We start from the raw sequence: 107,335 nt of genomic DNA on the forward strand, positions 1-107,335 counted from the left end.
GAATCTTTATCATACCTTGAATGTATTTGCGCATATGAAAACCAATTCATCTTTATACCTTGTTCCTCTAGTTTTTGTATAGATTTAAGTTCACCCTTTTCATTCAATATTTCACCATATCTAACTGTTTGTTCCTTTTTGAATATTATAGGATAAGAAAATGCTTCAATAGTCGATAGCCAGACTGGAATTTTCAAATAACATTGTCTTTTAATCTTCTCCCAGTTTAACCACAGAGACTCCCGTATATAATGTCTTCTAAAGTACCCCTGTGTTTTAGTTCCTTTATACCATAAAAAAGCATGCCACCCCAACAACAAATCATGTCCTTCTAATGTCAACAATCTAGTATTTCTTAATGTTAAACCGGCACACTCTCTCTTTCCATTCTCTTTCGTTTCAGAGCTGTCCCAACTTCAGCAGCTTTAATGGCTGCCTCTTTGCTGCTGGCAAAAAGAGCTTCTCCTGGATCTACCAGGGACTTTACGATATCCCTGGGATCAACAGGATGCACTCTTTACATTCACCATCTCTTTGGGACGGTTTAGATCCACTTGGACCGTCCAGGAGCAAAGATATTGGCAGCGATCTCAGACCTCCAAGATCGCATGCTGTATCGTCGTGATGCCAGCTCCGCCCTCCCGACTTAATATCTTTGTTAATAATATCATAGTTAATATCATAGTAACATTTTCCTGGTTTTAGTTACAATCAATTCAAACCCCATCAGTATATATGCAAAATCAGATGCATTCTTCCAATATGCGTGAAGTTACATTTATTTAAATGAATTACATTTATTATTTGGAGATCCTTTGGGAAGTCCTCAGAATGCTAGATGGACCAATGTGAAGACCGTAGAAAATCACTTCCTTATTTTGTAGGGAAATTTTCTAGTGGCTTTCTTCCCAAATTTGGTGCCTTCCAGATGTTTTGATGCTACAACTAGCAGGATTTAAGGCCCGGGGGACTCCCAGTTGCCAACCAACATGTTCCAATACATCCTAAAGACACTCTGTGTAGGGAAAGCTAAGATGAGCTTCATAATGATACTCCTTTGGTCTTTTTAGCTGCCAGGGAGTTGGGTGGGTTGTAGAGTTTTAGATAGGGGTCTCTGACTAATATCCACAATCCCATCTCCCACCCTTCCTTATTCCCAATGAAAAGGCTTCAGAACTGGAGGGCCAGATCCAACTTCTTAGCATAGCGGTGGAACTCTTCCAAAAAAGGCCTCCTGAGACCAGACCGCATTCCGGCCTCCACCCACAGCACAAAGAGCTGGTGTTGCCTTGAGAGAGGCAAGTTAACCATTTGACGTCTCTCGGAGAGCCAAGCCATATGCCAGGCTGACAAAGGCTCTTCTCTGAAACATCTGCTGGCAACAGGGGAGGATGGGGAGATGACTGGGAGAGGGAGGAAGTGGCTCTGTGTGTGTGTGTGTGTGTTAAAAAACAGGGGGTTGAATGCCATTCACAGGAATGACGGAACGGGACCCCACCGGGCAGTTCTGAGCTGTCGCCCCTCAGCATTTCTCATCATTCATGGGAAGCAGCCGTTGTTGGGGATCCAGCTGCCAGGAAATCTCTGGCTTGAAATGAAAGCCACTCTGGAAGGGCTTTTCAGCTGGCCCAACCTGTGATAAAGGACAAGGAGCAGGAAATGAAAAGAGAGAGCTTGGGGCCCTGGGGCTGTATCCTGTGGAACGAGGCTTGCGAGGGAGGGAGGGAGGGAGGAGGAGGCATGGGATAATTTTCCATTTTGGAGGAGCTGAAGGGGATGATGCCAGGAGGGGTCTGTGTTTTGTGTGTGTGAGAGAGAGAGGGGAGAGGGAGGGAGGGAGGGAAAGAGAGGGGGAGAGAGGGAGGGAGAGAAAGGAGAGAGAGGGAGAGAGGGAGGGAGAGGGAGAGGGTGGGTATGAGAATGAGAATGAATCATCTGTCTGGACCAAGCTATTTTAATACCTCTAAAATCGGTTGCCCATGTTCAGTTCTGTAGGGCCAGGTTGTACAAATAGTGCTCAGCTCACAACAGTTCATTTAATGACCGTTCAAAGATACGACGGCATTGAAAAAACTGACTTATGACCATTCTTCTCGCATGACTATTGCAGCATCCCCATCATCACATGACCAAAATTCAGGCACTTGGCCATGGACTCGAATTGACTCCCAGCAAAGTCGACAGGAGAGTCAGATTAACTTCACAACCATGTTGCTAACATAACACCTGCATTGATTCACTTAACAACTGTGTCAGGAAAGATCCTAAAATGGGGCAAAACTCACTTAACAACTTGCTTAACAACATAGATTTGGGACTCAATTGTGGTCCTAAGTCAAGGACTACCTTGAGTTCAACCCTCCAGTTTGACTTTAGTTCAACCCTCCAGTTTCCCTATTTCTTTTTTTTCCCTACTAAAGCAGGTTTTTTTTCTATGTCATTCTTGGGTTCTTTTAGGATTTCTTCTGAGGACGTTTATGAGTTTGTTTTTCTTGTAAGGCAGTACACAGCATTGTCAAGTACAAGTTGGTCATGAAGCAGAAGCACCACAGTGAAGGTGTTTCATGCTACCATGCCTGGTTCCTTATTCTTTCTTTTCCCCTTCCCTCTCTTCCTGCTTCCCAGTTTACTATTATCTCTTTTTCTTTCCTGAGCACCTGGGTTTCTCCCAAAGACAGTTTCAATTTAAAGGAGTTGACCCAAAGTAAATCAAGTGATGCAGGAAGGTCAGTACATACTAAGGGTATGGTAGGACAACGTCCTATCTGTCAATAACTACTTCAGCTTCAAACACACGGGCAAACAATAGATATAAACTCAAAGTAAACCGCTCCAAACTCGATTGCAAAAAATATGACTTCAGTAACAGAGGGGTCAATGCCTGAAACTTACTATCTGACTTTGTTGTTACATCCTCAAACCCCCAAAACGTTAACCTTAAATTGTCTACCATGGACCTCACTCCATTCTACCGTCCCTCTTCTATTGTTCCCATTTATTCTTACTCATTTATTATGTATATATTTATACCTGTTTATATGTATATGTTTATATGTTATGTTCATGCTTGTTTTCTCATACATGCTTGACAAACTAAACTAAATAAATGGTTGGCGGTTACCTTGGTAGCCATCCACAGCTTTCTTCAGGCATCAAGGGGGTTATCTAGTCCTTCTACTTGCTCCAGAGAAACTCGGTTGGACGGAGAGTTTGTGATCACCGGCAATACTCTTGAACTGGTTGTTTTTGCACCATCTCCACCTGATCCTTTGATCATTCCTTCTTCTACAACCATGTCTCAAAGATCCTTTTTTTTCCCCAAAAGGCAACTGGACTTTTTTGGCTTTTTCCTTGAAAACATTTCACTTCTCATCCAAGAAGCTTCTTCATCCAAACACAGAAGAATCCTTGGTGTTCTCTGAGCTCTCTTGTTTTCATACAGATGTTTCACTACCCATACTAGGTAACATCATCAGTGCTAGAAGGGAATGGGGTATGCAGGGAGGAGAAGGAGGACTATGGGGTCCTTGGTGCTCTCTGAGCTTTCTAGTTTTCTTGCACTGATATTACCTAGTTAGGGTAGTGAAACATCTACAAGAAAACAAGCAAGCTCAGAGAGCACCAAGGACCCCATAGTCCTCCCCCTCCTCCTCCTCCCTGCATACCCCATTCCCTTCTAGCACTGATATTACCTAGTTCGGGTAGTGAAATGTCTGCAAGAAAACGAGAGAGCTCAGAGAGCACCAAGGACCCCTCATTTCAACCCTGACCTACAAATATTCTCCTTTATAAGAACTGAAGAAGCTTCTTTGTTGAGAAGTGAAACCTTTTTAAGGAAAAAGCCAAGAAAGTCTAGTTGCTTTTTGGAAAAAAGGACCTTTGGGACAACCATGGCCTGGATAATTGAGAATCTATATAGACATCCTACAACCACGGTTCCAGTTGGTGTTGTGGCTTGGGGGGAAAAAAGATTCTCTGTGTGGCAAATAGCCAGGATGAGAATTCAAGCAAAGCCATTTAAGTTATAAACTAAGCCAGGAGCTCTTTGTCTAATTTAGAAAACACCTTGCAGGATTTCACCCGTTGTTTCTCCAGAAACTTTTTGGGCAAAAGGCTGGAAGTGGATGCCTTAAATCCTGCTTTTATAGTGTTTTTGTCTGGCTTCATGCTTCATTTTAACTTCATGTTCTGCTTCGTTTCCCACACAAAAAAAAAACCCTGTTAATGTGATTATGTTTTCATTATCTCTTGCATTATGTTTGATCATTCCAATTTGGAATAATAAGAATTGATGGTGATAATGATGGTGATGATAACCCCAGCAAAAAAACCAACAATAATATTAATAGAAAGGCTCATTTAATTTCTTACGGATTGTTTTTCCAAGGGCTAATCTACAGAAACAGAACAGTTGGGTCTACTTCATGCCAGGGAATACGAGAGAGATGAGACAGAAAAAAAACTTCTGGTTCTTCAAACAGAGAATCCCAAAGTTTGGGAAAAAAAACAAACCACCCCTGTATAATGAAATATTATAAACATTAATTATACCAAGTGAAGGGGTGGAAAGAAATTGTTATTTTTTATTTTATTCTTCCTTGTCCCATGGAGCTTGCATCACTGAGCACTTGCGAAAAGATTGGATATAAATGCTTTTAATTAACTTTGGGTTCTGTAATCATCTGCAGAACAGGAGGACTTTCATTAAGAAAAGGACCACAGCAAAAGGGTAAAAGGCAAATAAATCTCCAGCAGTGGAAAAGGAGGTAGACAGGAAACCTGTGTTACACAAGAGTAGGAAGAGCAGGAAGCTTCAGTAAAGCCAGTTGAGCCTTTACCAATTGTCTTATAGCCCAGTGTGGTCTGAAGTAGTTCTCTTCCTAGTTTTTTGTTTTGTTTTTGTTTAAAAAAAGATTATATGTTCACTCTGCTAAGATAACAATGTTGAAAGTATATAATCCCATGAATGGGAACCAATGTTTAATGCAACATTTCTTGAAAGAAAGGTATTAATAAAGATCATTCACTCACAATCGTTACCAATTACAGGTAATCCTCAATTGTACAACGACAATTGAGCCCAATATTTAAGTTGCTGTGAGAAATGTGTCCAGTGAGTTTTGTCTCATTTTATGACTTTTCTTGCCTACCTATGTGAAGTGAACCCACTGCAGTGGTTAAGTTAGTAACATGGTTGTTAAGTGAATCTGTCTTCCCCATTGACTTGGCTTTTCAAAAGATTGCAAAAGGGGATCACATAACCCTGGGACCACTGCAACTGTCATAAATGTGAGTCAGTTGTCAAGCATCTGAACGTAAATGTCACACCTTGATCTGAGTTAAAGGGAAATTTAGCAGTTGATTAACTGATTGCCATCAAATTGTGTTAACTTTTAGCAGACACATAGAGAGATAAGTCTCCAACCTCATCCTTCGGGTCTTCTAACAATGCACCCAATGCTACTGTGATTAAGTCCATCCACTTTGCCCCTGGTACTCCCCCGATTCTCCCCTGTCCAATTTTCCCAGTACTGTAGACTTTTCGGGAGAATAGAAATACCTTTTGACCATTTCATACTCTGCTCTCTTATGTGCTTCATTGTACAAAGTTGTGATGGCGCAGTGGTTAGAATGAGGTATTGAAGGTTGATTCTGTCAGCTGCCAGGAGTTCGAACCTCATTGAGATTGATTCAGCTCAAGGTTTACTCAGCCTTCCATCCTTCTGAGGTTGGTAAAATGAGGAGACAGATTGTTGGGGGCAATAGGCTGACTCTGTAAACTACTTAGAGAGGGCTGTCAAGCACCATTAAGCAGTATATAAGTCTAAGTGCTATCGCTATTGCTATTGTTACCTAATAAACAAAACAACTCCTGTTTCTCAAGTCTAGGTGTTCCAATCTTTAGATCTTCTTTCACTTCCAATTATCTAGATGTGTTGACATTCCAATTCAAGCAATTCACCAGCCAGAACAGCAAATACCTCCCTAGTTGTAGAATGTGTGCCTTAGAGCTTTGGACTTGAAATCATAGAGCCAACTCACCATTTTCCCCGCTATTTATGGTAGCATTTTGTTTTGTTTGAAATAGACTGACTAAGTAGATGCAAAGTTACAAACAGCTCCTGTATGTTTGAAAGCATATTTGCCTAGTCATACCTCCTTTTCAAGCAGTAAATCCTGCACCATTCCAGACAAATGCTTGTTGGAGCACACACAACTTCTGGAGGCAAGCTATTCCATGGGTTAATTGTTCTCACTGTCGGGAAATTTCTCCTTAATTCTAGGTTGGTTCTCTCCTTGATTAGTTTCCATCCATGGTTTCTTGTTCTGCCTTCAGGTGCTTGGGAGAAGAGGTTGCCTTCTTCACTTCTCAGCACAGCAAATAATCACAAACTGATGCAATTAAGGTTTCAGACTCCACACATAGGGATGAAGGATCTGTGAGCTTCTACTTGTTGCTGAACTATAGTTCTCAGCGCCCCCCCATCAATTATCATGGTGGCCAGGGTTGCTGAAAATTATAATTCACATAACTGAACAAGGCAGATTTCTTCCCTCAGGACATCTGAGAGAGTCAATATCATTGAATTTAGCAAGACCTGCTTCTGAAAAGACACACTTGGAATAGTATTGTGAGATATTTGATGCATGGAAGCAATTTTCTTTTTGGTGTGCCTGGAATACTGAGAAAGTCAGCAACGCAGAAGGATAAAGAGAAAGCTCACCAAGAGCTTTCTACTGGGTTATGCATTTTAAAATGTTATGACATTCCCAGGAACATGTGTTTGTGTATACTGGAGGAGCCAAAAGTAACCATGTTATTGCATCATAGTTTTGAACATAAAATTCTGCCTTCCACTGAGAACCTCTGATGATCTGTTTTGGCAGCCTTCTACAATCTTCAAGAGATGCTTTTTCCAACTTTGCTACTACAGGTAGCTGCAGGAATAGGATATATCTTGGGAGGGGGCCTTGTACACATTTCAATTTTTTTAAAAGAATATTGAGCTCCCAGAAAATTTCAACCACAGAATATTGAGTTCCCAGAAAATTTCTTTTCGAAAATGTATCTTTTCTTTTATGTACACTGAGACCATTTGCACCAAGAAAAATTCCTTGTGTGTCCAATCACACTTGGCCAATAAAGAATTCTATTCTATTCTATTCTATTCAGGAAATCTTGAACATGCTTCCTAGTTCAGAGAGTTCATGGGGCAGTAAACAGATAAGCTGTGTGAAGTTTGTGGGCCACATTGTTCTAGTTCCTCTCCTAAACTTCTCAATAGATCTAAATTGGTTTAATTTCCAACTTCTGGATTTAGATATGTGGAAACATTAAGAATCTGTATACGGTACAGCGGTATTCTTCCAAAAAGGACTAAGAGAAATTCTCAATTAAAGGGCAACATTCCTAGATTTCAGTTTTTGACTTATTCCATTTTCCTGATCAATATTGTAATTTTCTGGTTAATGCTCTGATGGAACATTACAAAAAAAAAAAAAAAAAAAAGATTGGCTTTGATTTTTGTTTTGTTTTGTTTTGGTGCACTTTTGTTTGATTCCTGGTGAGACTGCCTGGAGTTTTCTTGGCAAGATTTTGGAAGTAGTTTGCCATTGCTTTCTTCCTAGGGTTAAGAGTGACTGGCCTGTGGACACCAAGCTGATTTTATGCCTAAAGAGAGACTAGAACTCAAGAGTTTCCCAATTTTGAGCCTGAGTTTCCCAATTTTGAGCATTTATTACAGAGTGGGGAAATTCACGGGACGAAGTATTTGCTGCAATGCTAGCAAAAGAGAACATCTTCAGCTGGAGGTCAAACTCACAGTGTCTTCATATTAATAGCCATATTAATAATTCTTGAAACATTCTGTGGATGGGGAAACCCTGATGTCTCCAAGGCAGAAATATTTTGGGGCAGTTTGAGAGGTGCTGAATTCATACCCTAGTGTTAAGCCATGATTTCTGGAATAAATCATGATTTCTGGAATCAAGGTGGATTCACACCCCACTAAAACAAAACTAAAGCAATAAAGGTGGCTTAGAAATTTCATCAGTCAAGTTCTGATGGTACAATTGAAGGCAAAAAGAAAAAGGCTTGCAATGTTTCATCCCATTGTCTCTCGGTTGTTCTGTAGGTATACAGCTGCTAATGGAATTATGGAGTTTTTTTTTCATTTCTCTGTAGACCAGACTCCCTCTAGTGTCTTGATTTAGGGGCAGTGTAAACTTAAGCAATTGTCTCCAAACTGATGCCCCAGAAAGGACTAGGACCAGAGGTGGCATTCAGCAGGTTCGGACAAGTTCTAAAGAACCGATAGTGGAAATTTTGAGTAGTTCGGAGAACCAGCAACTACCACCTCTGACTGGCCCCGCCCCCATCTCTTCTCTGCCTCCCATTGAGTCCCAGCTGATTGGCTGGGTCTTCTTTGGTTGCCCTGCACAGGAGAATGGAGCTGGAAAGCAGGTTAGTGGGGTGGGCAGGGAATGGGGATTTTACAGTCTCCTTCCCATGCCACGGCCACGGTCACCAAGCCACGCCCACAGAACTGGTAGTAATTTTCTTTTAATCCCACCACTGACTAGGACATCTGGATTTTTGTAATCCCTATACATCTGGATGGCACTGGTTTAAGGCAGAATGGTCTAAGCAGTTCGTCTTTATGCTCCAGAAGTAACAGCATTTCAAAAAAAGATTTTTTTTAAGATTGGTGCTTTAGCTTATCGTGAGTCTTAAAATCCTTTGTGTTAACAGTTCAATACAGATTCTCACAATAAGCTGACTTTGTACGCTACAAAATAGGCCAGGCTTACAGGACATTGCCCAAGCAACAAAAACCCCATAACATTTAAATGTAAACAAATTAAATAAAAAAGAACAAGGCCTTCTCAGTGGTTAGGCTGAGGAATGTAATACGCCCGAAAAAAAATCAGGGTCTTTACCCTTCTGATATTTCCAAAAGACTTAGAATTATTCTTTTTAATGAATTGTTGACTGGATGAAGATTTTCAGCAGCCATTTGACTTTCTAACGGAACCATTTTTTAAATTATTATTCTTTACTCCCTAGAGTCTTTACAATTTAGGCAGTCTGTAAATATTGTAAAGAAAATAAGAATCAGGTTTAAAACGAAGTCAGCTTGCAGTTATGCTATTTGTTTTATCACTCCAGCACCGATCATACCAGCCACTAAAACTGCTGGAATTGTAAGTACCTTATTTACCAATTTTGTATTTGTTCACATCTGTAAATGTCCAAAATACAATAAGGAATGGAATGGAATGGAATAGAATAGAATAGAATAACAGAGTTGGAAGGGACCTTGAAGGTCTTCTAGTCCACCCCCCTGCTTAGGCGGAAAACCCTACACCACTTCAGACAAATGGTTGTCCAATCTCTTCTTAAAAACTTCCAGTGTTGGAGCATTCACAGCTTCCGAAGGCAAACTGTTCCACTGAGTAATTGTTCTAACTGTCAGGAAAATTAGGGCACTCATTCAGCTTGCTTCCTATAATTGTGCAAAAGAGGTAGTCCATGGCAATCACTTTTTAATTAATGCTTTTAATAGACCCAGTTTACAAGGAAAATATTAGCAGGAATTGTCTGAAGACAAACTGATCTATCTGCCCCATGTTTCTTCCTAAGCTTCTGCAGCCATATAAGGAAAAGTCAGATGAAAAAACATGCATGAAACCAGGTTTATACTAATGTTGTAATAGACCAGTTCGGTATGAAAGTTCCTTTTTTCCCCTCCCAGTCAAAATAGGAGTCGAGAGTTAACTAAGAATGGTGAGTTATAGACCGTTAAGAGGCTAATAGTTAAAATGCAGTAGCAATAAGAGCGAATGTATAATAATCAACCCACAATTAGATCAGAATGCATTTTCTAGTTCCCTTCTGTTGGAAAAAATATCTCAAAAAAGCCTTCTTCAATTGTCGATACATTCATAAAAATATAAATATGATGTGCTGCATTTGTGTCCTGATTGGCTCCAATAAGGCTGAAATGATAGCAATAGCACTTAGACTTATATACCACTTTATAGTGCTTTACAGCCCACTCTAAGTGGTTTACAGAGTCAGCCTCTTGCCCCCAACAATCTGGGTCTTCATTTTACCAACCTGGGATGGATGGAAGGCTGAGTCAACCTTGAGCCAGTAAGGATCGAACTCCTGGCAGTGAGAGTGAGTTAGCCTGCAGTACTGCATTCTAACCACGGCACCACCATAGCTCTTTAATTGATGGTGATAAAGTGATAACAACACACACAGACACACACACACTCAAATTCATCACCATTTAGTCCCTGATCCCTAAATGATTTAAAATCAGCTTGCATTCATTTGGGGCCAGCCTCAAAACTTTGTGGAAACTTTGCTTCTGTGGAATTGAAAGTTTCCGTGTTTTATAATTATATTCTCAAGAGCATTGGGTTTAACATGGAGGCGTTAACCTAGAATATAAGTATATTCTGAAACATGTTGGGTTTAACCTAGAAGAGTAAGAAATATAAAGGCCCTTTCCACCACAATCAGACATTCTTCCTACAACCTCATTTAACCTATTTTAGTTCTTGTCATACTGTCAGAACTGGAGAATTTCATACAGACACAATTCATAACCATAATTGGACTCCCGTTGTCCCTGTTTCCTCCCGCAGTCTATCACAAGAATGAAAGTTGACATGCAATTGTCGGTCATATTCTATCCTGGAAGACAACACGCCCAAAGCAGTGGTGGGATTCAAATTTTTTTTACTACTGGTTCTGTGGGCGTGGCTTGGTGGCCGTGGCATTGGAAGGATACTGTAAAATCTGCAGAGGTGGTATTTGCCAGTTCTCCGAACTACTCAAAATTTCTGCTACCGGTTCTCTAGAACTGGTACTGGTTGTTTTTTTTTGGTTTTTTTTTTTATTCAGCGGGTTCTGACCAGTTCTGGAGAACCAGTAGCGGAAACTTTGAGTAGTTTGGAGAACTGGCAAATACCACCTCTGACTGGCCCTGTCCCCATCTATTCTCTGCCTCCCACTGAGTCCCAGCTGATCGGCTGGGTCTTCTTTGGTTGCCCTGCACAGGAGAACGGAGCTGGAAAGCAGGTTAGGGGGGTGGAGAGGGAATGGAGATTTTGCAGTATCCTTCCCCCAGGAGTGGAGAGGGAATTGAGATTTTACAGTATTCCTCCCCTTCAATGCCCACCAAGCCACACCCACAGAACCAGTAGTTAAAGAAAAACTGAATCCCACCACTGGCCCAAAGTGTCGTGTTTAGCAACAGACTACAACACAAAACAGCATTACAGAGACCCTGCAGAGATGGAGTTGGTTGGTTTACACCTGCATCTGACTGGAAGACGATGTGGACAATTGTTTCATAATTCCATGGCTGGGAATCCAAATGCACGAAGTGGGATGAGCTCTCTTTGGTTTCTCTTAGCAGCAGAACCGGGGAGCAACCGCTCCCTTTTTAGGAAAGTCTGGGTGTCTTCAAGACATCAAAGGGTGTCAGTTTTCTGATCGGGGCCTCTGATCTACAGACACTACCTTCTCTTGCGCAGGCAGATTTCAAGTCTCCCTAATTCTTCATGTGATTGGTAGAAAAGATCAAAGTCTTTGGCTTCCCAACTCCGCCAGAGAGCCAGGCACCATTCCTTCAACTCATTTTGGAAGCAACACACAACTCGGTCTTTGGCCAGAACAGCAGCATCCACCAGTGACCTGAAAAACAAAACATGGATTAATTTACCAAAGAAAATGTCTTGGTAGAACAGGCAGTCCTCGATTTACAACAGTTCATTTAGTGATTTATAACGGCACTTGAAAAAAAGCAACTTAGGGCCATTTTTCACATTTATGACCGCTGCAGCATTCCTCACGGTTCACGTGATCAGAATTCAGGGGCTTGGCAACTGGCTCGTCTTTATGATGGTTGCGGTGTCCCAGGATCGTGTGATTCCCTTTGGGGATCTTTTGATCAGCAAAATCAAGGGGGGAGCCAGATTCCCTTAGCCACCATGTGAGTAACTTAAGCACTGCAGTGATTCACTTAACAACGGTGGTAAGAAAGGTTGCAAAATGGGCCAAAATTCACTTAACAAGGGTCTCGCTTAGCAACAGAAATTTTGGGCTCGATTTGATCAGTCAGATAAGTCAAGGACTATCTGTAGTGGCTATTGCATAGAGATAGGCCTGCTTTAATGTCTAAATGGCACATCTTCGCCTTTCATGATGCTTGGCTAATTCAGGGGAGGGCTGCTGGGGGTTCGCAGGGGTTCAGGAGAGTCCCTAGCTAAGATTCTGTGCAGTTAGGAGAACCCCTAAATCCCACTCCTGCCTGGCCCCAATCGCCCCTCCCCTCCCAGGAGTCCCCACACGGCCTGTTTTGGGTGCAGGTAAGGGCAGGGTATGCGCAGAAGCTCGGGGAGGGCAAAAAACAGGCCGCCCGGAAGTTCAGGAAGGCCGGAAATGGGCCCGTTTTCACCCTCCCAGAAGCTTGAGGAAAGCCTCAGGAACATGGGGAGGGCAAAAACGCCCCCCGCCTGCCATGGTGCAGGAGGCTGACTAGGCCACGCCCACCATGGCCACGCCCACCCAGCAACCGGGCAGAGAACCTTTTGCTGAAATTTTTGAAGCCCACCCCTGAACTAATTGACAACATATTCCAGGATTAAGAAACCTGCCATCCACTCAGTGGTTTAGATTATTCTCATAAATTGTGGCTCCGTAGGAATTATTTAGAGTCTTATGGGCCAAATGTTCAAACGTCCTATGTTCCCCATTTCTCAATTGTGCCGATTTAAAAATCAGGAATAAAATATGCAGCGATAAAAGCAAACAAACTTGCATAATGTACCCAGCTCTCAGAAGGATAGATTGCTTTCCTTGAATAGAACTGAATCAACAGTGTGTAAAAAATGTAATGTTTTAAAGTATGGATATGCACAACCGGTCAATTGAGGAATGGGCCATTCCAGAGAACCCTGGAACGTTCTGTTTTCTTCTAAACCACGCAAAGCCTTCTCCATGCTGCATGAATAGGGTGAGGAGAGGTGATAGTTTCTAGAAGTCAATTCTCTAAACTAGGAGTTCAGGTTCTTCCTCGTTTTTAGCATACTGTAGCAGAAGGACAGGCAGAGCCTGGAGAGGTGGAGTTAAGAGAGTAATCAGCCTAGAGTCATTACATTCCCACAAATGCTCTAAGTACAACCCCACTTGAATTCCGTTGACTCTTACCAAGCATCAATTTAGTGCTGACTGTTAGTTGACCATATTCTTGTGTATAGGCATGAGCAATACATCAGACTAACTGGAGATAACATGTGGTCCTGATACTTCGCATCTGATACAGTAGATACATTTTTCTTCTATCACTATTGGTTATGAAGTTAACTTCAGCTTAGGGTTCGTCTTGGTGCAGAAAATGATCCTTGCCTGGCAGCCCTTCCCTTTCCCTGCCTAAAATTAACCTTTTGACTGTGGGCCAGTCACTCCCAGCATCAGTTGTCTTTCCAGTTCCCCCTTACCCATAGGAGGCCAGCTCCACAGCCTTCAGCACAGCAATGACTCTTCCTCGCTGAGAGATGGCTTCCTTTTCCAAGCCAATCACAATGATATCACCACCTTGCCTAGAATGGAGAAAGAAGCTGATTATGGGACTTCGGGAGACATCCGAAGGAAACAAGAGGGGGCGTGCATAAGCGCACCAACGTGCCTACCGTCCCTGTCCTATTGTTTCTCTTATTCTTTTATTTTTCTTATATGTACCCATTTCATGTATTCACAACTATGTATACACTTATACTTATTATCTTGTAAACAATTGGCAAATCAAATAAATAAATAAAATAAAGAAGTGTTTGTGGAAGAGGCCGATCTTAACTGGCATTTCCAGATGCATAGTTTTGCTTTTTCTCTTCCTTGATGTTAATTCAGCCATTAATAATGGAAAAATCAGATCCAGACTTTATTTACTCCATTGTCTTGTTCCCCAAAGTGGGCAACTAGATCTTTACACAGAACCCAAAAGTAGGGTGTGAAAGAATAATTTCCCCTCCCCCATAAATGTCATCTGACCATCAGGATTCATTAGACATTGGGAAAAAGAACCTTAGGTTAATATAAGCTTTTTAAAGAATTTGTCTAGTCTGGACCACTGGCCATTTTTTGTGGCATGAAATTTTGAACATTAATATTGTTCTGCTGAGCGCCAAAGAATGGAGGCCTTTGAACTCTAGTGCTGGAGAAGACTCCTGCGAGTCCTTTGGACTGCAAGGCGATCCAACTGGTCAGTCCTAGAGGAGATCAATTCTGACGGCTCTTGAGAAGGCCAGATCCTGAAGATGAAACTCAAAGACTATGGCTGCCTCATGAGAAGGAAGGACTCGCTGGAGAAGAGCCTAATGCTGGGAAAGATTGAGGGCAATAGAAGAAGAAGGGGATGGCAGAGAATGAGGTGGCTGGATGGAGTCACTGAAGCAGTAGGTGTGAGCTTAAATGGACTCCAGAGGATGGTAGAGGACAGGAAGGCCTGGAGGAACGTTGTCCATGGGGTTGCGATGGGTCGGACACGACTTCGCAACTAACAACAATTGTTCTGCTCCTTGATGTATGAGAATGTCAATGAAAAATATCACCATAATAAAATCTTTAAATAGCGAGGGAAGGCGATAGCGAGTTTTTCAATTAAATTTCATGCCTTTCCTATGGTTCCCAACACAATTTATATGAGAATATGAGAACTTCAGAAATTGCTATGGCTCTAAATGCAATTAAGATGTGCATTGAAACTTCCCCGAGATGGCCATGATTTTCCAAAACAATTTATCTGGAAGCATGGGAACATCTAAACAATTAGCACAGCTCCCAATTCTAGTGAGCTCTGAAGGAACTGTGCTCCCTGTGGTTCCCAATCCAATTTACCTGGGAATCCACAAGAGATCTTTTACAGGTAGGATCTGCATAGCTTGGAGAAACGTTTCAGTTTTCTCCAATGGAAGGTTTGGCTCTTGAAGCTTGTTGAGCTCTTCACAGTCGGTCAAGAAAGGTGTGCTGGAAGAACTTGTGGGAGAGCTTGGGAGACTTGAGGAAGATCTCAGCATCCTGCTAGGAGATGATGGTGAGTAAGAGGACACAGAGCAGTAGTCTGTCATGGAGTCCTGATGGTTTAGTATTTGAGTGCCAAGTTCTCGGCTCTGAAGGATGCTCACATTGGCCAAAGAGGTGCTCTCAGGAGCCACATCCCTGTTTGCAGTTAGTGTTGTAGGAATCAAAGTTGAAGGCTGTTGAATTGTGAACATGTCCCTCAGGGGGCTACGATCCCCACAGAAGTATCGGGCACAGAGCTGATAGGTAGAGGTGTAGTACATCACCAGGAAGTTGGTGGCATCGTCTAAACACCAGGTCACTTCTTCCCCGTTGCAATCGGAGCTGCACACAATGGACACCACAGTGGATGGCAAACTGTAGGGCTCCAGTCGCCTGGTGATCTCCATGGCTTTGCAGTTTATGATAAGGATACCAGGGCCATTGCTGTACCAGACCTCTGCTCCGTTGTTGGCCATTTCCATGGCTTTCACAGAGTAAGGATTCTGGCGGGGGTCGTCATCGCTGATATTGAACAAGGAACGGTTTGCCATGTGGGAGCAAAGATAGCAGCAATTGTCCTCCAGGGCGCCACTTGTGACTTGGAAAACTGCAATCAGTCCATCAGATAAGCCAGCCAGGACCACGTAGCAGTTCTAAAGGTAGACAAACACAAATACTAGATAAAGGTTTTGAGCACCTACAGTTTTGAGCAGAGTACAGCTAATCCTCAACTTATGGCCACAACTGAGCCCCCCCCCCAAAATTTATGTTGTTAAGTGAGAAAGGCGAGTTTTGCCCCCCTTTTAGACTTTTCTCACCACGTTCGTTAAGCGAATCCCTGCAGTTCTTAAATTAGTGACCCGGTTGTTAAGTGAATTTGGTTTTCCCCATTGACTTTGCTTGTCAGAAGGTGTTCTGGCCCAAACCCTTTTCCAATAAGACAAACAATAATCAAAGGGAACAGAAACCTTTTAATGAGTCTTACGAATCCCCAGTTAAAAGGCTGCTGCAAACTAATTAACTTTGATAAGCACAAACCTTGCCAAAACTGTGCGAGGCTGCCAAGAATCACAGATAAGAAATATTTCACAACACATGAGTCTTCAAATACCAACTAAGATACTGCAATGTCCATGAGGCTGGAGTTTCAAAATGTTTTTGCTTCCTGCAAAGAACGTTCACATCACAGCTGGCTTTTATCTTCTTGAAGGAGGGTCTATTACCTTGCGGCCTTATTCCTGAGTCACCTGTGCTGCTGCGCGTGCACGCAGGGTTGCTCTTTCCTACAAACAACCCTGCATGCACGCGCACTTGGCACAGGCTCCTCGGGAACCTCCTCATTGCTGCTGCCAGCCCCCACAATCTCTGAAGGCAGCAGTCCACTCCCTAATGGTTCTAGTCCCTCATCCGAGTCCTCGCTCTCCTCAGCCGTCTGCACCTGCTGCCGGCTAACCACAACAGAAGGTCGCAGAAGGGGATCATGCCAGCCTGGGACACTGCGACCATCATAAATATGAAACATTGGACAAGTACCTGAATGTAAATCATGTGACCATGGGGACACTACAACGGTCATGTGAAAAATGGTCATAAGTTGCTTTTTTCAGTGCCGCTGTAACTTCGAACGCTGACCAGTTGTAAGTCGAGGACCACCTATAAAGGATCAAGGGGCCATCTAGTAATATCTTCCTAAAGTACGTGGCAGTTTCTGATTTCTTCTTAATAATTAATATCAATAATAACCTTCTTAATAATTCTTTAATCTGGCCGCCAATTACGATTTTAATATAGATTTTATTTATTATCTTACCCCAGAATTTCTAACTGGATATTCCTTGAGTTTTAACTAGCTCTGGTCTTCGACTGTAATAAACGTTGTCTGATTTGTTTTCTTAATAACTCTTTAGCCCACGTAATATAATATCACATCAATAAACAAAATACAGGTAGCCCCAAATTTATGTTGCTAAGTGAAACATTTGCTAAGTGAATTTTACCCGGTGTTACGACCTTTCTTGCCACCTTTGTTAAGTGAATCACTGCAGTTATTAAATTAGTAACAGAGTTGTTAAGTGAAGCTGGCTTCCCCGTTGACTTTGCTCGCCAGAAGGTCCCAAAAGGGGATCATGTGACCCTGGCACACTGCATCTGTCATAAATATGAGTCAGTTGTCAAGCATCTGAATTTTGATCACGTGACCATGGGGAGGCTGTAATGATCATAAGTGTGAAAAACAGCCGTACAGTAAGTCACTTTTTTCAATGCCGTTGTTGTCAACGTTGGAAGCCATATTGAGACCAGATGCTCCCACGCTGCCACATTTTGAGCCTGGAAAAGTGGGAGGGGGGAATTTCTTGGAGTGTATGTAGTTAGACATAATAACATTCTTTTTCTAATTCAAGGTCATGTTATTTGGCACATAAGTGAGAGGAAATCTCAAGTTGGGATGGATGGTGATTGGGGCATGTGATGTGATGATGGGTGCAGGCAGTGGATTTGTAGTTTTTACTTTTTGCAAGGAAGCCCGGAACTTTCAGATTCGGGATTTCCCAGTTGTGTCAGTTTATTATCCAAAATAAAAAGAACTTTTGAGAAGATGTCTGTCTCGGAGTTATTGGTTGGAGTGGAGGTTTGCTGGAACGCTGACAGTTGTAACTTTGAAAGGTCAATAAATGAACCATTATAAATCGAGGATTACCCATAGAACTTCTTCCATCTGGTAGCATCCTTATATACTGGGAAGAAAATTCAGAGAGCTGTAATCCAGTCTGGAGGGCATCATTTGTGAACAATCTGATATATGCTGCATATTTTTGTCAACTCAGAATCCTGAGGATGGTGGATCTTGATGCAAGGAATATTTCTCTTGCATGTACATAATTTTAATAATAATGCAGTTACACAGATGATTCACAATGAGGTCATTGGCATAATGACATCTTGGCAGATGCTATACTCTCCAATTAAACAATCAGGAATAAGAGGCACTCTCTCAACTGATTAAAGCTAAATTTCTCTGTATGAACCTCAGACAAGGCAAACAAATTTGGAGTATGGCACATAAAAGAAGATGGAAATCAAGGGACAACAGTTGAAATGAACACTAAAAGAAAGCTTGAAGTTGGCTAATCTTCACTTTCATGCTGTACAATCAGGATATAACCAAGTATTAAATGGCAAGTAATTAATCTTGCTGTGTATCATTACAGTGGCTATCATTTCAATATATCTTTAAATAATGCTCTCCTGCTGTTTCAGTGACTAATGTAAAATTCTTTGAGAGAACAATCCATCTTGCTAAAAAAAGGAGTTTAAAATATCCACCAGGGAGATAAAATGAATAAAAAGTGTAAAAAAAGATGGCTCAGATCACAAAAATAATCCATGAGCCTCCCTATAAAAACCTCTGTGACAAATTCCCAGTGAAGAAAGGAGAAAGAAAATACACCATTGTAAGATCTGGAGTGGAAAAATAATTACCTTTGAGGCAGAATTTCCACATATTCCACCCACCTCTGCATGATCCATACAGGAAAACAAAGTGTGTTTAAACAGCTTTAACATTCCTAGCAAAGGCCAGCTGATCAAACTTTTTTAGTTCCAAAGACATTTGAAAGTAAGATATTGTTCCAAAGATGCCTTTAAGAATAGTTTTGGAGGAAAAAAAAAAAGGAGAAATGAAACTGGGACTGTTATAATTTCTTTTTTCTTTTCCTAATTCTGTTCATGGTTGCTGAACTAACACAGGAAAGACCAGGATAGACTGTTTGCTTAGTAAAATACTCACTTAGTAAGATACTCAGAAGATCAGGTCACTGACTGAGATAAATGATATGATAATCAGTATGAAAAGTGACACATAACTTAGATTGTATGGCTGCCCAACTTTTTTAAAAAAATCAACAACTCTCGGTAACACAACAATAAAACCCAGACTTATAAAAAACATAAATTATAAAACCATAAAACCAAGTAGCTACTATTAGTAAATGGTGATGACATGAGGATGAGGATGATGATAATAAAATTTTGATTCTGCTGATATTTTGGTAAACTAAGATTGGCCATGCCATGTATTATAGACCTGAAGGAATGCAACTTTTGAGCCGTAGTAGCAACTTGAGAATTATATTTTTCATTAATCAAGACTTACAGTGACTGTCAAATCAAGAGTGTGGCCAAGTGATAAGGATACCCTTTATTAGATATTTATTTATTGCAGAGTTCAGTCTTTGAGTAAACCAAGTAGCAATCCAAAGAGAAACTTTTTTATTGTATAATCATGTCAACCAAAGATTGGGCATTGCAAAGTAATACTTGTTTTCTAGTTGTGCAGGATATGCATTATAGTATTGGGTTTCTTCTCTTGGTGCAACAGCAAACTAAGACCTCTAGAAGCTTTGTCAAAATAATATCTGGTCAAAGTGAGCAAATAGTAAAAAGTAATCAAAGAGAAGCAGTGTGGTCTAGTGGTTAAGGCACCAGAGAGCAAGAGAGTGTGAGTTCAAGTCCCACCTTAGCCACGAAAGCCAGCTGAGTGACCTGGGCCAGTCCCTTTTCTCAGCCCAAACAGGGTTGTTGTTATGGGGAAAATAGGAGAGGGAATAGATTTCCACCTTAAGTACTAATAAAGGTGGGATATAAATAAACAAACCAACCAATTATACATAGAAATATGCTTAAAAGAATCTTACCGTGTGACTTATGGATTCATTTCAACGTTACAATATCTTAGTAGTTTTCAGTTCCATTATATCATACCCACATCTACCCCAACATGCTAGCACCACCCTCAAATTTTGTCCTGACTCAATCCCCAAATTTAGCTCTCAGATAATCAGCACGAAATGTGCACTCAAACAGGGGGCTTAATTAATTCTCCAACCTATCAGCAGGTGGAGGTATTGCTTTAATTCTGCCATTAAATCGACAGCCATTCTTGTATCTTCAGCTGTTCTAAGACAAAAATAAAGAACATTCAAACTTTATTTTGGGTGTGCTTGGAAGTTATGATTGTCTTGTGTTTGAAATCTCTTTACCTTTTTCATCAAAGGCACCGCAAGAAAGCAGGTGACAACAGCTGGAGTGTCTATGCCTTTCTGTGGAGCCTTCAGAGGACACATTCCTTGTAAACTATATATGTAAATCTTCTGGTCCTGTAAGAGATCAAAAGGAAAATGGATTTAGATAGTGTTTAAAACTATCTTTTTTTCAAGGATGAAAATACAGAGTAGCAGTTTGCAAGAAAAGCGGAGAGTTATGCATCTCATTATAGCCAAAAAATTTAATGGTGAAGATTCTGTGTATCCATTTCTTAAATTACATTAAAGATATTTTATCAAAAAAAAAAAAAATCTTCTGACATTTAGAATCTCTTTTACTAAGTCAGGATTAAAGAGAAAACATCAGCACTAGTTAATTGTAATGAGGTCACTTTAAATGGTGGAAAGAAAGGTGCAACATTCCACTTTGCGCTCTTTTAAAACTATTTTCTGTAATTGGAATTGACAAACAGAATTGTGATGGGGAAACCCAGGGAGTGAGATGGTGTTAAGATGGGCTTTAGCATTCCATGGAAGAGGCAAAACATTGATATAGAATAAAAAGTCATCTGGAAATTCCAAGAAAAGTCAACATTTTTGCTTTCCTTTACCATCTATTGTTAAGAACAGAAAATAGGAAGAAAAGCGATATGGAATGCAAGCTACTCATTTGAAACCTTGGTTGCAGTAGGTTCAATTGTACTATCACAGAGAAAAGGGAATTGACTTATTTTCCAAAGCACCAGAGAGAAGGACAAGAAGTAACAGGGTGGAAGCTTGTTAAAGAGAGATCCAACCAAGAAATATGGATAAATTTTCTTACAGTGAAAACAATTAATCAGTGCAACATCTTGCCTCCAGGAGCTATGGGTGCTCCATCACTGGAGGTTTTAAGAAATAGACTAGACAAATAGTCTGGGATGGTATAAAGTCTCCTTTACAGAGAAGAAAAGAGTTCAAATTCAGAACAGATGGGTTGAGACACACCTCTGTTGCAGTCCAAAGAGAGTTCTGAAGTTTCAACTGGCAGCATAGCTTCATTCCTGGACAACTCATTTTGGAAACCTCTATGAATCCTTTCTCTGTATTTACTACAGTGTAGTTCCTGAAATCAGGAAAGGGGAATTAAATCAAAAGGTACAGGACAGCATCAATGAGAAGCAAAGAAAAACCACAATTCTGTATGGGTTTGGGTCTTTTTTCCTACAAAATATATATCTCATCATAGTTTATTGATCAGATTACTGATCAATTGATCTGATCAATTGATCAGATTACTACTTAGCCTTTTCTTCCAGGAGATTACAAAGTATTCTCTCCTCTCATTTTTCCCATACACCTGTGAGGGAGGTTAAAGAAAACAAAATGGCTCAGTGGACTTTCATAGTTGAAGATGAACTTAAATTTACTTCTTCCCATCCTGGTCCAACACTCTAACCAATCCGCCACATCAGTTCCTATGGTCACTATTAATTTCTTATTATTCCTCCCCCTGCTATAAGAACTCTTACTTTGAAGAGAAGATGGAGGGCATGTCATTCAACAAGGTAATTATATGTAATATAAACAATATAAGGCAATCTTAGCCTTTAGCCTTCTTAGCTCCATTTCATTATTTGTGTCTTTTATCAATTTTTTATTAATCAGAATAGAGCTGGAAAAGGAACCTTGGAGGTCTTCTACTCCAAACCCCTGTTCAGGTCAGACAATCTATACCAGGGATCCCCAACCTTTCGACGCCGCGCGGCCCGGTTCAGCGTCAGCTGGCGCCGCGCCCGGTTCAGCGTCAGCTGGGCGCCGCCATCTTTTTGCGAAAAATCACTTCCGTGGCGTCACGGAAGTGATTTTCGTCAAATGGCGCTAGCGCTTCTGGTGAGCTTTTTCGGGTAGAAATGGCTTTCTACCCGGAAAAGCTCACCAAGCTGGCGCTGCCATCTTTTTGACTTAAAAATTGCTTTTTTACCAAAAAGATGGCGGCGCCCAGCAACCAGCGGCCCGGTAAGGCTTGTTCCATGACCCGGTACCGGTCCGCGGACCGGCGGTTGGGGACCCTGATCTATACCATTTCAAACAATTTTCCTTCCTACCATTTTCTTTTTCTTTTTGCCCCAGTGTGAACACCAAATCTATGTTTTCCTGACTGAGGATGCTTGGCCCAACCAGCAATTCTAATGTCGTGCACTGATACTCTGCACTACCCCAACTTGGATTTTTGTCCTGCTACGCATCTTCCATGTCCACAATTTATGTATGTAACCCAAAGCAAAGTTAAGTTAGATTATCCATAATGTTTGTAGACCCATCTTCAAACGATGTATGAGGATAACTTTTCCAAAGAGGAACAAAGAGCTTGTTTTTCTATTAACTCGAAGATGACACTGTTTGTGTTTGCAAGGGAAAACCACAAAGAACGCATAAATATAATCACTGGCTACTGGACATCTTTAAAAGACTGGAGACAACAAAGAGACAACATTATGCAGCTAAGAATTTGAATCAGATGTGCTGTTTTGGTTTGTTGCTCTGCATGAAAATACACAAATGCAAGCAACCAGAAAACAGTGAAGAATGGGGATTGTTGAAACCAGTTGAAAATGGGTAATCCATTATTCTCAACCTGGTCAATTTACTTTAGTCCTGTATATAATTGTCATTTTGTTAGCCCAAAATGATCTCAGGGAATTTGTAATGAATTTATAGAAGGTTAAGAAACCCTTTTGAGGAAAGCATGGATACCTCAAGTTGCCAAATTTGGAAGGTTCAAACTGTGAAAACATTTATTTCAAGACCATCTTGCCACCTAGATGGTTCTTTTTCTAATGGTCCAATAGATCATGTTCTAATGGGGACCAAATGGACCATTGACTTCTTTCCTGTTTGAGGCATCCCAAAAGATCTCAGACATTGCATCAGCTACCTCCATAGGATGCCTTCCATATGGGTTGGGAAATAATACCCATAATTTCCAACCACTAAACTAAAGGCCATGTTCTTCAGGACCTACAGGCAGGATATGAGAGCAAAACAAATTGCAGGTATCAACAGAAGAAAATATTCGTAGCTCAGGGTTGAACTGTGGGGTCCTTGGTGCTCTCTGAGCTTGGTGGTTATCTTGTAAATGTTTCATTGCCCAACTAGGTGACATCAATGGTGAACTGATGATGTTACCTAGTTGGGTAATGAAATGTCTGAAAATAAACCACCAAGCTCAGAGAGCACCAAGAACACCACAAATTACAGTGTTTGTAATAAGAAAAGAGGGTGAAGAAGGAAAAAAACACCTTCATACAGTGTTTGAGGAAAGCATCACTATCCACAACTCAAGAAATACTGAGCAAACAATCTATTTACATTGCAGAGCACAATGTAAATGTTTTTTTTTAAATACAAACCTTGTATCTTCCTTCTCATCCCAGAATACTACACTGTGGTCTTGTCCTTGAGAAGAGAAGAAAGACTGTTTCCCACAGGGCAAGCAGTACATGAATGTGGCAAAGGAAGGACTTTTCATTTGTCCTATAACTGAAATGGCCAGTGGCCGCTGTATAAAAGGAAGGTTAGACATGAAGAATGAAATTATATAGCAATAGCAGCACTTATATACCGCTTCACAGTGCTCTAAGCAGTTTTAGAGTCAGCGTATTGGCCCCAACAATCTGGATCCTCATTTTACCCACCTTGGAAACATGGAAGGCTGAGTCAATCTTGAGCCAGTCAGGATTGAACTGCTGGCAGTGGGCAGTCAGCAGAAGTAGCCTGCAATACTGCATTCTAGCCATTGCACAACCACTGAGCCCTGTTCAGAACTCTGTCTGTATTTACAGGCTGGATTTATATACTAAGCCATCAAGGCTGCATCTTGCCCCAAAAATCATAGTTTCAAGAAACTATTATTCAGCCTGACATGCGCTCCCATCTTATGACACAACCAAGGACCATAGAAAGACTGAAGCATTTGTTAATTTACAATATGAGTGCTGTAGCAACAACGAACAAAAAATGCCTTGCAGGTGCCCTGAGCCACGATTGCAGTGTCTCGCTTAGATGGACCAAATAGTTGGCCGAGAAGATGGGATTTTTATCTGACATATACGGATAACATGCATGGACAAGGCTAATTTGAGGAATCCCAACTTGTTATGCTCTGCAGGTAGTCCTCGACTTACGACTACAATGGAGCCCAAACTTTCTGTTGCTAAGTGAAACATTTGTTCAGTGGGTTTTGTCCCATTTTACGACCTTTCTTGCCACAGTTGTTAAGAGAATCCCGACAGTTATTAAGTTAGCAACATGGTTGTTAAGTGAATCTGGCTTCCCCATTGACATTGCTGGTCAGAAGGTTGCAAAAGGAGATCACTCGGACAGTGCAACCGTCATAAATATGAGTCAGTTGCCAAGTGTCTGGATTTTGATCATGTGATCACAGGGATGCTGCAACAGTTGTAAGTGTGAAAAAATGGCCATAAGTATTATTTTTCCAATGCCGTTGTAACTTCCGTCACTAATCAAACTGTTGTAAATCGAGGACTGCCTGTATTTTTGGTCTCCAAGAATCTTGGAGTCCAACATTCAAGTTCAGAGGGATTCCATGTATCACGTCTTCTCTTTAGGGTTTCAGTTGGCCTTTATTAGTCTTTATCTATTGATTAGCCCTTGAGCCTTATCAAAGTGCAAAGTTCCAGAAACAAATTATTACTAAAATTTGATAAGAGCAATTTAAAATGGAATGGGATAAAATACAATTTAAAATAAAATTGGAATAAAATATAGTCCAAAATGAACTTGGAATAGAATACAATAATTTAAAATATAGATAAAATATGATAAAACTAGCTTGATATCTGTGCTTCGCTACAAAATTATGTGGTCAACCTTAGTTTTTGAGGAGGAAAATAAGGGAAAAAAAATCTGCCTCTACCTACCAGCATCCATCCGTATTCATCTGGCTAGCCTCTTGTCAGTGTGTGAGAGAGTTGAGAAACTGAAACAGTATTTGCTGTGTGAGCAAGAAGGAGACAGCAAGGTGCCTGGGCGTGGCTTAGCTAAACTGTACTGTACTAAAGCTGCTTGGTGCTGTGACACTAAAAAGAAACTGAAACTCCTCTCCTTTGCTTATGTTTTGCATTTGGAACAGATTTCTTTTCAGGTGGGGAGGGGGAATAGAAAAATTCTTTCTTAGTGATCACCTAGAAGCCAAGAGAAACATACATGCCAAATTTCAAGTTTGTAGGCTTTATGGTTCTAGAGATTTTGTGATGATGCATGAATGGTATATATATATATATATATAGATTATCTTTCGGTGTCACCCCTGCAATCTACCCCAATCGGTCCCATATATGCAGATCTCAACTGAACCATTTTGCTTAAGTCTTGTGCTGTGTTAAATGTTATTTTCAGATTCTGGCCACACAAAAGGGAAACTATTTTGATATGGGGATCCCAATGGGTCATTTGTTTGGTATATAGACCGAGGGACCTGTCTCTCACCCTCTTATATAGGCAACAATCAAATAGGATGTGAACATTCAGTTGGTCACTGTGCTGTCCAGCCAGTATATAGTTAATGGGAATTGGTATAGTTAGTTAGGAATTGGGAGCTGTCCCCTTAAGGGAATCCATCATGGTAAATGTAGTTAAGGTACCCTGGGAAATGTAGTGCATGTCATGTGGCCACATCTGTAATCCTGATTGGTCACTGAATTGACCCTTGGTGGGTTGGGGGAGGTTCCTGCACTCTTACCTGAACCCAGCCTTGTACTAGCATCTCTACCCCTGCTCCTACGATATGAGATGAAAGGGATAAAAGATTACCATCCTTTTATACCAGAAAGTCAGCTATGCAAAGAGTTGGACATTGAGATGAATCTCGACGTAACTGTAAGTTATATTGAGGATGCCTGATGAACCAATAAAAAGACTTTGTATGGATGCTTTGTGGAATTATCTATCTAGTCACTGTTAGATATAGAATGCTGGCCAAGATGGACTAGCTGTGCTCTACGTTTCTTTAAGCTCAGAAAGATATCAGACATCACTGCCTAAACACCAAAATTCTCTTGTACCTTTTCAGGTTTGGTGTCCCAACACTCCATCATGAGAGCCTGCAGTCGATGAAACTGCACTTCTTCTGCCTGGCCCAGGACGGGCCGAATCCCCTTGGAGAGTTTCTTTGAAATTTGCAGTTGATGTTGTCCCAGGACGGGTCGTTGCCCCGACAGCAGCTCATACAACACCATTCCATATGAAAACATGTCCACCTAAGCCAGAGCAGAACAGAGAAACTGAGATTCAGAAACATAGCAGTGGGGAAGGCAAGGAAATGAGTATCAATGCTGCAAAGTTCCCTGATCCTATCAGCACGGGATTGTAGGAGTTGTATTTCACCAGGTTGCTGGCCCCTTCCTTTATACATCATTCTTGGCTTTCTGTTTATTTCCAAAGCCTGGAATAACAATCAGTGCAAAGTCATGGTAATTGGGGAAGGCAAGGAAGTGAGAATCAACTCTACAGAGCTCCCTGATCAGTGGTGGTATTCTATCGGTTCGGCCTGGTTCGAGTGAACCGGTAGCAAAAAATGTTACTGTTCGGCCGAACCACTAGTAAAAAAACAGCTACCCAGGTTTTTCTTTTCTTTTTCTTTTTTCCTCCTGACGATCAGCTCTGCCGGGATCCTCCTCGTTGTCTTACTGCTTTGCCCAGGAGGCTTCCCTGAAGTCCAGAAGGCAAAAAGGGGCACACGGTGTGTTTGTGTGTGTGTTGCGTGCCTCCCCATGCTCCGTTTTTTGCCTCCTGGGACTCAGGGAAGCCTCCTGGGAGCAAAAACAGCCTCCCAGGCTTCCCTGAGGCCTAGGAGGCAAAACAACAACAACCCTGGAGTGTGGGGGAGGGGTGCTGCAAAAAAAGAAGTCATGCCCACCCAGTCACATGGCCGCATCCACCTAGCCATGCCCACCTATCCACCCCCACAGAACTGGTAGTAAAAATATTTGCATCCCCCCCCCTGTCCCTGACCATGTGATTGTGGGAGTTGTATTTCACCAGATTGTTTGCCCCTTTCTTTATACAACACTTTTTGGCTTTCCATTTATTTCCAAAGCCTAGAATAACAATCAATGCAAAGGTGGGGGTGGTGGGAAACCTAACAGGAGAAAAAATAACATTAAGATGCAAAATTAAGAGACACTGGGGAAAAACACTGTCACATTTCAACATAAAGCGGATGTAAATCCCATTTAAGACTGAATGCAATGTCAGTCAGATACAACTGCTCTGTTATTTCTCTGTGTGTCCTAATGTTGAAGTCAGGGACAAGAATTTTTTTTTTTTTTATAAAAAATTGCTTGCAAAAAAAAAGATTGAACAGTCAAGAACATAGAGCAATAGCACTTAGACTTATTGTATAGTGCTTTACAGCCCTTTCTAAGCAGTTTAAAGGGTCAGCTTATTGCCCCCAACAATTTTGGATCCTCATTTTACCCACCTCAGAAGGATGGAAGGCTGAGTCAAACTTGAGCCTGGTGAGATTTGAACTGCCAAATTGCAGGCAGCCGGCAGTCAGCAGAAGTAGCCTGCAGTACTGCCCTCTAACCACTGCGCCACTGCAGCTCCTATATATAATTTCACTTGTTGTCATGTTGATGGGAAATAGAATCTTGACTCTGGCTATAGATGGGTCATGAATTGCAGTTTGAATGGCAGAGCCTGCCATGGCACCTTCTATGCATGTACCTTTTCATCATAGACGATGCGAGGTCGTATCTCTGGAGCCTGATAGCCAGGAGTACCCTCCACCCCCAAAGCTCCTTCATGGAAGGACTGACGAGATATCCCATAGTCAGATAGTTTGATGTTGATGCTTTCCTTCACGTCTAAAGACCACACAAGGATGTTGTCAGATTTCAAGTCGCAGAAAATGATTTTCTTCTTGTGAAGGTAGGCCAGGCCTGCAGCAATCTGATAGGCGATCTTGAAGGTCAGCATATGTCCCAAAGGTACAAAGGAAGCTCCTAGAGCAAAAGACAAGAGAAAAGACCATCTATGTCAACGTTCCAGCTGAAGAACTCAACTAAAACAGGCACGGTCGAGACGATCCAATCTCTGAATGCAAAACTTTATTGAGTACATCATTTCAGCACTGATGAGGGCAAAAACAGATCTAGCTAATTCCCGTGCACATAATTAAAGTATAGGATTTTCCCTCCTCCTGTTAGTGCAGGTCTCATTGTCCAATTGAATATCATTGTATTGTTATGAGAAAAAGTCTTTGGTATTGGCAAACACAAGTGTCCTTGGCTCTCATGGCTCATCTTCTTGATGACTGGAGCCTACATTCCATCTCATCCTTCCCTCCCACCTGGTTCGTTGGCAAGCTGAGAAGCAACAGCAAAAGCACGCTTCAAACATGACAATCTGATTGTCAGCTACACTAATATCTACCTCAAATGTGTAATGATATGTGAGTCAGATGGGAGCTCAGATGACGAGATGCTACTACTCAGATAAGGGATAGTATAGCCCAGGGGTCACCAACCTTTTGGACCTCAGGGACCACCAAACTCATAATTTTAAATCCTGCGGACCACTGATATGAATTTTGACTGATGGTGGCTTGCTGACGTTGGTGGGAAAGTCGGTCCCATATTCCAGAGCTGAAGTAGTCACAGGACTGGCCCTTTGGTCATCCCGGAGCAGCTGCTCCTCCACCTGGGTGCACCGGCCTGCCATGGACTGGAGGAGTTGCTCTGGGATGACCAAAGGGCCAGTCCTGTGACTACTGCAGCTCTGGAATATGGGACCAACTTTCCCACCAACGTCAGCAAGCCACCCCAGGGCGGATTTCCCTCCCCACCGTTGGTCTTAGCTTCCAGCTCCAGCTCGCATGGCTCTACTCAAGGTAAGGTTTGCACTTGGCTGAAGGGTGGGGGCCAGTGGGTGGGCAGGCCATGTGGGCGGCACAGCTTTGTATTCCTGTGCAGCCTGGATTAATTGCTTTGGGGGGGGGTGCTTGGGGGGGGGACATTTCTCTGCGGACCACTAACATTTTCTCGCGGACCACCAGTTGGCGACCACTGGTATAGCCCACAGTTGGATAGTGGGCAGGGCAAGAAGTTCAGAAGACATTCTCCCTAGTTTCTTGGGCTATAAATGAGATGGCAGGAGGATGTACCTTCAGACTTGCAAGATTGATAAGACCTCACCAGATAAATCAGAAAAGAATAATGACCAAATAAAATCCATTTTATTGCAAAGCTACACTGATAGAATTTTGCAAGTCTGAAAGTGCAGCTGGTCCTCAACTTAAATCCATTCATTTAGGGACTGTTCAAAGTCACAGCCTGGATAAAAGTAACTTATGCCTGTTCTCATAGTTACAACCGTTGTGGCATCCCCATGGTCACATGATCAAAACTTGGCAATGGGTTCATATTTATGATGATTGTCCCGGCATCACACATCTTTTCTGATCTTGTGATAAGCAAAGTCAATGGGGAAGCCAGATTAACTTAACAACCATGTTGTTAACTTAACAACTGTAGTGATTCATTTAACAACTGCGGCAAGAAAAGTTGTAAAATGGGGCAAAACTCACTTAACAACTGTCCCCCATTAATTTTGGGCTCAATTGTGGTCATAAATCAAAGAATACTTGTGCAATTTTGGCTAAGGATCCCATGGTGGACATCTCTGGGCAGAAGGTCTTTCTTTTACCTTTAGAGTTTTCTGAGAGTACAGTGGTCAGGCTGCCCAAAGGAGCCAGTTCTAAGGCCAAGCTGAGCGGGTGGATGCTGATCCCAATCAAGGAGACCACACAGGGGTATTGCAATGAGTGGAGCATGCTGGCCTCTTGACGGAACTCCGAGAAGCTCTTCATGGCATCCATCGCCCGTAGATGCCTCAGCATGGTGTCTGTGCAAAGAAAAACAGACGTGTGTATAAGGTCCACACTTTTGGATCATATCCCAAGCCCATGAAATCCTGCATTCTCATTTAGGGATGTCCAAAGGCCTCTTGTAAGCCACTGGCCCCAATAGTTGCTTCTGCAGGATGAATTTGCAAGCAGCGGTCAACTCGTAACAACTGCCCACTTTGCAATGCACCACTTTGGGATATATTAGAGTCTTGCATTCTGTATTTTAATTATACTCAGATGCTTTCAATATGCATCTGAGGAGGAAGGCATGATGTAAGACAGGATGACCTCATCAATTGTCTCTGTGAAACTGAGTAAGAATAGATGAAAGGTCTGCAGAAGAAAGCTTCAATCAATCAATCAATCAATCAATCAATCAGAACAGAGCTGGAAGGGACCTTGGAGGTCTTGTAATCCAACTCCCTGCTCAAGCAGGACACCTTATACCATTCCAGACAAGTGGCTGTCCAGCCTCTTCTTAAACACCTCCAGTAATGGAGCACTTACAACTTCTGGAGGCAAGCTGTTCCACTGATTAATTGTTCTCACCGTTAATCAGTGGAACAGCTTGCCTTCAAAAGTTGTAAGTGCTTCATCACTGGAGGTTTTTAAGATTCCTTCATAAATTCTCTACATTCAAAACCATTTTTTTCCAATCCACACCACATTTTTCTTCTTGTTTCTTGTTCTGCAGTAAGCAAGTTGGAGGTATCTGCTTTTAATTCCTATTTGCCTGCTTCCATAAACTGGGTTCCCACAGCCCAAACTCTTACCTCTTGTTCCATTAATGGAGTTAGTTTCTAGATAAGCTCGAAAGCAGGGGTCTCCAACCTTGTCAACTTTAAGACTTGTGTCCCAAAGATACTTTATTTCAGGCGGCAACTTTCTTGTTTTTTCTTTGAAGACATTTCACTTCTCATCCAAGAAGCTTCTTCAGCTTTGACTGGATGGTGGGGAATGGAAGGATTGATATTCCTTGCAGACAGTTGGTCATTTGCATTCTTTTAGACCAGGGGTCTTCAAACTTGACAGCTTTATGACTTGTGGACTTCAACTCCCAGAATTCCTCCTCCAGTCATGTTAGCTCAGGAATTCTGGGAATTGAAGTCCACAAGTCTTAAACATGCCAAGTTTGAAGACCCTTATTTTAGACAGCCATTGAGGTCACCTGGAAGTTTAACTGTGTCCTCAGGGTCACCCGAGTGGTGCAAATGGGTATAGAGCAGGGGTCTTCAACTTGGCAAGTTTAATACTTGTGGACTTCAACTCCCAGAATTCCTGAGCTAACATGACTGGAGGAGGAATTCAGGGAGTTGAAATCCACAAGTCTTAAAGTTCAGAAAGTTGGAGACCCCTGCTCTAAAGGCTACATTTAAACCGGTGCTGCTGTTACCCCCCAAAAGGGGAAACATTTGCCTACACGTGGAAGGAGAAAAAATCGGTTGCTTTTTTGAAACAATAACTTGGTCCTCAACACCAATAAGACCAAGGAGCAGAGGTGGTATTCAGCAGGTTCTGACCAGTTCTGGAGAACCGGTAGCGAAAATTTTGAGTAGTTCGGAGAACCAGAAAATCCCACCTCTGACTGGAGATTTTACAGTATCCTTCCCCTGCCACACCCACCAAGCCACACCCACAGAACCGGTAGTAAAAAAAATTGAATCCCACCACTGTCAAGGAACTTATAGGAACAGATCAGACATCCAGCCTTTGCTTATCAATGGAGACCGAGGGGAGCAAGTGGCCAGTTTTAAGTTTCTGGGTGTTACCATAAAAGAGGACCTGACCTGGGGTACTCACATTGCAGCACTGGTCAAAAGGGCCCAGCAGAGATTATACTACCCTGAGGCTTCTCAGCTCTGAATGAAAAACTGAATGAAAAACTGCTGGTGACCTACCACTGCACCATAGAGAGTATCTTAACTTACTGCACCTGTGTATGGCTTGCCAATTGCACAGTGGCAGATAGGACAGCACTCCAGAGGGTTAATGTCATTGCCCAGAAGATCATGGGTTGCCCTCTCCCCTCTTTGGAAGAGCTTTATAGCTCCCGCTGCCTTACGAAAGTTCAAAACATTCTCAAAGATCCATCTCATCCTGGGCACCCTTTTTTTGAACTATTACCATCTGGCAGACGATACAGAATAATAAAAACAAGGACAATTAGGCTGAAAAATAGCTTCTATACCAGGAAAGTAGCTCTTTTGAATTCTACTGTATAGTGCAGTGTTGGTGTGGTGTCAGGGTTCTCGGTTCAATGTGTGGAGTGTGAAGGATGTGTGTTTGTGTTTATTTTCATAGTCATACTGTACACTGAAGATGGTATTTAATTTTGTTGTATGAGGTGCAATGACAATACAATAAACTAAACTAAACTTTAAAAGAGCCACTCTTCCACATTGCTCAACACTGGCTTCCTTACCTGTTGCTGAATTGGCAGAAGTATTATATTTTTTAATCTGAAAACGCTTGATGGCTACCGGTTTCCCTTGATATTGTGCCCGATAGATAACTGTTCCACTTCCTCCTTGGCCGAGGATACTGTTTTCATTTTCTACGCATTCCAGTTTGCTATTTTGCAAGAATAATCTGCCAAGCGTACCAAATGAAGAAAAGAGAGAAATGGGATTATTAAGCAATTCCGGTCAACACAAGCCAAGATTTAAGATCACCCATTTCTCCTCTTCCTAATCTCCCAGAACAGACAGTGCCTATTTCTGTGGCCAAGATGGGTCTTTTTTCTCTCTCCAGCCATCTGCTGACTAGAAGATAATCAAGCAGAAAACATATTTTTTAATTACCATCTTTGATAGGCTGTTTTACTGGCAGCAGCTAAGGTGGTTTTTTAACGGGTAGCATCACTTCAAAGCAGAGGTATGGGAGACTCAGGTAGGACAGGTGGGCAATAAATTTTACAAACACACAAATAAAATAAATAAGAAAACCAAGGAAGCATTTTTTGACGTGTGTAGGATGATGCTTTTGAATGAGATTTTTCCCATCAGCTTTTCCTGGGTATAGCAAGTCTGTTTACAGCAAAGATGCACAATTTTTCCAGGCTGAGCTTCACACTTGGACTTTACAAAGTGTGAAGAAGATACTTTCCCCCCGAAAATGGTGAGTGGGATAGAAGGCAGGGATGGACTGCTGGGGATTCGCAGGGGTTCGAGGGAGCCCCTAGCTAAGATTCTGTGCAGTTTGGAGAACCCCCAAATCCCACCCACCCCACCCCTCCCAGGAGTCCCCACGTGGCCCGTTTTGGATGCAGGTAAGTGCCGGGTGCGCACAGAGTCTTGGGGAAGGTGAAAAATGGGCCTCCTGGAAGTTCAGGAAGGCTGGAAATGGGCTCGTTTCCAGCTTCCAGAGAGCCTCCGGAGTCCAGAGAGACCGTTTTTGCCCTCCTGGAGGTTCAAGAAAAGCCTCTGGAGCCCGGGGAGGGCAAAAACGCCCCCCCACCATGGTGCAGGAGGCCGACTAGGCCACGCCCACCCAGCAACTGGGCAGAGAACCCTTTGCTAAAATTTTCGAAGCCCACCTTGGGTAGGATGGAAATAACATGAGATTTGATCTCATTTCTATTTAGATGAGATTAAAAGGATGGTTAACATTTTCATCCAGCAGGTGGTAGCCATCCTGGGTAGATGCCAAAAAACAACAACAACACGAACCTAAGCAGGGTTAGATGTGATTAGGACTAGGGTTGGAGACCAGGTTGTCAGCTGGACTGTGAAATTTTAAAAAATTACATGGAAGAAATAAAAGCCAATTCTGAACTGTCAACAAAAGAGATTCTTGGTGTCACCAGTAGTCAAGTTTGTTTGTTTTTTTACTTACCTTCTATCACCCTAAAAATTGCTATTTGTTAACAATTTCAGGTGATCCCCTACCACTTGGACAGGTGGGACAGGTTCCCTTTAACTAGGTCAACTAGGTTAACTATAACTAGGTCAGCTTGATACCACCCAATGTATTGACAGAATAACAGAGTTTGAAGGGATCTTGGAGGTCTTCTAGTCCAACCTCCTGCTCAGGTAGGAGACCCTATAACATTTCAGACAAATGGCTGTCCAGTCTCTTCTTGAAAACCTCCAATGATGGAGCATCCACAACATCTGGAGTTTCCACTGATTAATTGTTCTAACTGTATAGATAATGCAACTCCCCAGTTTCTACTGGTGGAAATTCTGGAAGCTGCATTTCTTAGCATACCTGAAGAACACCAAACCGGAAAAGCCTGCTGGGCTAGACTACGGTAGGCAGAAATGTAAGGAATTTGCTGCAAACATGATCCATATTGTTAGGAATATGAGTCACCTAACAGCTATTTGAGTTAGAAATATATAAACCAGGATAAACATTTTAAAACTGTATCTTTAAGAAAATGCAAAACTGTAATTAGGTGTGGTTTCTCAAACGGCCATAAGATGGAGCCAGAAACCTGGGTTGTTTAGTCTCAGAAGAGAGTGTGAGTGTATCTCTGTTTCCTTCTGTTGGAAAGTATTGCCGTTGCACCATTTTCCCTAATTGACTGATATTCATGGATTTGATGTAAGTCTGATACTGAACTGTTTTTGACACTGGAATTTGTTATTGAATTATCCCTGGATTGAAAACTGACTGATTTACCTGTGAATGACTTTGGATTGCTTATTTGGACTTTGCTTAACGTTTCTGGAAGTAAAAACCTACATTTACTGTACAGTGTATCTGTGTGCTCTGTGTGTATTATTCCAACACTACTCTCTATACGTCTCCCTGTATGCGCTCATTCTCCTAACGGGGAATTACCTCAACATTGGTTATGGGCCCAGGCCATACCAGGCTCAGATAACTGAGAGTTAGTGTGAATGCACAGTACTGTATACAGACAGCTGTTTACTGTTTAATTGTGGTTTACTATCCTGGTAAAGATGGCACAAGTCACTTCAACAAGTCTATCACTGATAACCCGGTTGGATGGAACAAACTATGTTTTTTGGTCTATGAAATGCAGTCTACTTCTTTGTAGAGGTTTATGGAATGTAGTTCAAGATCCACCAGATGTAAATGCTTGGGATCCAGCAAATGAGGATGATGCCAAGAAGCTTGCTGACTTTAAACAGAACAACGAACGAGCTCTTTGTATAATTGGACTAACACTGAGTGACCAGCAGCTACTCCATATTTGTGGAGAAGAGTCTGCTGCTAGGTGTTGGGAGAATTTGAAGAGGATTTATGTTCATGACAGTGTAGGTGCACACATACATCTTACATGTAAACTGTTTAGAGCACGTCTTCTGAAAGGTGGAGATATGTTAGCTCATTTAAACTTCATGAAAAGAACTTTTCAAGAGCTACATGAAAAAGAACTGATATTTTCAGAGCTGCATCAAGTTTACATCATTCTTTCCTCATTGGATGAAAGTTATGATGATTATGTATCTTCACTGGAAGTACTGGCCAGAGATAAACTGACATTGACTGACATAACTGGAAGATTGTTAGAAGAAGCAAGAAGATGGCTGGATAGGGACCAAATGAGAAAGGAACAACCACAAGAAGAGAATTTGTCTTCAACTGCCTATACAGTTAGGAAATGTTTTTCTTGTGGGGCTAGGGGACATATAGCTAGATTCTGTAAGAAAAGAAAAGGACAGAATACTAGTAAACACCAGAAGACCAAGAAGAATGTTAATGTAGCTATGTCTAGCAATTCAACTGTAAACCATGATTTGTGGGTTGTTGATAGTGGAGCATTGCAGTGCATTACTAAAGATAGAAAAAGGTTTGTAAAGATGTATCATTGGCAAATGGATGGAAGATTAAAGCATTTGGTGAAGGTACTGCATATTGTTCTTGTATAAACGAACATTTAACTATGTTATATATACCTAAACTGAAATTTAATTTATTATCAGTAAGGGCTTTAGTTAATATTGGTTATGTAGTAACCTTTAGGGGAGATAACTGTATAATAGAGAAAGAGGGTAACTGCTACTTTAGAGAATGATTTATATGTAATACATGATGACCAGTTGAAGATGGCTAACTCAGTTTATAACAATGTTAAGCCACATGATGAATGTATACATTTATTACACAGATGTCTAGGGCACATTAATTTCAAAATGCTCAAACAAACTGTTGAATTGTCAGAGGGAGTAAAATTGAAACCCTGTAGCAAGTATTTAAACTGTAATGCCTGTAGTCAAGATAAAAGTAAGGTTACTCCTGCAAACAGACTTAATGGGTTTAAGACCAAAGAACCTTTAGAGGTTGTTTTTGCTGACATAATTGGTCTTAAGAAACCAAGCTCCAAATGTGTGTAGGTAACTTAAATTTGGCTTTCTGCCATGCCAACGAGCGAATGGCAATTCTCCAGTTGTTGTGTTAACTACATTGTTTAAAACATGGTTACTACACATTATGGCTTCACTCCACATCTCCTGATGTACTGGCCTGTCTCCTGGTAGCACCTCCATGCTCTGGACACTATGCTGACAGACACCTTCTTGCCATAGCTCGCATTGATGTGCCATCCTGGATAAGCTGCACTACCTGAGCCACTTGTGTGGGTTGTAGACTCCGTCTCATGCTACCACTAGAGTGAAAGCACTGCCAGCATTCAAAAGTGACCAAACCATCATCCAGAAAGCATAGGAACTGAGAAGTGGTCTGTGGTCACCACCTGCAGAACCGCTCTTTTATTGGGGATGTCTTGCTAACTGCCTCTGCTTTCCACCTGTTGTCTATTCCATTTGCACAACAGCATGTGAAATTGATTGTCAATCAGTGTTTCTACCTAAGTGGACAGTTTGATTTCACAGAAGTGTGATTGACTTGGAGTTACATTGTGTTGTTTAAGTGTTCCCTTTATTTTTTTGAGCAGTGTATATTCTTGAGCACAGTAGGTGATTGGGGGGGGAATGTAGGAAACTGCAGGAAATGAAATTCAGAAGCCATAATTTTGGGAGAAAGAATGAAAGTTCCTTATTACCTGGCTGGAAAGTCCGTCATGAAAAGTTCAGGGACCAGTTCCTGTAAAGGGACAGGTAGATCTGGATGCTGGGCACAGGTGATGTGGTCTTGCTCAATAGCCGTGAGAAAACAGTCTTCCATATTGAAGTACTGTCCATCTTCTTTTGGGGGGCTGTCTTCTCCATCCTGGGGCTTTGTGGTCGAACAGACGGGGCAAGGCACATATTGCTCCATCAGTAGAGTCCCGTCACTCTCGGTGGCAGTGAGGGCTGGAAAAATATAATTTATTTATTTATATATCAAACTTCTGAGCTATTCATCTCCCTCATAGAGGGGACACAAGCATGCATACTGGAGATATCTCTTTCAAGAGATGGTTGCCCAGAACTGGACAAGGAGGTGAAGAATGAGCAGAACAGAACAGAACAGGAACAGAATCATGTTGTCAACCCTGAAGCTGGCCTGGTGGAAGCCACCTTGGAAACTTCAGTGCTGCCACACTTAAAGCTGAGGTATAGGGAGGGGGGGGATTAGAGATACTGGGGTTATCTAGTCAACACAAAATACTTTCTCTTGGGAACCATGGATGTTCTCGCATCTAGCCAAAGAAAGGAGTGATGTCAGCTGACCAGCAGACACTGCATTGATTGGGATGTGGAGGCTGATAGGTTGGTTAAACAGTATCACAATCAGTTCCCTCAGAAGGCTAAGGGGCCTCCAGGGGGAGGAACAGGGGGTTAAGGTGAACCTTGACTTATTTCCCTCTGTATGTTTTGTCTTGCAGGAATTCCTCTTCAGTTGAGGGAGGCAGCCTGTCAACCTTGAAACTGGCCTGGCCGAAGCCATCTTGGAGCTTCAGTGCTGCCACACTGGAGCTGAGGGATAGTGGGGCGGGGATTAGATATAGCTGGGGTTTGTATTCAAAACAAAATACTTTCTCTTGGGAACCAAGGAAGTTCTCACACCTGGCTGGAGGAAGGAGGGGGGATGTCACCAGGCAACCAGACAGTGCCCTTCATTGGACCATGTGACTGACTGTTTGGGGTTGAGGGGAAAACTTTTACTTTTAATTAGGTGAAAACTGTGGAACTCTTCAGAGTCGGTTTTCACCAGATTTGTGCCAATATGATATGTCCATATAAAGCTATTCTTTGAGGAATTCATCTGCCACAGAGTTTTGCTTGGTATGGGTCTATTATTTGGAACCCTGACAAATGTTAATGGAACAGTTCTCTGCATAGACTCTCCACAATTAATTGAAAAAAATATACCTCATGGATAATTCAAGGCCAGAGAACTCCTAGGGACTACCCAGAGCATTATTTGATGGATATCAAAGAAGAGTCATGGTGGTGCAGTGATTAGTAGTACTGCAGGCTATTCTGCTGACTGCTGGCTACCTGCAATTTGCCCATTCAAATCTCACTAGGCTCAAGGTTGACTTAGCCTTCCATCCAGAGGTGGTATTCAGCAGGTTCTGACCAGTTCTGGAGAACCGGTAGCGGAAATTTTGAGTAGTTTGGAGAACCAGGAAATACTACCTCTGACTGGCCTTGCTCCCATCTATTCTCTGCCTCCCGAGTCCCAGCTGACTGGCTGGGTCTTTTTTTTGTTGCCCTGCACAGGAGAATGGAGCTGGAAAGCAGGTTAGTGGGGTGGGGAGAAAATGGGGATTTTGCAGTATCCTTCCCCAGCCACGCCCACCAAGCCATGCCACACCCACCAAGACACGCCCACTGAACCAGTAGTAAAAAATTTTGAATCCCACCACTGCTTCCATCCTTCCAAGGTGGATAAGACTGTTGTTGGGGGTAAGATGCTGATGCTGGAAACCACATAGAGAGGGCTGTAAAAGCACCATGAAGTGGTGTATAAGTCTAAGTGCTATTGCCATCAGAGGAATGGACAATGGGGATTGCAGTGACAGGACAGCTGAAATCTGCACTTGAATCAAAATAACATCCTGTGCTAGAAATGAAGAAGGCGGCCATAATCGTTAGTATCCAAAAATCAGAAGGAATCTGGCAATCCGCCCCCCCCCCCAATTTAATAAAATGCATAAAAAATGCTGATGGACTTCTAATTTTTGCACCTGCCCTGGGTTTCTGAGTCCAGTTGCCAAAAAATTCGAACTCTCTCTGAAGAGGTACTAGCTTCCATGCCAAATTCTTTTCAAGGTCTAAAAAGGCCATTGTAAAGAAAACTCCCCTCCTGCAGGCTTTGAGAAGCTTGCTAGAAATACTACTTACTTAAAAACACATTCCCTTGTAGGAGGTTCTAAATCTTAGGAAGTTAAACTGGTGGCGAATAGTTAGGGATGATAGCTTAGAGGACCTATTTATCAAAATCATCCATTTCAGGCCTTTTTTTTTTTTAATCAAGCTGCGCAACTTTTTTCAAGTTATGAACCATAATTTGCACTTGGTGTGCCCTGCTGGGGACAATATAGCAATAGCAACAGCGATAGCACTTAAACTTAGATACCGCTTCACAGTGCTTTTACAGCCCTCTCTGAGCGGTTTACAGAGTCAACCTCTTGTCCCCAACAATCTGGGTCCTCATTTTACTGACCTCGGAAGGATAGAAGGTGGAGTCAATAGTGAGCCGGTGAGAATTGAACTGCTGGCAGTCGGCAGAGTTAGCCTGCAATACTGCATCCTAACCACTGCGCCACCACAGCTCATTCCCCATATATTCCTCAATATTCTCCAAAGTCTTCTGATTCAAAGCAAAAATTTGATTTATATTGTATTTTAAATTAGTTAATACAATTATTTTCTCCTTCTGGCCCCCAAGAACTGAAGACAAAGCTGGCTATAACTTTTGACAAAAGTCTAAGATGTTTCTCCAAGGTTTCTAGGGATGATAGATAGCTCTGGACTTCTGTATGTGCTCCTTGATAGTAGACCCAAAGAAGAGTTCTGATAGATCAAGCCAAGATCCTCCCTGATCCTCCAATGGGGGTAGCACAGTAGCTAACCACATATTTATGGAATGCTTCACAAGGAGATGAATGTATATTCTACTACCACTGTGTAAGCTTTGGTGGCGCAGTGATTAAAATGCAGCATTGCAGGCTAATTCACTGCTCATGCCAGGAGTTTGATCCTGACCAGCTCAAGGTTGACTCAGCCTTCCATCCATCCCAGGTCAGTAAAATGAGGACCCAGATTGTTGGGGGCAAGAGGCTGACTCTGTAAACCACTTAGACAAGGCTGTAAAGCACTATGAAGCGGTATATAAATCTAAGTGCTATTGCTATTGCTGATGTTTCCATACGCACACACAGGTTGAGTCTTCAAAAACTAACAGTAAGTCCTCAGCATACACACACACACACACACACACACACACATTATTATATATATATATATAAATAAACATGCTGTTGCCAGAATCACCTAATCATGAAATCAGTAACTCTTAGTTCCGAATTTTTAGTACTTAGCTTCTTTATCATTTTAAACTCCAAGAATTTGAATTTACTTGTCATAATGCCATTCCTTTCTTCTTCTTCATGCCTTACCAACATTCAGAAATGATCAAAGTGTCAACCTAATTAATGGAGTAATGCGATGTTTAGTTGATGAATCAATTTACTGAGGAAGTTAAATGATCCGAATCTGCTTTCGAACAAAGACAACATTCTGACATTAAAAACACAGTATTCTTTGATTTTCAATGAGGCATGCATATTTCATAACTGGCATTTCAGGGAAAGGGAGGAAATGCATCTCCAAAATGCATTTATGGATGTTTTTTTTTTCATTCTGTTTGTTCTTTCTGAGTGCATGATCAGAGGCACGCACGCACACACCCACTTTGTATGAAATTATCCTCATGTTTGTAAACTTTTAAAGTGAGTTAATGTAATGTGACACAAGATGAAAAACATTTATGCATTTTTCACAAACCATTCTGAAGCAGCCAGTGCCATCTTTACAAATTATAGTGGAAGCACATCACCTGACAGTAAGGTTGAACACGTAGCCATGCTGAGCTGTGGTTTCTTAAATAAATAGTAATGGATTCACACCATATTGTAAACCACAAATTATGGCTTATATTCATAATATAGCATCTATAATATCTGTTGAACACCTGGCTCTTCTCACAGGTATCAGGCCAGAAAATTAAGTGAGATCGTTTAAATAGTTTAAGTGATTACTGTAGAGATTTTTTAGCTATGGTCTATCTCTGATATGATATCTTTTCATTGTTTTCATTTGTTGTATTTTATGTTTTTAGCTAATTTTTAATATGGCAGATAGGCATCTATATAAATTGAATGAATGGATGAATGAATGGATGAATGAATGAATGATGAGATGGATTCATACAGCATAAGAGAAAGCAAAACAATTACATAATTGTTTCTTGTAATATGATCATCCAGGATACCACATCCCTAAAAATAACAGTATTTCAAGCTTAGGCCACTTCATCCCCATTTTACCTGAAATGATAAGACAAGATAAAATAAGCTAAGCTAAGCTAAGCCAAGGTACGGTAGGCAAGGCAAGGCAAGACCAGGCAAGGCAGGGCAAGAAAGCTTTATTGTCGCTTTTCCATGTACACCGTGGCTCACATTAAAATGCGGAATTCATTCTTACCAGGAAACCATTGGTCGATCAAAGAATTCACATGATCAGTGATGAAAGCCATGGCTGAAAAATCCCTCACGTCTGACTGGCAGATGATTTTAATGCCGCCACTTTTCTTCTTCTTCCAATTCACATCAGAAGACTCCACGCTGCCGGAATCAAAGTGAAGAGAAAGAAGATTGAAAAACTGATCCAACGGAAGGAGAATTGGGTCTATTTCTAGCAGCTTTCCCGCTGAGACTTAGCAGCTAAGAAACCTCTCTTGTGCACTGTTATCTATTTTTATTTGTTTTTCTTAGGTCTACTCCTTTCATCCAAAAGGTGATGTACCTAAGGATGTAGCAAGAGGTTCAGGTTTCTCAAAAACTTGCAATCTCCTACTCTTTCACTCCTTGCAACACTCCTCAACTTACAACAGTTCATGTAGCGACCATTCAAAGTTACAACTTCACTGAAAAAAATGAATTATGGCTGTTTTTGACACTTATGACCGTTTGCAGCATCCCCATGGTCACGTGATCAACACATGGCAACTGACTCATATTTATGACGGTTGCAGAGTGTCCCAGAGTCATGAGACTTTCTAACGAGCAAAGTCAATGGGGAAACCAGATTCACTTAACAACTGTGTGTTACTAATTTAACAATTGCAGTGATTCTCTTAACAACCGTGGCAAGAAAGGCCGTAAAATGGGACACAGCTCACACAACCAGAGAAATTTTGGGCTCAATTCTGGTCATATATAAGCCAAGGGCTACTTGCATTCCTAGGAATTGAACACTCCACTTTCATTTCCCAGTGCAACAGGGTTCTTTTCATAATCAGAAAAGGGGAAAGGCTGGTAGTTGGAAATAAAACAATGGGAGGTTATATATACAACCCTCTGTGTGAACGCACAGCATGAATCCTGAAATTGCTCTTCTTTGTGTGAGGGTCAAAGAAGTTTAAAATTTGCATTTGTGCACTGAAAGTCCCCATTTGAAAGGTGGTGCATGCATGCTTTGCAAACTTGCAGGACTTAACTCTGCTTTCACTAAACACCCCAGATTTCTCTCAAACAGAACCAGGCTCAAAACAGTGCCCATGGGGAACAATTCATTATTGAAGATTAAGACAATCTGAGAAAACTGTGCAGTCTGGAACTGTGTTTCCAGCATTGGAACAGAACTCATCACTCCCCAAAAAAAGTTGATCTCAAAGAACAAAAAACAAAGGAAAACATTACGGAGCCACTAGCTGCAGTAAGATGAAAGTTGTGTGAGTAGGAGAATACGAATATTTACTTTGGCCTCCAAGTTTTCTGGCTTTAAAAATGTTTGATCTTCATCATTTCCAAATCTGAGGAAGGTTTTTTTGGGAAACGATAACCTAAAAGGTGGGAGTTTAGAATAATGACTTTCAAAGACCAAAGTTGGCCTTGAGAAAAATGTAATAAAGAAGAGGAGGAGGAGGAGGAGGAACAGATAGAGAAGATGGCCTTGAGAAAAATATGTATCATTTATCTATGGTGGATCTCCAGAGAAGAGAACTGAAGTCAGAACTGAAGAAGCTTCTTGGATGAGGAGCAAAATGTTTTTAAGGAAAAACAAAGTCCAGTTGCCTTTTGAAAAAGCACCTTTGGGTCATCTTCAGAGAAAATAGCACTAGCACGTAGACTTACATACTGCTTTACAGTGCTTTACAGCCTATTGTCCCCAACAATCTGGGTCCTCATTTGACCCACCTCAGAAGGATGGAAAGCTGAGTCAACTTTGAGCCTGGTGAGATTTGAACTGCCACATTGCAGGCAGCTGGCAGTCAGCAGAAGTAGCCTGCAGTACTGCACTCTAACCACTGCACCACTGTGGCTCAAAATGCCAGTTTCCTGCTTTTTCCCAGGCAAAGCAGTGGCAATAACTATAAGTAGTCCTTGATATATGGCCACAACTGGGACAGGAATTTATGTCACTAAGAAATATGGTTGTTCATATTGAGTAATTCCCAATGTTTGACTTTTTTGCCATAGTCATTAAGAAAATTACAGGCTCCTTAAGGAAATTTGATTTCCCCCATTGGCTTTGCTTGTCAGAAGCCCTTGGGAAAGTCACAATTGGTGATCACATAATTCAAGGACTTGTAAACTGGTGTAAATACATATAGGTGATCAAGCTCCCAATTTTTGATCATGTAATTGCAGGGAGACTATAATGGTTGTATGTGTGAGAAACAATTGTAACTCACTTTTTTCAGAACCGCTGTAACCTTGAATGGTTAAGGAAATGGTCATAAGTCAAAGATTACTGTAAAAAAAAAATCAGTCCCAAGACTGAATGGATCAACATTAATTTTGGTCTTTTAGGCTGCAGTTGTAATCACAGTTATTGGAGAGAAAACTCCACTAAACTCCATAGAGTTCAAACTAGCAGCATAGAATTGCTTGTCAACTTAATTAAAGCTAAGCAGCAGAGGTGGTATTCAGCCAGTTCTGACAGGTTCTGGAGAACCGATAGCGGAAATTTTGAGTAGTTCGGAGAACCGGCAAATACCACCTGTGACTGGCCCCGCCCTCATCTATTCTCTGCCTCCCAAGTCCCAGCTGATGGGCTGAATCTTCTTTTGTTGCCCTGCACAGGAGAACAGAGCTGGAGAGCAGGTTAGTGGGGTGGGGAGGGAATGGGGATTTTGCAGTTTCCTTCCCCTGCCACGCCCACCAAGCCACACCCACCAAGCCACACCCATCAAGCCATGCCACACCCACAAAACTGGTAGTAAAAGAATTTGAATATCACCACCAAGCTGCCGATGACACAGAACCTGAGACATTTTATATGGTTTTGTACCAGCTCTAACCATGATTGTGAAAAATTAAGCTCCCATCTCTGTACTTACCAAAAAATGATGAGAGGTATTTTTAAAGTTCCATCTTACTTTGGGGTTTGCAATGCCTTAGGACAGAATCCACCTTCTGTAATATTTACCTCAAATAGCCACCATCGAAGGAGACAAACAATCCTTCTTGCCAATAAATTGTGTGATTTCTTTTAACCCGGAATGTGCTGCATCTGTTTCTTTGTGTGCCCGTAAAGCTGTAGATTACAGAACTTCTATTTCTGTTCTTGGTCATCCTCTTGTTTTCAAAAAACTAGAAGAAGGGGGGAAAGCGAACATATTACAAAAAGAATAGTACCCGATCAGTAATAAATAAAATAAAACCTTGGTAAGACCACACCTGGAGCACTGCATCCAGTTTTGGTCACCACGTTGTAAAAATATGCTGAGACTTTGGAAAAAAGATGCAGAGAAGAGCAACTAAGATGATTAGGGGTTGGGAGATTAAAACATATGAAGAATGGTTGCAAGGTAGTCTAGACAAAAGAAGGTCTGGGGTGACATGATAGCAGTACTCCAGTATTTTAGGAGCTGCCACAAAGAATAGGGGGGTCAACCTTGCCATCAAAGGTCAGAAGCAGGAGGAAGGATAGATGGTGTGTGTACATGATGGTGCAATAAATGGTGTGTGTACATGATGGGAAATAGGAAGGGGAGAATGACAAGTGATAAAGACCAGAGAAACTCAGAACCAGTTTGTATCAGCACCCAAGGCCAGGCACCCTGAGAAAGAATGTTGATTACCCCAAAACACTTCAGTGTTCTCAAAACACTTCTGCGAGTTCTGATTGGCTAAAGATGTTCTTGGGGGGAGGATGGCTGGGATGAGGGGAAACTTTTCTGTATTTTTTGCTTGCAGGGAACAAAGATCAAGCCTTACTTTACTGCAGCCAACATCTTTTAGTAAAATAACTTTTTGTTTCAAACAAATGGAGTCGAGGGTCTTTCTTTCCTAAGGGATCAGATTGGGGCAGGTCTGACATCTGCTTTCTGAAAGCTAATCATAACCGTGTCCCTCAATCTCTTCCAATAATACAATGCTTCCTACATTATCTCTGGATCATCTTCACATTTTTCTTTGTACCTTTTTCCAAATCTTTTCCAGAACTAAAGGCTATGCTTAAAGTAAAGTCTGTCTGGCTCAGAGAACAGTGGAACCAATGGGTTGTTTCAGTTTTGGGAAACTATATTGCTATTGGTGGCATGTTTTGCTTGTTATCCAGCAATCAATCAGTCAATTGCATTGCCATTGAAGACTGCCATTTTGCATCCTTAATTCTGGGGTCATACCAAGAACACACCCTGCAGGGTTCCCGAGAAATACTTTCAACATGCAGTATAAACTGTATGTTTATATGAGCCTACCATGGCCCTGAAATCATACATAATTATTCCCAGTGTTGATACAAATCAGCTGAACAGTTTGAAGCGATGACAAGATAATAACAAGATAACAAGACTGGATGGCTAATTACACAGATTGCCCATGAAGTTAATGCCAATGTAATCAAGTGCTTAGAATTAACTAGTGCCAAATGTCTTTCTATTATGTCTTCAGCAGAACACACACGTTCTGGATATAGGCATGCCTGAATTTTTTTTGCTTTGAAGATAAAACAAAGCTTTGTTCTATAATTGCGAAGGACGATTTTGGTAGTTCTTAATGCCATCCAAATACCCTCCTTGGGATTGGACCAAAATAAAAAAAAAATTCGATAGGGAACAATAGATGTTATAAGGGATTTAATCGAGTGGCATCTCCATTAGCAAACTCAAATTTGGCTTCCTCGCCAACATTATTCTTGAAAACCCTGATTTCCCAATCTGTGCCCTGCAAGAGCATTAATACTAATACATTCTGATGACAATGCAATTCTGGTAAATAATTAAAGCTGGAAAAGGTACATTTTCCAAGGATGCTGAGTGAAGCTGTGAGGTGAATGGACTTTGGACCCCACTAAATGAATATAACTTTTAATTTTCATTGGTCCACGTACAGGGGTCCCCAAACTTGGCAACTTTAACTTCAACTCCCAAGTCTTAAAGTTGCCAGGTTTGGAGACCTCTGGTCCACAACAATCATAAGCTACTCATGAGATTATGATCATAAGATCATACAATCATAAGATGTTCACAGCTGATGCTTTACATTCCATCCTCAGCCAGAACAGATTATAGAAAAGAGAGCTGAGTTGCAAGAGATATATTTATAATTATGTATTTTATAATTGTACTTATAACTGTTGTAAAGAAGATTGGAAGCTACTTCTCCTGTATCTCTCCCACCCTTCTTTTCTGTTCAGATTTTCTCTTTTATTCATTTTAGCTCTGCCCTTGAGTTTCTTCTTCCTCCTTCTCTTTTTCTCTCTTCATATTTGTTTCTGTCCCCTTTTATCTTCTTAAAACCGTGAACCAAGCTAGATAAAACAATACATTCCATTGTAGACCGAGAAAGCACATTTGCCAAAATGTGTTGTGGTTTCATCACTCGCGGAAGTTCTTTCATCCGCATACCTGAAGATCCATCTCTGCAAGGCTTATCAGCATCCGGGCTATGAACCGTTGCCAAAACCCAACAGGAACAAAGCTCATCTTGAATACTCTTTGGATGGTGTTTGTTGTCTGGTGCCGTAAGCTGTGAACATCAAAGGCTGGCTTGGCAGGAAGCAGGTGGGGCAGGAGATAACTGAAACCCAGTTAAACATTCCGATTATTCAAGGTGAAGGTTTGGAAAGGAGAACTTCATTACCATCTGCTGGATGAAAACATCTACCAATACATCCCATTACTGTGTCTCATACTTCATGTTCAGACACTTAAGTTCTAACATCCTCTTTCCAGAGGTGGCATTCAGCAGGTTCTGACCAGTTCTGGAGAACCAGTAGCGGAAATTTTGAGTAGTTTGGAGAACCGGCAAATACCACTTCTCACTGGCCTCACCCCCATCTATTCTCTGCCTCCCATTGAGTCCCAGCTGATCGGCTGGGTCTTCTTTGGTTGCCCTGCAGAGTAGAACGGAGCTGGAAAGCAGGTTAGTGGGGAGGGGAGGGGAGGGAATGGAGATTTTGTAATATCCTTCCCTGGCCACGCCCACCAAGCCACGCCCACAGAACTGGTAGTAAAAAAAATTTGAATCCCACCACTGCCTCTTTCCTATTTCCCTCCCCCTGCCCGCCAAAATCTAGATTCTTCCCATCTACTTTTAGGGTGTTTTATTGAGGCAATTGTGGGTTTTGTAGGTTGCTGTGTTTATAACGTGACTTTGCACAAGGAAAGTACCTGCTCTTTATCTATGGAGATGCTCAGTCATCCAGGTCATGGTTGCCCCAAAGGTGCTTTTTTTTTTTTTTCCCCCTCAAGGAGGCAACTGGACTTTCTGGTTTTTCTTTGAAGACATTTCGCTTCTCATTCAAGAAGCTTCTTCAGCTCTGACTGGATGGTGGGGTATGGAAGGATTTATATTCCTTGCAGACAGCTGGTCATTTGCATCCTTTTTAGAGAGTCATTGAGGCCACTTGGAGGTTTATCTGTGTCTTCAGGGTCACCTGAGTGGTGCAAATTGTTGTGGAGCCTTCTTGGACCTGTTAAAAGGACTGTGTTGTAGATTGGAGATAGAGGATGTCGTATCACTCTCCCTCTGTTGAGAGAGGGCTATTCAATTTTGACATAGATGGCCTCCTTGACCCGTCTTTCAAACCAGAGATTCTATCTATCCAAAATAGGGACTTTGTTGTCTCCAAAAGAGTGTCCAGTGTCTTTTAAATGCAGATGGACTCCTGAATCTAGTCTTGATGTGTTTGTTCTCCTAGGTCGGGTGTCAGCAACCTGCGGCTCTGGAGCCGCACGCAGCTCTTTGGGCCCTCTGCTGTGGCTCCCTGTTGGGTGATCCCACCACTGGCTGGCCCTGCCCCTCACCCTCCCCTCCCAGTCACTCCTCACCTGGGCTGAGAAGGTAAAACATAAAAAACAGAAATGAGAGGGAGGGAGGGAGACCCATTTCGCACAGAAAACACCAGGAGCCACAAAACCTGGGTAGGTGTGGTGGGGTGTGTGTCATGTGACTGGGTGGGAGTGACCTTGAGTTGGCCACACCCACCCAAGTTTTGAGGCTCCCGGTGTTTTCTTTTCTGTGGGAAATGGGTCCAAATGGCTCTTTGAGTGTTTAAGGTTGCAAACCCCTATCCTAGGTTGTGTCACACCCTAAGAGAACAAACACATCTACAACACAATCCTTTCAACAGTTCCAAGAAAGCTCCAAACCAATTTGCACCACTCAGGTGACTCTGCGGACATAGATAAACCTCCAGGTGAACTGTTCTAACAACAGTTGTGATGATCTGCCACTGTAGCATCTTACACATAAAAAGAGCTTCTATTAAACACCTTGTCTTGGTTTCCCTGTGAAATGTCTAAGTGCAAAAATACTGAACACAATATGTTTTTAAAATTGTAATTGTCATAAAAAAAAACCCATTATAATTGAATGCTAGAAGAAGAGCCTGATTTTACAAATGAAAGCAATGAAGGATCTTGGTTTCTTTTAAGACCAGGAACCACTTTCAGAAAAAAGGTATACCGATGAAAAATTACATTGTACTGAATAATTAACTGCATTAACTTTCAGAATCGTGGCATGAATTGTGGTCAGTGGTCCTGAATAATGTATTTTCGGCTCCATATGGGAACTGAGACAAGGGAACAAGTTAGCTACAGTCTCAGAATAACCCTTAAACTTGAGCTCTTTAGCACAGAGTGCATTTATCTCTGTTAGAAGATTCCAAAATATGTTTCTTGGCTGACAAAAGAGACAACAGTTTTTCTACAGGGTCACCAAATGTTTGTCCGACGACCCAGATGCTAACTGCCGATGATCCATCCTAGAGAGCTAATCATAGTAACCGTGTCAATAAAGAGCAGCATTTGAACGAGAAGGCTCTGAAAAGGGTGGGAAAGGGAGACAGTGATGTCCTTCCTTGCTGTGATAGGTTTGTCAAGAAAAGAGGAGGAGGAGGAAGAAAGAACAAATTGAAGAAAAAAAATATGCTTTTTTTTTTTAAGCCCCAAATTAAACAGCTTCTGGTATTTAGAAGAGCTTCTGACTCATAGTTCAGAGAAACTCATGATGGCAGCATTGAAGAATCCATTTCCTTAAGACAAGTCCAACACAAATGCAAAGACTTCACACCCTATCTTCTTGGCAGAAGGACCTGCTAACGTGTCAACTTCATGCGCAAAGTTTATTTTGATTCTTTTTAGGCACACCCCCCAGCCAGATGTAATAAATTGGGTGGAAGGGAAGGGAAATAGACCTTTGCAATAGTGACACATTCTATTAGTAGTCTCCAGAAAGGATTGGATTGCAGTTTCTACTATTAGCCTCAGCCAGTGTGGCCAGCGGTAAGGGACTGACTGTTGTATCCAAAATCTGGAAACAACACAGTCTGCTGAATAAGCCAGGGTGGCTTTGTTTACACGTAAAGCTAAGCCAGAAGTCTCCAAACTTGGCAACTTTAAGACTTGTGGACTTCAACTCCCAGAAATCTGGGAGTCTTAAAGTTCCCAAGTTTGGGGACCCCTGACCTAAGGCATAATAAACCAGTGAGAACATCATTCCTGCATGAAACCAACTCATGCCATGTCTTAGCTGTAAGCTCCTTGTCAAAGAGTGCTTTTTTCTGTGTGTCTAAGCTGGTTCCCTTTTGATGAAATGATTTTATGGTGTCTTGCCCTTTTCAAAAGTAACATATTACTGTTAAAGTTGTGCGCAGGTTCTGAGGACTACGTAGGTATGTCCAGACAGTTTTCTTGGCAACAATATGGAAGCAACTTTGCTTCTTATATTTTTCCAAGAAGATCTTGGAAAATTCTAGCTAGTACGGCCTGATACAATGGTACCTCAGCCCTCATCTGTAATTCGTTCCAGAAGACCAGGGGTGGGATTCAAATTTTTTAACAAGCAGTTCTGTGGGCATGGCTAGGTGGGTGTAGCTAGGTGGGCATGGCCATGTGACTGGGTGGGCATGGCCTCCTCCTCCTCCTCCTCCTCCTCCTCCTCCTCTTCCTCCTTTTTGCAGCACCTCCCTGCACTTTTTTTGGGCCTTCTGGGGGGGGTGTGTTTTTTCTCCCAGAAGGCTTCCCTGGGGTCCATGAAGGAAAAAAATTGAGTGTGGGGGGGGGCACTCCATTTTTTGCCTTCCTGGGTCTCAAGGAAGCCTCCTGGGCAAAGCAGTAAGACAGCAAGGGGAATCCTGGAACAGCTGATCATAGGAACAGCTGATCATCAGAAGGGGGAAAAAAGAAATACCTTGAGGAGTGACTGGGTGGGGAAGAATGCAGTGAGCAATGTCTGGAATGCGCACAACGTTGCACATGCATGATAAGGACGCCGGGGCTGTGAGGGGAGGGGCAGGCGAAGAGGGGCAGGGCAGGGCGCGGCAGCCAGGGGCATGATTTGCTGGTTCTCCAAACTGTGCAGAATCATAGCAACCGGTTCTATAGAACCGGTCCAAACTGGTAGAATCCCATCCCTGCGGAAGACTATAACCAGTGAATACTGAGAAAAACCACATAACTTACTATGTGACCTGCTATTTCAACTGGAAGAAATAGCAAGTCACAAGGCCAGTCGACATCAGCAAGTTCTTCCTGGTGTGTCGACTATTGGGGAAAAGACGAGCGCTGGAACAAGACTGCTTCTTCAAAATGCACCAGATACCAAATTTGACATGTTTTGAAGAGCCAAGGTATGACTATAATTTTCTGGAGGTCTCTCACCTAAGTACTGCCCAAACCTGATCCAGCTTATCTTTTCAGCCCAAATAAGTTTAGATAAGTGACAGTTTCAACTCATAAAATATTTCTATGGTCTTTTTAGAGTTGCCAACAGAAAGGGAGAGGGGAGCAGTGCAGCAGCTTGCAAAACCGAAACTGCATTCCACAAATGTTTTCAAAGATAGTAACTAGGTGACCGAACTTTCTGCCACCTGCAAAATTCTAACTGGAGAGCATGATTGATGACTCTTGGATATGGATCTGTCCCATTGGAGAATATGAATTACGATACACCTGGGGGTGGGGGAAAACCAGGGTCAAGGGTGTCAATGAATTATGAGTCTCAGAGTCAGCTACACCCAGGCAGTGCCGGACATGTTAACTCCCAATAAATCCTTTTTAAGTTTTGGAAGTTTGGCTCGAGACTCATGATTTAAATGGAGGTAACTGCTGGAATCCTGACAGACAGTTTTATTGAGATCTTGGTTCTTGCTTGCAGAAAGGTCTGGGAAACAGATGAACAGGAAGATTGACTCCATCACAGCCAATAAACCACAAATATGACTCTGGCTTTAACCACTGCTTGTCATGTTTGAGCTCAGGACACAAGCTGGCTCTGTTTTTTAGCCCCACATGGATCTAAGAGGGTGAAATGTAAGGGAAATAAATCCAGAAACTGGCAGAATAAGCCATGAATACATGACTTATCAGACTGCCTCTGGGATGATCAACGAACCATAGGTGAAATAAATTTTGGCTATGCAAATGTCTTGAATAAAATAAATCCCTTGCATTCTTCTTTTACTTTTAATTCCATTAGGTGAAAGAGATCTTGCTTTAGACCAGAGGTGGTATTCAGCAGGTTCTGACAAGTTCTGGAGAACCAGTAGTGAAAATTTTGAGAAGTTCAGAGAACCGCCAAATACCACCTTTGACTGGCCCCGTCCCCATCTATTCTCTGCCTCTTATCGGCTGAGTCTTCTTTTGTTGCCCTGCATAGGAGAACGGAGCTGGAAAGCAGGTTAGTGGAATGGGGATTTTGCAGTATATCCTTTCCCCCAGGAGTGGAAAGGGAATGGGGATTTTGCAGTATCCTTCCCCTGCTACGCCCACCAAGCCACACCCACAGAACCGGTAGTAAAACATTTTGAATCCCACCACTGCTGTAGACATTCTTACAAAGGAGATTTTTTTTGGGGGGGGGGCACAGGGGGCGAATTTTAATGGATGGAATTTGTTTGGAGATATGATGGCCAAGGAGAACATGAGATGTTCTGTGTTTCATATACAAATATCCTTTCAATCTCTCTGGCTTCTTAACCTCCCATTAAATTCCAAAGGAAAAATAAACCTCCCGTGGAGGGTTGTTTTTTTTTTTTCCAGCTTCAAGGCTACTATGACCTTTAAGGCTGAATCCTTGTTTTGGGAAATTGTTGGAAAGAGTTTGGAGAAAGGTTCCACCTCACTTTGTCTCCACATAAACAGATAGTCCTCAACTTACAATTGTTCATTTGGTGACTGTTCATAGTTACACCACCAGTGGAAAAAACAACTCAATCACTACAGCTTTCCTGATCAAAATTCAGACACTTGGCAACTGACTCATATTTGTGACAGTTGCAGTATTCTGGGGCAGTGGTGGGATTCAAACATTTTTATTACCGGTTCTGTGGGTCTGGCTTGGTGGGCGTGTCATGGCTTGGTGAGCATGGCTTGGTGGGCATGGCTTGGTGAGCATGGCTTGGTGGGCATGGCAGGGGAAGGATACTGCAAAATCCCCAAAATCCCTCCCCACCCCACTAACCTGCTTTCCAGCTCCGTTCTCCTATGCAGGGCAACCAAAGAAGACCCAGGTGATCAGCTGGGACTCAGGAGGTGGAGAATAGATGGGGTTGGCAGGGCCAGTCAGAGGTGATATTTGCCGTTTCTCCGAACAACTCAAAATTTTCGCTACTGGTTCTCCAGAACTGGTCAGAACCTGCTGAATATCACCTCTGTCCTGGGTTCATGTGATCCTCTTTTGAGATCTTCTGGTAAGCAAAGCCAATGGGGAAGCCAGATTCACTTAACAACCGTGTTGCTCACTTAACAATTGCAGCGATTCACTTAACCACTGTGGCAAGAAAGGTCACATTCACTTAACACTTGTCTCCTTTAGCAACATAAATTTTGGGCTCAGTTGTGATCGTAAGTCAAGGACTACTTGTACACCAGATAATCGTACAAGTTTTTTTTTGTGCTTTCTGAGCCTGGTGTGTCTCTGCCAATAAGCAAATCATAGAAGGAGGAAAAGAAGTGGAGTGACTTTGTTTCATGACCCTAATCCCAGTCACTCTGCCAACGTACCTGTTGTTTGCTATCGGTAACGCAATTTCAAACTTGGCAAGGAATTGGAAGTATTGCTCTTCAGCTTCCTTGGTGAACCCCATCCCAACCATCAGCATCCTGAGGTCCTCGGCTTTGATCACGCCGTTCTTGGCAATGGACTTGGAGCTTTTGACGTTGAAGATTCTCTGCAGGCATTCAGACAACCACACCGGGTCAAGGAAGTAGAGGTTCCTCAGCCCATGGCTTGTGTCTGGGAAATGCATCAGCGTCCCTGTTTCGATCAGGAAATTAATGGCTGGGGGGAGAAAGGAAAATATCACTGTCAGGCTAATGGTGCAATCACCTTTTAATTACCCCTATCTCTTCTTTTTAGATTGCCATTCTTTTTAGATGCCACCAACCTGCCTTCCATGGAGGACCTGTATACTGCACAAGTCAAAAAGAGGTCTGTGAAAATATTTACAGATCCCTCACATCCCGGACATAAACTGTTTCAACTCCTGTCCTCAAAACGATGCTATAGAACACTGCACACCAGAACAACTAGACACAAGGACAGTTTTCCCCCCGAACGCCATCACTCTGCTAAACAAATAATTCCCTCAACACTGTCTAACTATTTACAAAGTCTGCCCTACTATTACTATTAATCTTCTCACCACTCCTTATCAGTCATCCCCTCCCACTTGTGACTGTATGACTATAACTTTGTCGCTTGTATCCTTATGATTTATATTGACTTGTTTCCTAGTATGATTTGATTGCTTATTGTACCCTATGACTACTATTAAGTGTTCTACCTTATGATTCTTGACTCTTGGCGAATGTATCTTTTCTTTTTATGTATACTGAGAGTATTTGCACTAAGACAAATTCCTTGTGTGTCCAATCACACTTGGCCAATAAAGAATTCTATTCTATTCTATTCTATTTTTAAAAATCGGAAGACTATCTTTAAATTCCTCTGTACTGGGGACCTCCATTCATTCTTGTAAGCTTTCCATGCGCAGTCTGTTGTGGCAGAAAAAGCAGAAGAGATGTGTATATTCACATTACTAAAAAAAATAAAATAATAAATACAAAAGACACCTACAAAGCTCCACACTGCAATCTGGCCCTGAGCCAAGCACATGGTTTCCAAATGTACCCCTAAACTATGAAATGCATTCCTCGGAGAATTGCTACTAGTCTATTTCGACTTGCAATTTATTTATAGGTGGTCCTCGACTTAACCACCATTCATTTAATGATTGTTTAAAATTACAATGGCAATGAGAAAAGTGACTTATTCCTGGCTCTCCCATTTATGACAGTTGGAGCATCCCCACGGTCATGTGATCAAAATTTGGACATTTGGTAAAGGGCATGTATATAGTATATGTCTATGGTATATGCATGCACATGCACATGTGCATGTACATATACATATATATGACACACACACACACGCACACACATATAGTACATACACGCATATCTCTTTCTCCCTCCCTCCCTCTCTCTCTCCCTCTTTCTCTGTCTCTATGTGTCTCCCTTTTGGTCTCTCTCCCTCCCTCTGTCTCTCTGTCTCTCTCTCTCTCTGACTCTCTGTTTCTCTCTTTGTATATATATATATGGTATAGGGTCTCCTGCTTTTGCAAGCTTCCCAGCTGCCTTCTAACAATCAAAGCCAGATTCACTTAATGACCATGTGATTTACTTAACAACCACAGTGATTTGCTTAACGACTCCGGCAAGAAGATTGTTCATATTTTGTGTTAAATGGTGAGCCCTCTTGAATTTCTTGCAGGCAGAAAAACATCTTCATTGTTATTCCCTCTGTCCAGTGGTGGGATTCAAGTGGTGTTACTACCGGTTTGGTGTAATGTTTTGCACGCGTGTAAAAAGAAACTAAGCTGTGCCGTCCGGAGAGCTAAAAAGCGCTGTGTGTGGGTGCGCAGCGTTTGAAAAGCCTCTTTTTTCTTGCTTTTTCAACCTCAGCTGTGCTGCGCAAAGCAGCTGAGGTTGAAAAAGCAGGAAATAAAGGACAGGTAAGAGCCTGGGAGGGCGGGTGGGCCAAACAGCAGCAAACACAGAACTGGTTGGGTGTCTGCTGTTCTTCAGAGCTACCGGTTCTTTAGAACCAGGCAGAACCAGTAGCATCCCACCCCTGCCTCTGTCTTTTATAATATCCATTCCTTCTTGAAATACTCGAAACACCCCCATGCAAATCATACCAGGAGTTCCTTATAATTGACACAATAACTAATTGACACAATTAGCTGCTTTCACTCAGGAAAACATGCAGCTAGAATGCAACCACAGGTCACTCTTTTGGGTTTCATGAACACCAGAAAAAGCTTGCTGCCTCAACGTTGCAGATACAGGCTTAGTTTGTGAGCAGAATCTACTCGTACGCTTCCAACCGTACTGTACACCTAGCTTTGGATAAAATTATTCCATGCATATCTACCGGATTGCATGTCTTCATAATCCTTGATGTCATTGGCTGGAGTTTTCTCAATGATTCCTTGTATTTCCTTGTCAGTGAGATATTGCACACTATCGTTTTGGCTTCTCCTCTGTTGCTCAATTGTGACGGATACTTGAAGGCTCAAATAGCTCCTCGGGACCTGTTACATGATAGTGCAAATCAATCTCTTCATCAAAGCAATGTATCTGCCCAGTTTTATATAGCACATTCTGGTTGCTGAGACTAGGAATGAAATTGACTCTGTTGTTGTCATGAAAAGGCTGTATTTTTTCTTTCCATATGTTAACTAGAATTCAGGGTCAACCAATAAAAAAACACCTTACTTCTGGATGCAGAAGTAAGCTATACTTTGTCAAGTATAGGCTAATAAGGTAAGGGTTCCCCTCGCACTTACGTGCTAGATACCAATATCACATGAAGAGGATTTTTTAAAAAAGGGTTCCACAGCACATCCTACCAGTTTTTCTGCCTATATCATGAAAGAAAATGATTTGATTCCTCAACAACAAAACAGCTTGGACCTTGACTCTGAAGAATTATGGGAACTGAAATTTAATATATCTGGAGGATAATAGGGAAGGAAGCTTAAACTAAGATGCTCCTAAATGTGCTTCTGGGGTCAACATTAAAGGTAAAGGTTCCCCTTGCACATACGTGCTAGTCGTTCCCGGCTCTAGGGTGTGGTGCTCATCTCCATTACAAAGCCGAAGAGCCAGCGCTGTCTGAAGACGTCTCTGTGGTCATGTGGCCGGCATCACTAAATGCCGAAGCTGCATGGAATGCTGTTACCTTCCCATCAAAGTGGTCCCTATTTTTCTACTTGCATTTTTATATGCTTTTGAACTGCTAGGTTGGCAGAAGCTGGGACAAGTAACGGGAGCTCACTCTGTTATGCAGCGCTAGGGATTTGAACTGCTGAACTGCCGACCTTTCTCACCAACAAGCTCAGCATCTTAGCCACCGAGCCACCGCATTTCACAGGCTAATAAAGTATGCTAATTAACTGTTCAAAGATGTAGGTGATGGTCATTGACTAGTCTATGCAAACTGGTTCTTTCCAAGCAGCTCCATGAATTCTAGATGCTGGTCTCTGACAGAAAGCCATTTGAGGAGACTAGAAGCATTTGAAATGTGGATTTACAGGTGGATGTTACATATAAGCTGGGTTGACAAAATCAGAAAGGAGGAGGTGATAACCTGCTTGGGAAAGCCAAAACCACAAAGAAGCCATAAAAAAGCAAACGTTGGAATCAAAACCATAAAAAAGCAAAAGTTGGAATCTTTTGGACATGCGATGTGACACCTGGAAAAATCCGGCATCCTTCACTTAATCCTCCAAGGAAAGATGGAAGGCAAATGAGGTCCATGCAGAAGAACATCGTGGCTTCAAAATTTAAGGGACTGGTTTGGATAAAAATCAGCATCATTTTTTCGTGCGGCTATTGATAAAAATAGGATTGGCAACATGATCGCCAACATCCTATGATGGATATGGCGCAACAACAAGAAGAAGCCATCCCAATATATCTGGATGGCCTTTAGTTGGATTAGACACACCAAGGAGGAGGATGGTTCTACTTATGGAGGATGGTTCTACTACTTGTTAGGAGACCTAAGGCAAACCAACATATCTGGAGGCAATACATCTTGGCAAACCAGATGCTGGCCATCAATCTCATGCACTGCTTTCAAACAATTCAAATGCATGTCCCAAATCTATCGTCGTGTCTAAATTATTCCATAAATAAGCAACTGTTATTACAAGATCCTTATAGAGCACTGGTCCACCCAAATTGGAGGGAGGGTGTTGGAGAAACAGCATGTAGAACTGCAGAAGAGCAACTTTGATTCTTTCCTCTTACCCCAGATGTTACTGAATTACAATTCCCAGCTTTCCCTATCAACTGTCTACAGGCCCTAGAAGATGTGGTTTTCCTAAACTCTGGAGAGCCAAACCTTCTCCCTACTTGACATAGAAGGTTAAGGAGACAAGGCTAGAAAAGCTATTCCCTGACTCTGTAATTCAGTCAGATTTATCCCTAATAAGGTGAGATCAAGAGAGTTGGAATTACAGCCATACTCAGAAGTCACACCCAGTTACAAAGTAAAGGAACATTGTGCAGACTAGTTTGTCCAACTTCTGCATCTTCTGGGCACACAACTGCAGCTAAGGAGTCTTAACATATATATGCCATGTTTATATTACTTCTCAGCAGGGTTTATGTGTCTCTTAAAAATGACAAAACAGAGAAATCCCTGACCACGCCCCCCCCAAAAAAGTGACACCACTGTCCCCTGTAGAAAATTACACACCAGTCTCCCAACAAGCCTCTGTGAGCCAATGGAATTTCCAACATCCTTCATGTTTGTGCTGACGTGGAAGATCAGCTGTCGCAACCCATCCAGGCCTTCCAATGTTTTGCATGAGAGTTCACTGCAAAAAGAAATGGCAAGAGAAAAATTGCATGTAACCCCTATTGTTATCTGGGATAGCAATAGCAATAAGACTTATATATCGCTCCATAGTGTTTTGCAGCACTCTCTGGGTGGTTGACGGAGTCAGCCTATCACCCCCAAGAATCTGGATCCTCATCCTTACTGACCTTGTAAGGATGAAAGGCTAAGTCAACTTTGAGTTTGTCAGGATCAAACTGCTGGCAGTGGGGCAGAGTTAACCTGCAATACTACATTCTAACCACTGCCCCACCACAACTCTTAGTGACACTTCTGATTTCATAATCTAGCCCTAGATTTCCTACTGGTATTTCACCCATAGATAAATCAAGCTTGACTGTGCTTAGCTTTTTGAGATAAGACGAGATCAACTCAGCATTCCTTGTTACATTTGCACCTTAACGAATGGTATTGCTTGCTGAAAACAGAAGGGAAAATATTTTGCTAAGAACCTAGTCCTGTCCCTTATTATTAGCAAAATTGGTTTGCCTCATTTATAGTCCAAACCAATTGTCCACTCTGAGCCGTAAGGCTGTCTTTCTAACCATGTTCTACTGTCTTGGGCTCAAGGAAGTGCAATTAAGAAGCAGACCAGGAACTCAGAGGCACGTGTCACGAAGAAGGCAGACAATAAGCTATTGTTGACCTCTAATTCTTTCTCTACTGAAAAAAACCCTAAAATCTCCTATTCAAAAGTCACGCTAAGCTTGGCTAACCAAGCCGTAGAAGGTTCATTACCAACACATTTTTGTGGGCAGCAACTGTGTCAGCCTGAAAGCTTAAGCATGGCGTGGTAATGCTATCTTGTGCTCTATTTGTGGCGCATGTTGGATTGAGCTGTAAAATTAGAACATTAGAGCTAGGTCTTGCTTCATAGAAAAGAATGTAACCAGCTCTCTGGAGTAGAATATGGTGAGGCAACCACAGGGCTTAAGGCCTAATCTCAGACATTTAAAAACCTCGATTAATGTTTAAGAACCTTGCTTAATGTTTAAGAACTGCTCTGACTTTATCACACTCCCCTTGGTCTTCTATCAGGATTCTGGCAATTGCCATCCTAGGCTGGCAGCCCCCTCGCACCTGCAGACAGCTACAAAGCTTCTTGGGGTTTGGAAACTTCTACCGGCAATTCATCCCCTCCTTTGTGAGGATTGCCAAACCCATGACAGACCTCCTTAAAGACAGGGGGCCCAGGAACGAAACCCTGCCCGGGACAACCCCTACAGTGGGACCTAACCTGCCAAAAGGCATTTGAAACACTGAAAGAACTGTTTGCAAAAAGAACCAGCATGAAGCATCCTGACCCCAAACAACATCCTTCATCATCCAAGTGGACGCCAGCGATGTGGCAGTGGGAGCAGTGTTACTCCAAAGAAATAACCAAGGATGCCTATAGCCCTGCACCTACACCTCCCGCAAGCTCACGGACGCGGAGAGGCAATGGGCTGCATGGGAAAAAGAGGCTTTCGTGGTGAGATGGGCACTGCAAACCTGGCACCACCTGCTGGAAGGGGGACAGAGACCGTTCAAAGTCTGGACTGATCATAAAAATCTGGAGGCCCTTAGGACCCCGTGAAAACTATCACCCAAACAAGTCAGCTGGGCTCAATACTTCCACCGATTCGACTTCGTGCTAAAACACATCCCGGGGGGAGGAACTTTCTGGCTGATGCCTTCTCCCATATGCCCCAGTACAAATAACAGGAGGAGGTTGTGGCCACTTCCTTGGTGCTTCTGGACAGTCTAATTCACAATCTTTCAGGCAAGGTGTTTCATAGCAGTGCAGGTAGTCCTCATACAGTGACCGTTCATTCAGCGACCGTTCAAAATTACAAGGGCATTCAAAAAGTGACTTAGGACCATTCCCCATGCTCACACGATCAAAATTCAGGTGCTTGGCAACTGACTCCCCTTTATGACGGTTGCAGGATCCCGGGATCAAGTGACCCCCTTTGGAGACCTTCTGACAAGCAAACTCAAGGGGGAATCCAGATTCACTTAACAACCATGTGACTAACTTAAGAACTGCAGGGATTCACTTAACAACTGTGGCAAGAAAGGTTGTAAAATGAGGTAAAACTCACTTAACAAATGTCTTGCTTAGCGACAGAAATTTGGGGCTCCATTGTAGTCATAAGTTGAGGACTGCTTGCAGCAAAACTCCCCAATTTGCTCACAGCTAGACCCATGGCCCCACCCTCCCTTAGTCATACTTGAATAATTGAAAAGCAAGCGGTTGGAAACAAGGCCTTGCCAGTGTGAATTGTTGCCCCCATATCCAACTTACTGCAAATGCTTAAATGTGATGTCTGGAAAACCAGTGGCTCTTGAACCTGAGGGAGATCGACAGAGGGCCAGGACATAGGCTCTTAGGGTGGCAATCCTCTCGACACGGAATTTTGTTTCAATGAGGTCCAGATGAGTCCCTACCACCAGCACAACTGAATTTGGAGCCTTGGCCTGGAAAGAGAGAGGGACATTAAGCTATGGTTCATTTAAGCCACAGTTGGTTGAGAGAGTCAGAACAAAGTAGATTTGGTCTTGCAGGTAAATGAAAGTGAACATTTCCTACTCAGCCAGTGACTGCTTTACATGAAGAATAGGGGTGGGAATTGGGTATGTCTAGTCTAGTGAAAAGTAGGACCAGGGGTGACATGAGAGCTGTGTTCCAATATTTGAGGGGTTGCCACAAAGAAGAGGGAGTCAAATTATTCTCCAAAGCATCTGAAGGCAGGACAAGAAACAATAGATGGAAACTATCCAAGGAGAGAAGCAACCTGGAATTAAGGAGAAATTTCCTAACAGTGAAGACAATTAATCAGCGGAACAGCTTGCCTTCAGATGTTGTTGCTCCATCACTGGAGGCTTTTAAGAAGAGACTGGACAGCCATTTGTCTCAAATATTATAGGGTCTCCTGCTTGAGCAGGGGGTTGGACTAGAAGACCTCCAACTGTGATGATGTTCTATGCTTCTTTTTAAAGTTGGTCTTGCCTGGCATCCCTCTGGAAGTTTTAGGTAGGGCAGACAAGCAAACCAAAGATAAACTAGGAAATACACCTATCTATAATTGCCACCACTTGCTTATCACCCAATGGCAGAGTAATTCCAGTTTTTCAAATAAGCCACAAGGCCAGCATTCAGACATCATGTATATGACATGACTTTATGCTTTATGGTGAGGTAGATATTGGTATCGCATTAAGAGGATTTTTTAAAAAAGGGTTCTATGGCACATCCTATGAGTTTTTCTGCCTATATCATGAAAGAAAATGATTTGATTCCTCAACAACAAAACAGCTTGGACCTTGACTCTGAAGAATTATGGGAACTGAAATTTAATATATCTGGAGGGTAATAGAGAAGGAAGCTTAAACTAGATGTTCCTAAATGTGCTTCTGGAGTCAACATTAAAGGTAAAGGTAAAGGTTCCCCTTGCACATACATGCTAGTCGTTCCCGGCTCTAGGGGGCGATGCTCATCTCCATTACAAAGCCGAAGAATCAGTGCTGTCGAAAGACATCTCCGTGGTCATGTGGCCGGCATGACTAAACACCAAAGATGCACAGAACATTGTTCCCTTCCCACCAAAATGGTCCCTATTTTTCTACTTGCATTTTTACATGCTTTTTGAACTGCTAGATTGGCAGAAGCTGGGACAAGTAACGGGAGCTCACTCCGTTACATGGCACTAGGGATTCAAACTGCGAACTGCCAACGTTTTGATTAACAAGCTCAGTGTCTTAGCCACTGAGCCACCTTGTCCCTTCTGGAGTCAACATTAGGAATAGACAATCACATAGCCATATAGGGGTGAAGAGTGATGGTTGGGTCATAGTTGATGTAAAGATGTCATCCTTGATGGATTTTAAGGTGAAGCTGTTAGAAATGAACAATAAAGTTTGTCAAACTTGTCTAAGCCTCCCTGTACTGTACTGTACTGGGAAATAGACATTCTGCAAGCCAGCCTACAGCTTTGCTCCTACCTCAATACTGAGTAACCAGAATTGAAGATTCGCTACAGCTTCTTCTCCCAGTGCCAAGTTCCAGATGACAATGTACAATGCCTTATCTGTGAAGAAGCACTGGTTGACTGTTGACATGCTGGCGGGGCCTCCAATATCCCAGACGTTCAACTCAATGGCGTCAACCTAATTGGACAAAGAGCTACATTGAAGGAAACAAATAACCCCTCAACAGAAGTCAATTTAAAACGAGAGAGAAAGGGAGAATGGTCAATGCATAATGAGTTTGCACCCTCGAACACCTCCGTAATGTATGGCACCTAGGCGTCAATGGGTATTAATGTTCAAACTGAAGAAAGAGCACTTGTTATGGGAGAACGACCCCTTCCCACACAGGAAATTGATTTGCTTGCTTTTAAGGCAGCCACACACTCTCGGGGTTAAGATTTAGTATGGAAGCCAGCTCCGACAGAGAAGAGCCATAGTGGTCTTATGCTACATCCATCCAACCAGTTAATCTGCTGCTAAATTTTGCAAAGCATTCAATGACTCAGAATTAAAGTTCTAATTTGAATCCCACTGAAAACTCCAGGTGTGAAAGGCTCCACAGGGAAAGCAAAGGGTAGATACCAACAACGCTATTTTGAAATACACCAGAATCCATTCCGTTGTCATTCACCTTCAACGTCTCCCACCCATTTGACCTTTTTAAAAGTCAGATTCTGAGCAGGGTGCAAATTAGATAATTAATTCTGGAATTCTATGAGAGGTTCACCTTTTAATGAGCGGTGGCCTCCACAGGCCCAATTTGGGAACTTTTCCAGATGAATTAAAATAAAAATGTGTGTGTGTGGGTGGGGCGAGGATGTTGTTTTGGTTATGGTCAGGTGCTATCTGAAATTGCTGAAGGCGACTTATCTTTCACATTCAGAAATATTTCCTCTTTTCCATGTATTCCATGTTCTCTATATGTCATACCCCTGTCAGTCTGAACCCGAGGAGGATGAACAGCTGACAGGGAGGGGGAATGTGGTTTTGTTGGCTGTGGAGGAGGCTGGGGAAGGGCAAAGTCCAGCTGGGCAGAGCAGGGGAGAGATAGAACATGGGAGAGGGAGTTCAGAGGAAGATCTAGGCCCACCCCCGCTTCATCCTAGGGCACGCAAGGAGGAACAGGGAAGAGAGCAACATGGGTTGCATGGCTTATGGGGGAGGAAAGGGCCCTGATTCCCTTCATTAGCCACACCTGGGAATGAAAGCTTATAAGAACTGAATGCTGACTGCGGCAGCTGCTGGGAGCAAACATGATTTTATCCTGTGTTGTCATTGCTTATCTGTGTTCCTGGCGTCTTCCCAACCATGTGAGTTATTGCCATGCCTCCAAGTCTAGAATTCTTGCTCCTGCCCTGCCAAACTAAGTATCTCAGTTTGGCTTGATTGGACTTAAAGTTACAGTTTTTGTTGACCATATTTTGGAACATTCTCTTTGGCTGTTCCTGGATGAGTTTTTCTCCAGCCAGAAGGTAACCTGGACATTGGGGGCAAAGGTGGAGCTCATAAAGGGACTTTTATTGATTATCTGACTGTGTTGCCTTTGTGCCACACCCCAGGTCATCACACTATACTTTTGTTACAGATTCATGAGAGGGTTTTTTTAAGTATGCAAATGAGATGCAGGTAATCCTCAACATACACACACACATGTACATATACACATACATGTACATATACACATACATACATACATGTACATATACACATACATATATACATACATATACATATACACATACATACACACATGTACATATACACATCCACATCCACAATTGAGCTCAAAATTTTTGTTGCTAAGTGAGTTTGGCCCCATTTTACTATCTTTCTTGCCACAGTTGTTAAGTGAATCTGGCTTCCCTGTTGACTTTGCTTATCCAAAAGTCACAAAAGGGGATCACATGACCCTGGGATCCTGCAACCGTCATAAAGGTGAGTCATTTGCCAAGCATCTGAATTTTGATCACATGAGCATGAGGCATACTGCAAGAGTGGAAAATGGTCCTAAGGCACTTTTTTTTTTGAATTTTTTAATTTTGAACAAGCACCTCTGGGACAGCCATGACCTGGAGGATTGAGAATCTCCATAGACATTTCTCTTTTTTATTTACCTTGGATTTGAATCCAGCAGGTCTCTGGAGCTCCCATCTTGTGGTCCGGACAGTGGCATTGTCAGGCATTGAAAAAGAAGATTTCCCTGTCTGCAGGATCTCAACCAGGGTGGATTTTCCCTGTCGAGGAGGACCTACCACCACCATTTTCATCACATTACATCTCTCTGCTTTGCGTAGCTGGGCACGTAAGTAAGCTAAAATGGTCTTGGGTCCTGCAGGTAGAAGGGATGGAGAAATCATTGGTAGATGATTGGTGACAGGCTTCCCCTGTCCAGTTGTGTCCAACTCTAAGGGTGGTGCTCATCTCCATTTCTTAGCCAAGTTAGCCAGCGTTGTCTGAAGACACTTCTGTAGTCATGTCTGTATGCCAAGGTGCATGGAACACCATTACCTTCCTACCTTATCTTATCTACTCGCATTTGCCTACGAACTGCTGGGTTGGCAGAAGTGGTAGATGATAGCTAATAAAAAAAATATTTTGTGCAGGATGAGCAACCTCCAGTCATCTTGGACTAATTTTCAAAGCCCTCTATAAGCAAGCAACCTGGGCCCTGAATAAGAGACATCTGAGGAATCTTTCTCTCTTCTCTCTCTCTGTTTCTTTCTCTCTGTCTCTCTCTCTCCCTTCCTCCCCACTCTCTCTTTCTTCTCCCGTCCATTCCTTAGAAGTGTGGGAAGCTAGGATGACTAAAGAAAAAAACTGCAAAATTAATCAATAGTTTTTTTTACAAAAAAAACCCCTTGGATTCTCCTGATTTAAAGTTTGGGCTGAATACGGAAGTCATATATTGCAAAAATAAACAAACTGATGGAACATCATCAAGCAATAATAGGCCTATTCAAAATGAGTAAACACCAGAAGCCCAATTTTATGTAAGCCAAGGATCCTTAATTTCCAGTTATGGTTTGTCTTAATTGCTGCAGAACTTGCCAATAAGTTAAGTTACAACAGAAATAACCATTCTGAAAAATATAATGTTAGGCCAGGAAGGGACAAAACTGACATCGTTTGGTTGTGGGATGTCAAAAACTATGACTTTCTGCAAAATAATAAATGTTGCCTGTCATTTCTACAGCACTTACTCAGAAATGTATGGGTGGGAGGAGTGGAATCCATTAAATGGCTGTACTGTGAGCTTCTGTTTGAAGGAGAAGGTTGCCTGCAAAGGAACTGATCGAGCTGAATTTGAATCGCATGGAAAATCTGAGGTCTGCAATTCTATTTCAAAACAACAACCTGGACAGAGGCCCTTCCATATTGCCCATCATTCAATAATGAATAAAATCAGGCTTGGTCTGGATTCTCTTCCTGTTTGAACAGCTGAGATTAATCAGTTAGAGAAAGGGAAGAACCTCACCCTCTTTTCTGATCTCCGTTGGAAGATTGCCAATGTTTAGATCCTCGATATCCAGCTGCCAAAGATTAACCAGTTGTCCAAGTTCAGCAGGAAGCTCTTGGATGCCTGGGTTACTATGTAGAAAAGGACACACACTCATCAACCGATCCTCAGCCTTGCCAAGGGTGACATTGAAGTAGGCAAGTTGGCAACGAGTCTAGCCTTCAAATGAATATGTGGAGGTATAACGTGAAACTGTTAGCTTAGGTGAAACCATCGTGGAATTTCAATGGAAAAGGAAACTTAAGAAAATAACAAAGTTGGAAGGGACCTTGAAGGTCTTCTAGTCTAATCTCCTCCTCAAGAAGGAAGCCTTATACCATTTCAGACAAATGTTGTCCAATCTCTTCTTAAAACTCTCCAGTGTTGGAGCACCCATGACTTCTGGAGGCAAGTCATTCCACCAATTAATTGTCAGGAAATTTCTGTCAGGAAATTTCTCCTTAGCTCTCGGTTGGTTCTCTTTTTGATAAGCATCCATCCATTGCTTCTTGTTCTGCCCTCAGGTGCTTTTTGGAGGTTAGCTTGACCCCCTCTTCTTTGTGGCAGCCCCTTAGATATTGCAACACTGCTATCATGTCTCCCCTAGTCCTTCTATTCACTAGAGATATCCAATTTTGCAACTGTTCCTCATGTGTTTTAGCCTCCAATCCCCTAATCATCTTTGTTGTTCTTAACTAAGTCTCTTGAACAAAGTTTCTCCACTTTTCTGGTTAGCTAAGATGAAACACAACCCCTCCTCTTAAATTCTGTTTTGTGTGTTTCTCAGCAGTGTTGTTAAAAATCATTTCACAAGTTCTCAGTGAAATGATAATCTTGAGAAACTTTAAAAATCACAGTCTTTTACTCAACATAGGAGTTCATTTATTTCTTTTTAATTTTACTCTTCTTTCCAGGAAAACAATGAGCATATATTATTTTTCCTTCAACCATCTCCTACCGCAACCAACTTCAAGATAACATTGAGAGATGGACATAGGGAATCTCATCCTGTATTTCCCCATTCTTGGGGTCTTGGATCTTCCAGCTGTGTTTAGCTAAAATTCCTATATTTCATCTACATCTTGGCAAGGCTCTCTTGGAATTATGTTACACCTTCAAAAATATCTGGAGAAAATCAAGAGCACTGAAACTACCACGTTCATCAAAGGAAACCTCTGGAGTTTCAGCAGCCAGTGAATTAAATATTCTTCCAAATTAATGAATTAAATATTCTCTACAACTGTTGGGAAGAACTCGACTCACTTTCCTAAGTAGAGTTCTGACAGCCCTCTGAGGAGACAAACAGACTGTGGGACGGAGTCTAGTTGGTTGTCATTCAGATAGAGGACCTCCAACATATCGGCCAGGAATTCAGGAAACTGTAGGGTATATTCTGGAAAGAAAAAGTAAGACAAATACAAGTTAGGTAAGAGAATATCCAGGACACACACATTCTGCAAACTAGCAATCAGATTTGATAGGATAAAGCCCCCTCTTCGCCAGCTGTCGATCACAGGTCTCAAGAAAGGGACAGGAGAACAATCTGTTATTTATTAATATTTAAAATATTCATTTGGCCTGTTTTTCCTACAGCAGAGAGTTTCTTATGACCACAAGGTGGCAGAGGACAACTCATGATGAAAAAGGGATGGTGATCAAAAGGGGATTTCAATACATATTATAAACATAAGGAAATCCTTTCCAATCCTCCAACCCTTTGGGGGAAAACAGCATTTTAAGAAAATAAACCAGGAGAACGCGGAAGAAAGACACCGTGAATATTGTCAGGGGCTACCAATTTGGGGGAAATGGATAAATGGGCTCAGAAAACTGCAAATTAATATAAGGGGGGGGGGTGTCAAAAAAATCTTGTTCATGTGCAGTATCAATTGGTTTTGAATCAAGGTGGTCCAGTGGTTAGAAGGCAGTATTGCGGGCTAATTCTGCCGACTGTCAGCAGTTTGATTCTCACCGGCTCAGGGCTGTATCCTTCTGAGGTTGGTAAAATGAGGACCCAGATTGTTGGGGGCAATATGCTGACTCTGTAAACCACTTAAGAGGGCTGTAAAGCACTATGAAGTGGTATATAAGTTTATTGGTTTTATGGGTCACTTTATATACCATTTACATACCATTCAAAAGAGGCAAAAAAGGAAACAAAAAAGACCAAAACACTTCATGGCCAGCAGTTAAGATTCAGATAAACAGAGATTAACACTAGGCTCAATACTCCAATCGAGGAAGTGCCAGCTCAGACAAACAAATAGCAAACAACAGCCTATTCAAGGAACAATTAAGAAGATTCCCACCAACACTGACAGAATAAGCATAAACAGAACAAATCCCACTCCCTTCTAACACTGATGATATTACCTAGCTGGGTAATGAAACATCTGCAAGAAAACAACCAAGCTCGGAGAACACCAAGAACCCACAGCTCCTCCCCCCCTTCCCCCCATAGCTCTACACACCTCATTCCTTTCTAGCACTGATGATATTACCTAGCTGGGTAATGAAACATCTGCAAGAAAACAGCCAAGCTCAGAGAGCACCAAGGATTCCACAGATCTATTTAAAGACCAATACTCAGTCTCAGCTAGAAAATACAATCAAAGAAGCAGCCATCAAGAATCTTAAATGTACTTGAATATCCTACCACTCCATTCTTCATTTCATCCTGCGCACCTGTCTGTCTGTCTCTCTAATACACTTACCTATCTCGCTGCCAACGCAACTTCTGTTTCTTGTAGTGAATAATGGAATCCATTTAGTTTTGGTCCCTTCCTCAGTTCTGTAGGCAAATGTAAACAAAGACCAATCAAACAGGAAGATTTCTTCTGTAATGTGACTTAAGAGAAACCCCCAAAACTCACTTTCCAAGCTGATTCTTGGAGAGATCCAGAGATTTCAACAATCGGCAAGCCCACTTCTCTGGAGAAGGTAAGTTGACTATCTGATTTCCAGAAAGTTTCAGAGAGACCAGAGCCTGAAAGGGAAAATCGATAATGATAGTTTTTGCATAGACGTCCCAGGAAAGGAAACTGTTCAAAATCTGCAAGATAGTAGATGTGGCATCACGATCTTGCAGAATTTGACATATAGACCACTGAAATCTGATAAATCTTGAAAAGAGGAGATGCAAAATTCAAAGGGGGAAAAAAGAGGTGGGATAATTGGAAAAAAAACTGAAAAAATATAATTTTAGGGCTTTTTAAAAAATTTTTATTTTTAAAAACAAACATAAACAAACAAAACATAAAAACATCAAGCTATCTTCCATAGGTGTACACACTCCTCGTATTTGTTATTATCTATATACAGTATATAAAAGCAAAATACCACTCATGCATCATCACAAAATCTCCAGAACTGGAAAGCCTACAAGCTTGAAATTTCGCACGTATATTTCTTTTGGCTTCTAGGTGCTCACTACGGAAGAATTTTTCAAAATGACTATCAGAGCATTAGTATTTTGTATATTATTATTAACACGCTTTGATGCTAAAGAGTTCTACTCCCCCTCCCCACCTGAAAAGAAATCTGTTCCAAATGCAAAACACAAGCAGATGAGAGGATTTTCAGTTTCAGTCTCAGTTTCAGAGCACCAAGCAGCTTTAGTACTGAACAGTTGAGCTAAGCCACGCCCAGGCTCCTTGCTGTCTCCTTCTCGCTCACAAGCAAATACTGTTTCAGTTTCCAAATTGCCCTCAACTCTCTCACACACTGACAGAACACTAGCCAGATGAATACCAATGGATGCTGGTAGGCAGAGGCACAATTTTCCCCTTATTTTCCTCCCCAAAAACTATTCACGTACTATTCATCTCAGGTAGGAAACTTTTTGTGGTTGCTGTTGTTATCAAGGGGTGTTTTGATCTTTTTTAAAAAGCAAAACAAAAACAACCTTGCCCCAAACCAGGACAGTAATGAAATATCGAACAGTCTCTTTATTCACGTATACAGAGATACTTGCTGCCTGAAAATGTTGCTCATTGAAATACAAGAGTTAGAATCAGAAAGCCTTTTCTCCCTATTTTTTTTTCTTTCCTGCTTCCCCCCTGCTTATCCATCTAATATACATAGCGACCATAAAGGAAACAGGACCATCTAAGGAATACAGGATCATCAAGTGAAAGTGACACCAGACTATCCCAAATGTGCTTTTTTTTCAAGAGGCAACTGGACTTTCTGGTTTTTCTTTGAAGGCGTTTCGCTTCTCATCCAAGAAGCTTCTTCAGCTCTTTCCCATCATCCAGTCAGAGCTCAAGGAGCTCCAAAGTAAAGCAGACATTAGGGTTATCTATAGAAGTCTAAGGGACGCGGTGGCTCAGTGGCTAAGACGCTGAACATCAATCAGACAGATCGGAAGTTTGGCAGTTCGAATCCCTAGCACCGCATAACGGAGTGAGCTCCCATTATTTGTCCCAGTTTCTGCCAACCTAGCAGTTCAAAAGCACGTAAAAATGCTAGTAGAAAAACAGGGACCACCTTTGGTGGGAAGGTAACAGTGTTCCATGCGCCTTCAGCATTTAGTCACGCCGGCCACATGACCACGGAGACGTCTTCGGCTTTGTAATGGAGTTGAGCACCATCCCCTAGAGCCGGAAATGACTAGCATGTGTGTGCGAGGGGAACCTTTTATCTTTTTAAGCTCCAGCAAAGAGTAAGAGGAGATGAATGGAATTAATGCTCCTCTATGGAAGCATCACAACATGTTGCCTACATTTTATTTTCCATTTCCAGTTAAGGCTAGAAATTCCACCTGTGTGAAATCCTGGACAGCTGTCACCTTCTCCAGAAGCATTGGATGAACATTTCCAGAGTTTTCAAACCAGTTGGCTAATGTTGTAGGTGACGCATCTGCAGGAAGTGATGCTGAGAGAAGATGCATAGGTGAACCAAACCAAAGATCTGACTTGCTATCAAACAATTATGCAGGGCTACAAACATGTATATTATTTTTTAAATTACAGCTGTCTTCACACCGCACTAAAACAACCCTACTGAGGAATGGCCCAGAGAACAAATAAGTAACAGAGGAGCACCGCCTAGTGTTCAAATGATTCAGATTACATGCAATTTCACTTTCCATGAAGGAAAGCCCATTTGCATAAGCTGAAGTTACAACTACAGTGCGTGTACACACACACACACACACACACACCCTTCAAAACCCATATGAAGACTCAGGGATCCAAGACCAGTTAATCCAAGCAATAAGTTGCAGATTCTTTACATTCCTATGTATTTTGCATAATGAATATGTGTTTATATGTAATGTGAAATGGTGTATGGTGTCAATTGGGATGTATTTATTATATATATATATATATATATAGATAGATAGATAGATAGATAGATAGATAGATAGATAGATAGATAGATAGATAGATAGATAGATAGATAGATAGATAGATAGATAGATAGATAGATAGATAGATAGATAGATAGATAGATAGATATAGATATAGATATAGATATAGATATAGATATAGATATAGATATAGATATAGATATAGATATAGATATAGATATAGATATATATATATATATATATATATATAGATAGATCTTTGGTTATTCGGGTTTTCTCCCGCGTAAGATTGGAAGTATCTAGGCAACGTTTCGATGAAGTCTCATTCATCATCTTCAGGCTTCTGTCTTCAACTCTGTGCTTCTCAGAGTATATATATGTGTGTGTGTGTGTGTGTGTGTGTGTGTGTGTGTGTGTGTGTATGTTCCAGAATAACTCTGGAACTCCTCGAGCAATTTCAACCAATCTTGGTACACAGATGACTTACCCTCTGGAAACAAATACTGTGAGGGTAAGACACCCCTAACACGCCTCGGGGTGTGTGTGCCTTAAAACGGCTTTCTACTGTACAGCACAGTGGATTTGCCTTGGTAACAGCTTCACAGTACTCCACAAGGGGGCTCCCTCTCAGCCCTCCAAGGAAACGTCAGGTGATTGGCCACGTGCAATCAAAGGCTACAAAATGAAACACCAGCATAGACAAGAAACTCCCAAGGAGAAGAATAGAAGACTTGCGACTGTGCGCCAGAGACAGTACAACAGTGTGAGTCCCGACTAAGGATTTTCCTGTCTACTACAGCAGGGGTCTCCAACCTTGGCGACTTTAAGCCTGGTGGACTTCAACTCCCAGAATTCCCCAGCCAGCTTTGCTGGCTGGGGAATTCTGGGAGTTGAAGTCCACCAGGATTAAAGTCGCCAAGGTTGGAGATCCCTGTACTACAGGATTGGGATAAATAAATACCTGGGCAATGCCAGGTTATTGGCTAGTTATTTATAAAATTTATTTGCTGCCCATCTCATATCCAATGACTCTGAGGATGTATCCTCACAGTCGTGAAATTAATTACACTTGCTGACCTCAAAGTTCAAGAAGCAGCATGATTAGGGTTGATTTTGCCTCTTCCTTTTACAGATAAGATTATTTTTTTACAAGTTAATTGTCAATTCTACATGTAATGAATGGCAGAGCAGCTCAAGAAGTTACATTGTCTTAAGAAGAGCCAGGTACACCAAGAAGCTGCTACCATTATTCAAAGTCCATCCTCCCCTCCACATAGATCTCATCTCCCCATTTTATTTCATAATAATCATGTTATAGAAAGGCCAAGCCAAAAGAAACTGACTGACCCCCAAATCATCCAGTAAGGCATGGAAATAAGTTTTGCTTCTGGGCATGTCCACCATCTCTCCTACCTCACAGTATCTTTCACCACTACATGGAGATTCAAGCAAACTAGATTGTGAGGGTCTAATCCAGAGTTCTCTCAAGATGCAAACGACCACAATTAATTTCTATTTTGGAAACCCAGCTCCCTTGAGAAGTTGAAAATTGAAAACAAGTAGCAGTTCAACAGCACGACCAAAAATCTCTGATCTCAAATCACATTTATAATAACACCTGTTTGATTGGGAAGGAACTACAATGATTGGCCATGCCAGCATCGCACCACACATCTAAATTTATCGAAGCCTGGTATTCTATCAAAGGAGCAATTAACAAGCCTATTGATGTAGATCCAGCATATGAATACATAAGAAACCTGACCATTCGAATGGCCAATCAATAAGAGAAACAGTCAGGGGCTCAGAATCTAAATATAGCTCCAAACTAACAACCAGGCACACGACCAAGTGATCAAACTGGCACACAAAACATTTAAATAGCTAAGGAGAATAGGACAAGAAAATCTTGCCTGGTAACAAAACATTCAGAAACTAAAATTGAAACAAGCTTGGAGAGCAAACCACTGTCAAAATCCCTTGAGAAGTCTATAACAATGCAGAAGGAAACAGAAGAAGGGGATGACTAGCAGCAAGGTAGACAGACTTGATCCAAGCAGTGATGGATGTACCATCTGAAGGACCTAGCTAGAGGATGGAGAAAGCATCTATTGCGTCGTGGGAAAGAAGGAGACAGAGACAAGGATCCGCAATCAACGTTTTACTGGTAAGTACTCAATTCTAACTGCAACACAATGAGGGCTAATGGTTGGCGGGCTCCCTTATATAGCAGTTGCCTGCCATGCTGTTAGTCAATTAAGTAACTGTATTTTCCCGCGCTACTAACAGTGGGCTATTCTGTGTTTGCGGCTGCACGGACACAACAGTATCCATGCAATTGCTAAGAATTGATTTGATGGTATTCAATCAATCAATCAAGCGGGTGGCTGGAATAATATCCCTTCAAGGCGCTATAGTCAAGGTGCTTCAGATGTTCATCAGATACCCCTGCTGATCTGAGACTGCAAATAACATAAAGCAAGCCATCCCAATTTATTTTACAGAGTAAATGAAGTGGCCCCAACGGGTAGGAACAATCTACTTACTTCAAGTTGGAAGAGACCCTGTGGAAGATCTTTCAAGGAATTGTCAGAGAAGTCTACTTCCTTGAGATGGTTTTTCCAAAACACGGCCAAAGTATCAGGGAGAGAGTCCAGCATGTTTCTAGCTACTTTGCAAGATTTCTGAAAATATAAGGAAGAGAAAACTTTGTATTTGTCCATCAGCAAAAATATCAGATTTTATACAGGTATGAATCTAATAAGCTTGTGAAAATATATGTGTGTTGTGGGCCCATCAGCTGCCAGCAGAGCTGGCGGCAGACTCAGACGATGAGGAGGTTGGGGAGGAACTTGGGCCAGTTCTAGAGTCTGGAGAAGGCTCTGATGGATGCTCTGCATCGGAAGCAGAGATAGAGCCAAGGCCGCCTGACATTTCCCAGCCACCAGAGACGCAGCTGCCTTCAGAGACTGAGATAAGTGGGGAGGAAGAACAGCTGGAGCCTCTTCCAGATGCGTGTATGCGCAGAGCTGACAGAAGAGGAGAACAATTAAAGAACAGGGGCCAACTCGGAAGGAAAAGCACACGTGGACGCTGAATGGCCCCTCCCTGGCTAGAAAATAAATAGAAGGAAAAGGGGAGTGGTGGTTGTGGGAGACAACCTTCGGATTTCTGTCAGAAGATTTGCTCATCTTGGCTCGTGCCTCAGAGGCTGCTTGCCAGAATTTAATTTACAGCTTTGGGGCTGGAAACTCCCGGCCTGGCAGTTATCCCAAGGAACTGATCAGGTCTGTACTTCAGTTAACCCTTGGAAAGATGGACTTTTCAGTGTGTGAATGACAGTAATTCACAGTAGCTAATAACGAGGGAGGGGGGGGTTTCAAGACCAGGAGTCTGTTTCTTGCTTCTCTAAGGCTGGGTCAGAACAATATGAGTTCAAATGATGGAGATGCACGTTTGAGCAACATCAAAGAATGTCGAGTTTCTTCATTGCACACACACAAACTTAAATACAACATCTGTAGTTGTTAAGAAAGTGAGGACAGGTTTGAAAGAAAGAAACCATTTCTGATGAAATTTCATGGAAAAGTTTTCTGACATACAGCTGTGTGAAAAAGTCCTACTCGCTTTACGGTTTACAGTTTATGACATTTTTTGGATAGGCCATTGATTTTATGATATTTTATGCTAACTGCTATGCAAATATTGTTATATTTAAGTAAATACTGGTGGTTTTTAAGTGAAAAGCATAAGCTTTTTGCAATTTGGTGCTGTATGGGTGGGGATTGTGAATTTTCTTGCATGCTTACAATGCATGCTTACAATGACTATGAAAACAGATTAACTGATGCATACCCAGTGGCATACATGTTGCAATTACTAAGGCCGATGCTAGTGTTTTGTTAACATTTTTATTGTTTGTGGCCCTGAAAAGGACTGTTTAGGTAACCAAACATGGTTACTAATATGCAATTGGCCAACCCTTATTGCTTATCACCAGGCGGCATCACTTCGGCATAGACTGTATAAGCCTTTGCACGTGATCTTTGGTGACAATGTGGTGCCTTAAAAAGACTTTGGTTATAGTAATAAAAATTTATGCATCTCAATCCGACTACAGAAATTTTCATCAAAGTACTAATTGTGTGTGGTTTCTATGAGTGAAAAGTTGATTAAACTTTTACAACAATACATTTAGTCACCATTCAAAGTTACAACAGCACTGGGGGAAAAAAAAGAATTATGATCATTTTTCATACATCCGTTGCAACATCCCCCTGGTCACATGATCAAACTTCAGATATTTGGCAACTGATTCATATTCATGACGTTTGACATGTCCCCACGTTATGGGATTCTCTTTTGCGACCTTCTGACAAAGTCAATGGGGAAGCCAGATTCACTTAACAACTGTGTTACTAACTTAACAATTGCAGTGATTCATGTAACGACTGTGGAAAGAAAGGTCATAAAATGGAGCCCAATTCACTTTAACAATAGTCTCTCTAAGCCAGGGGTCTCCAACCTTGGCAACTTTAAGACTTGTGGACTTCAACTCCCAGAATTCCTCAGCCAGCTTTGCTGGCTGAGGAATTCTGGGAGTTGAAGTCCACAAGTCTTAAAGTTGCCAAGGTTGGAGACCCCTGCTCTAAGCCACAGAAATGTTGAGCTCAGTTGTACATTAAGGACCACCTGAACTTACTCAAAGATGTCTTCCAATGTGATGACACATTCCAAAGTCAGTGGTGGGATTCAATTTTTTTTACTACCGGTTTTGTGGGCGTGGCTTGCTGGATGTGGTATGGCTTGGTGGGCATGGCAGGGGAAGGATACTGTAAAATCTCCATTCCCTCCCCACTCCTGGGAGAAAGTTACTGCAAAATCCCTTTCCCTCCCCAACCCACTAACCTGCTTTCCAGCTCCGTTCTCCTGTGAAGGGCAACAAAAGAAGACCCAGCCGATCAGCTGGGACTCAATGGGAGGCAGAGAATAGATGGGGGCGGGGCCAGTCAGAGGTGGGATTTGCCGGTTCTCCGAACTACTCAAAATTTCCGCTACCGGTTCTCCAGAACTGGTCAGAACCTGCTGAATACCACCCCTTCACTGAGTTCATGTAACTACAGGAACATGATGATTACCCAGACTTACCAAAGGACATGCCCACGGTAGAGGAAACACTTTTAAGTTATTGCTAGATCCGTTGAGGTTTTGCAATGATTTCAAGCAGTGCAGAAAGGAAACAGGCAGCTCTGATAATCTGTTGTCTGAGACATCTAATTCCTGCAGTTTTCTTAATCCAATCCAGTTGGTTGCTGGGGGCAAAAAATCCAAAGGAAAATAGCTCACCAAGAAATATGAGAATCTTTGTGGGTTAGCTTTATTCTTGAACATTTTCTCTGAATTAGTTGCCTTCTTGGGCAATATACTGTAGTTTTGCAGAATGACAATGGCCAAATTCATTCACTATGCTAAGCCATCAGGCAATTTGCCTGGACTTTGTACTTAAGATGGATCCAATCATGGTGATGTGTAAAGACGATTTGTAAGTTAAGAATATTAAGTTGTATATTTATGGCTTAGGGGTTTCCAAAAGAAATGAAGAAGGAGGTTTGTGTGTGTGTTGAAGGATGGTCAGACAGGCACACTGAACATGTTTCAGGCTATGAAAAGAAGGAAGAATTAATAATTTTCAGTGATTTGAGAAGATGTAGAAACTGAACATAAAAAGGGCCACCATAAGTTAAAGGATAAGGAAGTCCAGAAGGAAAAAAAAACATGTTTCTTTCAATTCCAAAGCAAATCGCTGAATTTTGAAGATATCACTCACCGTTCTCCTCATTGAATAGTCTTTCCAAATAATTTTTGGCAGCAACGAGTCGTTGGAGTCGAGAAAGGTGCAATAAACCAGAAGGAAGGCTGAGGAATCTGTTGTTAGATATGTCAATCTCGAGTAACCTGTGTATTAAAAAAAGAAAGAAAGAAAGTGGAAGATAGATAGATAGATAGATAGATAGATAGATAGATAGATAGATAGATAGATAGATGGATGGATGGATGGATGGATGAATGGAAGGATGGATAGATAGATAGATAGATAGATAGATAGATAGATAGATAGATAGATAATGGATGGATAGATAGATAGATAGATGATAGATACATGAATGGATAGATAGATAGATAGATAGATAGATAGATAGATAGATAGATAGATAGATAGATAGATAGATTTAAAGCAAGGAAGGAAAAACTCTTTTGTATCTTCTTTCTTTTTTTAACTGGTAGATGGGACTTAACTCTTGCCAATGTGACCCTTCTCAAAACAAATGGACTTCTATACCAGAAGACTCAATAAGTCTGGCTGCCAGCTGGGATGAAGGAAAATATATGTGTCCCAGGATAATGTTGCAGGATACAATCTGGGTTGGTCCCCAGGAGCAGAGGTTTAGTCTTCTGAGCTTTTGGATTTCTGCTGGAGCCCATCTTTGGGGAACTTCTCTCTCACCAAGAATGGATTGAATAAATTATGCTCAGAATTGGAAACTGTCTATTGTCCCTTCAGAGGAGATGGTCATTAAAAAAAATTCACGAGTGTGCAGAGATGGACAGCCTAACCAAATTACTAAAAAACAACAAAGATAGTGAATACTACAAAGTTTGGAACTGTTGGTATGAATGGTTAAAGAAAAAGTAACATTTGATAACTGAATAAGGTATGAAATTATGAAGGATGTGCATTTAATTATAAAGTATTCTGTGAAATTAAAACATTAAAAGAATGAGGAAGGTATTGTAACAAGGTAGTTCACGTCAATGTTATGGGGTAAAAGAAAAAAAAGAAAAGAAAAATGTAACCAATGCTCAATACCTGCTGCAAAATGTATATATGTATATATATATATTTATTTATATGTTTGTTTGTTTCTTTTTAAATGTTTTAAATATATGAAACTTAAATAAACTTTATTTTAAAACTCTAAAAAAAAGAAAAGAAAAAGAAAAATCCATTAGACTAATGGAGCTATCAGACCTGCCTCAGCTAAGACCCTAGGAGAGAAAAACCCTCGACTCCATTTGGTTGAAGTGATTCTTTTACTATGGATTAGTGGTTGTAGCAAAAGCAAGGCTAGGTCTGAGTATTCCTCAGTAAAGTAACAAGCTTTTTCCCTGTTCAAGACCCTTCTCCCTGACCAGTGTGAGGCATCCAGAAAGTATCCATGATATCAATCACTTCGAGACATTTTGTCTCCAATTGATTTATTTAGAAACAGATCTGGCATGTCAAAGGCAATTTCCCAAAGTGAAATTATTTTTGTGCATTACACAGAATCCACCTTCTCTCTTCCCTTCTCTCCTCCCACTTCTACACTTCATAAATCACGAGAACCAATTAACTGCAACTGGAATTTCTTAATACGACATACAGAATAACCATGAACTTTTCATCTCCTCCATCCCTCCTTCCATGAAATGTGACAGCTGAATTTTAAAGTTGACAACCGGACTGTCAGTGTTCAATAGCATCCCGGTTTGATGTCTTGGGAACCGCTTTGATTGTAGACATGTCTTGAAGAGGTTTCTCATTCTTTCCCCAGCCAGGCGTCCCTGAGGCTGCTGAATCTGGCTGTTTAGCACCTCTGGGTTTCTGTCAGTATTATTCCCTCCCCCCTTATATCCTTCTTCTCTCTACCTGTACAATTTCCCCAATTTCCTCCACTCTCTCTGTTTATGACAGGATGCCAGCAAACTTATTGAGGCATAGTGAAGATAGCAGAGCTGACAAGAGGTTGTTGCTGTAATGATTAAATAACTTAAAACTTAAGTCCTTGTTCGTTTTAAAGGTGTTAACCATAGTCTCGATCTGGGTCATCTTTGGACACAAGACTCCTTAGCATCTGTTCTGACCTAGGCTTCACAAAATCACGAAACAGATTCCTTGTCCCATCAAAACCCCTTTTTATTAGGCTAATGTGAATTTCTATCATTCACATCCAACAAAGTCCCGGCAAAGAGTCTTTCAAGAGTAAATTACAACCATAGACCTTACCAGGCTTGGAGAGTTGCCAGGCCGATAGCTTCCAAGCGCAACGCTGTAAAAGAAAATACTTGGCAAGGAGACTCTGAGAGTCACGGACAAATCTTCACACTAATTAAACAAACTAATTGTCTCCTGCAAACACCACTGTCCTTTTGCTCCTCTTTATTCCCTGTTGGAGGGGCCATTCACCATCCACCTGTGTGCCTTTACTCCTGAGTCAACCTCTGTTCCTTAATTGTTCCCTTCTCCTGGCAGCTCTGTGCATGCGCACATCGGGAACAGGCCCCAGCTGTTCTTCTGCCTCACTGATCTTCGACTCCAAAGGCAGCTGATAACTGTCGGACGGCCCAGGCTCCATCTCTGCCTCTGATGCAGAGCCCTCGTCAGAGCCTTCCCCAGACTCCAGGACTGGCCCATGTTCCTCCCCAACCTCCTCACTGTCTGAGTCTACTGCCAGCTCCGATGGCCACTGGCCAGCACACAACAGCATCATTGCTCTCCTCATAAAAGGGCAGGCAAAGGCAGAATGGGCCATCCCAAGCATTGTCTTAGGGAACAAAGCAATTCAAAACAGCTGCTGAACTAAGACTGCATAGAGCTGAGTCAATTGGTAATGTCACCACTGTCACCACTGTCGTCATACAGCCTTTGCTTGATTCAAAGTACACTCTCCCAGGTAAATTTCTCTAAGAAGAAGGTCCACTTACTTTGTGCAGATGATTCCATCTGAGGACTGTACATCAAGCAGCTGTTTTAATCGGTTGTCAGAAAGGTTCAGTTTCTGAAGGTTCATCAGTCCCCAAGGGATGATGGATGGAAGGGAGGTCAGGTGATTAGTGGAGAGGTCCAGCTCCGTTATTTGACGGGAAAGATCTATCAGCCAATCAAAATCCACCCAAGGCAATCTGAGCTTTGACCAGTTCACAGAAAGACCCTGAAGATAAAGTGTTGAGGAACAGTTAATGGACATCAATAATTCTGGTTAAAAAGCAGGAAGACCCCGAAGATAAAGAGAGAAGGGACATTAGATGGGGATCATCAGCAACTCCAATTAAAAGCAGGTAAGAGTGACTTTCAGAGAAAAACAGAAACAGGAAAATTACTATATGGCTGAACATTTCTTACAATTTATTCAGGCTATGAATAGCAGGCTGAACTATTCTTTTTAGCCTCACCCAGGGTCCTGTGTGAATTCTGCTGCTAATTAGAGATTAATGCTTAAGGATATATTTCAGAACTGAAAGAAAAATATCAGCTGTCTTTTTTTTCTCACCACTATATTGCAATACACTGGTTTTTTAAAAATATCTCTGGGTTTGCAAACATTAACCCAGTAACACACAGTTTATTCTCCATCCTCATTTATTCACATTACTAAACCATAATGTAAATTTTTAAAAATCAGCTTGATATGTTGGGTGAAATCAGGTATTACAGTTTCCAAGCTACGGTGTACGGCTAAGCATAACTCCTGCCAAAATATGAATGTATGTATTGATTTGATTTGATCTGGTTTCATTTGATTTGATTTTAGTCTGCCACCATCAATAGATTCCTAAAGAATAATAATCAGGAAATAATGATCCATGCTACAGTAAGCACAAATAAGCGATTGTATAAAGATAACCTCAGAGCAAATAAAATATCATGTCATTATATATTGTATACTTATTTATTTCGATCAACATAAAATCGAAAGGCAGAAAAGACTAGGAGAAAATAACAAATAAAAAAGTAATAAAGTGCAGTCAAGATTCAACTATTCATTTTTCATCTATTGTGTTTTTGAACTTTACAAGCTATTTTTAAAAACTAATTTATAATATGAAATAGAAATGCAAAAGAAAGTCGAAGGAAAATAAGAGAGGAAGAAGAGAAGGGAAAATGTAAAGAAAAGGAAAAAAAGGAAAAAAGGAAAGAAAAGATATTGACTTCCAACTCCCTTTGCAGTAGAATAAGATACTAATATCAAACCTCAACCTCAACAAAAGTTTCATTTTTTTCTACCTCAAGCATAAAGTCCAGAAGCTGTTTCCAAGTAGAAACAAAAGTAATGGTGCTTTTTTTCCTTTAATCAGTCAATTTAGCCATCTTTGCTAACTCCATCAACTTTTGCAGCCATTCATCCATTGTGGGAATCAAAGTGCCCTTCTATAACCTTACAAACTATTCATATGTATTAAATGCAATTTTAGTAGAAATAGCATTTAGACTTCTATACCAGCCCTCTCTAAGCAGTTTAAAAAGTGCCTCCAACAATCTGGGCCCTCATTTTACCAACCTCGGAAGGATGGAAGGCTGAGTCAACCTTGAGCCGGTCAGAATCAAACTGTTGGCAGAGTTAGCCTGCAATACTACATCCTAACCACTGCGCCACCATGGCTACAAGTAGATAACAATTACAATAGTTAAACCATTTCTTTGCCCTCCCCCCAGCATGACTTACTGGTTTTGCCTGGACATTCCCGGATGAAGGAACTGGTTCAATGAAATGTTTGCAAAGAAGCCGTTTGCTCGCCTTGGGACAATCCATTAGTGTGTAGGAACAAAAGAATGAACCATTCTCCAGCAAAAAGGCAGCGATATTGTCATGGCCTAGCAAACACAGATAAGGGCTGAAGCTATGTTAAGCAATTAACATACAGGTTTTCCAAGACCGTTTTTTTTTAATGACTCAGTTCTGAAATACTCCAAAGCACTAGAAGGCAGGACAAGAAGCAATGGATGGAAACTGATCAAGGAGAGAAGCAATCTGGAATTAAAGAGAAATTTTCTGACAGTGAGAACAATTGATCAGTGGAACAACTTGCCTCCAGAAGTTATGAATGCTCCAATACTGGAAGTTTTAAAGAAGAGATTGGACAACCATTTGTCTAAAATGGTATAGGGCTTCCTGCTTGAGCAGGGGTTGGACTAGAAGATCTCCAAGATCCCTTCCAACTCTATTATTCTATTCTGAAAGTCATTCCTTAAAACAAGAATACAGCTAGTCCTCATTTAGTGAACAGAATTGGGACTGGCCACTTGATTGCTAAGTGAAGTGGTGACTAATGGAAACCACAATTGTGTTTACAATCTGACTTCAGCTTTTCTCTGCTTTACAGACCTGAGAAGTTTGTAAATGCGAGGATTGCTTGTTAAAGCTACTTTTCTTTTAATCACCACCGTAACTGCGAACTGCTAAATGAGTCGGTCACTGTTTATTTAATACAGCCTCATTCTCCAAGTTGAGACCTCAGTCCAGCCCTCCAGAATGGCCGCCAAACTATATTTGTGAATGCTAACCAACCAGCAGATGATTAAAATAACACAGGAAATAATCCTATCATATCAGTTGCTTTAACAGATGCAATGGATACAATTTTCAATTCAAAATTCAATTTGTATCCTGTCTTTTTCAGTTGTTAAGTAAATCTCTTGAGTTGTTGAGCTGGCTTCCCCACTGACTTTGTTTATCCAAAGGTCGTAAAAAGGGGTTGCATAACCCCAGGACAACACAACTCTCATAAATATGAACCAGTTGCCAAGCCTCCGACTGCAAATCACATGACCCTGGGAATGCTGCAACTTGATTTGGTGCCATTGTAACTTTGAACAGTCACTAAATGAACTGTTTGTAAGCTGAGGACTACTGTACTTTCAGTGGTGGGATTCAAAAAAATTTATTACTGGTTCTGTGGGCGTGGCTTGGTGGGCGTGGCATGTTGGGCATGGCATGGTTTGGTGGGCGTGGCAGGGGAAGGATACTGCAAAATCCCATTCCCTCCCCACCCCACTGACCTGCTTTCCAGCTCCGTTCTCCTGTGCAGGGCAACCAAAGAAGACCCAGCCAATCAGCTGGGACTTGGAAGGCAGAGAAGAGATGGGGTTGGCGGAGCCAGTCAGAGGTGGGATTTGCTGGTTCTCTGAACTACTCAAAATTTCTGCTACTGATTCTCCAGAACTGGTCAGAACCTGCTGAATACCACCTCTGTGTACTTTAAATACTACACCATGTATGCCCCAGTTCCACTTTTCTGGTAGCCATCCTCCCTTTTGGGAAAGTGGTCCCTGAGAGTCCCCCCAAAAGGAAGAAATCATCCCAGAAAGAACAAACCATCACACACCTTCTTGCATGGCGGCATAAAGTGGCAATCGAAGAAGGACCGGGAACTCATTCTTTCTCACAGCGTAGCTGTCAGGATCCGCTCTGTATGCCAGCACTAAGAGCTTAACCACTTCTAGATGGCCTTGTTGACAAGCCACCACCAGCATCCAATTCAGCAATTGCGAGATGTTCGTTGCACCTATCAAAATGAGCATTCATGGACTGATGTTATAACAACCATGACTTGTTTGGGCAAAGACAACGTGTGAATTTTTCTGGACTGGTTTTGGCTTAGCATGTTGTGCAAATGCACTGTTCATCATCTCCATTAACAACCCCATAATCCCTTGTGGGTGGAGTCTGGAAAACTGAATGGAGCTGAGTGTTTAATGGCCAGGTGTCCTTCCTGTTACCAATGTAGAGGTTTTTTTTCCAGAAGATATATTCTCATTGTGCCTAGAGAGAGAAATATCTGCCACTACCTAAGATCGAACTCACAGCCTCACAGCTTCCTGATTGTGAGACGAGAGCTCCCCATCTAAGGCCACCGCACTATTCACACTACCAAAAGCACGGTTTGTTGAACACATCTTGGCAGCTTCTTCCATAAGCAGGTAGTCCTCGATGTATGGCCACATTTGACCCCAAAATTGAGGTTGCTAAGTGAGAAATTTGTTAGGTGAGTTTTGCCTCATTTTACAACTTTTCTTGCCACAGTTGTTAAGTGAATCACTGTAGTTGTTAATTCATCAAACTGTTTGTTTAGTGAACTCTGGCTTCCCCGTTGACTTTGCTGGCCAGAAGTTCGCAAAAGGGGATCACGTGACCCCAGGACATTGCAACCGTCCTAAATATGAGTCAATTGCCAATTTTGATCGCATGAATATGGGGATCCTACTACGGCCATAAGTGTGAAAACTGATCGTAAATAACTTTTTTTCAGTGCCATTGTGAATTTGAATGGTCACTAAATGAACTCTTGTAAGTTGAGGAGTACATGACGTAAGTAAAAGTGTATGGAAAGAGAAGGGCTAGAAACTCAACCTACCAAGAAAAGATTCTAGCAATTCTTGTACTACGTCCTTATGTCCAAAATACGCAGCTACCACTGCTGGGTTATCATCACTGGGTTCAGGGCTTATGGTCACACCTGTCTCCTTTAACAAGTATCTCACGGCCAGCAGGTCCCCATAGGTGGTTGAAAGGCTCAACAGGTGCCCCTGATTTGAGAAAGGGAAGCATAAATTTTTTTTTAATTTTAATTTTTAATTTTAATTTTTTTTTTAATTTTGAGATCAGAAGTCCTCAAAACCTTCAACTCCTTCAAACTTTCAGAGGCCAAGTAAAGATAGTCCAGTTCTTGGGCCCTCACCTTCTGTTTTTTTAAATTTACATATGTATATATGTAAATTTAAATTTACATATGTATATTTCTGTATATTATTATTATTATTAATATTAATATTATTAATATCTGCCCATGTTGTGTGTGAACAGAGTTGGTTCTGGGTATCATTCATATCAATCCAATTCACAGTAACAATATTAGTCATCTCTATCACGTTTATCAAATTTAAGTAATCCTCATTATATTGTTTAAACATACATTTAAAAAATGCCTAACCTCTATAGACTTCTAATCTTTCTATTATTTTTATTTATTCTATGAACATTTATATTCTAATATTTCCCCTATCTAATTTTATGTCTGCCTCTTTCAGTTTACGATCACTCTACAATAGTATTTAAAGGGCAATTCTTTCTGTCCATTGTCTCTTATTCTCTTTAGTGCTTCAATTCGTTCATATTAATCCAATTCCCAGTAACAGTATTAGTAAGCTCTATCACATTTATCAACTTCATCAACCTTCTCCTCTTGAGAGAGATTCCTCCTGCTGGCTGCTTGGACCAGCTGTAGAGCAGCCTCCAAGTCTCCACTTCGGTAGAGACTCTGAATGGTCTCGCTTGCAGAGGTCTGGCCAGGGGAGAGAGACTCCATTGTGGACGGTTGAACACCCACGTCCGACAATTCTGTACACAAAGGATAAAAGATATTTAATAGGAATGACAACAAGACTGACAAATAGGTAAGAACGATCAGGCACGAGAATAGGTAGTCCTTGACTTACAACAGTTCATTTAGTGACCATTCAAAGTGAGAATGGCACTGCAAAAATGACTTATGAGCTTTTTTCACACTTATGACCATTGCACTGTCCCCATCTGATCAAAATTCAGATGCTTGGCAGGTCAGAGGTGGGATTCAGCAGGTTCTGACCAGTTCTGGAGAACCGGTAGCAAAAATTTTGAGTAGTTTGGAGAACCGGCAAATACCACCTATGACTAGAGATTTTATAATATCCTTCCCCTGCCACACCCACCAAGCCACACCCACCAAGCCATGCCCACAGAACTGGTAGTAAAAAAAAATTGAATCCCACCATTGTGGCAAGTGGCTCATATTTATGACGGTTACAGTGCCCTGGGGTCATGTGATCACTTTTGTGATTTTTCTGACAAGCGGTGTCAATGGGGAAGCCAAATTCACTTAACAACTTAGCTTATTAGCTACAGATTTATTTAACAATAGATTAGTGGAGTGGAGTGGAGTGGAGTGGAGTGGAGTGGAGTGGAATGGAATGGAATGGAATGGAATAGAATAGAATAGAATAGAATAGAATAGAATAGAATAAGTATTTATTAGTATTTATTTATTAGTATTATCTGCTTTAGAGTAGAATAGAATACAGAATAGAATTTTTTATTGTCACTTTAAATATACACTAATCAGCATACATTAAAATGAGATTTTGTTGCATTCAGCTCTCAAAAGATAACCCTTATGCATATACCCACATACACACACATATATGACACAAGGAAACATCACAGTCTAGTTTGAATGTATACAAATACATGGTGGGGGTAGGGGGAAGAACCCTGCAAATGTACAAGACAGATGGCATAAGGAACAAAGCTATGGCCAGAAAAGTGGGCCCAAACTCATTTAACAACTGCCTCGCTTAGTAACAGAAATGTTGGGCTGAATTGTGGTCATTAAAGTTAAGGAATTACCTGAAACTAGGAACAGCAGCTTAGTTCAACGCACTACAAGTTTATTACATGCTAGCTATACAGTTGGCACATTTTATATATTGTCTGCCAACTTTCATTCTGCTTTGAATCTTTAAAAAACAAAAGCAATTAAAAAAACCCTAACCAAACTAATCAGCATGAATGAAAGGAAAGATGAAAGGAAAGAGTGGAAAGTCCTTGCAATGTATGTATTTTTTTGAAATGAAAGGAACAAAGCAACTTCCTTATTATTTCTACCAATGGTACTTTCCATGGGTTGATTCCTAATCAAACAGAGGTACTGTCTCAGCCAATGAAGGCAGGCCAGATCAGGGACCCAAGGTTTTTACAACTCTAGGAGTTGTAAAAAGTACTTTATTTATTTACCCCCATTCATTGCTAAAAGGACAACTGTCATACAGGAATATCTCAAGGAGCTCCAAAGTAAAGCAGACATTAGGGTTATCTATAGAAGTCTAAGGGACGCGGTGGCTCAATGGCTAAGACACTGAACATCGATCAGACAGATCGGCAGTTTGGCAGTTCGAATCCCTAGCACTGCATAACGGAGTGAGCTCCCATTATTTGTCCCAGCTTCTGCCAACCTAGCAGTTCAAAAGCATGTAAAAATGCAAGTAGAAAAATAGGGACCCCTTTGGTGGGAAGGTAACAGTGTTCCATGCACTTTCGGCATTTAGTCATGTCAGCCACATGACCACGGAGACGTCTTCAGACAGCGCTGGCTCTTCGGCTTTGTAACGGAGATGAGCACCATCCCCTAGAGCCAGAAACATCTAGCACATATGTGCGAGGGGAACCTTTACCTTTTACCTTATAGAAGTCAACCAATATCCTTGAAAACCGACAGCTTTGGCTACCCATCAAATCTTCCTCGTCAATTATTCAAAAGGGAATCCACGTCCGGAGACATAGGAGAGATGGCTTTGGGGAGTTGCAAAGGCATCCACAATTTTTGCAGAGTAATTCTCAGACCTCCGAGAGTGTTTGAAGGATGCACAGAAAAAGGCAGCTCTAAAATTCAGGCAGGCAAAAGCTGAACACTTTAGCTGAAGGCTGGCTTCAGCAACCGGCATGTGTTTTATTACCCAAAGTAGGTAACATCATCTGTGCTAGTCACTAGAATTCACTAGTTTGGGTAATGAAACAATCAAGCTCACCAAGGACCCCTCAATTCAAGCCTGAGCTACAAATATTTATTGGGACTGGCATGCTTCTACAAGCAGCATGTACATACAGTCACACAGGCTTTCTTTTGGCCCAACAGAGGATTACAAACAACTTCAAATTGCCTTTGATGCCCTTGACTTCATGTTAATGCAACCAAAAGTGCTGTTTTAGCTTTCTGCTGCCACCACTTGAAAATCCTGGTCAAGAAAGAGTCCCATCAGGGGATGCTTGTTAGAGATCTCCCTCCTCCTCCTCCTTCCTCCTCCTCCTCCTCCTCCTCCTCCTCCTCTCCACAAACCCCATTCTCTTCTAGCACTGATGATGTTACCTAGTTTGGGTAATGAAATGTTTGCAAGAAAACAACCAAGCTCAGAGAGTACCAAGGACCCCATAGTGGTCCTCCTCCTCCTCCTCTTCCTCCTCTTCTTTCTCCTCTCCACAAACCCCATTCCCTTCTAGCACTGATGATATTACCTAGTTTGGATAATGAAAAGTCTGCAAGGAAACCAACAAGCTCAGAGAGCACCAAGGACCCCACAGTCCTCCCCTCCTTCTCCACCTCCACTTCCTCTCCCTTCTCCTCCTTCTCCCCCTCCTCCTCCACCACTACCAATTTGGTACCAGCAAAGGGTTCATGAGAAATATATCACCATGTGTTGTCCATCTACAGTATTTTTAATTTATAATGAAATTCAACATCTGGAACAAACCAATACTTTTTAATATAGCTATAAACGTCTATACTCTTCCACCATTGAGGGCTTTCAATACAACTAATAAAAATGGAAAACGAAAATCAAGTAGCACAAAACCTTTATGCAATTAGCAGCAAAACAACAACTTTATTTATTTATTTGCTGATCACATTTATACAGTCGCTCATCTCACCAGAGATGACTGTAGTATTTGGAGAGAAAAGCAAACAGCTCAATAAAAGATGTTAAGCCTCCATAGCTTTTATCTTTGTATCCTTTTATTCCTTGTACAAGGAATTTTAGCCCTGAAGATCCTTAAGACACCTATTTGCACAATGCAAACTTTACTACACACACACACACACACACACACACACACACACACACACAAAGGGTTTCAATAACAATTCTGACATTTCTGCAAGGTGCAAAGGTGGAGTGCAGGAATTTGAAGTTAGGCAGCTCTGGACAGAATTCACATCAAATTATTCCTGCATAGAATTCACCTTCATGTCATTCTGCTTGCAAGGGTATCTCCAAACCTCTGGCAGCAAAGAGAGCATTAGTTCCCTTTGGAATCCACACAATCTGATCTTTCTCAATGGGAGCTCGGAAAATGTCAAGATTATTAACTTGACAAAGCCTGCGCATGCCTCTCCTGAGCTGTCTTAGCATCCTGCCACTCGAAAGTATCTTCCTTTGTCAGAAGGGAAGAGAGACTTTTCATTTTGGTGGCAACAAATCCACGCAATGTCCCTTAGCAGTGATATGTGAGCATCCGCAGTGTCAGATACAAATAGAACGACCCATTTTAGAGTGATTTCTTAATAGTCCATTTTTTATTTATCTCCAAAGCCAATAAAGGGAGGAGAGCCCATGACTTAGAGGTTAATATGCAAGCAGCCTGGGTTCAAAACCCAGAAAGGGTATGGCTAGTTGAGGAGAGCTAAATAGCTTGGAATCGGGAGTGGGCTGCTGTGGTTTTGCCCTGGTTCAGGAGGACCTGTTGCTAATGTTACGTCTGGTTCAGCGAACCGCCAAATCCCATTCCTGTCTGGCTCCTCCCACCCTGCTCTGCCCCTCCCACCCCACCCCTCCCAGGAGTCTCCACACGGCCCGATTTGGATGCGAGGTAAGTGCAGGGCCCATGTGGAGGCTTGGGGAAGGGAAAAAATTGGCCTCCCGGAAGCAGAAATGGGCCCGTTTCTGGTTTTTGGAGGGCATCCGGACCCCGGGGGAGGCAGTTTTTGCCCTTCCAGAGGCTCGAGGAAAGCCTCCGGAGCCTGGAGTAGGTGAAAATGCCCCCCCCCCCTGGTGCAGGAGGTCGACTAGGCCACGCCTACAATAGCCACGCCCACCCAGCAAACGGACAGAGAACCCATTGCTGAAATTTTTGAAGCTCACCCCTACTTGAAATCCACTATTGACCTCACCCCATTCCTAAGAGGTCTGTAAGGGGTGTGCATAAGTGCACCATCATACCTACCGTCCCTGTCCTATTGTCCCCATTTATTTGTACCTATTTCCTGTATTCTTACTCATGTTTATACTTATACCTATAATTATAAGTGATTGACAAATCAAATAAATAAATAAATAGATCTATACTAGTCTCCCTTTATTTCTTTGTCAGTAAAATATAAATTCAACTCCAAAGTTAAATTACCAAATAGAGGTGAGTGGGTGGGGGGATAAAAAAAATAAAGTTAACGAAAACATTTCTTATAAAGACTGCCAGGGTGCCTCTGCATTAAACAGCTTTCTTGAATGTCTTCTTTGATAAGATGCAAAGTGGAATTTGCATTTGAACCGGAGTTGTACTTTCAACGAAGAGCCAATATAACACGAGCACTTGAAAGCATACACAACACTGCAGAGTGTAAGATGAGAAAAAAAGGGCAGCTTCAACAGGCTTCTCAGTTAATGGATAACAAATCAGAAGATATTGACTTTCTGCTAATCTTAAAACTTCAAGATAGGCTCACCCAATGAAACCTGCGTTTCACAGCAAGGAAAATGGATTTTTGTGACTACAGCAACCCAGTTTCAAATTAAATTATGTCCTGGGGGTTTCTCGACCCCCCCCCCCAATATCTCAGCTTGTGTGCTACATTCATTTTCCTCATCCAGATGAGGAAACCGACCAACTTCACAAGGTTATTATAGAAACGACTTGATTTTCTTGTGAAATTCACTAAAGGACTAAAACCTCTTTACACAACTAAATAATACAGCACTGTGGACTACATTAAAGGTAAAAGGTAAAGGTTCCCCTTGCACATACGTGCTAGTCGTTTCTGGCTCTAGGGGGCAGTGCTCATTTCTGTTACAAAGCTGAAGAGCCAGCGCTGTCCAAAGACGTCTCCGTGGTCATGTGGCCGGCATGACTAAATGCCGAAGGCACACAGAGTGCTGTTACCTTCCCACCAAAGTGGTTCCTATTTTTCTATTTTCATTTTTTACATGCTTTCGAACTGCTAGGTTGGCAGAAGCTGGGACAAGTAACAAGAGCTCACTCCGTTACGCAGTGCTAGGGATTCGAACTGTCGAATTGCTGACCTTTCTGATCGACAAGCTCAGTGTCTTAGCCACTGAGCCTTGTGGGCTATATTAAGTTTCCATCATTTATCCAATGTCCTCATTTTCATGGAGACTTTACCTGGAGCTCTCCATCTCTTGGAACAGGAAACTCTTCTTCTTATATTCAGATACAGATGACACCACTCAAAACTTATCACATCTGTATTGATCTTTTTTGGTATTGTGGTGACCAGAATTGGATGCGCTATTCCAAGCATGGTCTCAGCAGTGAACCATAAAGCGGTACTATCACTTCATGTGATAGGCTGTTGATGCAGCCTAGGACTGTGTTGGCTTTTTTGGCAACGGCAGCACACTGTGTTGGCCCATATTTAAGTGGTTGTCCACTAGAACACCTAGATCCCTCTCCCTGCTGTTGAGCCAGGAACCAGTGGTGGGATTCAAAGATTTTTACCACCAGTTCGGTGAGCGTGGCTTGGTGAGCATTCTTTGTGCACGTGCACACACTTTGCATGCGTGCGTGTGCCAAATGAACGCTTTACGCAGGCGCAGAGGTGTTCCAACTCGCTTTCTGCAAGCCTGCACTCTCCCTGTCGTTTCAGCAGCTGCTGCACAGCACACTCTGCTGTGTCACGCAAAGCAGCTGTGCTTCAAAAGCAGGGAATAAAAGTGAGTATGGGAGCCCGGATAGGCAGGTGGGCCCAATAGCAGAGCAGTGGAGAGAACCAGTTCGGCCTCCGCTGCTCATTGGCACTACCAGCTCGGGAGAACCGGGCCGAACCAGTGGAATACCACCACTGCCAGAACCACTGAATTCCTGAAGTATCTTGAGGACGTTGTCTCTTTAAATGAGTCATACCAACTAGTGGATCTGCCCTTCGATCACACTCCCCTCTCCTTGGTGAAATCAAACAAATGAATGGAGGAGTAAGACTGAAAAGGCAGTGCTTTGTATTCTCCAATTTAAAGTACAGGCTAATGCCTTTGAACCAGAATCAGGCTACAAAAAACACCATGCTAGCAAGATCATGCTAGACAAACAGTGCATCAAAGGAAAGGCTCATGTTACATAGCTGTCAGCTTTCTAGGTAGACCCGGTGCCACACTTGCCACAAGTTAAACCTCTAAGTACACATGACCCATATAAGATCTATACATATCTACTTTCTGCTTTAACTGCTATTCCTTCTGTCTTGTTCTCGATATAACTCCTGCCTCCACTTCAGAAAAACCAAAAAAAACCCCACATCCCAACCCACAACTTGACAGATCTAGCTTCACTTTGGAAAGCTCTGCAGGCTTTCCAGACTGTTCACTGGGTAAAGGTCCAGCTCTCCATCAACAGATACCTGCAAGAACCAAGAACCAACTCAAGACATTTTTCAGCCTAAGGGGATCTTAACAAATGGCATTTGTCCTCCTACGTAAAACATGATACACAAAAATCACAAGATACTTAGGCTTGTGGCACAGAAAACCCCATAGACACATTTCTCTGCATCTGTAGCAGAGCAAATTAAACAAAAGTGAAGAAAGTGATGATCTGCTAATTGGATATCCAAACCTGCTATTTGAAGAGACCGTTTCATTTTCCTTAGTGGCAGGACTAACTTGCTCACAAAAGACCCTGAATGTGTGTGGGGAAAACCACAAACCTTTTGCCAATATGGGACGGAAGAATTTATCCTGCTCCTGTATATTCCCACAACATGCATATGAAGTTTTTGAGCTGAGTTTCTGCAGTCCATCAACCATGAACCATAAAAAAAAAAAGTTGGATTGGCACACTAGAATAATAACCCCCCCAAAATCCAAACATAATTAACAGCAGCCAAGTTTTGTATCAGTTGCGAATGCAGCTGCTAGCTCTTACACTCACTTGGTTGAGTGTGTTTTGCCAACAGTCTGTAAGTAACTCCCTTGGATTGGAAAAAGAAGGATGATGTGAGGGAGAAAAACATAGTTAGGGAACTCCATGTCCTTCCTTCACACTGGTCCATGTAAGTTGGAAGAAATATCCAGGTCCAGGCACTGGAGACAAAATGGAGGCTGGAGGCTGATTGGAAAGAAGGCCCATTTATTAATGAAGCAGAACCACCAAGCATGTGGGATTCTGGGTATCTGACCACATGGAGTTGAGAGTGAGGGGTATTTATACCTTCTCTTGGGCTTTGAACATGAGCTTCCTGTTCTTGTACAAGAACATGTATTCTATTGGCTGTTGCCAGACTCCCATGGTGCCATGTAGTTGGCTCTGTAGATTGTCTGAGCTAGGTTTGGTTGAAGTTTGGAGGATGATCCAATGGAGGGGCTTGTTGGGCCATTCCTATTGTGGCTGAGGGCTAACCCTAGCTTTGTTCAGACCTTGCTGCAGGGATTTTCTTATGAATAGAGCTATCTCTATCTTTATCTCTTAAGTGCTGACATCTGCTGTGGGCTATTTAAAAAGGTGAGGACTATTAACAGTGAGTTTGCTCTCTGCCTTTAAAAAAACATTTCTCCATTTCTTACCCAGGGAAATATAATATTCTGCCTTTTTAATATTTTCTAAAACATTCCATTCTTCTAGGAGCGGGGTGGGTGCTAACTTTCCACATAGGGATTCATCCCACTTGACCAAAACCTTCATTGACTAATGGATAAATAGAAAAACAGGCATGCTGGTTTCATGCTTACCTTCTTGTTCCTCTCTGGGATTCTCGCCATTTTCTGCAGATTCCTCTCTCCTGACACACCAATACATTCTCGGCGCTTGGCAGAAAGTTTTAAACCATCAACACTCCAACACTTCTAATATCTGAAACATCGTCTGCAAAGCCAGGCTAGCATAATCCATCTTCAGAGCACCAAACTATGCGTCACAGCTCAGAAGGGAATGGCTGTTTTTTTTAAAAAAAGAGTTAAACAAAGAGAGTAATCCAAATTAATTTTCCTTTATTAAACAAATCCACAGAAAACAGTAATAGTGAAGATTAATATTTTTTTAATGCAAATCTAGTTTATTTCAGGAATAAATATAGTACACTTTCTCTAAAGTGTTTTAGCCCTATTTTCCTGGAAATCTTAGTGGAAATTTTAGTGTGTTGTATAAATATTAATACATTGTAACAAATGGATTTTTCTGAATTACGGAATGGGTTTTGTACTCTCTAGCTGCTTATATAATTTTAAGGCTTATTTCCACTGTATGTGAATTTGTAATACAGGAAGATGGGATTTAAATATATTATGTTTTTCCTGAAGTGTTCTAGTCCCATATTCCTGGAAATCACATGGAATCTATTAAAAAAAATCAAAAGTGAAGAATTATACAGGAGAAGGGAAACAACAGGATAAATTAAGCTAGATATTTTGCTCTATTGCATAAGAAATTTCAAAAAAGTAGTTTTAATAAAGAATAGTTCAGAACATCAATCTCATAGACCATTTCTGTTTAAGCTCAAGTGAAGAAAGACGAGATCTTATCTTCAAGCTTAAAAACATTGGTCCTTTTAGCTAAGTATGAAGCATTAAGGGGCGTGCATAAGTGCACCAATGTGCCTACCATCCCTGTCCTAATATCTCCCTTTTATTTGTACCCATTTCATGTAATCATAATCATGTTCTAATTATATTTGTTATCTAATACATGCTTGATAAATAAAAATAAAATAAATAAATAAATCTACAGCACTGAATGGGTGGCCTGAGGCAGGGGTCCCCAACCACCGGTCCGCAGACCGGTACCGGTCCGTGGAACAAGTCCTACCAGGCCGCTGGCTTGCTGGGCGCCGCCATCTTGTTTTGATGAAAAAGTGCTTCCGGTGAGCTTTTCCGGGTAGAAAGCTCACCGGAAGCACTTTTTCATCAAAACAAGATGGCGGCGCCCAGCTGATGTCGGTACCGGGCCGCGCCATTAAAAAGGTTGGGGATACCGGGCCGCGGCATAAAAAGGTTGGGGATCACTGGCCTGAGGGATTCATTTGTCATGCCCCTGTTGGAGTCTGACTCCAAGGGAGAGATGGAACAGCTGACAGGGGGTGGGAGTGTGGCTCCAGTGGTTGTGGAGGAAACTGGGGAAGGGCACAGGCTGGATGGACATTCAGAGGAAGACCGAGGCCCATCCCCTCTTCATCCTAGGGCACACAGGGAGGAGCGGATAAGGGAGAAACATGAGTGGCGTGGTCTATGGGGGAGAAAGGGGCCCTGATCCCCTTCATGGGCTGCAGCTGAGAGGACTGTTTAAAAGGACAAACTGCACATGGCAAAGTTGCTGTAAGAAAAGCGTGCAAACTTGTCGGAGCTTATCTGTGTTTTGGCTTCCTGCCAACTGTGGTTGCTGCAATCATCTGTGCCTGCCATAGTAATTCCTTCAGTGTGGTGTGTTTGGTTTTTTATTTCAAATTAACTTTACTTTGGGTGTGGACTGCGTTTACTCCCTCCGTAAACTGTTTTCTTTAAGAGTTTGATGTCCAGCCGAGGATAACTGGACATTGGGGCCAAGTTGGAGGCATTAAAGGGACTTTCTTCTATTTTTGTGATTTGGTTATTTTTGTGTCACGCCCCAAGTCATCACACATTTTTGCAGATAACCAATAAAATGCCCAATCTTTGCCACCCCTTGCAAGAGCTCCGCTTCTGCACTTCCCCTTTCATTATGCAAATGCCAGCCACACTTCATCAAACAAAAGAGCAATTGCTTAGAGGCTCAAAGGTTAGGCAGTAGCTCATGTTCTTTCAAACAGCCTGGCCAGGCCATGAACTTCTGTAGGGAAGAAGCACCAAATGCCAACCTTAAAAAAGGACTCAACATTATTCCCTGCAGGACCACTATAAGATGATATGTCTGGTAATCCAGATCGTTTTTGTTGTGTTGTTGTTTTGGTTTTGGTTAACAGGAATGATCTGTGGCTCTCAAATTATTTGTCAGGGGCTCCCAAAGAACCTCTAACCACAATAGCTCAACACTGATGGCAGTTTCCTGCCATTTGGAGAACCAAAATGGTCACAAAGTATTCATGTAAGCCTTAAGTGAGGTCAGTATACATAAGTTCAGAATACAGAGAAAACCCCCTTTAAGCTCTCTCCCTTCAATTCAGGAGGAAGAACCAGGAGGGAGAACCAGAAAGCCTTATCTGATCTACATTGCACTGTGATCCTCCCACCCAGGGCTGGGCTTCAAAATTTTTTAGCAAAGGGTTCTCTGCTCAGTTGCTGAGTGGACATGGCCGTAATGGGTATGGCCAAGTTGGCCTCCTGCACCACAGTGGGGGGGAGGGTTTGTCCTCCTCGGGCTCCGGAGGCTTTCCCTGAGCCTCTGAGAGGGTGAAAACGGCCTCCCCAGGCTCCGGAGGCTCTCTGGAAGCTGGAAACAGGCCCATTTTCTGCCCTCCCGAGCCTCCACACGCATCCTGCACTTACCTACATCCAAAATGGGCCCCATGGGGACTTCTGGGAGGGGTGGGGTGGGTGGGGCCAGCCAGGAGTGGGATTTGGGGGTTCTCTGAACTGCGCAGAATCTCAGCTAGGGGCTCTTCCAAACCCCTGCAAACCCCCAGCAGCCCAACCCTGCTCCCACCCATGTTATATGTGGATCATGGCCATCAGCCCTGGATTTTGGGAACCAGCAAGGCTACACCTGGTGGCCTCCAGACCTTCCACATGATAAAATTAAGAGTCAGCCCCATAAAAGCCTTAAAATAGAACAGAAAAGACTGGATATAAATATCATACATCAGCATCACTGGATTGACAATTCCTGAGATAGAAAAGCTACCCTAGTTCTCAATTGCTAGGACAGAAATTCTAGCTATATCTACCTATAAATAATTAGCTCTTCCTCACAATGCATTCCCTGTAGCCTGTTCTTGAATTCAAGAGTCTCCACCCAAAACAATACATGATTAAAGCATAATTGAGTCAATCCATAGAAAAAGAATAACCTTGGAGGTCTTCTAGTTTAACCTCCTGCTCAAGCAAAAAACCCGATACCATTTCAGACAAATGGTTGTCCAATCTCTTCTTAAAAACTTTCAGTGTTGGAGCATTCACAACTTCTGGAGGCAAGTTGTTCCACTGATTAATTGTTTTGTCAGGAAAGTTCTCCTTAGTTCTAGGTTGCTTCTCTCTTTGAATACTTTCCATCTGTTGCTTCTTGTCCTGCCTTCAGGTGCTTTAGAGCAGGGGTCCCCAACCACCGGTCCGCGGACCGGTACCGTCCAGCGGAACAAGTCCTACCGGGCCGCTGGTTGCTGGCGCCGCCATCTTTTTGATGAAAAAGTGCTTCCGGTGAGCTTTTCCGGGTAGAAAGCTCACGGAAGCACTTTTCATCAAAAAGATGGCGGCGCAGCGCTTCTGGTGAGCTTTTCGGGTAGAAAGCTCACCGGAAGCACTTTTTCATCAAAAAGATGGCGGCGCCAGCGCTTCAGGTGAGCTTTTCCAGGTAGAAAGCTCACGGAACCACTTTTTCATCAAAAAGATGGCGGCGCCAGCGCCAGGTGAGCTTTTCCGGGTGAAAGCCATTTCTACCCGAAAAGCTCACGAAGCGCTGGCGCCGCCATCTTTGATGAAAAGTGCTTCCGTGAGGTCACCGGAAGCACTTTTTATCAAAAAAGATGGCGGCGCCCAGCTGATGCCGGTATCGGGCGCGGCGCCCAGCTGATGCCGGTACCGGGCCACGGCATAAAAAGGTTGGGGATCACTGCTTTAGAGAATAGGTTGATCCCTTCTCTGTGGCAGCCCCTGAGATATTGGAACACTGCTATCATGTCAACCCTAGTCCTTCTTTTCATTAAACTACTAGACATATCCAATTCCAGCAACCGTTCTTTATGTGTTTTAGCCTCCAGTCCCCTAATCCTCTTTGTTGCTCTTCCTTGCACTCTTTATAGAGTCTCAATATCTTTGTTACATTGTGGTGACCAAAACTGGATGCAATATTCCAAGTGGGGTCTTAGCAAGGCATTATAAAGTGGTATCAACGCTTCACATGATCTTGATTCTATCCCTCTGTTAATCCAGCCTAGGACTGCAATCAACCTTGGATACCATGGTTAATAAGAGCAATCAGTAAGTCACAAAACAACTTTTCATTTTTTTATTGGACAAAAGAGGATTTGAGAAAATGCAGTTGCAATATTACAGCCACAAAATCTGCTGTTGTCTTTTTTTAAAAGCCAGCTGGGCTTCCTACATGAAATACATAATCTTGAAGGTAGTGCTGCCCAATGGCTAAATTATCTAGAGATTCAGCCATAGGTTCAGTCATTCTACATAATTAGACTAATACATAATTTAATTCTGTTTGTAATTTCATTAATCATTTATACTCTTTGAAATAATTCAATTTCGGGCTTGGCATCACTCTTCTGCTATTTTATACTGCACAGTTTACATGCTGTTTTTCTGAATTTGTATGTACTAATGCTGTATTCTGTTACGCCGTGCAAAATAATAAACTTAGTGAATGTAATTTACAGGTGAGATTACATCCAGGTTTCCCCCTATACATTTCCCAGACTAGGAGAATTTTTACCAGCCCCAAGTTCTGTTTGTCAAAGTTACAAAAGGCTGAATTATGATCTCAGCAACCATGTGGTGTCAAGTTTGAAAAAAGCAGTCAGTTCATAAATGTACAGCCCTACATAAAATATCTACCTGTTCTTTATCTCATTTATACATTCAGTCATGAGTTGAACTATAACTTTAATATCTGTGACTCAGCGATGGTTCAATCAATGGGTGGTACAGTCTGGAAGTGGGAGAGAGAATTTTTAGGCAAATATTCAATCCTTCTCAAAGTCCAACTGTAGCTTTGAAAAGGTAAAGGTAAAGGTTTCCCTGCCAGTGCCTTGCCAGTTCCCCAATTCTAGGGCATGGTGTTCATCTCTGTTTCTTGGAAGATGGAAGATGCTTCCATGGTCATGTGGCCAGCATGACTATATACCAAAGGTACACAGAACAGTGTAACCTTCCCACCAAAGTGGTACCTATTTATCTACTCGCATTTGCCTGCTTTCAGACTGCTAGGTGAGCAGGAGCTGCTGCAAAGAATGGGAGCTCATCCCATTATGTGGGGCTTGGGTCTTGAACCCAAGCTTTCAGCTCTCCATCTGACAAGCTCAGCATCTTTAACCACCAAGCCATTGTGCCCCTTAGCTCTGATAAGGGGCAGAAGTGGTATTCAGCAGGTTTTGACCAGTTCTGAAGAACTGGTAGCAGAAATTTTGAGCAGTTCGGAAAACCGGCAAATCCCACTTGCGACTGGCCCCACCCCCATCTATTCTCTGCCTCCTGAGTCCCAGCTGATCGGCTGGGTCTTCTTTTGTTGCCCTGCACGGGAGAACGGAGCTGGAAAGCAGGTTAGTGGGGTGGGGAGGGAATGGGATTTTGCAGTAACCTTCCCCTGCCACGCCTACCAAGCCACACCATGCCCACCAAGCCATGACAACAGAACCGGTACTAAAAAAATTTGAATCCCACCCCTGATAGGGGGTGCCATTTAACATGATCAAAAGTCAAGGCAGAGTTACAAGAGGACAAAAGTACATAAACGGTATTTTGTATTATGAAAGAAATCTTTGTTTCAACTATTCTGGAAGGGAAAAAACCCACCTTTATTCTTTGACAGCAGCTAAAGATAGAATTTGTTTCCAGCTTGACTAGTCTAGATCAAAGTTACAACTTACTTTCTTTTACTACTAGATTCTTCCTTTTTAAAGTTCTAGCTTGCTTTCCATCAGGTCTTGGTTTTTCAGCCGACACTCTGGACAAGCTCCCTGGATTGTGTTTGAGTTAAATTGTTTTGCTTTTACTTCTTGCTCTCTTTGTATTAAAAAAAAGACATACTTCTAAAAACTCAGTTCCTCCAAATAGGCCAATGCCGGGAACTTCCCTCTTCTTTCTGATTGGTCGGCTTCTTCTTTGCAGTCACAACCTAAGCTTTGCCTTGAAGGGATTGGCTCAGAAATGAGTTTACTATCTTACGGGAAGACAAAATATATCATTGTGCACAAAACACCCTTTCATCCCCAGAGTGAAAACACTGGATATGTTTATAACAGAGTGTTGTTTTTTTCCTTCTAGCAAACTATTTTATAGAATACAGCCAGGGTTTCTTGGGAGTTTTCTTTGATCTTCAAAATGATCTGCTTTGAAGAAAGTCCAAAGTAATATTTTCCTGCAATTCAACTTTGCAGGTATTGCAATTTGCAGGAACTGACAAGGAAACAATAGATGGAAACTAATCAAAGAGAGAAGCAACATAGGAGAAATTTCCTGACAGAACAATTAACCAGTGGAACAGCTTCCCTTCAGAGTGCGCCATCACAGGAGGCTTTTAAGAAGAGATTGGACAGCCATTTTTCTGGAACGGTAGAAGGTCTCCTGCTCGAGCAGTGGGTTGGACTAGATGACCTCCAAGGTCTCTTCCAACTCTGTTATGCTGCTTCATTTGTTCTGAGCCTATTCTGCAATGCACAACAGTAGGATAGCTAATACGATACTTTAAAAATGCAGGCATTATTTGACACCAAAATCTTGCAAAGAGGAGGAATAACAATGATTTGCCTTACAACTGAAATACGTAATGGAAATATGTAAAACACAATAAGCGAAAACACCAATATTTCAAATTATTTTTGAACATGCAAAAATACAACTTCCTGGACCGTACTATTTTAGAATTAGATGTGAATTTATATACAGCTACCTATCCCTGAAGCAGCTCCTTAAACAAAGAAACATGGCGTATCAAGAAGGAACTTGCAGTTACAAATCTGCTGGGAAATCCTGAAACCCTGGAATTTTAAGCAATGAAACAAGGTTTCTGGGCTGGGAACTGGCACTGGACCATGGCATGTCAGAAACCAGGCCATGAAAACAAGCGAAGGCCCATCCATGGGATGCAGGCAGCCCATGAAACCACGCCCCCTCTGGTCCACGGAACCAGTCAGATTATCTATCTGATAACAGAGTTGGAAGGGACCTTGTAGGTCATCTAGTGCAACCCCCCGCCCAAGCAGGAGACCCTACACCCTTCCTGGCAGATGGCAATCCAGTCTCTTCTTGAAAGCCTCCAGTGATGAAGCTCCCACAGGCAACTTCTGTTCCGTTGGTTGATATTTCTCCCTGTCAGAAAATTTCTCCTTATTTCCAGGTTGAATCTCTCCTTGATCAGTTTCCATCCATTATTCCTTGTCTGGCCTACAGGTGCGTTAGAAAATTGCTTGACCCCTTCCTCTCCGTGTTGGGTTGGGGCCCTCCGATATAAGGTCTCCTGCTCGAGCAGAGGGTTGGGCTAGAAGACCTCCAAGGTCCCTTCCAATTCTGTTTATTCCATGTTCTATGTTCATCCAAGGGACGCAGTGGCTCAGTGGCTAAGATGCCGAGCTTGTCAATCAGAAAGGCCGGCAGTTCGAGGGTTCCAATCCCTAGCACCGCGTAATGGAGTGAGCTCCCGTTACTTGTCCCAGCTTCTGCCAACCTAGCAGTTCGAAAGCATGTAAAAATGCAAGTAGAAAAATAGGGACCCCTTTGGTGGGAAGGGAACAGCGTTCCATGCACCTTCGACATTTAGTCATGCCGGCCACATGACCACGGAGACGTCTTCGGACAGCGCCGGCTATTCAGCTTTGAAACGGAGATGAGCACTGCCCCCTAGAGCCGGAAACGAGTAGCACGTATGTGCGAGGGGAACCTTTACCTTTACCTATGTTCATCCAAGGCTCAAAAAAGTTTCCCCGAAGACATTCTACCATTTTTGAAGACTTCCCAAAGACCTTCTCTTTCTCTGCCCTATCCCTTTAATAGCCATTCAGAATGCAACTCTTGCAAACCTAAAGGTTTTTTTCTTGCTGGGAAAATCGAAAGGAAGTGCTTTGTCTGCTCTATTTACAAGCCCGGATGTACCATCAACAGGCAAGCATGCCAGTGATGGGATTCAAATTTTTTTACTACCGGTTCTGTGGGTGTGGCTTGGTGGGCGTGGCAGGGGAAGGATACTGCAAAATCTCCATTCCCTCCCCACCCCCCTAACCTGCCTTCTAGCTCTGTTCTCCTGTGCAGGGCAACCAAAGAAGAAGACCCAGCCAATCAGCTGGGACTTGGGAGGCAGAGAATAGATGGGGTTGGCAGGGCCAGCCAGAGGTGGTATTTGCCGGTTCTCTGAACTACTCAAAATTTCCACTATCGGTTCTCCAGAACTGGTCAAAACCTGCTGAATACCACCTCTGAAGCATGCCCGACATCACAGATTTAAAAAAAAACCAAAACAGAAGCCCTGGGCGCTTCCCAACAGGTCCGGAGTTCGCCCTGTGGAACTTTCCAATCGCAAGAGCGGCTGTCAAGTCAGCACGTTGGAGAGAGGTTTAGGTAGGCGAAGTGTTCAAACCTGACGCTACCTGTGCCATTGGCAGCCGTCAAAAGGGTGGAAGCGTGGTGGAAGCGAGGTTGGAGAGGAAGAGAAACTGAAGTCCTCTAAAAGTGCCTTAGGGCACCCAGAATCTTCAACTTGGAAGATCCGTGCGAGCAAGCGATAAGCAGCAGATCCAGAAACGGGCTCTTCTCGCTGCAGGGTGGCCCTCTGGATCGGGGGCAACGGCCAAACCTGCCTTGCCCGAAGCTGCGAATGTTGGACAGCACCCCGAGGCCGAGTCTCGCTGCCACTTTTGGCAACGGGCAAGCCAGCCTCCGAGTCCCGTCAGATGCACAAGACGCCAGTGGAATCGTGACAAGCTGGAGTCCGGCGAATCTGGAAGGTTCCCGCGGGACCACCCGCCCCCCCGCCCCCGGCGCTCATTTCCCCCTCCCCCTTCCTCTTAGTCTTCGGGGCTGCGCTCGGTTCCTCCACCGGTCGTTAGAGACGCCTCCAACGAGCGCAATCGTTCATGCTGGTTACCACGAGGTGTCCACCCTTGCGCGCACTTACCGGGGTCTCGGTCCCCGCGCCCTCCCATCTGGGCAAGGCTTGCGGAGAAACTCGGCGCGCCCTCCACGTCTTGAGACTTGGAAAAGGGCCGACTGCGCGGGACGCCCACTGGTGGGATGCCCGTCCCCGCCTCCGCGCTGGGGAAACGGAGCCAACCCGGAGGAAGAGGTGGAGGAGGAGGAGGCGCGTTCGGCTTCCCTGCTTGAGCAGCCCCGCCACTTCCTCGATTGCCCTGCCGGGGGTGGGGTCTTCCGGCTCGGCAAGGCGAGTCTGAGTGGCCGGCTTCTAGGGCGGCGCAAGGCGAGGACGGGCGGGCGCAGCTGTGGAAGTTTCTGCGGAAGGCGGGCGCGGGCAGCGCAAGCCAGCTGGATCGGGGAGAGGAGCCGGAGCGCGCGCGCATCAGTCAAGTTTTCCACCAAGCGCCCTCCCCGTCCCATCCTTTTCTCCCTCCCATCCACTGGTTTGACCCTTGGCATCACTTCCGACTTTCCTGCTTGAGCAAGGGGTTGGACTAGAAGACCTCCAAGGTCCCAACTCCGTTCTTCTGTTAATTCTTAGCATCCGCGCTCTCTCTGCCTTCGGGTTTGTTTCTTGGTTTTGCGAAGGAATCCTTCTTGCAACATTTATTTCTCCATCCCCCGAGTGCCATTTATTTATTTGTTTGTTTGTTTGTTTGTTTGTTTGTTTAGTCGCTTACTCATTTACTTCCCTCCTTCCTTCCTTCTCGGAGAATCTGCACAGCTGGAAATATAATAGAGAGTAGGATTGCTCCAGGACTACTCATAAGATTAAAAAAAAATGCCCCTCTAAAATTTAAGAATCCAGGAAAGAATTTGACATGTATATGATTTCCCCAGCCAGGGAGGATTCGTTTTCCTTATATATATGTGTGTGTTTTCTTAAGTTTTCATGTATGGTATTCAGCTTTGTTCGAGTATTTTCCCACGTAATTATAGTTGTGTTTCGGCAGAATCTCATCTGCCATCATCAGGCTTCTGTATTGAGTTCGTCTGTGAGTCAGGCTTTCACAGCCGTTTCTGTTTTAAATTTGGGGCTAGCCTACTGCTGTGCCACAATGGTTTTTTCTTCATCTTGATTGGTTGGGAGTCTTGATCTGTGTTTACTGGTCTTGGAATTTGCTGTGTTCTGCTTGATTGGTGTTTTTAATATCTTCTGTCTGCTTTGTGGCTTTTTTTGTCTTGATTGGCTGGCAACATTGTGTTTCCTGTATTGGAGGCTTTTAGTGCAGCTTGGCTCCGAGTAAATGGACGGCTATCATTTATTAGGAAGCCAGGTTTCATCTGGGTGCCTGGTTGGGGTGTGTTTGAGCTGGAGGTATCAGTGGGGATCTGTTTGTGCCCAGGTGTTTGCCTGGCTTGTGGTGTGGAGATTTTTTTGTTTATGAGTGCAGGCTTCCAAATAATTGACAGTCTGGTGGAATCATCTCTTCTATTCATGCTTTCAGGTCTTTTTTCAATCTCTATGGCTTCTCTGATAATTCTGTAGCTGGGGTTTTCTATAGTGGCTAGGGTTTTGGATTAAGAAAAAACCATTGTGGCACAGCAGTAGGCAAGCTCCAAATTTAAAACAGAAACAGCTGTGAAAGTGAACTGATAACAAGTAAAAGCTACTTACAGAGTCCTGCAAGTCAACCACAAAAAGCGCCGGACGAGTATTCTTTGAATGTACGCTTGGCTTCCCCGCCCCCCTGCCATAACAGCTACAGAAAATTACAAGGCAGACCACAAGAATCATTCACAAAGAAAACCTGAAGTAAGATCAAACTTTGTCCCGTACAAAGTTCCAGCCGACACACCCACTTTTATCCCCTGTGGGGTGTGGCTCAATGACTCAACTCATTCTCTGACCCTCCCACGCCTCCTACGTTGCTGCTCAGGTTTCTCCCTACGATGCTGCTTAGGATCAAGCCAACATTCTTCCTCTTGACTCCCTGTCAGGGGCTGCTCCGATATGCCTTCCTCCTGATTAATCTCAGGCTGCTCCTCTCGGTTGTCTGATGAAACCTGAGGCATTATCAGGGAGGAAGGCATTGCCAGAGAGGAAGGTCCTGGGGAGGAAGGCATTACCAATTCCTCCTCCTCATCTTCAGTCCTTCCTCTAAAGGTGGGCAACGGCGGCCACATCGCCCGTTGGTCTGTCCAATCCGCCGCCCTGAAAAATGCTGGCGTGGCATTCCCATGGGCCCAAAGCTGCAAAACAGTGCGGGCGCTCGGTGGAAGAGAAGAACTTTGCAAAGGCCTCGTGGTTAAATCACCTTCGACTCGAAGGTGGTCCCGATCCTTCGGCTTCAGGCTTAAACTTTGCAAGGCAAAAGCGTCTTCCGGCCGAGGGGAGGTTCCCCGTGGGCGGCGGCTGGAGAGCTGCTTGGAGCCACTAAGCTAGGCTGCTGGTGGGCCTTGCCTGCCTGGTGCCCGTTCGGCTCGGCGGTCCTCTTGGCAAAGCCTCTTCCTTTTTGCCTTTCCTTCCCAAGGCAATGCGGGACTGGAGCCGTGCGGAGCCACTCCGGCGGTAGCAACTCCTGACTCAGGGGCCTCCGAGGGGAGGAAGGAGGAGAAGAGGGGGAGAAAGGGTGGGGGCGATTCCCAAAAATCTTGTGCTGACCCGGCCCGTCTGTCAAATTTTAAAAGTCCATGCGCCCCGAGCCAAAAAGTTTGCCCACCCCTGCTCTAACAGCACAGGCTCGGGAATCGGAGCCACAACATACATACATATACATATACATATACATATACATATACATATACATATACATATATATATATTTGTTTTCTTAAGTTTTCGCGGGTACTTACATGTATGGCATTCGGCTTTGTTCGGGTATTTTCCCACGTCATTGTAGTTGTTCTCTTAAAGTTGTAGCAACGTTTCAGCAGAATCTCATCTGCCATCATCGGACTTCTGTATAGTGTTCGTCTGTGAGTCAGACTTTTACAGTGGTTTCAGATTTAAATTTGGGGCAGCCTATTGCTGTGCCAGAATGGTTTTTTCTTCTTCAGATTTAAATTTGGGGCAGCCTATTGCTGTGCCAGAATTGTTTTTTTCTTCTTCATTTGGGGCAGCTTTCTGTGCCAGAATGGTTTTCTTCTTCAGATTTAAATTTGGGGCAGCCTATTGCTGTGCCAGAATGGTTTTTTCTTCTTCAGATTTAAATTTGGGGCAGCCTATTGCTGTGCCAGAAAAAACCATTCTGGCACAGCAATAGGCTGCCCCAAATTTAAATCTGAAACCACTGTAAAAGTCTGACTCACAGACGGACACAATACAGAAGCCTGATGATGGCAGATGAGATTCTGCTGAAACGTTGCTACAACTTTAAGAGAACAACTACAATGACGTGGGAAAATACCCGAACAAAGCCGAATGCCATACATACATACATACATACATACATACATACATACATACATATTATATATTTGTAAAGTTGAAAAGTTGCTTACAACCTTCATTCATGCTTCTTTAACTTGTTTAATCTCTCTCTCTCTCCCCCCCCCTCCCTCCCTCCCTCCCTCCCTCCCTCCCTCCCTCCCTCTCTCTCTCTCTCTGATGAAGTTTGTAAGCAACTTTTCAAAACTGGGATAGTGTTACTACTCTGCAAGTAGATCTATTTGTAAATATAATTTCAAGAAAATTTGCAGACTTCAAACGGGAGGCTTTGCAGACCTCAAATAAGGACACACTACAAAAAAAATTAATTTAATTCCTGGGAAGGGAAGCATAACTATGTTGTGTCAATGTAAATCCATTAAAATCCTTTCAGTCAACGTGAATAAATCATGTTCTTATTTGCAATGCATTGTTTGCCATCACAGCAAGAGAAGTGAGAATTGTGGAGAGTGTTACAACTATGGTAGATGCGGGCTTTATGATGAGTGGCGAGCAAATCAAATGCACCACTGCAATTACTTCTTCCAGCATGAAGTCATTTACCACACTGCTGCTGTTGACGTTAGTTGCCAGTTGCTGCGGATGGTTGCCCCAGGAAAATGTAGCCTGAAGCTTTGGAAATCTCCTTGAATGTTCAACAACTTGGCAACTGCTTAACAACTGAAATGTCAAGTTCTGATTCTTAAGACATGCAAGGGATCAAGTTGAGCTGTCCCCCTGCTGCACACCTAAGTTCATGCTGAAGCTCCTAGTTTCCATATCACTTCCCCCCCCCCTCCAACTGGGAATAGAGCTGGAAGAGACCTTGGAGGTCCAACCTCCAGCTCAAGCAGGAGACCCTATACCATTTCAGACAACTGGCTGTCCAGTCTCTTCTTCCTTTCTTTTTCTTTCTTTCTCTTTCTTTCCCTTTTCTCTTTCTTTCTTTTTTTCTTTCCTTTCCTTTGTTTTTTCTTTTCTTCCTTCCCTTTTCTCTTTCTTTCTCTTTTTCTTTCTTTCCTTCCTTCCTTCCTTCCTTCCTTCCTTCCCTTTTTTGTTTCCTTTTCCTTTTTTCTTTCTCTTTTTCTGTCATCTCCCTTTCCTTTCC

At 42.4% G+C, this 107,335-nt stretch overlaps 1 protein-coding gene across 3 annotated transcripts; it reads right to left on the minus strand.

Annotated features, from left to right (window-relative positions):
• Positions 1-4,342: 4,342 nt before the first annotated feature.
• LRRK1 (leucine rich repeat kinase 1) lies at positions 4,343-93,818 on the minus strand. 3 transcript variants are annotated; one of them, XM_087972795.1, is made up of 33 exons: positions 93,612-93,818; positions 85,304-85,467; positions 84,485-84,656; positions 83,456-83,635; positions 81,796-81,944; positions 80,057-80,283; positions 77,139-77,266; positions 76,460-76,623; positions 73,858-73,995; positions 68,871-68,983; positions 68,712-68,788; positions 67,261-67,390; positions 65,977-66,089; positions 64,616-64,830; positions 62,475-62,639; positions 60,778-60,950; positions 58,350-58,470; positions 56,016-56,175; positions 53,582-53,858; positions 46,979-47,150; positions 44,554-44,717; positions 41,605-41,744; positions 37,011-37,260; positions 32,457-32,623; positions 29,833-30,030; positions 27,853-28,130; positions 26,187-26,381; positions 23,514-23,662; positions 21,109-21,226; positions 20,119-20,235; positions 14,915-15,732; positions 13,519-13,620; positions 4,343-11,713 (listed from the first exon to the last, which is right to left on the minus strand). In XM_087972795.1, exons 1-33 carry the CDS (start codon positions 93,676-93,678, stop codon positions 11,536-11,538), a joined length of 5,979 nt encoding a protein of 1,992 aa, XP_087828921.1. In that variant the 5' UTR covers positions 93,679-93,818; the 3' UTR covers positions 4,343-11,535. The 3 variants fall into 3 exon arrangements, 2 of the variants coding, with proteins under 2 accessions (XP_087828921.1, XP_087828922.1); XR_015750798.1 differs by lacking the exons at positions 4,343-11,713; positions 13,519-13,620 and adding an exon at positions 16,613-16,732 and having other exon boundaries at positions 15,622-15,732; XM_087972796.1 differs by lacking the exons at positions 84,485-84,656; positions 85,304-85,467.
• Between the last annotated feature and the right edge of the window lie 13,517 nt (positions 93,819-107,335).

The sequence above is a fragment of the Notechis scutatus genome, chromosome 11 (assembly GCF_049901735.1).
Source record: "Notechis scutatus isolate UNSWTSFEM ecotype Mainland chromosome 11, rNotScu1.2, whole genome shotgun sequence".
NCBI classification, from domain to species: Eukaryota; Metazoa; Chordata; class Lepidosauria; order Squamata; family Elapidae; genus Notechis; species Notechis scutatus.

What these genes read in the sequence shown, in the direction of transcription:
- LRRK1 (XM_087972795.1), bottom strand. Translation starts at nt 93,678, where the DNA reads ATGTATTGGTGTGTCAGGAGAGAGGAATCTGCAGAAAATGGCGAGAAT. An exon ending in TCCAAGAATCAGCTTGGAAA is followed by an intron (nt 68,789 to 68,870) that starts GTGAGTTTTGGG and finishes ATTTGCCTACAG; the next exon opens with AACTGAGGAAGGGACCAAAA. An exon ending in TTGCAGAGATGGATCTTCAG is followed by an intron (nt 44,718 to 46,978) that starts GTATGCGGATGA and finishes CCCTTCTTCTAG; the next exon opens with TTTTTTGAAAACAAGAGGAT.